At 42.2% G+C, this 144179-nt stretch overlaps 1 protein-coding gene across 2 annotated transcripts; it reads left to right on the top strand.

Moving 5' to 3' along the window:
* The first annotated feature begins 30297 nt into the window (after nt 1–30297).
* TRIM44 (tripartite motif containing 44) lies at nt 30298–133276 on the top strand. 2 transcript variants are annotated; one of them, XM_081062246.1, is made up of 5 exons: nt 30300–31104; nt 49699–49776; nt 72583–72822; nt 81928–81947; nt 128680–133276. In XM_081062246.1, exons 1-5 carry the CDS (start codon nt 30433–30435, stop codon nt 128705–128707), a joined length of 1038 nt encoding a protein of 345 aa, XP_080918372.1. In that variant the 5' UTR covers nt 30300–30432; the 3' UTR covers nt 128708–133276. The 2 variants fall into 2 exon arrangements, with proteins under 2 accessions (XP_080918371.1, XP_080918372.1); XM_081062245.1 differs by lacking the exon at nt 81928–81947 and having other exon boundaries at nt 30298–31104; nt 72583–72838.
* Nucleotides 133277–144179: the final 10903 nt, after the last annotated feature.

Below are 144179 nucleotides of genomic sequence, written 5' to 3'. Positions count from 1 at the left end.
AAAGTGTGCAGTACTTTGTATATGACATTTGGACCCTTAACTTCTTGGGGACTTCATATTTAGAAAATATGTTTGGATTCTCTTAAACTGCTTTTGACCCATGGAGGAGGGGAAAGAGAGTTGGATTTTGTTTGTTTTACAACCCACTGATGTTTTATCTTGGCATTTTGTTTGATATCTGAGCCTAAGTGATCTTGCCTATTCTCCATATTTCATGACCTTTAACTCAAAGCAACTTTTGTTAAACTTTTTTTTTTTTTAATTTGACTTGCATTTGTAAACCTAGAGTTTTTTAGACTTATGAAGTAAGTCTGTGGGTTCCCTGTCTCACTCTGCATTACAACACAGTTTGTAATTTAACTCTTTAGTGCCATCCTTGTTTTCAGTGGCTTATGCTAAGCCAAATCTTATCCCAACTAAAAAAAACAGAAAAGGACTCAATAAACTTTGTGGTGTCAGCCAAATTTTTCATAACACAGCCACAGTGGACTGATGATGACAAATATATCTTTTTTCAAGACATTGTTAAGTGTGAGACCACCTTTGAAAAAGAAACATTTTCCATGTCTGATAATCGATTAATAGGTATATGAGATTTGCTGCCCAAGTCAACAGAGGCTGCTCCAAGGATAACTATTTAGCAACCTGTATCTTTACCTGACGTGCTCATCGAGGAAAACAACGAGCAGAAATAAGTCAGGAGTTTCACAGATTGTGCAGGAAATAACACCTTGACTCTCATATAATTCCTGCACTAGTGAGTTCTGGGCCAGCAGCATTCTCTACATTCCTCCTAAACTTCAGTTCCAAGCCCAGACTTGACCATGGTTAACCCAGAGCAAGCAGCTAAGGATAACTTAAATGGCTCTTGTCAGATTCTTTAGTGAACCATATCTGCCTGTTCGAGAAATAAGTTTAATTACATGGTGGAGTTGTTAAGGGAACCAAGACTTAATTACAGAGAACAGGTTTTAACTGTTGCTTATTCTTCGTGGATAATCGGTAGGCTATGGCATGGAAAGATCAATTAAAAGTTTTGCCATGGTCAGTGAATGCCGCTAGGGCCAAATCATTTTTCAGATGAAAAAAAAACTCAGGCTGCAGCATGATGTGGAAAGTGTAATGGGTTCTGCAGACAGACTATATTCTGAATTCTGTCCCTCACCTATTTACTTTCAGCAAGTCATTTAACTTACTTCCCTCCTGTATGAAATGGAGATTCGATCAGAGTATTGTGGTAATGTTAACATAGAAACAGAGTAATGTTAACATAGAAAACATAAGAGCACATCATAAGTACTTGAAAAAAACTCACTTCCTATTCACCTTTAAAAAAAAACTCTTGCCCTTCTTACATTTCAGTAAACTTCTATTAATTTTCATCATCAAAGCCAAATATAGCTTCCAAAGTCACTTTCAGTTTTTGAAGTGTGGTAATAAACTCATTCAACAAATTATTAAGGGTCTTCTTCCAGCACTATGCAAAGCACTAGATCACAAGGCCAAGGGCACACGTTTCATCTCTACGTGGGCCTGATGTGTGTGGTTTCAGCATCAAGCAGACCTCGGGCACCCAGGCAGCTATGCTACAAATATACGAGGGCGATGTTTTAAAAAGTAGATGGCTCTTTGCAAATTCATCACCAGTTCTGGAAAGCATCAAGAAGTGATGAATCTTTGCAAGAACAATCCTCCCAATTCTTTGTGCCAAGAGAAAGTAGGCAGTTGACCTTTTCTCCCTGGATTTGACTGTTGATTAATTCACATGGTCGATGACATAGTTTAAACTCCATTAAGAGTACGCACCCTCCTGAATCAGGAAGAAAAACAAATGATTCTAACACCTTTCAACACTTCTCAACCTTCTGCCTGTGACTGCAGCTAGCAGAGTCCTCTAAGGTCTAGAGGTTGATTATGAGGATTAAACAAGTAAACATTTGTGATATGCTCAGAACAGTGCTTGGCACATAGTAAATGCAATATGTGTTTGTTTATTGGTCGGGTAGATAATTTTCTCCTCAAAGTCAAAACCAGAGGCACTTTGAGCCCCAAGCAGTATTGTCTTTCATAATCCTGCGATATCAACGCAGGCATAGAACACTTTCTACATGCTTCTATTTTGGCTGAAGAAAACCAGCCAGGGTGCAAGAGGCTGGCAGAAATTACCTAAAGCCCACAGTTGCCAGCCGACTGTCTCCTTTTCTGAGAATGCCCTCTGTCTGAGCCGTCACATGCACCCCCCTCTTTTTCACAGGGAGGTTGTGATTCTACTTCTCATGTGGCTCATCCATGGAGCAATGAGCTGTGGGATTTTGCATCTTCTGAGCTACCCAATAATCATGGATGATCCAAGCCTGGGCACTGATTATTTGTCTCCCCATACACCTGCCCCAGCCCACAGAACCACCGATCCCATATGGTGTAAGGTCGCGGGAGTACTAAAGGAGAGAGGGGTATTCAGTCGACTCAGAAGCATAGGAACTGCTCCAGAAGGGAATTGAGTGTCAGCGGCCAAGGTGGTATGGAAACCACACGGCAGAGTTGACACCCACATGCAAGCATACTTTGATCATTAGCGTCAAATGGAGAGGATATTAGGAATCAAGAGACCTGGGCTACTTCTGACTCATATATGACTTGGGAAAGTCATTTTCACTCTCTGACTCCAGGTGTCTTACCTGGAATAGAAGATGTTTGATTGAATTGGTAATTTCCCAAGGTTTTGGACCAGAACTCACACTAAGTCACAGACTTCCCATTGTGATCCAAAATGGTGACACACAGACACATACACATTCATACAACTGAAACGTTTCACAAAACAGCACATGCCACACACTTGTAATACTCAATTCAATTTTATTCTATTCCTCCTCTTCTTCCAAATGCTAGTTGTGACACTCGCAGTTGATTTAATAATTCATCAGTATGACAAAGTCTACACTGTGCAAAACACTGGATTGGATGATCAGTAAGCTCCTTATATCCTAGATCTAAGATTCTAGGGAAAATCCTATAACCAATTTACCATCTATAACCTATAACCAATTTACCATCTATGACAGTTTTTTCCAGAAAGGAAATACAGATTTCAATTTTGTGTACTCTTTAAAAACAAAAGACTGAAGCTGTTTTTCTTCAAAATGTAATTGGGAGATCTGCTCGAAATCTTTTATAGGGCCTTTTTATAAACACCTTTAAAATCCCCTAAATGTGAGATATAACTTTCAGTCTGTTCTGACCATGTGTGAGCAAGTAGTGTTGTTGTAGGACTTTGGAGGGAAAAAAATTCTTTGCATCTCCACCTCAACGTGGCCCCAGGATGACTCAAGAGGACAGTTCCTTTGCTGTGCAGTCATAAAGATCAAATGTAGCAGTCATACTTTTTAAATGTGATTGTTTTACCAATTTCTCTTTCTATGTCCTGCTGTGGGGGAAACTGCATTAATAAACTATGTATCAATGCTGCCTAGCTGGAATTTTTTACTCTGCTGGACTCCACCAAATATAGCTAAAGGAAGGCTCATTTTATTTATTTTTTCAACTTTCTTTTCCATTTTGGGTATATCTTCTAGACACTTCTGAAATTTTTCTCTTAATGGCACCTTAATTTTTTTAAGAGAATAAAGAACTAATTGTTCCTCAAGTAACAACAACAAAAAAGAACTCTTTTTCCCCTTTCTTTAGCACCACATGATATCGTTCAGAGTTTTAACAGTTATTTTACACCCTTTCCAGAAAAAATAAGTAGTTTATGTATGGAACTGGCATTTTCCAGATCAGCAGATTTTACTTTGCTGAGAAATTATGGGCTCGTAGAGAAGTGTCACTTTTAATTAGACGGCCTGTTTATACCTTCCCCTCAATGATCTTTTTTTAATGCTCATCAAAGTCTTTGTCCTTATCTTATGAATGGCCTGGAGAAGCAAGATGAGTGGGGAATGACCACAGCACGATCTTTTTCTCGTTTCCTAGTTGTGATGAAATATACATATCATAAAAGTTGCCATTTTAACCATTTTTAAGTGTACAATTCAGTCATATTGTACTATTAACATTGCGCAACCATGACACCACTTCTAAAACTTTTCATCACCCCCAAACAAAAACTGTCATCATTAAGCAATAACTCCCCATTCCTCCCTTCCCCCAGGCTCTGGTAACTTCTAGTCTACTTTTTGTCTCTATGAATTTGCTCAGTCTAGATATGTCATATAACTAGAATCATACAGTATTTGTCCTTTCACACCTGGCTTTTTTTCACTTATATAGCCAAGATCTTGGTCCTGAAAGCAACGTGATGGAATGGAAGCACTATCATTTAGGAACTGGCAAAACTGAATTTGAGTCTGATGTCCACCATTTAATAGCCCTGGATTTTCAGACCAATTGATGAAATCCTTACTTTCCTCATCTGGAAAAGCAATGGGAAGACTAGATGTTCTCTAGAATTTCTTTTGACTTTAGAAACACATCATGCTTTTATGTACAGCAATCCTGCAAATGAATTTCACCCCTAACTTCCAGTTTCTTTTCTCTGCCTGAAGATTCCATAAAAAGTCCCAGGTCATGTGCTAGGCTTTGTGGATTTGATGATGAGAAAGATAAGGTACCTGCCTTCATGGAGCTTAGGATCTAGTGGGGAAGATGGAAAGTTTTAGGTTTATACCGTAGCAAAATAGAGCAGAAGGTACAGAGATTTCCCATATACCCCAGCCCCCACACGTGTACAGCCTCCCCATTATCAATACCCCCACCAAAGTGGTTCACTTGTTACAATAGATTAATCCACATTGAGAAATCATCATCCAAATCCATGTTTACATTAAGATTCACTCTTGGTTTTGTACATTCTGTGGGTTTGGAAAAATGTATAATGACACATATCCACCTGTACAGTATCACACAGGGTAGTTTCACTGCCCTAAAAATCCTCTGTATTCCACCTATTCATTCCTCCCTCCCCCTTACCCCTGGCAACCACTGATCATTTTATTTTCTACATAGTTCTGCGTTTTTCAGAGTGTTATATAATTGGAATCATACAGTATGTAGCCTTTTCATACTGGCTTCTTTCACTTCGTAATATGCATTTAGGGTTCTCCCACGTCTTTTCATGACTCGATAGCTCATTTCTTTTTAGTGCTGAATAATATTTCATCGTCTGAATGTACTACAGCTTATTTACCCAGTCATCTACCGAAGGACATCTTGGTTGCTTCAAGTTTTGGGCAATTATAAATAAAGCTGCTATAAACATTTGCGTGCAGGTTCTTGTGTGGACATAAATTTTCATTTCCCTTGGATCAATACCAAGAAACGCAATTGCTGAGTTGTAAGGTAAGAGTATGTTTAGTTTTGCAAGAAACTGCCGTGCTATCTTCTGAAGTCATATTTGGTTCTTTTTCAAAACTTTCTAGTCATTTTTTAAATATTTTCTACTGTTTTCATGATGTATTCAATCATTTAAAAGTGTACATCTGATTACTCTAGAATCTGAAGTTCTAGGGAGGTCTAATACTGCTATTTGTGTACCTCCTGACTTTTACACATATAGGGTTACTAGATAAAATACAGGACACCCATTTAACTTTAAATTTTACATAAATAATGCATACTTTCTTAGTATAAGTATGTTGCATGTAATATTTGGGATATTATATTATATATTATATTCAAAATTATTTGTTGTTTATCTGAAATTCAAAGTTACCTTGGTGTCTTGCTTTCTTTTGTTTTGTTTTATTTTCCTAAATCTGGCAACTTGACTTACCAAAGCTTTGTATTTTGTAATTTTGGATTGTAAGCTCATGTTTATCTAGGTATCTGTGAGACTCCCATTTTCTTCCCAAGAAGTTTTCATTTCCTTGTGTCAGTTCCCCCAGGGTTAAAGCCAAGACTGGTTCACTTTTATACTAATTATCTTGCCAGAAAATTGAGGTCCTAGCAGGTATTGCAAATATAAATACTAACCATATATGATGATAGGAGGAGTCTTTCCAGAGACTTTTATTTTTCCCCAGAGTTCAGGATAAGACAAGCAATCTCCTCTCATATCTCCCTTTGCTGAAAGGGTATTTTCCTTTGAGTGGCCTACTCTCGAAGGGTCTTGCAGAGAACTAAATTTTCCCCCAAATCACCTGATTACAAAGATCTCTCTTTCTCTCTTTCTCTTTCACACACACACACACACACACACACACACACACACACACACACACTCAGGGCAGCCCCAGTTTCGGTTCGCACCTATCATTCTGATTTTGAGTCCCTCTTTGTTTGTGGACCCATGGGGATTTTTCTTACATTTTTCTGAGCTCAGCTATGCATTTAAAAAGATGTGTGTTGTATTTTATAAAACATTTATAGGTGTTGTAGAGAGGGAAGGTTTTTTGGTTATTTGCCTTATTGCTGGAAGCAAAGTCCACCAGAGCTCTTTCTACACCCTGCTATCAAACCCTGCTTGCAATAAGCTGGGCCTTACTTGAGGGTTAGATGCCCTATGCGCTTATTCAGAGAGATTTCCCCACAGTGGAGACATTTACTTTAACAGGATTTGACCTAAAATAATTCATGAAACAAGTGACCCAGGAGTCAAGAACAAACTCTGTTCTGTTTGCCACTAGCAAGTTTGAGATATAAGCCAGGAAAATGATTAAAGGAAAGAAGAAAGGAAAATATTGGGGGAAAGAGGGAAGGGGAATGAGGAGGGATTGTTGAAAAGAATCACATGTGGTCGCTTGGCCAAAGGGCAGCCTTTGCCTCTGGAATATTTAGCCCTCGGATTTACCTTTAATCAGCATCAGAGCCAGCAAAAGTGAAGCCACATTGCAGAAAAAAGAGCTAGTGCCTCTGCAGGTTACAGTCAGGATTAAAGGAAGGTCAAGTAACTTCAGGGAAAATTACTTTCCATCTGCAGTCAGCTCCCCGCTTCCTCCACAGCTCCCCACTTTGCCAAGTCCAGCCATCACCACTGGATCTTTGGCCCCTTGACCCTGATGACCAGGCTTTTCCAACCTTCTGAAGAAAACAAAGGCTTTGCTACACACGTGAACCTCAACCTTCCATTTTTCCAGGGACAGCACATTTGGCTTCATCATTTAGTGAGCCCCTCTCTAGTGACCTATTAGCAACATCAAAACTGCTAATGAAAAAGGAGGTTCAGCATCTTTGACTTCTCAAGACATCAGGCTAATCGAAGAGGTCCAAAAAAGTTGCTGCGTGGCTCCCTTCTCCTCCAAATGTCTGTAGTTGAGACTCAGCCAAAGTCTCCCTATAACATTCCTGACCTAATTCCACATAAAGTGTGTTATCTTTTCTGATACTGTGATCCTGGAAGCATGCCTCATACCACACACATTATTGTAATGCTTCTAGATTTAGCAACTCAGAAGTTGGTGCTCCATGGGACATTCCTGTTGGGTTATCTTCCCTGATGGGATTACTCACGGCCCAGGTATGTGCAGTCTATATTAATACAGTTATGTCGGTTATTAGACTATTGAAATACTTCCAGCTTGGTTGACAAAGACCTACTGCCCTAAGTCCTTAGAGTGCTTTTCCCACTTTCCCAAGCACCCTAGCCCTTCTCTTGACCAACGCCCTAAACCTTTCCCTGATTCAACTACTAACAGGTAAGCACCTGGAGCATCAGGAAGCCTCTTAGACCAGTGCCCTAGCAGAGAGGCCAACACGAAGTTCTTTTGCTTCTTCTATAATTTGAATAATATCCTTTGGGTACAGGTCTTCCTGTATCTGGGAAGCAGACACTGAGCATTCCACAAATATTTCCTGGCTGCTTACTTTGAGTCAGGCACTGTGTTAGGTGGTGGGGAGAGCTCAGTGCACTAGACTGACACGGTTCCTGACTTTTGGAAGTGTAGAGTCTGGTAGAGGAGACAGACATTAAGCAAATCATTACTGTAATAGATGGAATGACAGGAAAATACATGCCCTGATGAAAGTGTTAATAAGGGAGGGATGTGGCATTTCAACAGAGACCAGAGTGATGAGTAGAAGTCAGCCAGCATAAAGGGGAAAAGAGGGAGTGGAGAACATTTCAATCAGAAGAAATTGCATGTGTGAGGCCCTGAGAGATGGAGCTTGCTGTTCAGTGATGAAAGAAGGCCAGTGTGGTCCCAAAAGGGGAATTGCAGGATTTGAGTCTGCAAAGGTTAGCAGGCACCTGCTAAGTGCCAGGCACAGAGAACAGTCGGTAGATAACACAGCCCCTGTCCTTTAGGGAGACATTATAGCACAGTGGCAAGGGGCTGTATCCTAGAATGAGACTTTCTGGGTTCCAACCCTGGTTCCTCTCCTTTTTGGCTCTGTGGCCTGGGGCAGGACTTATGCTCTCTGGTCCTCAGTTTCCTCATCTGAAAATACAGATAATAATAAGACCTACCTTTTATGAGTTAACACAAAAGCACTTAGAAAAATGCCTAGCACATGTTAAGGAATCAGGAAATATTAGGAATTAACCATTAGGAAAAAATAAAGACATGAACGTGTGAACAGATAAGTGGCTTCTTTCCTACCCATTTCCACCCAAAACAAAGGTGGTTATACAGTAAAATATTCTGCATTTAATAATCCCACTTGAATAAATCCAATGGTGTCTGTGTTGTTGTCACATAATAAAATACCATGTTTCCCCAAAAATAAGACCTAGCCGGACAATAGCTTTAATGCATCTTTTGGAGAAAATATTAATATAAGGCCCAGTCTTATTTTACTATAAGACCTGGTATAATATAATATAATATGATATGATGTGATGTGATGTGATGTGATATGATATGATATAATATAATATAATATAATATGATATAATGTAATATAATACCAGGTCTTATATTAATTTTTGTGTCTTTTTTAAAGACGCGTTAGAGCTGCTTGTCCCGCTAGGTCTTAGTTTCTGGAAAACGGGGTAGTTCAGGAGGAACTTATGTGCTGACCCCCTCCCATGACCTGTCCTACCAAAAGCAGTGTGCACGTCTTTGGCGGTTCATTATTGGTCTTCTCTGAACCAATGTCTCAGCATATTCCTCAAAAAAGAAGCCACAGTGATCTCCCTGCTGATAAAGGAGATCATCTAGACAGTGTCAAAAAATGAGGGAGGCCATCATCTACAGAGCTGTTTAAAAAAAAAAAATGAATGAACTAAAGAAGATAAAACCACCTTTCTGAAATCGATCACAATGAGGAATAGAAGGAAAAAGAAATTCAAAGTAGAAAAAGCACAGCAAGGCCCAGCCGTACTTCTGACAGATTTACAAAAGATTGTCCCGAGTGCTTAGTTCATGCCTGTACAGGGGCCTTGGAGGAAACAAATCTTCCTAGGATGCCATCTCAAGATTATAGATCCCTGGGGATTCTGTGAAGCTGTCATTGAAGCCATCATCACATTAATCACCTTGGGCAGGAACAGGAGATATTGGAGGTGAAAAAGGCCAATTAAGTTCTTAAGTCTTCCCCCAGAGAACGCCATGTGAGATCACTCTGTGAAGTGTACTCTCATGAACTCCATAAATTTGGGGATTATTCAAACTAAAGGAAAGGAGCTCTTCCCTTGAGGTTATCCTTTTCTGCAGTCTGGTGGGCCTTAGGGTTTTGTCACTGACCCATACTGCCACGACATTCTGTGAAAGACCATACATGTGAAGTTCAGTTGGTATGACCATCACCTTTGCAGAAAGGGACCACAAAACATTTCCTACCACGGTGAGAAGGTAGAATGAACATTTGTCATGATTGTGGCCACCCAGCATCCATTTCTTCAAGAGCATATGGTTTACTTCGGGAAATTACCCATGTATGGGTAATTTTGTTGAGTCCTAAATCTAGATACCCTCATACAGCTGACAAGTGGGCATGTGAGCTAGACTCAGACAATTGGATTCTCTCTTCCAAGACTTTGCCTCTTAATTAAGAAAAAATAAAAAGCTTAAAACTTAGTTATTCCAGCCAGTAAGACAGTCGAAGGGTTCCAGCTATCAGAACTTTCTGCAGTAGCTTTCTTGTCAGTTCCAAGCCACCTACTTTAAACTTCCTTTCAAGCCTGTGAGTGCACCATTTCCTACCATCAATTTCTCCTTTTGCTTACACTTGCCAGCATTTGTTTCTGTTGCTCACAGTTAAAGATGCCTGACTAAAGAGAATATTCAAAAAGTAGGAGAGGTAGAAATGATGTCCAGGAAGATTGTCTCTGACAACAGATATTTCACCTGGTGTATTGTCACAGGGATAGACGGGGCGAAGGCTACAGGATCAGGGGAGGAAGAGTATCTGAGTCTTTCCATCAGCTTAACTGTGTAGTAGCCTTCAACCTGGCTGGCAGGCCTGTTGTCACCTGGCCCTGGAGCTGTGAAAAGGCAGGTCTAGTGGCACCATGGGTTCCCTTGTACCCAGCAGCGTGTTGCTAAACTTTGATAATTGGGTTTGGGTAGGAAGAAGGGAGAAGAGCTGATTTGTAATGTTTGCCAATTTCCATGGTGTAACTATTCTCAATTCCAAGCTACCAATGTGCTGTGACTGAATGCAGGATCTGGAGGAGATATGCACCATCAGCCATCATAAGTCAGTGTGAGCCAGCTCCATCTCTACCCCTCTAAGTATGGCAGTTGCATAGGAAAGCTTCTGGGTAATAACAGTGGCTAACATTTATTAAACACTTTGCCTTGTGTGGAGCACCATTCTAGTCACTTCACATGTATTATCTCATTTAATTTAATCGTGACCCTGAGGCAGGTACTATTCTTATCCCCATTTTACAGCAAGAAACTCAGAGAGACAGAGAGAGAGAGAGAGAGAGAGAGAGAGAGAGAGAGAGAGAGAGAGAGAGAGAACAAGAAATTGTTCAAAATCATAAGGCTTGGAAGTTGCCATGATTTGATCCCTAGTCATTGACTCCAGAGGGTGGCTTGCCTAACCGGGACACTGTACTAACAGAGAGAATTAGATTATGAAAGGCTTCTGTCTCCTAGAGTGTGAGAGGTGGCGTCAGACTCCAACATCCCAGCAAAAATGGTAATAACATCTCCAGGAAAATTCAACACAAATGTTTTGAATTTTTAAATCCAAATTTTATTTTCTATATGTACATTCTGATTATTTATGCCCCATCTACCATCAAAGGGATGGAACACAATTTGAAATAATGATATCTAACAATTATTGAGTACCTACCCTGAACCATTTACTTGTCCTACATTTTGTCTCATCTTCACAACAATCCTTTAGAAATAAGAGTTATTCTACCCATTTTGCCGATAAGGAAACTAAGGCTCATTAAAAGTTGACCTACCTAGGGCGGCTGGTTAGCTCAGTTGGTTAGAATGTGATGCTGGTAACACCAAAGGTGCCAGTTTGATCCCCGCATGGGCCACTGTGAACAGCACCTCCCTTAAAATAATAATAATAATAAAATCTAAAAGAAAAAGAAGTTGACCTACCAAAGCTTATATAGCTAATAAGTGGCCAAAGCAAGGTAGATTTTAAAAATAATCTTCTTCATTTTATTGATGAGGAAATAGGCTCAGAGAGATTAACTTGCCCCGTGTGACATAATTAGTCCTGATGCAAAGCCCAGTCATCTGCTGCCAAAGCCCGTGATAGTCACACCACTTGAGTGACTTCTCCCTCTAAACAGACCCCTTGATGATGCGGAGAGAAGTGATTTCCCTGGGAAGCCCCATCTGGGTGACTTAGGAAGTGACTCTGCCAAGTGCCCATTGAAGGGCCAACTGCAATTTCATGGCTCAGAGAGCTCCCTCCTAACTAATTACTCATGATCCACTAACCTTCTGCCATTTGCTCATGATCCAGTCAAGTCAACGCTTTTCTCTCTGGAAAGCTCACCTGTCTCTTAAGATCAGCAACAGGTTCAAAGCAACATCAAAAGAATAATGAGTTTGGTTTCTGAACGGGGATGACTTCTGATCTTCAGCAATTGCCCTATTGGGGCTGGGCTGGATGGGAAGGTATCGATACATCACTGGAGAGCAGGATTCTCCTTGTGTGTGATGCTAGAGCTGGCTTTTTTTGGATAAAAACATGACCCAACCAGACTGCCTTGACAGGTGTGATATGGATGAGGTGATTGGTGATAATGAGACTTTTCAATGTCTGTCAGTTACGGACCAATTGAAGTCATCAGGTCACTTGGCAACTTCTCCCTAACTTCCTGCTCAGAGGCAGGGCTGCTGAAATATCAAATGCTTTGAAGAAGTCATTGATGCTGGTTCAGGAAGGGTTAACACGCCCCACTATGCCTGCCTTAGCTCTGCCAGAAGAGAGAGAAGGGGGTGGGGTGGGGGTGGGATATGTGTCATATTCAGACACATATCCATAGCAAAATAGTGGAGAAACAGATTTAAACCATATTGTTCCCCGCTCTGGTTTGCATACTAATATCTTTGGGATTACTTTCGCCTGCTCTGGCAATCTGTCACCTGTAACTGGGAAGAGAGGCAGGCAACAGAGAGCCTAAATGACTGAGTAGCATGGATTTTATGGAACGGCCTTGTAGGTCTTTGAAGTCCTTGGGGACTGCTGGTGGGGCGGGCATGCCGGAATACCTGAGAATCTCCCAGAGTACTTCTCAATACCTCTTTTACTCCAAATAATATACTATATAAAAGTCATCCAGTCCCCCAAAAATTAAACATAGAATTACCATACGATGTAGCAATCCCACTTCTGGGTATATACCCAAAAGAATTAAAAGTAGGGATTTGTACACCCATGTTCACTGCAGCATTATTCACAATAGCCAAAAGGTGGAAACAACCTAAAGGTCTGTTGAGGATGAATGGATAAACCAAATGTGGGATATACATACAATGGAATATTATTCAGCCTTAAAGAGGAATGAAGTTCTGACTCACGCTACAACATGGATGAACCTTGAAGACGAAGTGAAAGAAGCCAGACATAAAAAGATAAGTGTTGCATGATGTCACTTGCATGAGGTACCCAGAATAGTCAAATTCAGAGAGAAGGAAAGTAGAATGGTGATTGCCAGGGGCTCGAGGGAGGGGAAAATGGGAAGCTATGGTTTAGTGGGTCCAGAGTTTCAGTTTGGGAAGATGAGAAAGTTCTGGAGATGGACGCACAACAGTGTGAATGTATTTAACGTCCCTGAACTGTACACTTAGAAATGGTTAAAATGGTAAGTTTTATGTTAGGTATATTTTACCACAACATTTTAAAAAAGGCAATCGGTACAGTGCACATAGAGTACTTACAAAGCATGAGCCCCATGAAAGAGAGCTTGGTATGCACGGCCATAATCTGTAAATGTTAGCTACAACATTTGTAGCTGCAAATGTTAGCTAAATATGCACACTTGCCCTCTCTTACTTAATCTTCAGGGAGGTATCAGCAGCTTCTTTTGACAGAGGAGGAAATCGAAGTTTGGAGAGGTATACTAAGTTGCCCAGGTTGTACTGCAATGATAGAGGGATGATTTAAATCTTGATCTGCCTGTCATCAAATGCAGCACAATTTCCATACTCCATAATGCCTGAAAAAAAAGTACCACTGTTTCAGGATGTTCCTATGCCAGTCAGATGAAGCTGAATTTACCTGCTCTCTGAAACATGGGAGACCCAAATTCAGAGATACTTGAGAATTCATCAGTAGAAGAAGTCAACTTGTAATTCACAGAACTAAAAATATACAGACGCTTTGATGATAGCTAAGTGAAGAGAAACCTGGAGAATTTCTCTAATAAATATGCAACTATCTGTCATATGTGTATTTGGTTGGCTTATAGAAATAGAATCACTATTTTCAAAGCATTCCACAGTAATCAAGAAAGCCACACCTGAACTGCATTGGTAATAACCACAAACCACTGGTTGTTTTTCTAAACCCAGTTGGAATAAGTTATGTATCTCTGGCCAGGTCTCAGTTAAAAATGGTAATGGTTTGTCGTTTGCACTGTGTTTTTCTTATAGGTTTGAAGATCTTGGAGGTGTATGCTTTTCCCAGGTACTGATGTCCCTCCCACCATATTTGTATCAGGATGTACATTAGAGTCTAAGCTCGGCAGTACAACACAGTGGTTACGATCGTGGGCTCTAGGCTCCTACTGCCAGGGTGCAAATCCTGGCCCTATCAATTACTGGTTATATGGCCTTGGGCAAGTTACTTCACTTCTCTGTGCCTCAGTCTCTTCATCTGTGATATAGAGATAATAATAGCACATGCTTCATTGGATTATTGTAAAATTTAATTTCTTTGAATGCATTGATACATCTCATTTTCCAAATTCCAGTGATACAGAAAAGATCTAAGATCATTTCTCTTTGAAAATGCACCCATTACTATTTCAGGAGAGGAAGAGGCAGATTCTGGGAGGTGAGGAAAGGTGGCTTTGAACCAAGTATCAACATCATGCATTCTCTTCTGGTACCAATTACTGTGATAAATTGAAGGTGACAAGTTATTTTATGACATAAATGCAAATCAGCATTCCCCTCACTGTTATTTTCCAATGCCTTGGCACTTTAATGGTCCCCATAAGTTTGCCTCACTTGCAGCAAGTATCGGTATGTTTGCAGTCAGCCAGAGAATTTATTTTTAGGTGGGGAATGCAATGAACTGAGCTCACTGGCTGACTTAGAAAAACGATCATATTCCCATCCACAAATTATTCCCAAAGCTAGTTAGCATTTGAACCTTTGTTGGTGAAATAATACAATAAATAGAGATTTGTCAAAAGGGCTCACTTCCACCTGCCAGACTCGACTCTCTAAATATTAAGCATTCACACATTTGTGTGTGTATGTGTGTGCTTATGCATGTTTATTAGAAAAACGAAAAACCTGTCCCAAAATGTAACATTCCCTGCAAGTGACAAGGAGTTGAGACCCACTCCTAAACCACATGCTGTGGAGAGGAGAGGATGGCTTCCTGTCTGTCGAGCCAGGAAAGTTTCCATGTACTGTACCTGAAACTCCAATGCCAGTGGCCACTTCAACGGAGAAAAAAGGAGAGAACCCAATATTTGTTTGCTTTTCACCATCGAAATTGATTTTCTGGTCCTGCCAGTTCCACTAGTCTGTTGTCACTTCTCTCCAAAAAGAAGAAACAAAGGAACAAAAGAGATAGGCAGTAGTGTTGTCACTATAAACAGGCCTGCACCTCCCCACCTGCCGCTCGTGCATGTTGGCATTAACAGACAGTGGGAGCTGTTAAATGCACTGTCTAATTAATTTAAAATACCACTTCTGAGAGACAACCCCAAATTGTTAAAAGTGTTTTTATTAGAGCATAAAGATAATCACAGAATTAAGTCATTAAAGTCATAAAAAGGAAACTGGTGCGCAAAATGAAATGTGATCCCCGTTCTCTGGCTGCATTTATTCATTTATTTATTAACCAAATATTTAGTGAGCACCTACTAGCCTGCTCCTGTTTGTAGGGTCCTACCTTCTGAAGATAGGTGGCTTTTTTGTTTTTAAGTTTTCTGCTTCATCCCCAGAATTACTCTGTGTGCGTGTGTGTGGATACAGCATTTATATGCTGAGATGCATGCAATCAGCATGCAAGGGCAGGGAAGACTGAAGGAAACAGGCAGGAGAGACATTTTTTATGCATGACACAGAGCCAGGAGTCTCTATCAACACCTTTCCTTAAGTGCATTGCATTAGGCATTCCGTCTGACAAGTTGCCACTTGGAGACGCAGTCTTACCCCTCCTCCACCTTCCAACCTGAAACCTGACATTGCCTCACATCCAGTGTTTAATTTCTCATTGTTTGGAATAAAGCGGTATGTAAAGCATGTGTTGCCATGGATGCAGAATCCATCCATGCATACAGAGGTTTCAGACGCCAGTGAGTAACTTTGGATCTGCCCAGGTAGCAAGTGCTGAATAAGGCAAAGGAAGAGCTGACCTTCCCAAAAGACGCTTCCAGTGGGAAGTTCTCCAATTGCAGCCATGCACTAGTGTAGTCTACAGCAGCACATTCTTTCTTCTTTGTGGAAAGTGCCTGCTCCATTTTTGTCTCATCTGCTGTCAAGAAAGTCAGTTTTTGTTTTTGTTTTCTCCATGGAATGTTTCCAGGGGTTCAAGTCCTTGTCCAGAAGCTTCTCTGAAAAACTTCTCCAAGCAGTGATTCCTGATGGAGGAAACCAAGGAAGCTTAATTTGCATACAACACTTGAGGTTGGGCAATCTCTACTAAAGACGTAAACATTCACTTCTACTCCAAGGTGCTGCCCAATAGAAATGCCTGTGTATATTTTTGCAAGACACACACTAGAATGTTGATGGCAGGGCTGTTCACAATAGCCCCAAACTGGAAACTGCCTCAATGGCTAAGCAGCGGAGGATGGACGCACCAGAACCACACACCGTGCGGATGAATGTCACCAGTGATGTTGGCGAAGCCAGACCCAAAAGACCACCTATTGTCTGATTGTATTTGTACACAGCTTCAAAGTCTGCAAAACCAATCTGTGGGGATAGCAGTCAGGGCATTGACTGCCTTTAGAGGAAAAGGAAGGATTCTGGATTGGCAGCAGGTGCAAGGAGGAGTTTCGGGGGGTGCTAGCAACGTTCGATTTTTTTGATTAGGCGGTGGTTTTGTCTACTTGTCTGTTTGTGTGATATAGTTCACAAATAAAATAAAATAAAATAATAAAATAAAATAAAATAAAACAATAAAATAATAAAATGAAAAGTTAAAAGAAAAACACCTTACAGGTGGCCTTGAGGCAAGCAAGGGCAATTAACTCTCTTAACTCTGAAGCTGCAGTTTCCTTGGGGTGACTTCATGGAAGACGAGAGGTAAACCAAGGCCATTAGCAAGCCATTCTGCTCCCGCCCGAAGAAGCTCCTCAGTCTTGACAAGGAGTCAGGCTGTCGTACTTCCTCAGTTTCCCTGAGGTGCACATTCTTTTGGAAGATAAGAATTTATAACAGCCAGTGGTTATTAATTTTTGCTTATATCACTTAAAAAATCAAGTATAAGAGGTACTTCCCCCTAAATACACACACACACACACACACACACACACACACACACACAGAGGAATCTAACATTCTGGGGCCTAATGTCATTTCTGGGACTCACCTGAGGAGCTGGCTTCCACAACCGGGTTGTAAGACCTCCATAATCCCATCTCTGGCTCTTTCTAGGACTTCATCTAACACAGTCATCTCTTGTTTTCTGAGCTCCAGCCAAGCTGGGCCATTTTGGTTTTCGGTTCTTTGACATGCCTCAGTCTAGGCTGATCCTGACACTTCACATTAGCTCTTACACTTGTCAACCCCTTATTTCTCAGTGTCCTCCTGTCAATCACCTAATATTCATCCTTACGGCATTAATTAGTCACTTTCTAAGGGAGGCTTACAGTCTGGTAGGAGTTGGGCATTGCAAATAATAAGTAATAAAGGGCACTATAAGGTGCGGTGGGAGTCTATAGCAGGGGGCCTAACATATTCTGGGAGTCAGAAAAATGCATCCTTTTTTTTTTTTTCAAACACCAGGCCCATTAGCGTACTACTGTATCCCTAACACCCAGCAAGGACCCTCCCTGGGACACACAGGACACTCAATAAATATTGCTTTGTATTCATCAAACCCCCCTCTTCATGGGTAAATAATGTATTTCCCTCAGGACAGCTGGGACTCGTTTTTACAGCAGGTGGAAGCGACAGGAGAGCGGAAGGGAGAACTCACAGGCGTTGGGCGGTTTGGGGCACTGTGCGTGGTGCCGAGTCTGCCTCCAAGAACACTATGAAGTAAATGCTTTATGTGTCCATTTTACAAATGCATGAACTCAGGCTCAGAGAGGTTAAATAACTTGGCCAAAGTCATATAATTGCCCCAAGTCTCAATTCCTCAGCCTCTATTGCATCAGTAATTTTTCATGATGTCATATGTCCCTCACACAGATGGCAAAAATGTCTCAGAAATAGCAACAGTTAATTTCCATAATAATTATGTGAGGTTGTTTTGAATGTGCCCTGATATTCCATTTTGCCACTTTAGCAATGACAGGCTTGCATTTCGGCATCGCTTAGCTACGGTGGCTTAGTCTTCACCTCTAACCTCCCCCTACTCTTTGAAATTGCTTAATTTCTCTCCCTTCAAAGGCAGCCAGCGCTGCCACAGTTGGGAGGCCCCACAACAATTTCCTTCCAAATCCCTCTTTTCTCAGGCTGCATAAGGATATTGGTTCTCTAAGAGGCTCCCCCCTGCCCCCATCCCTAACCAGCCTCCAGGGTGCATGGCCTGCAGGAAAAGCTGCTCCAGTGTTCAGCAGTGTAGTGTCATGGCCAAGTGCATGTATGGCCTCTGGACTCAAAATACCAGTTCAAATCCTCATTCCACCACTTACTGTGTGAACTGAGGTAAGTAACTCTGGGCCTCCGTTTCCTCCCCTGTAAAATGCCAATGAGAGTAGTATCTACCTTCTACCTTATGGGGGTTTTGAAGGGACTAAATGATTAAGAAAAAAAAAAAAAGATGGTGCTGAGAGCAGTGCCTGGCCCATAGGCATTTGTCAATGTTGATGCTATACACATAAGAACCTGAGACAGACCATAAGCCACTTTATCTCTAGCCTAGACTGCAACCCCAGACCTCCTCTCTGTGTTGCTTATTTTCCTTCTCTTGATGGACTAGAAGCTAAGGCCCCTTAGGCTGTTTAGCAGTGAATGCAAGAGAGCGTCTCTCCAAGTGGCAAGAAGAATCAACTCTGGTGGGGTGAGCAACTGGCGTCCTCCTTTCTTTGTTAAGGAGTTTTCTTCCCCAGCAGCGCTGTCATCTTCTCTCATTTCTCATCAGTGCTCCTGTGGCAGAAAAATTCATTCCCCTTTCTAACTGAATCACATCTTTAATAAAGCTATTGTATTTGACCACAGGCTTAGGTAACGGTAATATAACATAATAAGAGAAGATCATTAAAGTTCTATAAAGCAAGATTTCAGGTCCCTCATTTCCAGTGTCCCCGAGCCTTAGATAGGGGATAAACATTTTTTAATCAAAATCTAAATAACAGCAAACCTCACTTTTCATTTCAAGTATTTTTCCATTTAAGTATGTGGTGTTTTCTAATTTCCTGTGTAGATCAGATGGACGGTAAAAGTTTTTTTTTTTTTTTTTTTTTTTTTCAGTTTTCAGGGCACTTTTCTGACTGCAATTCCAGCACATGTCTTTGGTAAGGTTGTCAGATAAGTGAGCCAAGAATGATTAAAATTCTGGAGACTGATTTGTAAGGGAACAAGAACAAATGAGTACAGGCAGGTAAAAGCACTTATTGGAGGGATAAATGGGTAAGTAGCTCAGAAAGACAGGACAAAAGCAGACATTAAATTATATGATGCAGAGAGTTATGGGTGGAGAAATTTTTATAGAGGAAAATAGAGGCTTTCTCCTCCCTGCTTTTGTTTATAGGAAGAACAGCAGTTAAGGGCATACACACTGAAGTCGGAGGCAGAGATTCAAATTTTATCTGTGCCGTTTGCCAGCTGGATGGCCTTGGACAAAGACCCAAACTTGTATGAGCCTCAATTGTCTCGTCTGCAAATGGCAATAATAGAAACCTAATTATTCACATGATGATCATGAGAAATCAAGAAGGGTAGTGCATTTAATAATACACCGAGCACAGTGCCCCGCACATTAAAAATTGTATATTTCTTTATTAACGTTTGTGTAGCTACTTCTTAATAGTGCCGTATTTTGAATAATGAAAAACCTCTGACAGAATTGTTCAAAAAGAACTTACTAAGACATTTTGAAACAGCCTGGGTTTAGGTGTAAGAAACCTAATCATAGGCTAGCCTGGGAGCAGATCAGTGAACTGGGAGCGGACGCTTCATTAACATTGTCATTGAAAAAAAATTTTTTAACTCTACTTTATGGCCTCCAAGGTGCATGTTTTCCCACATTTCGACATCTCTTCGATTGGGAAGTCTTATCATCCCTAGCTTTTTTAGTGCTATGTGGGATGATGGTGCATATTCCCATTGGCATAACTATTTTCACATGGATAAAATGAGTGCATTTGCAACTTTTGCTGGTGTGCCTATAATGTAATCGCTGGTACTGAGCAGTTGTTCATTATGTGCTCGGCTCAGTGCCAAGTGCACTATTGCATTTCATCCTCACACTGAGTCTGGGCGTGACGCAACCCCCATGGTACAAATAAGACAACTGAGGTTAAAGAGGTTAAATAACTTGCTCAGAGTCACCCAGCTTAGTTGATGATAGAGTCAGGATTCAAATCCAGGTCTGTCGGGTTCTGAACGGCTTGCTCTTTTAATCTCCATGGTACACAGCTTCCACTGACTACAAAGGCATTTTCCCAAAATATCAAGTTTTTTTTTCCCTTGCATGATTCTGTTCAGCCCGATTCTGCCTCTTATGTCTTAAATGTGCCTTCAGGTAATAATGATTCCTGAATGAACCTAGAGGAGACAAGTTTGGATCCTTTTAAGAGTGTTTCCTTATTGGGCATTTGCTCAGTCACTAAGACTCTAAGGAGGGAAATAAAAAAGTCTTGAGTTTTCACCCCACACAAGAGCTGTAATCAGGACACATCCCGCCCTAGCTCCATGCACTGTATACGCCTTCGGGATTCGCAGGCTCTTCGCACCCTTAAATTACCTTGTGAAGTGAAGAGTGGGAATTGTAGCATTGTGGTTTAGCAAGTTTATATGTGTCTTGCTGAGCAAGGAGAGAGAAAATAGGAAGGGAAGAGGAATGAAAAAGGAGGGGAAAACAGGAATGAAATTGGACAAATGAATGGTAAAATATTGATCTATTATTTTTGGACTAGAAAAACCAAAGGCTGCCTCCCTAGTCATCTTTTCAGGAAGACTGCATTTCAATTTACCCAAGACAGTTCTGGTCCATGAGTCGTGTCCTGGTCTAATTGTCAATGGTGCTCCATTTCATGTCAAGTTGTCCCAGTTTGGATAATACATCATGTGGTCAGCCCCTCCATCATGGCTCCTCCGTCCACTACTTCAGGTTTCATGGAAGAGAACAAGCTACTAGATGCTATGAAGTGTTCTGAGGACATCAGGGTCTATTACACAGTCCCTGGCCTCACCAAGGCCACTGCACAGTAGGGGAGACGCGTAACAGCTTTCTGATGTACAAAACACAGCAACAGAGGCACTGCTGGAAACAACGGTGGGCAGCAGCTGGGGGTAGAAATGAGGCAGTGCATCACAGGCAGAGGGAATAGCAAGCGCAAAGGCGTAAGGACATGGAAATGTATGGCATGCTTTAGAGAACCATAGTAACCAGTCTCTCCCAATGGCTACACGTAAGGCAAGGTGCTCCCCCAAATTACATTTCTGAAAAGCGCCATCTTATATAATATTTTTATTTCTTTCAAAGCAGCATTTTATGAGGTGATGTCCTGGTTATTTTATTTTAAATCAAATGAATTACAATTTGGGGAAGGAAATGAAATTAGTTGAAAGAAAGAGAGAGAAATGATCTAAATACTTAATTCATATTTAGTATTATTCCTTGCCTGGGATATGTTCTCAAAATATCATTATAAACTGGCCTTTTAAAGGCAATTAAAAAACACCATGTGGCTACATCATGGAGAACACATATATACAGGTGTATATATGTATTCAGTCAGCAGGCTGCAATTTGGTGTTTCTGTAATTTCCAAAATAGGACTTTTTGAAATGTCCTATTGTTATATAAAGGTGTATAGGTACATGTGGTTGGCTTGTGATAAGTATTCTAGTGGCAGCATCATTCACAGTTTCAGAAAGTTCTGTACATTACACACAATGTAAAAAAATGGAAAGACAATGTACTCTGAAAATCTGCATCCTGTCCCTCTAGTGAATATGCAAACACCTATTAGCAATAGCAAACAGCTACTGTCATAGCTGCCAGTGAAGTTACACTATAATTATTTCATGAAATTTGAAGGGAAAAAAAGGAATCGATATTTCTAAATCAATATTTTATGTAATATTCCATTTAAAATGTTTAAATTAATATGTTAAATATACAAGTAGAGATTTAAAATTTTCAGCAATATCCCCAAACATTTATATAGATTCAAGTTGGCCAAAAGAGCTTTTTTGGCTGGTCCTGTCATGAGAGAATGAAGGAATTGCTTTATATTTAGGGTCACGTGAGGTTTAGCATATACTGTGGCTTTTTCTATTGGGGACCAGCCTGTAGTGTTGGGGGAGTAGCAAGAGATGAAGTTGGAGAGGTGGGCAGGTGGTCAAATCAGGGAAGACCTTGTATAACATGCTAAGTCTGCAGTAGCAGTGAAAATCTACTGATGTTCTTAAAAGGAGTATATTTTAATTAAGTTTGCATTTTGGAAGAATTATTTTGGTGGCAATGTAAAGGGGGAACCAGAAATGAAGAATGTCAACTTATGCTAGAAATACAGGTGCACTGGAAGCAGTAATCTTATTAGTCTTATTTTGTGGTTGCATCCTAAGAGCCTAGAAGAGTCAATCAAAATGAATGGCCCACTCTGAAACTACCTGTTCTCACCCCTCATTTTACCCTCATCAGAACAGGCTAACTCAGGAGGTTCCAAAATGGCTTTTCCCATTATTGACTGTGTCTGTGGCCCCTCTAGTTTTTCTGTCTTCCCTGACCTGAAGCCTTTTCTTCAAACCAATTCCACTCTTCCAATGTCTCACCAGGATAGGCTAAACAACTACGCTGACAATATATTACCTTAAGTGTTTTTTGAAAAGTTACCACTTTTAGGGAGCATAGTTAGGGGTAATAAGTCATCTGTTACTTGTCCCTCCCCCTCTACTCTTAATCATTTCATTATGGTACTTCTCATAATACAAATTTCTTCATTCGTGGTTAGGATTCTAAATTGAGACAGGATGTTGAGAAAACTATTTCACTCTACAGAAAAAAGATGAAATTGGATTTCTCCCTCCAGTCGTATACAAAGGTGACCTCTCGATGGATCATAATGTGAAAAGTAAAACCATAAAGAGAAAAAAAAGATGTTAGAGAATATACTTATATGATCCTGGAGTAGAGCAGGACTTAAACAGGATGGATTTGACTACATCAAAATATAAAATCTCTATTCAAAAAGAATACCACTATAGACAATGCTAATGGACAGACGACAGACAGAGAGAAGCTATTTGCAATGTCTAAAACTGACCAGGGTTAATCTGGAGGGTACAAGAAAATCCTGCCAAACAATAAGAAAATGATAGAGAATGCAATAAAAAATAGGTAAAAGCTAACAATAGGCTATTCACTGTTGAAAACAATTTCTAGGCTGAACATGGAGCTGCTCCTGCTCAGGGTGCCATGTCAGCAAACTGAAATTTGGTGTTTCTGTAATGCTCTGCATGACCAGAACAAAGTTTATTCAGTCAGCCAATCCCCAAACAGTGAGCCAACTCTGGGCTCTATACTTATTTCCTTCTTCCTTGATTTTTCTATTTAAGGTCAGATATGCAACACCAGCCAATCATTCCCTGTTTCCCCATTGCTGCTTGGAACTCTCCATAAAAGTCACTCTTTCCCCAAATCCTTTGGGGAAGTGTGCTCACTGCTTGTGAGGCACTGTACTCCCCGAGTCCGTGGATTGTTTTTCTTTGAATAAAGAACATCAAATTCGTAACTAAAGTGTTTCAGTTTTGTCATTTGACATCACATAACAAGAGCATAAAGAGCTATTTGTCTTTATTAGTAACCCAGAAATGCAAATATAATACCACAATGAGTTATCACTTTATACCTATTAGACTGACAAAAATTAGAAATTCAGATAATATTTCGTGTCAAAGAGTAGATTTCCAAGATTTTAACAGTCACGGCATTGGGTAAAAGAAAAAAGAAAGAAAGAAAGAAAGAAGAGAGAGAGAGAGAGAGAGAGAGAGAGAGAGAGAGAGAGAGAGAGAGAGAGAGAGAGAAAGAAAGAAAGAAAGAAAGAAAGAAAGAAAGAAAGAAAGAAAGAAAGAAAGAGAAAGCATTATTGTGTGTCATATTTATGTAAAGTTTAATACATTCGTAAAGAAAACAATGGAATACTTTTTAAAGATACATATATGTCCAAGGACATTTATCAAACACACTAGAGAGAGTGTCTGTGGGAAGAGGTTGGAGGAATGGGAATGGGGTTTGGTGATAAAGGAAAAATAAAATAAAGTTAAATCAAAATAAAATAAAATAAGAAAGTTGCCTTGCATGAACTAAAGACAGGGTTTGATCTGAGTAGTATGATTAACTAGCCTCTCTGCACTGGAGTTCCAAAATAAATAAATAAATGGAGAGAACAAGCCTCAGGGAGATTTTCTCTCCTAATCCCTGATTTACAAGGGCAATGCACTAACCACTAAAATACAAAGTCTTTAATTAGTTCCTGTCCATAGGTGACTGCTTTTCTAACTGGAGTGATGGAAGGCAAATTTAGGGATTTTTCTCACTCCCAACGAGCACTGATTTTCCAGATGATTAAGTGTCTGCCCTTATTCCCTGCAGCCCACTCAGATAAAAGTCAAGACCACCCCTAAGAAAGCATTTACAAGGAGAGAAGTTCGAAAAATATCATTTTGCCAAAAAGAATTAGAATCACCCAGGGATTAGGGAGTTGGCTTGAAGGCCAGGAAGGAAGTCAGAGATTAACTCGAATTGACTGGATGTTCTTCTAAATAACTCTCTTGGCATTTATTTTCCACGCTGTTAAAATACAGGCATGCACTAGCAAGGACTTTGTAAAGAAGTATCTGAAGAAAACAGAAACAAGTATCAATGGAAGTATCAGTGGAATATTTTGAATGCTTGGGGTGAATAAAATGGTGGTTATGAAAATTAGGTATTTTTATTATTTGTGATGGTTACAGGAATTGTTTAACACCATTTAGCAAATAACATATTAAATGAATGTACCGAAATTAAAATGTCTTGATAAGAGCTTATCTGGGGTTACCTTTATATATACTTATTTTTTAAGGGGTAAGAATGTTTACAGCTTCATAATATTAACAAGCAGTGAACCATTCATTTCTAAGAACTGGACAAAATGAAAATGTTCAGAAGGATGTTGGGCCAAGGAATCATTTTGATATCCATCTCCAATGGGCTTCTGAAGAACAGAAAGTCAGGCTCAGCCAGAAAGCCTTCATTCTTTATATTTTGGCAGAGTTGGGATTGGCTAGGGGATATCATATTTCACTGCACTGGCTTTAATAGGATAAGATGTTGGCTAATATGATAACAGCATGAGGTGAGCTTTAGTGATCTCAGGAGCTTGGGACAGGGGGAATGAAATCAGTCACTGAAATGACAGTCTAATTACATAAGAATGGGACTACCTGAGGGGGTGCAAATACCTTCCCTAAAGCAGTGGACTTAGAAATCCCACCCTGTTCTCCTTTCAACTTCTAGAGGTTTTTCTGAGATTAAATGTACTATGTATGTTATGAATCTTATTAAATCCAGTTTGTCTCTTTGGAACAGGTGAAGGGGACAAAAATTGATTTCACAGCTGGAAGGAAAACACAGGTAAGGTTACTGGGAAGCAGTTAGTCAATTTGGGGGCGTCACATATTCTTATGTAGTTAATATGGTAAGATGGAGTCAGATCTGAGTTTGAATCCCAACGCAGCCATCTGCTGGCTGGGAAACTTTAACAAGTTTCTTCACCTCTTTGAACCTAGGTTTCCTCATGTAGAGAGTTCAAAATGCCTAATAACTTAAGAGCGATCACCTACATAATTAGCAGACGCCAGTTCATTTTAGGAATACACCATTTATTTGTCAAAGTTTCACATGCACTCACAAAACAGTATCAAATGCAAACTACGCTGCTGCCCCACATCTGTTGCGTGCTGAGCATCTTGGAGAAGGCTTGCAGCTGTGGCTAACCACAATGCGAAGACAATGCCAATATCAAGTGTGGTAGTCAACCCCGAAGAGATTCAAAGTTCGGAGGTAATTTATTATTCATTGATAGACAATAATACGTATTTACTATGAAAAGTGAAGTGCTTCCATAACGAAAACCTAAAATGTTGGATTGGCTTTGATACGGGGCAGTAGGAGAAGCTGAAAGGATCTGAAGGAAAAGGTTAGTGAAAACCTGGAGAGTCTTAAAGAAACTGTTAGAAGAATCCTGATAGCTTTTGAAAAGGCTGTAGATTAAGGCTTAAGGGAAAATGAGAAAAATGTTTTTGGAAACTGGAGGAAAAGGGTCCTTGTTATGTAGTGGCAGGAAGTTTAGCAAGATGTCACCTGCAGTAATGTATAAAGTAGAAAATGTGCTTAATGAATTGGGTGTTCTAGTAAGTGAATTGCCAGATAGGATGTTGAAGGCGCTGACTGATGTCTTCTTCCTGATTATTGCAAAATGTGAGAAAAAAACAGAAATAACCTAAAGAAGGACTTAAAAAAAAAAGTATCCAAAACTTGCTACATTTGAAAAATCCCATAATTCCATCTTCTCTAGATGGGAAATAATGTTAAAATGAAGAAATGTTTTTCAGTCAAAAATAAACTCCAGGATGCTGCAAGAAAAGCATTATCAAATGATGAAGCTAAGAGTGTGGCTGTAAAACCCTTTGGTCATACCTCAAAAAGATCTGCAGCAGTGATTCAGAGAATCATTCAAATGATAGGGCTTCAAAGAAACTTGGTAGTGTTGGACCTCAGCAGTTTCAGTAGAGGGGCTCTCCAGAGTAAAGAACGGCTTATCTTGAAGACATTTGTAGGTATTACTTTTGTCCAATGAAGTAGTGCCCCAATAAGATTCATAGGAAACTCACAACATTTTAAAAGGAATTATATTGGCAGAAACACTGACGGCATGGACTAAATGGGACAGAGACAGGTACAGAAAGAAAAGGGTCTTTAGACTGCCCAAATTCCACTGGCAGAAAACAGACTCACAAATTACATAGCTGCAAACATGGGCTATTTTTCATAGAAAAGGAAGGATGACTCAGAGAGTGGAATCAAGAGCTTAGAGGGTGAAGTCAAAAGCCATGGAGAGTCACTCCAGAAGTAGGAGTGAGCAATAGGACTGAGCCGTAATTGAAGAACTTTGAACATGCGTCCAACTGAATTTCAGGATTGCTGTAGACTGGTGACTCCTCTGTGGCTCCTGTCTTTTCTCCTTTTAGAAGAGGAGTGTCTGTATCCATTAACCTGAACCTGTCACACCATTGTATGTTGGGAGTGTGGGAGAAAACAAGTATTCAGATGAAAAGGAACTATATTTGATGACCTGCATTTAATACATTACACCGAGGAGCTCACCCACACCTGGACCTGATTTAGGAAAGATTCTGGACTTGAAGCTGATGATGTAATGGGTTGAGACTTTGGGGATCTTGGGAGGAAGTGAACGTATTTTGCATTTGAGAGAGATTTGGATCACTGGGACCAAAGGGCAGAATATGGTAGCCAGCCTCAAAGATGGCTCCAAAGATGCCCACCTCTTGGTATTCATGCCCTTGTGTAGTCTCCCCCAACAATGAATAGAGCCGCTTTCTGTAACTAATAGGCTATATCAGAAATGATGATGTGTGACTTCTGAGTTTGGGTCATAAAAGACATTGCATCTTCCACTTTGCCCTCTCTTGGATCACTTGCTTTGAGAGAATTCAACTGCCATGTCATGAGGACACTCAAGCAGCCCAATAGAAAGCGGTGACTCTTCCTGCCAACAGCCACGTGAGTGAGCCATTTTACAAGCAAATCCTACAAGTCAAGCTTTCAAGTGACTATAGCCCCAGGCAATATTTTCACTGAAATCTTTTAGGAGACCTTGAGTTAGACCACTCAGCTACACCACTCCCATATTCTTGGCACAGAAAGGGTGAGATAATAAATGTTTATTGTCTTAAGCTGCTATGTTTTGAGGTAGTTTTCTATGCAATGATAGATTAATATAACAAGGTGCGTTGTTTTTTTGTTTTATTCTGTTTTGTTTTTCAATTTCTGGATGGTTCCAAAGATTCCAATTCCTGAGGAATCAGACTGTTTTGATTTCTGTACAGAGGGGTACAGAGGTCTGTCTCACTGAGTCTGCCATACCTCATCACAAGAACTTTATGAAGTCCCTTTTTAGCGGTTCCATCAATTTCTGTCTCTAAGACCCTTTCACCACAGAGGGCTCAAAGAAGGATTGTGAAGTGTCAGATACTGAACTGCAAAGTATGATATTTTAACTTTCTGTCAGATAAAATTAAGAACAAACAATAACAACAATAATGGCAACAAAAAGACACCTTTCCCTCCTTCCCTCCCCACCAAAGTTCTCCGACACAAAAAAATATTCTTTAAGACATAAAAAAAGTTGTTTTCATTGAAAAAAATGTTTTCTAAATGTGATGACATTATGTTTGTAAAAGTTATTTCCTTGTAAGACTAGGGAGGTGGAAATTAGTATATGCTCAGAATAGTGTTTCTTGTTTTCTAACCAAGCAAGACACACTATTTGCTAGGTGTACTAATGTTGATGTTTGAGTTGACATTTGTTGAACATTTTTTTCAGAATGCTGCATCAATCCCTCTTTTGAATGCAGACATAAAAATAATTTCCAGAGAAATGAACTGGAGAAAAACAGAAATGTGTACGGAATCGGAGCAAAACAAACCTGCCTTTTCTTTCAACGTTCTACAGAATTATTCTGAAGTTAAAAACACCCAAAGATTTCTAAAAAAATAAATCTGACAAAAGCTGCACAGAGACTAAGTATACATTATATGTGGAGACATTACAAATTATTTTAAATGATTTTTACCACCACCACCCCCCCCCATCCCCTGGCATTTTTGTGAAGTTCATCTGGAAATCCTAGCTCAAAATTATCCAAGGAAGTCAATGGAAAACAGACACCATTCCATCCGCCTCCATTCTTCTCAACCACACCTCAGCCTCTCCCCTAATGAGATCAAAATGTTCTTTTCCTCTCAAAAATACAAAACAAAAGCTCTTCAATGAATGGAGAGGCAGAGAGAGACACGGGGAGTTGCTTACACTACCAGCAGCCAGACAAAAACGCTCAATGTGTTAAAAATGTCTAAAACCTCTTTGAAAGGGTCATTATGTGCATTAAATATAAGGTGTACCGATAAGTTAAAATGTAGTGAATACTTATAAGTCAGGCATCTTTACATTTCATCCACAAAACAGCCCCATGAGGTAGGTATTATTACCATTATTTTCACTTTACGTAATATATATATGTATATATATATATATATATATATACATGTGTATGTATATATGTATATATATATGTATTTTTAGATATATGTATTTATATATGTGTGTGTATATATATATATAATATGTATTTTTTTTTTAAGTGGAAAACAACGATTAATTAACTTCACAAGGTCACACAGCCAACAAGTTGTAGTGGCAGGATTTGGACGTCCCCAGGCAGTGGAGCTTCCAAAAACCGTTTTATGAAGAGCCGCGTAAAGACACAGCCCGATTCTTGGCACTTTAGTATTGGTTAGTAAATAATAGTACCCTTCCATCCTTTGGAACTCAATCTGCATCCAGACGGTGTCCTTACGCAAAGGAAAATGACGGCCCCCTGGAATTCTCCTTGGCTACGTACTGTCCCTGTCCACCCACCTCCCCTGACATCGCAGCCAAATCCCAGACGAGCGCTCAGAAAAAGGCGCCGAGGTGCGGAGCCCCGAGGGGGCAGCAATGCAATCGGCCTGCAAACAACATGTTGGCCCCGCCGGAGACGCCCGGGCCTGGAACGAGCACACCCCTCGCAGGGCCCGGTGGAAGCCACACGCGGCCGGGCTCAGCCTGGCCAACGGCCCCTGTCCCGGCACCTTGCAGCGCACGCGGCCGCGGGGACCGAGAGCCGGGCGACAGACGGGAAGGACAGCGTGCACTGCACACGCCCACCTCCCGCGTGGCTCTCGGAAGTCGGGCGGAGCCCGCCGGGCGGGCGTGGGGGGAGCGAGGCCCGCTTCCCGCCCCCGGAGCGCCGGGAGCTCCGTGCCCTCCTCCCCCGCCTCCTGCGGCTGGGGGCCCCCGCGGGACACGCAGAATAGGGCCATTGCCACTTTAAATGACTCAGGAAGTGAAAGGAGGCCGCCTGACAGGGAAAAGGAAAGTGGAACCGGGGCGGCGCGGGGGCCGCGGCGGAGCGAGAGCCCGGGCGGGCGGCGGGCGCGGGTGCGGAGGGGGCGCGGGGGCGCCGCGCCGGAAGTGCTCGGCCGCGCGGGGAAGCGCAGCGGCCGCCGAGCGGCCCCGGGACGAGGAGGCCGCCCCTGCTCCTGGGCCGCGCGGGGGCCGCCTGCAGCCGGCGGCAGCGGCGCCGCAGCCCCGGGCCCGCGCGGCGACACGGCGCGGCCGGCGGCTCCCCGGGCGAGGACCGGCCGGGCAGGAGGCCGCGCGCAGGCCCGGCGGCGGGCCCCGAGGCCCTGAGGTCGGGGCGTCGGCCGTGCGCCCACATGGCCTCCGGGGTGGGCGCGGCCTTCGAGGAGCTGCCACACGACGGCACGTGTGACGAGTGCGAGCCGGACGAGGCTCCCGGGGCCCAGGACGTGTGCCGGGAATGCGGCTTCTGCTACTGCCGCCGCCACGCCGAGGCGCACGGGCGGAAGTTCCCCGGCCACCACCTGGCCCAGTACGTCCACGGCGCCGCCCAGGCCTGGCCCGCGGGCGCCCCGGGCGAGCGCGCGGGGAAGGAAGGCGCGCGGGCCAAGGGGGACAACGACAGGGATGTAGAGGTCGAGATGGCCGAGGCCAGCGAGTCGGACGAAGACAGCGAGTCCGAAGAGGACAGCGACACGGAGGAGGAGAGCGAGGACGAGAGCGAGGACGAGAGTGCGGAAGACAGCGAGGAAGACATGGAGGAGGAGCAGGAGAGTGAGGCGGAGGACGGCCACCGCGAGGATGGAGACTCGGAGGCCGAGGGCGACACGGAGGCCGAGAGCGAGTTTGACCCTGAAATCGAAATGGAGGCCGAGCGAGTGGCCAAGCGGAAGTGTCCGGACCACGGGCTCGACCTGAGCACCTACTGCCAGGAGGACAAGCGGCTCATCTGTGTGCTGTGTCCCGTCATTGGGGCTCACCAGAGCCACCAGCTCTCCACTCTGGACGAGGCCTTTGAAGAGCTGAGGGTGAGTACTGTGCACTCGGGGCGCAGGCCCCGCGCAGGACGCCTGGGTGCCGGCCCACGTGGCCTCGTCGCGCGCGGCCACGTGCGCTTTGTCCTGTCCCCCGACCGCTAGCGTGTTAACTGGTTGGGAGCGCTGCTGAGTCGCTCTCTTGGTTGCCCTCCTTAGAGCATCACGGCAAAGTTCTGGACTCTGATCCGAGAACACTGCGTGGACCTCCAAAAGCCAGTGCGCAGTCTCCGGGGCGCGGCCGGCCCGGGCTCGCTGGGTCCCGGGTGGAGCTGGGTCCCGGGTGGAGCGTCCCGGGCGTTCTGACCCCGCTGCAGCCAATTCCCACGGCACCAGCGCTGTGGACGTTGGGGCCTGGACTTAGGGCGCTTGCTAAGGCCTGCTGCTTGCCGACCTGAAAACATGGGAAGCCGTGATTTTCCCAAAGGAACCCACGCAGGTGGTTCCCCTGTAGTATAAAGACGCCCCGAGGTTGTGGGTTTGAGAACTTCGCGTGTGCCCCGAGTTCCTTTTAGGTTCTTCATATTTGATACTCGTTTGGAAGGGAGGATGAGAGGCCCGGGGCAAAATTGGGATGGGAGTGGGGGTTCCCGTGTCCTCCATCTTTCGTAAGAGGGCAGGGTCTTTACCTTGAACCTTGCAGGTCCCCCAGAACAGTGCTTGTAAAGTCGTAGACATTAAAAAACATTCGTTGAATGAATGACTTTGCGAATGATTTATCTTTTGTTTGTATTGTGGATGTTTACAATCAGTGAGAGGAACTGCTGGAGTTCAAGTTTGAGTGGAGAGATCAGTCATTAAGTGATTGGTTCGTTAGTGAATCGTGTCATCGGAGGAAGACTCGTGTGTCTCTAAGCAAGCCTGTAATTGCTGCTGCTGCGATAACAAATACTTTGATAACGAAAATCCCCTGTATTAAGACTTTCCCTTTTTGTTGTAAAATACACACTCAAAGTGTGTAAAAACATGCAGCCTAACAAATACTTAGGAAGCAGCTACTGATGTCACCTCCACCCAGAAAAGAAATAGAATATTAGTAGCAATAGTGAAGCCCCATGATCTTTTCCAATTATAACCATCTCCCTTCTCCAAAGGTACACATTGTCCTGACTTTTGCAGTGATAATTTCCTTGCTTATCTTTATACTTTTACCACATGTGTATGCATTCCTAACTTGGCACAATTGGTATCATTAATTCTTTGGGGTTTTTCTTCATTTTTTTCAGCATTGTGTTGGTGAGATTCACCCCGTGGGTGGCTGTTGTTTGTTCATTGTCATTGTATAGAATTCCATTTTATGAATGTGCCACAAGTTGCCTGTACCTGTTGGTAGTGAACATTCGATTTCCAGATTCTGGAGCTTCCAGCTATTATAAACAACGTTGGTATAAGCATTCTTGTTTATGTTTCCAGGTGCACATCTACATATCTTTAAATGGAATATAAACCTAATAGTGTGATTGTTGAGTCATAGAGTGCATATCTTTGCTAGTACTAGATGTTGCCAGCTATTTTCCAAAGTGGTTGTACCAGTCAGTTTGCATTGTCATAGGTGTTTGAGGGTTCTTGTTGCTCTGTATCTTCACCAACTTCCTATTACAAAATTTTTTAATTTGTTTATCAATCTTATGCATAGGTAATACCTTCTTGTGGTTAAAATTTGCATTCCTCTGGTTACTGATGACTTTGAGTGTCTTTTGTATTTCTTCTTTTGAAGTGCCCATTCAGGTCTTTTGCTCACTTTTCTATTGTGTTGTGCATTTTTTTTCTCATTAATTTATAGGAGTTCTTATATTTTTATTTCTGAATTCTCTGTTGTTTATATGGGTTGCATGTATCTTCTCATCTGTTTTCTCTTTTTTAAACATTGTGCCTTGAGTAGAAGTTCTTCACTTTAATGTAGTAGAATTTATCAGTAATTTCTTTTATTGTTAGTGCTCTTTGTGTCTTGTTCCACTTAATATTGCTTTTTGTGTAGTGTAGGTAGAGGCTCAATTTCATTCCCCACCCCAGCCCACCTCCACCACATACAGATAGCCAGTTGCTCTAGCAGTGTTAATTGAAAAGCCTATCCTTTCTGCACTCATCTGCTATGCTACCTGTCATATATCAAGTGCTCATATGTGTGTGAAGGTGTTTCTTGGCTTTTTTATTCTGTACTATTGATCTATTAGTATATCCCTGTGTGCTCAACATGTTTTCTCAGTTACCATAGCATTATAACATGTCTTAATATCTGGTACAGCAAGTTCTACTTTACTCTTGTAGAACAGTTATATAAAATAAGTCTATGGGACTTTTTTCTATTGTATTGAATTTATAATCCAATATATGAAGAATTAATACCAACAAATATTACAACAAGTCTTCTGATTCATTTATTTTTTATGGCCTCACAATGAAGGTTTATAATTTTTTTTCTAAAAGGGTCCAAGTTGTCTGTTTTCCTTAAGTCAATTTTGATAAGTTACATTTTCCAGGAGTTTGTCCATTTTGTCTAAATTTTCAAATGTATTAGTATAAATTTGTGAATTATATCCTCTTATCTTTATTCATGGTAGAGCTATCCTCCTTATTCCTTTAAGAGAGGTAAGTGTGTTCCTTTGTAATCTCTGATAATTCCAGTTGTAAAGACTTTGTGTATCCCTCTCTGCTGTTGTTTTTAATAGTGTTTTTCATATTTCATGTTTCTTTAAGAGTAAAACTTGTTTAGAAGAACCCTCTTAAACTAAATTAATTGTGTGAGACCAAATTTTCGGGCGGTATCTGCCCCAGTTTATAATCTCTTAAAGATATTCCTTTCATCCCACCTCAAGCCATCCTCCAGCCCCCGCAAACCCATTTTGTTCAACTCCAGGGCCCACCCTCCATACACCCCCCCTCCCCCCCCCCTGCAACCCCAGCCCATTTTGTTCAGCTCCAAGGCAACACTCCCCACATTTCCCTTTGGAGGGAGAGATAATGGCAAGTTAACTTTAGTTTGCCTTTACTCTGGGATTTTGCTCTTTGGTAGTGGTGGGAGGATCCCAAGTCTGTTGTATGGAAAGAGTTTGCTTTAAATGTCCCCCTCTGAGCATGCCATAGGCCTTGCTTTCACTTACTTTCTCCTCCCCTGCCGCCTCACTTTCTGCCCCTAATCAAATGCACAGCCCAGTTTCTATCAATCAGTAAATGTCCCACTTTCGAAAGGTGCTTGGTGTACTCTGCTTATCTTAACATTGGAACAATATTACTAACTAAACTGTAGACCTTAGTAGAATTTCACCAATGTTTCCTCTCATGACTTCTGTACCAGGATCTTATGGCCACATTACATTTTCTTACTTACGATGATGACCTTGATAGTTTTGAGGAGTGGTAGTCAGGCATTTGGTAGAATGTCTCTCAGTTTGGATTTGTCTGTTTTTCTTCTCATGGTGAAACTGGAATTATGGGTTTTTTGGCGATATACTCTTTTGTGCTTTGCTTTTTTTCAATTAGCAATATATCTTGGAAATTACTCCATAGATCTGCTGTCTATGTATTTATTTATACTAAAATTCATTTTACAGCTGCAAATACTCAGCTGTAAAATTGTGTGTCTCTCATTAAATTCTTAATTTATGATATTCTGTATTTAACTCTAGAGTTTGGTTACTATTTAAAGATCTTTTTTGGAATTTTGGAGGGTCTGATTCTTGATTATGTGTCACAGTTTTGTGATTTTTAAAAATCTCATAATCTTTCATCCAGTACTAGACATTGTGTTTAAAAGAATTGTAGACCCAGAGTAATATTTTTTTCTCCTCATAAAGGGCATGCCATTTGCTCTGTTAGGCACCTGGGTTGAGAGGCTCATCGTTTTGATCCAATTATGGATTGATCTTGGTCAGAGGTTGGTTGCAGCTTCAGTTAGTTTCAGTTCACCTCTGGTTTCACATGTTTCGAGGACAATGCACATTTGCTTATCGGCAAGATAATAAGTCTCTTGGAATATTAAAAGCGGCTCAGTGTAATGGTGATGAGAGAAGAGAATCTGTTATACTGCATTCATTCATTTATTCATTCAGCAAGTACTTATTGCGTGTTGGTCAAAGGCGGTTGGTTGCTTTCTAAGCACTGGGGGTATAGCAGTGAGAAAAATGGAAAAAGTCCCTGCGTTTACTGGAGTTTACACTATATTAGAAGGAACTAGAGAAGAACAAATAAGCAAATAAACATGTAATAAGTGTTATAAAAAAAAAATAAAACACAGTGTGAGATTAGAGAGGAACGGGAGTATCCTAGCTCTGCCACTTGCTTTTTGACCTTGGGCAAGTTACGTAACAGTTCGGCCTTGTTTCTATATCTCTAAAATGGGTGCAAAACTAAGCAATAAATAGGATTTTTGTGAGAATAAATGACTTAATTTGCGATAAGATGCTTAATGCTTAACACATTGAAAGTGCTCTATAAATGTGAGCTGTTGTTTTCATTACGATTACTATGAGGAATCTAGTGAAACACACAAGTTTCGAGTTGAGTTTGTACGATACGTTTTGATACCTCAGTGCTGAATCAGGCTGTGGGTGGCTGGTATTGGTGGCAGGAGGCCAAAACCAGGTAACTGTACAGCAGGATGGAATGAGGGCAGAGACAACCCGCAGGCCAGGCCGAAAGAACGAAGGTGAACCCCTTGAAGGGAAAAGTTTAACACTTAGTCACTAAAGTGGCATTTAAAGTTCTGCCTTTCCTTCTGTGCTGTATTTCTACTTTCACTCCAGATGGTTTGGTCTCCGAAGGATTTCGTGGGTCCAAATTTGAATTGAGCCTGTGCTCCACCTTTATCACAGAACTATGATAACAGGCCAAATTAGGACCTCTCATCTGGGTCATAAGTTCTTATCGTAGACATGCAGGTTTCTCTTAGTGTGATCATAATTTCTGGCCCTAAAAATGGGTCATTGGGTCTGACAAAGGAGCTTGATCAGGTTTATGAATTTATGCACATGAAAATTCTTAGGTTGTCAAGGGACTTTGCATTAATAGTTACATTTAATGATTCCATTTTGTTGAACAGTGGAAATGCAATTAGATATAGTCAGAACTGTAGACCCGTAGCTTAAAAAAATTATCTTGGGTGCGGCCGGATGGCTCAGTTGGTTAGAGCATGAGCTCTGAACAACAGGGTTGCCGGTTCGATTCCCACATGGGCCAGTGAGCTGCGCCCTCCACAACTAGATTGAAGACAACAAGCTGCTTCTGAGCTTCTGAAGGGGCATCTGGATGGCTCAATTGGTTACAGCAGGAGCTCTCAACAACAAGGTTGCTGGTTCATTTCCTGTGTGGGATGGTGGCCTGCGCCCCCTGCAACTAAAGATTGAAAACGGCAACTGGACTTGGAGCTGAGCTGCGCCCTCCACAACTAGATTGAAGGACAATGACTTGGAGCTGATGAGCCCTGGAGAAACACACTGTTCCCCAATATTCCCCAATAAAATTCAAAAATAATTTATTTTGAACATAACCTACAATAGGGGAAATATATTTTACATTGTGACCTTTTACACACACACACACATACACACACACCTTTTAAATAACTCAAATGGAACCCTATTTACCTTACTACATAAATGTGTTCTGTTTCTCTTCTGTTGTAAAAAAAATTCTGCATTCTCCCACTAAATTGATGTCATTGCACACTCATGGGTCATGTCCTGTGGTTTGAAAAGCCCTTGCCTAGTTCACTCTATGATACCTGAAGAAAAGGTGGAGTCTTATAAAATGGCAAAGGGAAAAGTGCTTGGCAGAGTTCAGGAAGTACTTATGAGCATCTTTGGAGTTCTTCATATGGCTTTGTTATGGACAGACCCAGAGGTTTTGAAACTACATCCCTCGCCCTTGAGTGTGCCTTTAAGATGGATATTTGGGGAGCAAAATGTTCCTTTAAGTGATATTGGGAACAACTACAGGGGGAGCTGGTGAGGGGACACTAGTCGCCTGGTAACTGGAAGGATACAGGCATATGCTCAGAACAGCTGAGACTAGAGGGGGGAAGGTGGAGGTATGCCCCTGCTGTATCCCAGAATGGCCCACGGCTCTGGCTCTTCAGCCAGCTCCAAAGAAGCAGCTCTGCTAGGGAGGCAGAAGGTGGGAAGTCTGCTGTAATGTGCCTCGTTACATTTTTTATTATTCTTGTCAAAGGGATCTGGGGGCATCTTATCAAACCATGAAGCACTGGCTACCCGGTGGTCCAATGAGAGTCTTATTTATATAGAAGAAGACAAAACTGTAAGACTAAGTTTAAGGTAACGGGAACGGCTTGGTGTCAGTTGGAGCCACCCCAAATGGTTCTGTGGAAAGTTTCTGTGAGGCCTGCAGTTCCAGGATTCCCCATCTCAGTCTACCCTTCAAAATGTACTTTCTTCACCTGTAGTAAGTCTCAGAAGTCTGCAGTGAAGAGGACAGACTGGGCGCTAGCTTTCATGGAGTTTACCCTCTAGCTGGGGAGAAAGAGTTACTTTGGATGGTAGAATGTACTATGAAAAGAAGTCATAGTAATGAAAGGGAGTGGTGTGGCAGGAAAGGATTACTTTTTGACAAGGTAGTCACGGAAGATGTCTCTGAGCATGACATCGGGGCAGAGACCTGAATTACGAGATCTTGCAAAGATCTAGAAACCTTCCTGTTGTGTTACCATTCAGTACTGCTTGTGCAAAGTGCAGTGACTCATAGCAGAGATGATTGGTTTGATTCATGTAACTTCACAAAAGGATTAGTTGGCTCTCGAGGTGAGAGGACTAACAGTTCTAGCAATTGTAATGTGCTGTTAGCACAGGTGAAAATACTGCTCTATGGAGGGAAATGTGAGCTTGGTGGGGATCCCTGTTACAACAGCTCAATTTTTCGGGGAATTCCACATTCACGGCAATGGAGCTTTATAAAAGAAAGCATTGAGGGCTTCGGCAGGGTTAAGTGGAGGGGAAAAGCTTCCTGTTAAGGGGCATGGATTCGTCCCACAATCTCCATTAAGAAAATTACACTTGATAATCTAAGAATTAAGAAAAAGTTTGGGAGAAGAATGGTTTAGGCAGAAAAAATGGTGAATGCAGGGGCTTTAAGGTAGGGGTGAACTTGGAGTGTTAAAAGACAGCAAGTAGGGCACGGAGTAGAGAAGTGAAAAAGGAGTAGAAGGTGAGGTCAACAAAGTAAACAGTATATGTCTCACCTTGGTGTCATTTTTGCATCACCTGTGGAGGGAGATTCTTTAGAAAATACCTGTGATTGGCCCCACATCAGCCAATTACATCAGAATCTCTGGGGATGGTCAGGTATACTTGAAAATGTCCTTCTATTGGGATTTGTCTTGTGTTCATCTCATGATTAAATTAGAGTTATTTGTTTTTGGGAGGAAAATCAATTAAGGGTACATACTATCTGGATAACTTAGTACTGTTATCTGGGAGACGGGATCTGGGAGACAGAGAACAGAAAGTTCTCTGGCACTTTGGTGCCTGTGAGCGTGTGAGCAAGGATCATGTAATGTCTCATGCACTAGCCTGGAAAGTGTCTCCTTAACCTTCCTTTACTCACTGGTCAATTTTTGAGTGCAGCCTGATTCATGAAAAATGGTTAGTAATATTCACAGCCAGCACTCATATAATACTACATGCCAGGCCCTGTTCTGAGCACTGTGTACACATTAACTCATTTGATTGTCATAACAACCCTAGAGGTACATTTTATTATTATCTCTATTTTACAAAAGAAGGAAACTGAGGCATAGAGAGATCAAATAGTTGATCTAGGGTCATACATTTGGAAAGTGGCAGAGCTTAGCCCGGGGTCTGAACAGCTGACTTGAGAAAAGGTCCAAGCTTTCCCTGCTTGCTCTCCCAAGAATCCAGTGCCCTCTTTTTCTCTTCCCTGACCTTTCAATCAAAATAAAATGGGTTAGTAGGCATTTTATACTATTAGACTATTGCTTTTCACCATCAACGTTGCTGATGCAGTAGGCTTATCTCCTCTGGGGATAAAGGACTATATACCTGTGACACCAGCTTTTCTTGACCACAGTCCACGACATGGAAGTTGCCCTGCCTGTCCACTGGTATACCCGCCTTTTCTCTTCCCTTGCCCTGATCCAAGATTGAGAAGTCAGAGATCAATCCGTGTCAATGTCCAGTGTATGCAAAGTTACAGTTCTGTCTGGGATGACCCGCTCACTTTCATGCTCTGCTTCCAATTGTTTTAATATCTAGAGCGTGGAGCTAAACTTGTGCGGCAGAGGATGCTCAGAAGAGGGAGACAGAAGAGAGACGAAGAACGGGTAGAACAAAAACTTTAGTCTTGATACGCAGGATAGAGATGAGAATGGGATGAGAAATACAGAGCTCTGGTCCTGGGAGACTTAAATCCTTTGTATGTGTGTTTTGTTTTTTAGGGATGTGTGTGCATGTGTGCAGGTATGTGTGTGCAGGTATGTGTGTGCAGGTATGTGTATGTGCACGTATGTGTGCATGTGCACGCATGTGTGCATGTATTTATGTGTGTGCGTGTGTTCATGTATGTGTGCGTGTATGTATGTGTGCACGCGTGTGCGTGTGTGCACGTCTGTGTGCATGCATGTGTGTGCATGTGCATGTATGTATGGTGTGCATGTGCATGTATGTATGTGCGTGTGTGTGCATGTATGTGTATGTGAGAGAGGGAGAGACTATGACAGATCAAGCCAACATGGTATCAGGAAAGAAAAATCAATATTGATGCCATTTTCATATGTCAAAAATGAATCAAGAATGAAAAAAATAACGCCAACCAAACAAAATCCTCTAAATATAATGAAGGCTTGGTTGATAAGTTATGGCAAATAACCATATGGGCAGTGACTCTGTTGCACATTATAATGTGCTACATTGTTCTTGTTGAACATTTAATTATAAAACACTTCAGATGTGTTTTAACTAATTTTTGTTCGAGTAATTTAATTTGCTTTTAACTTAAATAGAATATTAGAGAACACATTTACTATAATAGGTTCAAACTATAGCATATAGTTAGCCTTAGTGTCAAAAACTGGTCTTTTTAAAGTTAATTTTATTTATCTGAAAATGTGTTTAGTACTTATGGTGAGCTGTGTGACCTATTGAGAAGAATAAAGAATGGTTCCTGACATCAGGAAGGTTACAGAGTAATTGGAAAGTTAGTCTTTTCCAGTGTTTGTTTGTGTATAAGTATAGGAGGAGAGGTACAAACAGTATGTTATGGGGGCTCAGAGTAAAGAGAAATTAATTTCCGCTGGAGGCATGGAATCAGGAAAGATTTCTTGGAGGAGGTGGTGTTCGAGGTGGGTCTTCAAAGATGGGCAGGATTTTATTAGGTAGATACAGACTATTAGATAACCCTTCTTGTGTTCCCATAGCAACAGCGTGTGCACATTTATTATAGCACTAAATACAGTATACTGTCAATGTTATTTCTTTCCACATCTGTGTCCCGAGTGGGTTATAAAATCTTGGGTTAGGACTGTGTGTTCTTCATCTTTGTGTTCCCAGCACCTAGCACGTGGCCTGCTTGATAGTAGATATACATGAAATATTTGGTAAATTTATGATACGAAGTATAATAATCTCATCTAGTTCTAGGGCATCATTGAAGAACTGAAAGAGACAGTATTGCATAGTGATTTAGTGTATCAGTGATTACATTAAGTTCAGCTGCATCTGTAATAAAATAATGAAATAATTTGGAAAAAGCCAAAAAGCCGCTGCTCAAACAAAATAGATGTTTATCTCTTGTGTGAAAGAAGTCGGGATGTAGGCAGTAAGGCTGGTGTGGAGGAGCCATGAGTTTACCAAGAATCTAGGTTCTTTCCAGCTCCACTCGGCCATCCTCAGGGTGTAATCCTTGTCATGGACCAAGAGGAGCCGTGGAGGTGTAGCCAGCACAGTTGCGTACAGGAGAGCAGGCGGAGCAAAGTGAAGAAGAGCACACCCCTCTGTGAAGAGAACCCTCCGGCAGTTGCACACATTGCTGCTTATATTTCACTGAGCAGAATTCAGTACCATGGATTCATCTAGTAGCAAGGCAGGATGGGAAATAGTCTTTTCTCCAGGCCACAGTGTATCTAGCTAAAAGCTGGGGTCTGTTACGATGGAAAAATGGGAGAATGAATATGAAGGAGCAAGCAGTCTTACCTTAGTTGGCTTTGCAATCTGTGGGTTTGAGTCCTCACTCTGTGACTTCTTAGCTGTGCCATGTTGGATAATTCACTCTCTGAGTCTTGGTTTCCTCATCTGTAACATGGGTATGACAATTGTTTCTCCCCATTGGGTTATAGAGGAATACAGAAGATCATACATGTAAAGAGCTTAGCACAATGCCTGGGCTATAACAAGCCCTCCACAATTGGTGGCTCTTACTCTTATTACCATCGTAGAGCCATCCGAGGTTCTCTTCTGAATTCAATGCCAGACCAGTTAGTCTGGCAGCAGTAGAAGTTCTGGGTACCAAGTTTCTTTGGGTGAAAACTGCTCAGCCCCCTCTCCTTCTGCTCCTTCTGCCTGCTCTATTCTGGTGGGTAGATAGGCTGCTGAAAACCTTCTCTTCAGAGGAGAGGCTGCTGCATATTTCGGTGTCCTGCTGGTGCCTGCTGCACTAGCAAACCAAAGCACAGCTGGTGGTCTAATTTTAGGTCCACTAGTCTTGCCGCTTGTCCTCTTTAAATTCTGTTTTACATTTGGAACTATAGGAAATTTTGATAGAAGCAGAGGGGAGGCGGGGGCAACATGCCCTTTATTTTCTGGTTAGAAAATAGCCTCTGTTTTCTTTCCAGTAGGCAATCATGGGGGCGAGATGTTGCAGGCATCTCTGCTCTTCTCCTCTTTGTACTTTGGGTCCGTGTGAAACTGGCAGAGTATAACCTGTGTCGAGTGGGAGACTCTGATTTCACGCGTGTGAAGCATGAAAATGCTCCCCTTTCAACTGAGGTTAGAAAACTAAGAGAGTCTAGAAACTCTTGTCTGCTGTGGAATTTGTCTGCTGAGGTTCTTTCCAGAGATGAGAATCGTAATAATAATAATTATTGAGTGGTTTTACGTCAGGTGCTTTTCATTCTTTTTTTTTTTTCAGTTGAACTCAATACAACACCCACAATAAGCTGTTATTATGACTCTCATTTAACAGATGAGGAAGGTAATACTCAAAGAGGTTGTGCTTTGTGGAAGGTCACCTGGCCAATAAGTGGAAGGACTAGAATTTGAGTTGAGGTCTGACCCCAAACTACATGTTCTTTCCACTATCCCATTTTGTCTCTATTCTTACTTAATCTTCTACTTAAATCTAACCTTTCTAAGTTGTGCACACACTCCTGATGTTTACTGTGAAGGCATTTAATAGATACATATTGTCTGAATATTCTATAACTATCCTTTCCCTTCTAGTTCAAGTTTTCTTCCTAGATGTTTTACAGAGTATTTTGATTAGTAACAGATTGTTTTGTTCATTTTTTTTCCATTCAGCACTTCTCTAGCTCAGTACTCAATTTACTTAGTAGCCAGTTGCTCAATATATAGTTATTCAATTAATAATAACAATAACAGCAATGATAACTAAAATTTATTGAGAACTTATTGTATGCCAGGTTCTGTGCTATAAACTTCCTACATATAATCTCATTACATTTTTAGCACAATTCTTTGAGGTAGAATATTAAGATATTTTTACATATTGTTTGAAGTTAGAAGCATAACATTTTTTTTACTTTGATCTATTTGTTCAATCAGGTAGAGTAATTTGGGCAGTAGGGAATTTAACAATGAACAATTCTAAGTCCCTGGTCTCATGGAGCTTACATTGTATGAGCAAAACAGGCAGAAGCAAAGTACACAGTAAATATTCCGAATAATGGTAAGTACTATGAATAACAAACTGGGTTAAGGAGAAAGAGAGAAACTGGGATGGGGGAGTGAGAGGGAGGCAGTTTAAGGATCTAAGGACTTTTTGAGGAAGTGACCTGGGTACAGAGCCAGTGATGGCAAGATCAGGGGCGTAGTAGTCCAAGTGGAGAGAGTAGCAAGTGTAGGGTCTCCAAGGGGGGACAAGCTTACTGGAGGACCAAAGGCTGGCTGGGCTATGATGAGTAAGGGTGGGCAGTGGAGGAGGGCAGATGACCAGGTAGGCCATGGTCAGGACTTTGGATTTTATTTTAAGTAGCCATGGATGTTTAAGCAAGAGAATGAGTGATCTGATTTGTTCTTTAAATTTCCCTCTGATTCCTTTGTGAAGGATGGACTGTAGGGTAGCAAGAGTGGGAGCAGGATTGCTGCTTGGATAGGGAGTCGTGGAGGTGCTGCAGAGTAGTTGGACCTGACATGTGTTTTAGAGTTAGGTCTACAAAGACTTGCTGATGGGTTTTCTCGGGCCCCAAAATGATTGCCTAATATATGAGTGGATTTGAAATTGGAAAATCAATGTGGAAAAGATGGTAAAGAAGTTTTGTACATGGCATAGGATACTAAAATTTAGTTCTATTTCCTTTTGACAAGGCTTTGCTTTCTGATTTGATTTTTAAGGACTTATTATATATTCTATCTTCTAATCCTTTTCCACTGTTTCTCCCAAACAAAATCTGTTTGTAAAAATGACAGAAAGTTGGGTTGATTATTTTTTTTAAAAGTACGATACCAACACAAGACCAGTGGGATAGGAAAAAAAACAAAACAGGGAGCTGATATTCTTTCTGAACTCAGCATCTTCTGATTCTTTGTAATATAGAATTCAATACTTAGGAGCTATTTAAGGATATTTAAGTGATTTACATTTTCATTTCTACTGACACCGGACTTTTGTACTTTTCTTTTGGTGCCCGTTGGTTGTTGGCATTAGACTAAACTGTCTTCCATAAAAGGACAGACTGGTTGTCAAGAAATACTTCCTGTTCTAATGCCACTTTTAGTTACCATGTTCCACCTTTGTTTCTGCCCCTTGCCCGTTTTCAAAGGATGTTTACATTAGGATGAGCTTGTTTGGGGTGAATGGATGGACATGTTTTTTATGAGGTATTCTGAACCTCTATAAAGAAAGATATCTCAACTTCCTTGGTGTTCAAATACAGGGACACTTAGAGGTAAAAAAAATAATAAAAAACAACTGTCAAGAGAGTTGCTTCCAGAGATAGCAACTTCAAGCATCCACAGGGACCAGAAAAGTAATATAAATAAGAGCAGCAAGCCAAGTAACTACCATGACAAACTGGAGAGAGCTTGCCTTGCCTTGCCTTGCCTAAAGCTGCCAGCTGCTGCTACTCAGTTGCAGCCAGTTGCTGCTATGTGGGAATGGGAGCCTAGGACAGTCACCTTCCCGATTTTCAAAAGAAGTTAGAAATCTTTATTGTTACGTCGTATCTCCTGATTTTTAAATTATCAACTAATTAAAAAAATTCTGTAGGCTGCAGAATGCGAATTTGTAGATTCTGATTTGTCCCATTTTCCTCATTTACAGATTGAGAAACAGAAACCCAGAGATATAAAATGACTTTTCCAAGCTCATGTAGCAGTTAGTGGCAGAACTAGGAATAGAATCTGGGAATCCTTGCTCTTTGGGCAATACTCTTTATACTATAGAAATGTTAAACTTTTGGGGGACTATATCCCTTTCTCTAGAAAAGTGCATGTACATTTCAAATTTTGCACGCAGTTTTTGGGGTTTTCAAACTCCCTGAAATTTACACGTGAACACCAGGTAAAGAACCCTCTCTTTTACCTGCTGGTTCATATGTTTGCAGTACACAGGGAACAGTGTCCCAGTATTCCTACATAGGCATAGTCATGGCGAGAGGCACTGGGAGCAGAAGCCCTATGTCTGTCTGCCCTTCCTTTTTGTGTATTAAATCATAATTACACCACAGGACGACATTTAGGGAAGTTAAGACTCTTCCTGCTACTATCCCTGTTACCAGTCCCTCCAATCTTTGCTTTTTCAGTCTTTTACATACACGTGTATCACTCATGGAAAATAAGTTTTGTGGTTTTTTTTTTTTTTAAATGATATTTATAGTATGTATCATTTTGCAAGGTGTTTTTGTTTTGTTTTGCTTTGTTTTGTTTTTTAATTTAACATTATGTCTTGTCTTGTATCCAGGTACATAGAGATCTACTTCATTCTTTTTATTATGTTGTATTCCATTGTTTGTCAGTTCCGTGGTTTATTTAGCTATGCGTTATTGATGGATGCTTAGGATGTTTCCAGTTTTTCAGTATTACAGATAGTGCTGCAATAAATATTGTTGTGCGTGCCTCTTTGACACATGTGCTAGTGTTTCTCAAGGGGAGAAAGAGAGAAATGGACTTGCGAGGCATGGGATATCAAAGTAGCTTTATCATTTTATATCAGCAACATGTGAAAGTCCACTATTTCCCCCAAAGCCCCACATCGCTTGATATTATCAAATCAAAACTTTTTTTCAATATGGTGGATAAGAAATGATACCTTAATTAAGTAATTTGAGCTTTTTAAAATATCTTTTCACATGTTTATTAGCCATTTCACATTTCTATTATGTTCATGTCCTTTGCTGGGATTTCTTTTGTGCTTATTTGTCTTTTTCTTATTTATAGGAATCTCTTATGTATTTTCTTGTGTATTCTTGATACTAACCTCTTCTGGTGTATGTATTTTAATCTTTTTCATTTGAATTTTTTTTTTGATCCTGGTTTTGCTCTTAACTAGCTCTGTAATTTTGAGAACATAGAACCATTTTTTCTCCACTATAAAGTGAGAATACATTAATTCTTAGTTATTTTGTTACTGTGAAATGCCAGTGAAAGAGTGTATGAGCTCTGTGATTTTGTGGTTCCTCGTTTGATTTCCACCACCATTTTCTCTTCTGCAAAGTGAGAATACACTACTTTTTAGGTTTATTGTGAAATGCCAATGGAAAAGCATATGAAAGTGCTTTGGAGAGGAAGGAATACCATTAAATGTAAGGCATTTTGTTTTTTCTTTGGTTTTATTATGGCTCATCCCTAGGAGTTGGCTTTTATGAAGGATGTGAATCTCTACAGAGTGATTCAGAGGGATGAGTGTCACAACATAGCACTTGTCTCTGTTAATTCTGTAGTCTCATAGGGGAGGAAAGAGGCACGTACGTGCTCACGTTGTGTTTCTCATTCCTGGAAGGCGTCAGGTGGGATGGAGGTGCAGAAGAGCAGTATCATGAGGGTCTCACCCTTTGCCACTCATGGTACGTCCCCAAGCACTGACAGTAGAATCTGGCCAGTTATGGAACCAAGTGTCTCCAAGGCTTGACTTAGCCTGCCTGTCCTACGGTTCTGGTCCACTTCTCAATTAGAATTTTAGAGGGAGCGGTTCTGTTCTACCACAGCGGGGACAAGTGAGGGTACCATCTCCTGTTCCCATTCCCTTTTGGTGACTGCCCTCTGCGAAAAAGTAATGAACTAAAATATGATGCCATTCTATGGTGTGGGGACACTCATACTCAGTGACAACCCTGTGCCCCTGCCCTATGCCCCATACTTTACAGGGCCCTTCCTTTGGTCGTGCCTGTCCCCTTCTAGACCACTTTCCAAGTGCCCAGGAACCAAGAATTACCTGCTGAAATGTCCTGAACCTGCTTCCAGGACCTGCAGAGCCGCTTTCTGAGTTCATCCTCCTAAGGTGGGTCAGGCTCGTAGACTCCACCTTGATGAGTGCTTTCCTAGGCGCCAGGGTAGCCACCGGTTACTGCTTGAGAGGGATGGTCCCAGCATTTGGGGGTACTAGCTTGTACATCTGTGTCAAGGCCTCGTGAGGTACAGGAAGGGACTGGGGTGTTGGAAAAGAAAGGGGGGTTGGGAGGCCAGAGTCCCCCATTCGTATTCTTGCCCAGCCCTGCAGCTGTCGGGCAGGTCTGCCTAGAGGAGCCTCTCCCTCGACCGACTGCTTTCTTTTTTTGTGGGTTAAAAAAAGCCATTTAGGGAAGCTTTTCTTCACCACCCATTTAGAGACTGAGTATAGCTAGCTCAGTATAGACCCCAATTGATGTTTGAGAATAATTCTCAAAGAGTATGGGATGGGGAGGTGGGAAGGGTGAATTTCCTGAAGGCAGCGTCTCTGTGCCTCTCCTCTGTCTCACCCCTGGGTAGGCAGCGCTGCTGATGCTTTGTGAAAAGGAGAAAGGATTCTGCTGACATACTGTATTTTTAGGAAAGAAGGCTAAGGGTTCCCTTATCTTTGTACACGAGGCACATCTGCCCGCAAACAGGCTGTCTGCTTCTTAGGGATTCCTTCGTCGTTCTATTTCCTTTCTGAATGTTTGAAGGGACAGTTTCACGCATTTCTTTCTGTTTTCTAAAGGCAGGAGGAAAGTCATAGTATATTAGGGCTCTTGCTGAAGAACTTAAAATGGGTGCTGGCAGCTGGGATGTGGCAGAAGAGAGCTTTCCAGGGACCAGTGACCTGCTTGTTCAGCCAATGAGAAGCAGGTTAGAGGAATGATATCACCAGACAGGCTTTATTGTCTGATCATCTCATAAAAGCAGGATTGTGTCTGGCAACTTTCCCCTTTTTTAAGTACTTTGGGTTTCACCCGCTCCCTGGTATGTGACCTCCAGATTCCTTTCCCAGCTGTCTGCTGTGAGACCACAGAGGTTAAAGATTTTAATTGGTGAAAATATTTGGAGAGTTGTAAACCATTTTTTAAGAAATACAAATTATTAAAATTTCGAGCCACAGTTAGAATGGGAATGCCAGCTAAGCTGCGTTTGGAGAGCACATCTAGAACGGATCAGTCTTAGTCATGTTATATCAGACTTACTGTATAGACTTGGGAGAGAAAGGAGGTTAGAGGGGAAAAAAAGAGTTATTTATCCTTTAGTCTTTTTAAATTTATAGGATGGGGTCTTACGAAATACATATTTTCTGTTTTGGAGGAATAGGAATTGGTTCTGCAAATTTGAAAAATATCACTGATTCTTAGACCAACTTCAAGTAACAGATATTTGTAGTGTTTGTTCATATTGTACTTCTTTACTGTCCCTTCCCTCATAAAAATGATAATCTTTTTACTTCTTCATGCTTGCTTTTTGTCACTCGTGAAAAGAGGGTGCTGATCCTACCCTCTTTTCTCCAAGATTCTCCAAGATTCCCATACAGGAGTCGAGATTAGAAAATAAACTAATTCATGTGATTTTAGATTGTGCTACACACCTGTGTTATTATTAGGACATTCACGTTTTAAGATTACGTGCTCATTTATTCATTTGTTCAGTAGACGTTTTCAAACGCCTTCTTGATGCTGGGCACAGACACAGAGATAAAAGATGTAGTTCTTACCCTTAAGGAATTTAAAACATTGTGATGGAGACAAACAATAATAATAAACATGTCTCATACAGCCGTTGAGTTTACCATGTGCCAGGCTGTGTTCCAAAGCACCTTGACATATATTAGTTCATTTAATCTTATATACGACAGCCCGATGAAATAGGTGCTGTGTTTAGCTTCATATCATAGATGAAATTGAGGCACAGAGTGGCTAAGTGATTTGTCTCAAGTCACACAGCTAGTGGTAGAATTGGGTCTTAAATCCAGATAGTGTGGCTCTAGAATCTTTGCTCTAAATCTGTGCTACCAATACAGTTGTCACTAGCCATATATGGCTTTGCAGCTGTTGAAATGGGGCTGTTCCAGATTGAATTGGGCTATGTGAAATGCACACTAGATTTCAAAAACCTAGTATGAAAAAAAGTATATAAAATACTTCATGTTGAAATGACCTGTTTCAATTACAATGTTTTGGATATCCTGATTTAAATTAAATGTATTAAAATTAATTGCACTTTTATTGTGTCTACTAGAAAACATAGAACTACGTATATGGCTTGCAGTTGTGGCTTACATTACATTTCTACTGGACTGTGCTCCGCTACATCATTCCAGGGTAATAACAACAGTAGTAGTGACATTTATTGAGCACTTAGCTATGCTATGCTAATAGTCCCACATACTGTGCTAAAACCTTTACGAACACTTTCAGTTACGTCTCCTAATAACCGTGTTTATTATCCCCATTTTATGGAAGGAGGAGAAGGTTTTGAGAGAGTGAGTTATTTGCCTGAAGTTAGTCAACTAGTTAATGACAGACCCCAAATTTGAAACCTTATATGTCTGATTCAAAAACCTGTACTCAACCAGCACACTGTAATTAATATCTTGGGGCATTTTCTTTGTTTTTATTTTTATAAGAATATTTCATATTGCATACTTCTGTATTCGGTGTGTAGAAGTTCAAAATAAAGATCAGATTTCCCAGAAGGAAATCTCTTTGCAGAGCCTCAGCCCTCCCTGAACGGGGGCACAGCTCAGCTCTGGGATGAAGCAGTGGGTCAGCCTGTACAAATTGCATTTAATTTTCATTCCAGTAGTTCTCTCAGGTCACTGGGCAATTTATGTCCCCGCCCTCTGTGTCCATAGAGAAGAGCAAGAGGGGCGACGCAGCTTTCCTTGGTTGTTTAGTTCACTTGGCTGAGAAGAAGAAAAATTGCTTTCTGTTTCATTGAAACGCTGTTTGTGTTCCAGAGAACAGCAAAGTGCTGTCTAATGACCCCTGACTTTTCTTTTTTTTTTTAGAGCAAAGACTCAGGTGGATTAAAGGCGGCTATGATAGAGCTGGTGGAAAGGTTAAAGTTCAAGAGCTCAGACCCTAAAGTAAGTATTGTTTTGGAATTGATTGGGTATTGGTATCCGAGTAAAGTTACCTCCACTTCTTGAAAGTTCATATCACTTCGCTTTTATGAAACACCTATGTGTGAGTGCCTGTTTCCACTAATGGAAAGAAATCAGAAGAGGATTTTCGCTTTTATGAGGAAAAGCGAAAATAGCCTTCAGCCTTTGTTTTGCAGCCAGCTGTTACAGAGGCCGTGGGTCGCCTGAGCGGCAGGAGTGGCCCCGCCACGCTCCTTCCCCGAGAAACCACGCTCAGCACCTCAGCACCAAGGACCATAGCTTTGAGCTGTGCCTGTGCGCACCTGTGCTTTCTCTTCACTTCTTTTGTGCGTCCGTTAGCAAGATGAGTCCTAAGGTATCACAGAAGCCGCAGAGAGCTCCTGAGGGTGTTACGCTCAGCGCAACACTGGATGTAATTAAGCAGATGTGGTATTTGGTAGGTTATTTTTTGGGTCTGGGAATACTCCAACATTTTTCCATCTAAATCACTGGTAATTGCGTCTTCACTAGACACCATTTCGGCTTATGAGAGGTTTCCTCAGAACAGGGAAACCTGTGTTTTATTGTCCTTGAGCTCAGTCGGAGCGGTGTTAATGATCATCTGTGTGGACACTGCGTCAAGATCTAATTAAGCCTGCTCGTCGAAGGCAGTGTGCTGACACGCCGAGAGAGAGGCCATCCGTTCTTCCCCTTCTCTGCTTTATGACTTACAACACGTGATCATGAATTGTTTTCCCTGAAATGCAGACAAGTGCATTTTAAATCCTCCTTTACTGAGCCTTTGAGACGACTGTCCTCTGTGTCCATTAAATTCAGCCAAAGGCATCTGAGACCCTGACCAGCTTAATGCTGGGACTGGACCAGGCTCCAGACCCACCCGCTTGGTGTGCAGCTCAAGTGCCTTCCGTGTCGCTTCCCCCACGTACTGCAGCCAGCTGCTCCTGCGAGTGCTTTCGTCCTCACGGCCTGGAGTCGGCTCTGGGAAATGGTTTAAGCTTCCCAGCTTTCTTTACAAGATGTTGGGGCTGTAGGATTGATGTTCTGGGAGATGCCGTACCAGGGTGGGGATGGCCCGGGAACGGAACATGCTGGAGGGGTTATGACTGACACAGCCTCCCTTCTGCTACCCAGACACTTCCTGTGGCACTAGGATGGTGGTGCCAGCTGGCCCTGCCTGCGAGTCAGAGCCTCTCACAGTTAAACTAGAAAAGAAGCATGATTGTTTGACTTTTTGTGTCTCCTTTTTTCTGTTTCATTTAAAGTTCTTTGTAAGGGCAATAAGACTAGCATATCTTGAGCACCTACTTAGAGCCAGGCACTGTTCTCGGAGTCTTACATACTCTTTTTTAAAAAACTGTGGTAAAATAAACATGATGAGATTTACCATTTTTAAGTGCAAGTTCAGTGGCAGTAAGTACGGTCACACTGATGTGTAACTATCACCACCGTCCATCTCCAGAACTTTCGTTATCCCAAACTGAACCTCTGTCCCTATTACCTACTAATTCCTTATTCCCCCCTTCTCTGCGTACTCGTGATTACTTCAACAACCCTATAAAGTAGCTTATTATTCATATTATTGTTAAGGACACTGAGGCTCAGAGATTTAGGGCCATTTGCTCCAAATCTAGTACAATTTCGAGCTGGGATTCAGATTCTGACTCCAGTGGCTGCGCTCTATCTTTTATATCATGCTGCAGCCCAAGCCCTGCGTTTCGTCTCCTTTCTACCATGTAATCACATTGTGCTTCTGTTTTCTACTCTGAAATAGACTGTTTGAGGCAGAGCCACGGATGATGACCAGTTCTTCAAAAACTAGCTGCAGTCACCAGTCTACAAAATAATTTTCTCTTCTTATAGCACTGAAAGTATTGGGGGTACTGGTAATATTTCTGATCTTCTGTTACAGTTAGGGTTCTAGAGGTAGAGAGTATCATGATAGATAGAAAAAAATTGGGGTAACCTTTATCAATTTTCTTAGCTCAGTGTAGAACGATCCCTAGTATATGTAGTTTTTCTTTGGGGAAGGTGAACCAGTTAATTATTAAAGATCACTGAAAGCTGCTTTTTTTTTTTTTTTTTTTTTTTTTTTTTTTACCAAATTTCTCTGGTTTCTGGAACAACAGCTATACTGACGGAGACAGCTGTATTTTCTGTTTCTGCCATACCCACACGCTTGTAGGCAGTGAAGAGCAAGAGGATATGCACAAATGACACTGAGTGGCTTCTGTGCATATGATAACACAGGTAAAGTGCTTTGGGATCCTTTATGAATGCATGTAATGCTTCTGATGAGAAACTTGCCAGAGGTGAAACAATGGAGTGGTCCCATGGGAGCAACTGGTGGAAGCCTCAGGATTTCCAATGATGCATCTAAAGCTAAAGGATATTTGTTAGGACCTGACTTCATCGTGGGTATGTGTATATACACATTCACCTTTCTTTTATCTTCATCTTGCTCTGGGTTATTTACTGCCAGTTGATTTTATTTTCAAGCCTCAAGCTAGTCTGTCATATGCATATGCTATGGGTGCACGTGTGTGTCTGCAGCCAGCTTGAAGAAGGACCACCATCATTGTTCTATGACTGCCAGATCACAACGCCGGGGTGGTGAAAAATGGGACGCTTAAATACATAATTTCTGCAACAAAGAAAATTTTCCCGGAAATAGTGTCTTCCAAGAAAACCCTTAACTTTTTAGTTTGTTCTGTTTTCCCTCTGAACCCCACCATCCCTTTTTCAAGTGGGCCTATTTAAGAAAGGCAGAGTCTCTCAGGCTTTATGAGCTGTCATTTCCTGGTAGGGAAGCTTTACATAGAAGTGCTGACTGAGTCCTGGAGCACTGAGCACTGTATCTACCTCCCCTCCCCTGGAATTCCTAAGGTATCACAAAGCTTGATTAGTCCCGACACTGACGTCTTCTGGTGACTGAGTTGGTTTCTACCTCCAGGTTTGGCCAGAGAGGAGTGGAAGATGCCTAGATTAACCATTTTTTAAAATAAAAAATAATATCTGCTTATAGGTTAAACAATACAGATATCCATAAAGGAAAGGTAAAATGAATTCCCCCTAGTTAACTGCTATTAATAGTTCGGTGTGTAACCTTCTAGACATTGCCATGTGGAAATACACTTATATTTTACAATAATTATACTATACCTGTGATTTTATTACACAGAATATGAGGCGTGATCAACAAATACAGTGAATATTTAAATTAAAAAATTATTACAATAAACTACACGTTGCCATTAATCCCCCTCAAATTATGCCCCCCTCACTTCAAACACATCCCATCGTTCTTGCCACTTTCTGAAGCAGTTTTGGAAGTCCTCTTTCGTGAGTGTCTTTACTTCATCCTCCATCATGACAACGCTCTATGTCACATATCGCTTCTGGTATATGACAATTTCTGTCAAATAAAAACATTATGGTGTGTCCTCATCCACCTTATTCACTGGATCTGGCACCGTGTGACTTCTGGCTCTTCCCCAAAGTCAAAATGACCATGAGAGGAAAACGTTTTGAATCGATTCAGGACATCGAGGCATCCATGAGAGTGCAATTAAAGACACTCATGAAAGAGGACTTCTAGAACTGCTTTAGAAAGTGTCAAGAATGATGGGATAAGTGTGTTTGAAGCGAGGGGCAGTATTTGGGGGGGAGAGGGGTTAATGGCAATGTGTCTTTTACACTAATTTTTTTTTAATTCAAGCATTCACTGTCTCTAGTGATAATACCTCATATCTTAGACATTCTTTTGTGTCAGTAATATAGACTTAATTCTTCTTAATGAAATGCTTCATTTTGTCCAAAATATTTGTCAGATACTCTTTCTTCTAGACCAGTGGTTCTTAAATTTTAGTGTGCATGCAAATCACCTGAGGGACTTACTAAACTACAGAACGTTGGACCCACCTTAGAGTTTCAGATTCAGTGGGTCTGGGGTGACAGGAGATGGTGCTGGACCTTGGCTGTTTTCCTTTTCTCCTGTTTTGATGTTTTTCATTCTTTTTAGCAAATAACCAGAAGAGCCTTGCAAATAAGTCCAAGTAATTTCAGCTTTGGAAAAAAAAAGAAGTACATGGAAATCCAGACTCAGAAAACAAATCAGTTGAGCGAGATAGTAAAGGTTGAGGGGAGGGGAAAGGGCTGTGCCCTGAGGAGCCAGCTCAGGCTGCCTGGGAAGACTGGTGTCCTCTAAACCAGCTCATCAAACAGAGAAATGGCAATGCCAAGAAGAGGGAAAGCAGTCCTGGCCGGAATTGCAGAGGACGACCAAGGCCCATGCATGGCCTTAAGTGGGCTGAGTTCTAAAAGCAGAGGAACATCAGGAGACATCAGATCCCAGCCACTAGTGGGGAGGGAGTGAGGGATAGGAATCCGAGCCAGTGACGGCTGGGAAAGGTGGTGTAGGACCAGAAGAAATTGTGTACATGCAGCTTGCTATGGTGGACCCTGTTTCAAAGGGTGCATTTTTCCAGAGAGCTAGAACTTTGCATACAGTGGGTAAAGATAGTTTTTAGTAACAATCTCCAATTTGGTTATGTGATCCGGGGGTTACGTGATCGAGTTTGCAAAATTTTTGTCAGACAAACTTTTCAGAAAATCTATACACAAAGCAGGATTTTTGTCTGTAAATTTCTTATAGTTATGCTAGACTTTAGGGAAATTAAAAGATACAGTCTATCTGTGTGTGTGTGTGTGTGTGTGTGTGTGTGTGTGTGTGTACACGTGCGCACACACCTGGATTTTTAGGAAATTTAAAGCATTCTGAGTTGACAGCTTTCCTTTGTAGTGACTCGGCAGTTCTCTTTCACAGTTAACCCAGATGGAAGTGAAGCTTGGAAAACACATTGATTCCTTTCCCTTCCTTCCTTCAGCCCAGCCTCAGAAAGCATTGAACCAAAAGCATAACATGCTAAGCTCATTCAAACTAACCTTCTATTACGCAGTTAATAAGAGCCACTTTATTATATACTGATTGCTTTTCTTTCCATCTGAGATGCGCTGTTCATTTGGTTTCCTACAGCTGCCGTGCGTGAGACAGTTGAAAACATAGTCGTGTATCTCAAACTCATGCTAATCTTATAAGAAGTTATTCTTTAAAAAATGTCTTAAAATTCAAGGCAAGGGCTCACATTATTGTGTCTGAATAGAGTGGTGTTAAACATGGAATGTGGTCATACTAAGATTACCTAAAACAGGGTTTTTTCCCTCGTTTTCTCCAGTTTCTAAAGGTGTTCTTACTGAAGTATGAAACCAAAGAATTGTCCAGCAACATTAAATAGACCTGGGAATTGTGTTGTTATGTTTACTTAGCATATATGTGGCATTTTATAATTGCAATAGAACTTTATAATCTTTTTTCAGAGCTGATATCATGGATGTGAAAACAGCCCAGTTCTTCACTCTCTTGTGCTAATCAGACTTTTGTAAGATGCTAGGTTTTGTATGTACAAACAGTAATGGATTTATGCTAAACCTAACCTGAATTCCTGGTGTTAATGTCCTGTTACTCATTATGGTCAAGCCAGGCCTGGTGCTTGGTCCCTGCCCTGCCCCAAGACAGAAGCAGTTACTGAGGCAGTGTTTATTCAACCGACTGAAACAGAGAGAATTGCGATGCCACTTAGCAAGTTGATTCATTCAGAAGTATTCCTTTGGTTGTAGGGTTATTATAATTATTGACCTATTTCTGTATTTTTCACAAAAAAGAAGTTGTAAGTAGTAATCTTGGAGGCATGAATTATGTTTATTTTTATCTCTGTATCGTCAAGCCCTGTTAGCATGGTGCCTGGCACATACCGTGTTTCCCCGAAAATAAGACCTAGCCGGACAATCAGCTCTAATGCGTCTTTTGGAGCAAAAATTAATATAAGATCCTATCTTATTTTACTATAAGACCGGGTCTTATATAATGTAATATAATATAATATAATGTAATGTGATATGATATGATATAATATAATATAATATAATATAATACAATACAATACCGGGTCTTATATAATATAATGTAATATAAGACTGGGTCTTATATAATATAATATAAGATTGGGTCTTGTATTAATTTTTGCTCTAAAAGATGCATTAGAGCTGATTGTCCGGCTAGGTCTTATTTTTGGGAAAACACGGTAGGTGACCTGAACTTTTCACTAACAATTCATGTCTCTTGAGTCACGACAATGCACCAGCTCACACGGCACTGTCTGTGAAGGAGTTTTTAGCCAGTAAACAAATCACTGTATTGGGACACCATTCCTACTCACCTGACCTGGCCCCCAATGACTTCTTTCTTTACCTGAAGATAAAGGAAATATTCAAAGAATGGCATTAGGACATCAAGGGTAATACGACCATAGCTCTGAGGGCCATTCCAGATAAATAATTCCAAAATTGCTTTGAAGGGTGGACTAGGCACTGGGGTCAGTGTATAGTTTCCCAAGGGGAGTACTTTGAAGGTGACCGTAGTGACATTCAGCAGTGAGGTATGTAGCACTTTTTCTAGGATGAGTTCGTGAACTTAATCGTCAGACCTCATACATATTTTCTGTAGAAAAATGTGGAAAATATAGACAAATATAAAGAAGAAGGAAAAAATCAGCCATCCTTATACTACCAGCCGTGGTTTGTAAACTTTGAATACTTTTTTTTAATGTAGCTTTTTGAGCCTCACCCTGGGCATATAGTTTGGTAGTTCTGAGATGTGCTTTTTAAATATGCAGCGTGGATTATTCTGATGCACATGGTGAATACCCCACAGTTTGAGACACACCTATGAAAAAAATGGTTAATATTGTGGTGCTGTGCCTTTCAGATAGAAAATTAGTGTGCGCGTGTGTGTGTGTGTGTGTACCAGGGGAACCAAAAAATGGATACACATTTTAAGAGATGTTATCTTAAAATGTGTGTACGTTTTTGCACCCTCTGTATGTGTGTATGTATGTGTATATATATGCACACACACACTTATAGTATATATATATATGTAACTATTAAGTATATATGTGTATACACACATACATATATACATAGTTTGTATGCTATTTTTGTCACATAACATTATTCCTTATAAATGCATACATTTTTATCATCTGAATCCACTTCCATTTTTGAACTCCAATTAAAAAAATCCTGAAGGCCATTCTGCCATTATTGCCAAGTAGAAATTTCACCTAATAAGGCATTTCACTTTTCTTCCTAATAAGCACATTCTATGAGGATGTTTCGTTTTGTTTTGTTTTGAGGCAGGCGTGACGGTCGCAGTCTGAGGCACAGTGGTAAATGAGTTAATGCAAAGTCAAAATACACAGTCGTGCGGTTAGGCTCAAGCTATCCATTTCATAGCATCTACCTCCCCACTGGTCAGGTGTCTCACATATCTGACTGACTGAATAAGTGTGGGGCTCAGTGGGAAGTCTAAGGCCACCTTCTCCAATCCCCCCACTTTACAGATGAAGAAACTGAGGTGCCAAGAGAGTAAGGGTTCTTGGCTGAGGTCAGCCAGTTATAGCGGAATTGGAGTAGGCCGATAGCTTTTAGTACTATAGCTCTGTAGTTTTCCCAGTAAAGAAAAGTTTTATCCATTTGGTAAGGATGTGGAAAAATTGTAACCTTCTATATATTTCTGGTGGGAATGTAAAACGGTGTAGTCAATTTGGAAAACAGTTTGGCATTCTTCAAAAGGTTAAACATAGAGTTGCCATGTGACCTAGCAGTTCCATTCTTGGGTATATATATACCCAAGCGAAATGAAAACATACGTTTACACAAAAACTGCACACTTATATGTACTATCCAGAATGTGGAAACAACTGAACTGATGAATGGAAAATAAAACTCAGCATGTCCATACAGTGGAATACTACCCTGTTTCCCTGAAAATAAGACCTAGCCGGACCATCAGCTCTAATGAATCTTTTGGAGCAAAAATTAATATAAGTTCCTATATTATGTTACATCACGTCACGTCACGTCGGGTCGGGTCACGTCACGTCACGTCACGTTACGTTATATAAGACCCGGTCTTATAGTAAAATAAGACTGGTTCTTGAATTAAGTTTTGCTCCAAAAGATGCATTAGAACTGATGGTCCGGCTAGGTCTTATTTTCAGGGAAACACAGTACTTGGCAATAAAAAGAAATGAATTACTGATACATGCTGCAATAAGGATAACCCTTGAAAACATGCTAAGTGGCAGAAGCCATTCACAAAATACCAAATATCGCACGATTCTATTTATATGGAATGTCCATAATAGGCAAATTCAGAGAGATAGAAAGTAGACTCATTGTTGCCTGGGGCTGAGGGTGATAGAGGAATCGTGTGGGGAGTGACTGCTAATGGATACCGAATTTCTTTTGGGGTTGATGAAACTGTTCGGAAATTGATCGTGGTGATGATTGCACAACTTTGTGAATATACTGAAAACCACTGAATTGTAAACTTTAAGTGGGTGAGTTGTATATGTGAATTACATCTTAATAAAGCTGTTCAGAGAGAGAGAGATTACTGTGCGAATCACTTTTTTCAGTCCTTCTCTTGAAATGTCAGTAGTGAAGTCTTTTTCCTTTCCTCTTCTAGACAGGGCTGAGGGTCAAAAACCTGATGTTAGCCTCTGTCCGGGGGCTGTAGTTATTAAAAGCTCAGGCTCTGGAATGAGGTCCCCTCCAGTATCAAGAACTATGAGATCTTGGACAGATGCTGTGCTTAACTTCGTTTCTCAGGTGTTTTTCAACTGTAAAATAGAGGGTACATACTTCATGTGGTTGTTAGGAAGATTAAATGAGAGATTCGTTTTAATGCTTAGTACTGCATCCTGTAAATGGTGGTGGCTGCTAGCTTTCTCCTAGTTCTGAGAACCACCACTGCTTCCAGCGGAAGAGCAAAAGCACGTGGGGGCAGCTCACCCCCCACCCCCCACACCTCAGACTTCAGGAGACCTTCCAATCCTTATGGAGAAAAATAAGCCACCTGTTTATAACTAACTAGATTCTATACTTTGATCAATTAACACTTCCCAGGATTAGTGACACTTACAGATTGCAGGCTTTAAAGGGCCACTGCTACCTCTGAGTGATAATGACATGCAAATAAATTGAGTTAAATCTCGGTAGTTGGGGCCCTTGGCGTTGCTGCCTGGCTGGCTGGCTGACTGTTGGCTTTGCATGGCTGCCTTGCCTGGCGTTATTTAGTTCAGTCTAGCTCTATTGCCAGTTCAAGTCAAGGCAAATACCATGTTTCCCCGAGAAAATAAGACCTAACCGGAAAATAAGTCCTAGCATGATTTTTCCAGATGACATCACCTGAACATAAGCCCTAATGTGTCTTTTGGAGCAAAAATTAGTATAAGATCTGGTTTTATTTCCGGGGAAACACGGTACATATATCTGCCTTGGGAGTGTGCAGCTGCGTGTCCATAAATTTCCAATAGAAACAAATCAGTGCAAAGCAATTACATTTATTGTTATGGAGCAACCTCTCTAGTTAGCAGAACTGCCTGATGCCAAATTGAAAGAAAAATAATGAAATTAAGTGAAGCATTTAAGAGACACATTAGGAAATATATTCCGACTTTAAAGTAAACACCACTGAGATTCTTGTTCCCTTTCTACTTCCCTCCCCCTGCAGCTTTATCCTTGGCTGTTCTCTTACTATTGGAGCCTCAGAGCTCCTAACTGAAGCGCTGTGGAAATCAACTCGAGACATTTTAAAATTTGGGTGGACATGGTTCCTGAGGTGCCTGGTGGGCTGGAGCATTGTTAGAAAGCAAAGGGATTGAGCTTTAAATGGCTTAATAAAATTAACACATCGTGCTGTCCTCTCCCTGCTCCAGCTCTTCTCTGCGTTGATGGGTGGACTTGATAATTTTCTCTGCCAAAGCTGGAAGGGCTGATTACTTGGCCAGTGTTGAGAGGGGAGTGGCGCTGTCAGGATGCCCTCCATAGCAGCCTGGCTTCACATTTCCAGTGCAGGATCGTATTTGACATTTAATTTAGGAAACTGGGTATCTAGGTATAAAACTTTACCATGATAATAGTGATAAAAAACCACCCAGACTTTTACTTAAGTCCTTCTTCTCTCCTGTTCTCCTCCCTCCCCTTTTCCTGTTAGTTCAACCTTTCATTTAGCTAGGAAATAAAACCGAGTTTTACTTAAGGAAAAAGGTGTTTCCTTTGATCTTAAGGCTAAAGCTATACAATGCATCTCTCATTCTACCCCAGGTGCACACATAGACGCTTGTATTATATACACATTCTTCCCTCCGTGTCCACGGGGGTTTGATTCTAGGACCTTCGCAGATACCAATATTTGAAGATGCTCAAGTCCCTTCTCTAAAACAGTGCAGTGTTTGCATGTAGCCTACATACGTCCTTCAGGATGCTTTACATCATTTCTAGATTATTTATAATACCTACTACAGTGTAAATAGTTGTTGTACTGTACAGGTAGACCTCATTTTATTGTGCTTCTCAGATGTTGTGTTTTTTTACAAATTGAAGGCAACACCCTCCACCAGCAAAAAGATTATGACTTGCTTTATTGCCATACTTGGCTTTTATTGAAGTGATCTGGAACCGAACCTGCAATATCTCCAAGGTATGCCTGTATTCTTTAGGGGACAATGACAAGAAAAAAAGTCTGTACATGTTCAGTATGGACGTAAGCGTCCTAGCCCTAACTACACCGTACACATCAGCAGCAACATAACAAGCTTTTTCCCAAATACTTTTTATTCATATTTGGTTGAATCCATGGATGCAAAACCCTAGATACAGAGGATCAACTATAAACACAAAATTTGAGAACCAGGCTTCTCCCCTGATTGACTCTGTGTTTAGCCAAAGGGCTAAATCCATCAGGTCTCTGAGGCTGTGTAGAGAACTTCCATTCAACACCGTGCTCCAGTTGTTGACCATCCCCTGACAGGCTCCTGACAGGGCTTTGGTTTATTCTGTAGCAGGTGAACTAGTCTGTGATACTTCCTTAATTCCTCGCTCAGCCTGGTGAGTCAGAGGTAATCCCCACTGCACATATGAAGAAACAGAGATTTAAGAGGTTCGATGACTCATCCAAGGCCCAGGACTGGTGATGCCAGTGGGCTTTCTATGGTGGAATTCACGGTTGTAGAAAGTGATGAACTTCCTACCCACAGACGACGTGTTGGGAATAGAATACCAACATGGAGTTCGTTCAGTCTTTCAGGGAAAAAATCAGTTTGAGTATGACATGCTTTCCTTTTAGAGTGAAAGAACACAGACATTGGAGTCAGACGACGTGAGTCCCTACACTGGCACTTATGACCTGTATAACTTGATTTGCCTGAGCCTTCAGTTTCATCTGTAAAATAGGACTCATCATATTACATTTTAATTAATGGGTACCCTGAAAACAGAAACTTTGAGGAAGAGATAAGAAATGATGGGTGATAGTGGATATCTTGGCCTTGGGGGGGCCTGAAAAGTATTTTAGCCACTGTACTGAGTTACTAAGCCCTGTGGTTCTTAGGTAAGCAGATTGTTAGCTGCTCAAAGGGTTGTGATAGAGGTTCAGTCTGCGAAAGACAGAAAATACAGTAAGTCCTCACTTAACATCTCCAGTAAGTGCTGTGACTTGAAATGACATGAGACCAGTTTTACCATAGGCTATTTGATGGAAACACAAGTTAAGTTTCTCTGGCATCTCAGCAATGTTATAATGAAATGACATTGAACAAAATGACATTGTCCGAGGACCTGCTGTATGATAAAGGCAAGTTGTGAGACTGAGGAGCAGACTCTGTCTACAGACTGTGTGTACGTACTGAGAAGCAGAATGTAACCCAGACTTCTTGCGTTTCTGTGCTCTGCTTCTGGATCGTTGGAGTAGACGGTATCTGATCTTATGAAACTAGAAAAGGCAGCCATGACTCCCTGACAGCCTTTGGCCAGTGACTGACACCGAGGCAAGGAGCCTCGGATTGACAGGCTTACTCTTCAGTGTGCAGGATGTGTAAAAGAGTCCTCCCTGTGTTCCTTTGGGGCGTTAGAATTGGCATTCCCAAAGGTGTAGTCTCGCTTTCTCTAAGAAAACTAATTGGGGTCTCTCTCTGTGAGAGCTCAGTGGGTACCACGTGCGAAGCACACAATAAACGTCCATGGTTACTGTTACCTGGATGAGTAGCACAGTTCTGCTGATGTTTCTATGGGCCCAGAAAGTTCTAAGTTCTTTCCACATATTATTTTGTGTAAGTGTCACAAAAGCATCTGAGAATGTTATCATTAGCCCTGTTCTACAAATGAAGAAACTCTTATGTTCCCGAGCTTCAGAAGCAGAAAGTTAGCAGAGCCAATACTCAGACCTCTTTCTCTACCACCACAGACCCTGTGAGCTTTACCATTTTGACTCTTTGTAGCAAAGAAGACTCAGAAAACGTGAGACCTATATATCTCAGTGTCTTTTCCTGAGTTTTCCTAGTGGTGTGCAGTTGTTTGGGTTTGGTGGTTTTGACAGTTTACAAACAGCTGTGATTTTGCAGAGAAGGCATTTGGGTAAAGAATGGAATGGAGGTAGAGGGGTGAGTCTTGTTTTAAAATTTCTTTCATCTTCAGCAGATAAAATAGCCTTTTTTTTGTATATTCAAATCCAAGAGGCTTAAAATAGTATCATTTCTGCTTAATTGCCCCCCGACACTTCCAGTGTCAGTTTCCACCTCCCACTTCCTACATGATAATTCTTGAAGCAGAAGCTGTCTTTCTAGTTTAGGCCCAGGTTAAGGTGAAAAGAAAGCAAAACAACAAGGTGGAATAGAAGCCCTCACTCCTAGTCTCACTGTTACAGTCCCTGGGTCTCGCTGGGGCCTCATTCTTCCACTTCTACATTTCTACACAGGGTCACCTAGAACTTTTTTCTGTTCACTCAGGAAAAGTGGTGCTCAGAAGTGGGTGATTGCGTTCTTTATTACCACCCTGGGATCAGGCCTAGAAAGAAGCATCTTCAGAGCAAGCAGTAGAATCAATTCACAGTGACTATTCTGGATATTTTGCCTCTCCATATAAATTTTAGAATCAGTTTGTCAACATGTGCAAAATAACCCACTGGGAGTTTGATTGGGATTGCGTTGAATCTATAGATCAAGTTGGGAAGAACTGACATCTTGACAATATTTGGTCTTCCTATCCATGAACATGGAATATCTTTACATTTATGTAGTTCTTCTTTCATCAGAGTTTTGTAGTTTTCCTCATAGAGATTTTGTACATATTTTGTTAGATTTATACCTAAATATTTTATTTTGGGGGTGCTAATGTAAATGGTATTGTGTTTTTAAATTCAAATTCCCATTGTTCATTGTATGTAGGAAAGTGATTGATTTTTGTATATGGTAGTCCCCCCTTATCTGTGGTTTCACTTTTCACAGGTTTCAGTTACCTGTGGTCAGCCATGATCCAAAAATATTAAATGGAAAATTCCAGACATAAGCAGTTGATAAGTTTTTAATGTGTGCCATTCTGAGTAGTGTAATGAAATCTCTGTCCCGCTCGGGAAGTGAGTCATCCCTTTGTCCAGCAAATCCACACTGTATGTGCTCCCCACCCGTTAGTCATTTTGTAGCCTTCGTGGTTATTAGATCAGTTATCAGAGACAGAAACCACACTCACATGACTTTTATTACAGCATATAGTTATATTTGTTATATTTTATTATTAGTGTTAATTTCTTACTGTGCCTAATTTATAAATAAACTTTATCCTAGCTATGTATGTATAGGAAAAAACAGTGTACGTGGGGTTTGGTGCTGTCCATGGTTTCAGGCATTCACTGGGGGTTTTGGAACATATGCCCCTTGGATAAAGGGGGACTGCTGGATTAAATAACGTTGTGTCTGGCAACCTTGCTGTAATTGCTTATTCATTCCAGGAGTTTTTAGTCGATTCTTTTGGATTTTTCTACACAGATGATCATGTCATTTATGACCAAAGACAGCTTTATTTCTACCTTTCCAATCTGTAAACATTTTCTTTTCTTTTTTTAATCTTATTTTATTAGGTAGGACTTTCAGTATGATGTTGACAAGGAATAGTGAGAGGACACAGCCTTACCTTGTTCCCGATTTTAGCAGGAAAACTCTGGTTTCTTACCATGAAGTCTGATGTTAGCTGTAGGTTTTTTTGGTAGATGTTTTTTTTGAAGTAGAGAAATTTCTCCTCTATTCCTAGTTTGCTGAGAGTTGGTTTTTTAAAATCATAAATGGATGTTAGATTTTGTCAAATCTTTTTCCTGCATCTATTGATATAATCATGTTATTTTTTCCTTTTTTAGCCCGTTGATATGATAGATTGTATGAACTTACTTTCAAATGGTGAACCAGCCTTGCATGCTGGGGATAAATCTCACATGGTCGTAGCATATAATTTTTGTATACATCATTGGATTCGATTTGCTAATATTTTATTGAGGAATTAATTTTTTGTTTTGAGCCACACTTTTAAAATTATTGTTTAAGAAAAAAATAAGTGTTACACATTATTATAAAAAATTTGAATTGAAAATTAAAAAAATTAAAAGTACTCTTAATCCCACCACTCAGAGATAACCACTCTCCAACATTTTGCTGTATTTCTTATAATCTTTTACAATAGAAATAATAATAACAGAAACAGTAAATATCATTATTACTTCATTGAGTGGACACTTGAAGTAACTAAGTGGTAACTGAGGTAGAAATCCCATGGTGGTCTGTTAACAAAATGTGGCTGATGAAAGGAGTAAAGAAGACACAAATGACTGCTTTTGTCTAGAGGCTTCTGATGAAGATGAGAAAAATGGTTTCAGGAAGAGATTAAATGTTCACTTTAATAACCATTTCTCTGCCCTACTCCACACCCCATGGTAAACTCCAAACAATTCAGGCTTCTGACCAGGTTCTCAGGATAATGTTGGGCAGCACTGAGAACGCTGGTAATGGAATGTAATTTATATTCATGTCTGCTGTGTTTCTGGGCTGCTGGATCATTTTCCAAGCCTTGGGAATGGGCAGTATTCACAAATAGTGGCTTTTCCATTCGTACATAAAAGACACAGGAAATGGAAAATTTAGCCATCCACTGAGAAAAGACTCTGTCCTCCTGGTTGTTGATGAAGCCTTTCCATTGCCTGCCCTCCCCGGAGCCTGGCAGGGGTTTGGAAGGAGCTTTCTTGGGGTAAAATGCCAGAATAAATACTGGAGGCTATACAGAGCCTTAACTTTGAGACTCACAACCTGAAAGTTTCCATGGACACTGGCATACTGCAGCAGGGAAATGTGCTGTGGGCGTGAGGACAGTTTGCAGCATCTGAAAAAGTCCAATTGCTGGCTTTTTATTTTTCTATTTTAGAATAGTGGCCATTCAAAAAGAAGAAAGAGGGCGTAAAAATGGACTTTTTGCCCTGTGAGGGAGGTAGTTAGAGCCTTCGCACTCTTTATTTCACACAGTCCACATTTCTTTAGTCATTTTTGGAGTAGGCTCCTTTATACCTTGCAGGAAATTTGGCTAATAGAACAAGTATTTCTGAAATTTTCAGTCAGTGTAAATTCTGCTTTTCCTGCTTCTGATCCTGTTCCATCTTTCTCTGTTTATCTCAGCAGCACTTCTCTGGAACAGATCTTTCTTAAACTATAATGCTTTCTAACTAGTATGCTTATTTTTGTAATCTGCCTATAATAGAAAAGTAAATAAAGCCTTGGTTTCCTATAGGCCAGCTAGCTAGGAGTTAATGGCTTCTAGCCCACATCAAGCACATTGAATGGTGGTGTTTTTAAGTACAAGTTCTTAATTCAAGGTTTTATGTGTTTAATTATGCACGTATAAAGTGCCAGTATGCATGCCTCTTGGGTCCCACCTAGCTTGGAAATATTAACTAAAGAGCATATAGTAAGTACCATGGGACGAAGCTTAATTCTTCAGATGTACATTCCAAGATTCACATGGTGGGGAATAATATTCCAGTGGGGATAACGACAGAAGCCGCATGTTAACTCAGAAAAACATCTCAATTAAGAAGAAATAAATTTAAAGAACCTGAAGCAAGCAGAAGGTGATCATTAGGCCTGTCTCTGGAAAGTACACTGGACTGGACCAGAGGAAAGTTGGTTTTTAAACCTGACTTTATTACTGCACTTCTCTGGGGCCTTTTTTTTTTTCTTTTTTCACCTATAAAATGAAGAGGTTGGATGCAGCTGTAATGAGAACAATCAGATGTTCACTAGTTAGTTCTGACCTTTCACAAATCAGCCACCATTTTTTTTCAAATTACAGTGCTGTTTAAGTAATAATATAGCTTTTCACCCCAGTGCAATTATAACAAATATGTATCAATATGTTTGTAAACTAGGGCCGTAGGGTTTCAACAACTTAAGGGCCAATCAGTTTACCAAAGGGGGAAAACTCCTTTTAGGGTTTCATTTGTGTAGAGGACCCAGGTCCCCTTGGGTAAGATGGAGAACACGACCCAGTGCTTTAGGAGGGAGGGGAGATTTTTCTTTTAATCTAAGTAGTTGTACTTTTGGCTCTATTACATTTTCGGGTTGCACATTAACATTTTGTTTGGCGTGAGGGAAGGGGAAGTTCTGTGGCTTTAAAAAGGTTTGGCAATTTCTGGTAGATGGTATATAAAAGGAAACTTTTACATCGCCACTTTCATCATTCTGTGATACACCCAGGCTTCTCTCTTCTCTGCATATGTAGAATTTTCTCTTTTTATGTAACACTATATGCAGTATAGTGAAGAGTATGAGTCTGTCCCTCTCACCTGGGGGAGCTGTAGGACAGAGGCAGAAGAAATCCTAAGAAACCTACTCAGAAAGGATGTCAGTGTCTCCTGGGGAGCAGGTGCTAATGGGAAGGGCCTGCTGCTCTGGGAGAACTGGGAATGTTTTAGCAGAATGGGGTTTTGATGGCAAGGAGGTGAAATGGAACCTGAACGGGGGTTAAAAGCTGCCTCACTCTTGCCATGGAAGAACCATGTGACCAACCCCCCAGAGAGTCTTTTCTTTGGGCTCTGAATTAGAATGCATGCCTTGACTTTACCCAGGAGTTTGTTCTTACCATTTTGAGCTAGGTTGGAGAATACCTATTTGTGAATTAGTAGAGAATTGGAGTGAGAAGAAGGCATACAAGTTTTATATAGAGGTGGATTATTCTGCCTTTAATTCTCATTTGTAGCTTGATCTATATAAAATAAAGTGTCATGTTGGAAAACCTAGTAAAGCAATGGGGAATAGAGAGTATTACGTTTTGAAGCCATAATTTATTCACCTACTGCAGGCTGGTCCACACCTTTCCTGGTTGTGATGTCAGCTCCTTAACTTTGAATCACATGAACATGCGTATGTTCCATCTAGTAAAATAGGTTGTGAGTCCATTTTTATTATGATCTCCATTTTCAGTCACTTGGAACTTTTAAGACAGTCTCTTAGGTGTTCAGAAAAGTTCACCTCTTAGCTAAAACTTGCTTGGTTTAGTCTCTTAAGAGACTACCCCTTTCAAGGGTAGAAGTCCATTGATAAATGATCACCATAAAGCATAACAGTCTTGAAATATACACACTAAAAATAAAAAGGAATTACAAAAATAAACACACATCACAGTTCTCACTCTGATATAGAATTTGCAGGGACATTAATAACATTTAACACTCCCCCACCCCTTTTCTTTAGCACCAGGGAGAGTACCTGCAGAGAGAATATGAGTTCCTGAGGGCTGATATCAATTAGTCACAGGATATGTGAGCAGATATGTGTCATGCAGGCCTTATTTTGCATTCACATTCTTACGGCACTGTTACAAAATCTGCTTAAAGTATCAAGTCTCTTTCAGTTTTTAAGAGGCCAATTAAACATGGCTTGATCTCCACCTCTCATTGAGCCTTTCTTTTCCTCAGTCTCCTTTCCTAGGTTTTCCCAGTTTGACTTCCCTTCTGACAGACTGTTACAGTGAACAGAGCACCAGACTGGGAATAAGATGATTGGAATCCTCTGCGTCTCCTACAAGTTGGCAGCTGTGTCTGTTTTCTTATCTATAAAGAAAAGGGGTCCGCTTAGATGACAGCTGCTTTCTCTTTCATCTCTAAGTTCTCTATTGGCCTTTCTCATTTTGTCTGCTATCCTACTTCTTCCCTGTTCCCTACCTCAGCTACTCAGTAGGCATAGTTGTTTAAAAATACTTACAAATTAAATGTGGTTGTGAGGAAATACCAATAAATGCAGTTGCTGGCAAGATACGGAGTTTAGGAGTTCTTATTTTGGTAGTTTCTCACTTTGTCTTTCTTATGTACTAGTCAAACATATCCTACAGTCATAATTTATTTGGTCTGCACGGTTGTTGCAAAATAAAACAATAATATATTTTCACCCATCAGAGAGTGAAAAATTAAAAGCTTAACATTATCCCATATTGGTAAAGCTATAAGGGAAATGTTTACTTTCACACATTGTTGTGGAAATATAATTGGTGCATGTTTTTTGACAGTATCAATCAGCGTATTTGATTATGTATACATTAATGACTCCAAAGATCTATAAAGAAACTTATATGCAAATATTAAGAGACATATCTAAGGATTTTCATTGATGTGTTATTTGTAAAAGCAAAAATTTGGAAACATCCTGTACTTCCATTAAGAAGGGAGTAACATTCTCAAGGATAGACCATATATCGGGACATAAAACTAGCCTCAGCAAGTTTAAGAAGATTGAAATCATTCCAGCCATGTTCTCTGATCACAAGACTTTGAAATTGGATATCAACTGCAAAAAGAACGCAGGAAAAACCACAAATACATGGAGATTAAACAACATACTTTTAAAGAACGACTGGGTCAAAGAAGAAATAAGAGGAGAGATCAAAAGATACATAGAAACAAATGAGAATGAAAATACATGCTATCAAAATTTTTGGGATTCAGCGAAAGCAGTTTTAAGAGGGAAATTTATATCATTACAGGCCTATCATAAGAAACAAGAAAACTCTCAAATAAATAACCTCACATTAACACCTTAAAAAAGTAGAGAAAGAACAAATGAAACCCAAGGTCAGCAGAAGAAAGGAAATAATAAAAATCAGAGCAAAACTAAATGAAATAGAGAACAAAAAGACAACAGATAAAATTAATGTGACAAAGAGCTGGTTCTTTGAAAAGATTAATAAAACTGACAAACCTTTGGCTAGACTCATTAAGATAAAAAGAGAAAAGACACTAATTAACAAAATCAGCAATAAAAGGGGAAGTTATCACGGACACCACAGAAATACAAAGGATCATCCAAGAATACTATGAAGGACTATATGCCACCAAGTTCAATAACCTAGAAGAAATGGACAAGTTCTTAGAAACATATAGCCTTCCTAGGCTGAATCACAAAGAATTGGAAAATCTAAATAGACCGATCACCATTAAGGAACTTGAATCAGTCACCCGAAACCTTCTGAAAAGCAAAAACCGGGACCAGATGGCTTCACTAGTGAATTGTACCAAACCTTCAAAGAGGATCTAATACCTGTCCTATTCAATCTCTTCCAAAAGGTTAAAGAAGAGACAATACTCCCTAACTCATTTTTATGAGGCCAATATTACCCTAATACCTAAACCTGGTAAGGATAACACAAAAAAAGAAAACTGCAGACCAATATCTCTGATGAATACTGATGCAAAAATCCTAAACAAAATTCTAGCAAATTGAATGCAACAATGCATTAAAAAGATTATTCATCACGACCAAGTGAGGTTTATCCCAGGGGCACAAGGATGGTTCAGCATACACAAATCTATCAATGTGATACATCACATAAACAAAATAAAGGACAAAATTATATGATTATGTCAATTGATGCAGAAAAAGCATTTCACAAGGTACAACATCCATTTATGGTTAAAACACTTAATAAAATAGGTATAGAAGGAAAATACCTTAACATAATAAAGGCCATATATGACAAACCCTCAGCTAATTTCATAATTAACGGTGAAAAACTGAAGCCCTTTGCTCTACATTTAGGAACACGACAGGGCTGTCCCCTGTCACCTCTGCTTTTCAAAGGAGTGTTGGAAGTCCTCGCCAGAGCAATCAGGCAAGAGAAAGAAATAAGAGGCATCCAGATTGGGAATGAAGAAGTTAAATTGTCACTTTTTGCAGATGACATGATGTTATATATAGAAAACCCTAAAGACTCCACCAAAAAGTATTAGAAACGATCAATGAATACAGTAAAGTTGCCAGCTACAAAATCAACGTACAAAAATCCATTGCGTTCCTATGTACTAACAATGAAATCTCAGAAAAAGAAATAAAGAAAACAGCTCTTTTTTCAATTGCAACAAAAAGAATAAAATACCTGGGAATAAACTTAACCAAGGCTATGAAAGACCTATATGCTGAAAACTCTAAGACATTTTTAAAAGAAATTAAGAAGACACAAGAAATGGAAAGACATTCCGTGGTTATGGATTGGAAGAATCAACGTAGTTAAAATGGCCATATTACCCAAAGCAATATACAGATTTAATGCAATCCCCATCAAAATCCCAATGGCATTTTTTAAAGAAATAGAACAAAAAATCATCAGATTTGTTTGGAACCACAAGACACCCCGAATAGCCAAAGCAATCTTAAGAAAAAAGAACAATACTGGAGGTATCACACTGCCTGACTTTAGCTTGTACTACAGGGCTACAATAATAAAAACAGCGTGGTATTGGCAGAAAAACAGACACATAGACCAATGGAATAGAATTGAGAACCCAGAAATAAAACCACATAAATATGGACGGATAATTTTTGACAAAGAAGCAAAAAACTTACAATGGAGAAAAGACAGCCTTTTCAATAAATGGCGCTGGCAGAAATGGAAAGCCACGTACAAAAGAATGAAACTGGACTGCTATTTGTCACCATACTAAAATTAATTCAAAATGGATAAAAGACTTAAGCATAAGACCTGAAACAATAAACTGTATAGAGGAAAACATGGGTACTAAACTTAAGGACCTTGGGTTCAAAGTGCACTTTATGAATTTGACTCCAAAGGCAAGGGAAGTAAAAGCTAAAACAAATGAATGGGACTGTATCAAACTTAAAAGCTTCTGCACATCAAAAGAAACCATCAACAAAATAAAGAGGCAACTAACTAAATGGAAGAAGATTTTGCAAACAGTGCCTCTGATAAGAAGCTAATATCCAAAATATACAAGGAACTCATACAACTCAACAATAAAATACAATAAAAAACCCAATTGAAAAAAGGGCAGAGGACCTGAAGAGACATTTCTCCAAAGAGGACATACAAATGGCAAATAGACATATGAAAAAATGCTCAACAACACTAATCATTAGAGAAATGCAAATAAAAACCACAATGAGATATCACCTCACCCTAGTTAGAATGGCTATCATCAACAAGACAACTAGTAACAAGTGTTGGAGAGGCTGTGGAGAAAAAGGAAACCTCGTACTCTGTTGGTGGGAAAGCAGACTGGTGCAGCCGTTATGGAAGGCAGTGTGGAGGTTCCTCAAAATACAAATAGAATTACCATATGACCCAGCAATCCCTCTCTTATGTATCTACCCAAAAAATCTGCAAACATTTATCCATGAAGACAAGTGTGCTCCAGTGTTCATTGCAGCTTTGTTTACGGTGGCCAAGACATGGAAACAACCAAAATGTCCCTCGATAGATGAATGGATAAAGAAGTGGTATATATACACAATGGAATACTATTCGGCCGTAAGAAAAGATGAAATAGGACCATTTGTGACAACATGGATGGATCTTGAGATTATAATGCCAAGTGAAGTAAGTCAGATGGAAAAAGTGGAGAACCGTACGATTTCACTGATATGTGGTATGTAAACCGAAAACAACAAAAGAACAAGACAAATGAGAAACAAAAACTCATAGACTCAGACAATAGTTTAGTGGTTACCAGAGGGTAAGGGGGGAGAAGGGGTGGTAGATGAAGGTAAAGGTGATGGAAGGAGAACTGACTCTGGGTGGTGAACACACAATGGGATTTATAGATGATGTAATACAGAATTGTACACCTGAAATCTATGTAATTTCACTAACAATTGTCACCCCAATAAATTTAAATTTAAAAAAGGGGGTAGTTAAGTATATATATTTAATTAAGGCAATAGCTAAATATATATGTATATTTCCCTCCATATATAGTTAATAGAGATATTTATTCATTTACTTACATATTTATATATGTAAGTATATATATATGTGTGTGTGTATATATATATATATATATATATATATATATATATATATATATATATATAAATACCCATAAATTATCTTTATGTAGATATTGGATTGGCATATAGAAAACACTACATAGAAAAATGGCTAGAAGGATACATAACACATTATTAATAGTAATTTCCCTCTGAGGAGGGAAAAGGTATAGAGATGGAGAGAGAAGAGCAATTTCATTTTTTTTTTTACCATATATACTTATCTGTTAAATATTTTTAAAGTATTTATGTATTACTGGTATAAAAGTGAAGGAAAGGAAAAAAGCAAAAAGGAAGGATAAATAATTTCTATAGAAGAGTATTAGAAGAGTATAGAAAAATATTAGCAGAATTTTCATCAGAGATATTAGGGAAACCTTGTTGAGAGGACAGTCCCAGAACTTCAGGATGAGGTAGGAACCATGGTTTGTATTTTGGCTGTGTTAAGGCTTCGTAGCACTTACAGTAACAGCTCTACCCTTTCATTTTTTTGTGTGCCCAACTTATTCTTGTCTGTGTTCCACAGGTAACTCGGGACCAGATGAAGGTGTTTATACAGCAGGAATTTAAGAAAGTTCAGAAAGTGATTGCTTATGAGGAGCAGAAGGCCCTTCATCTAGTGGACATCCAGGAGGCAATGGCTACAGCTCATGTGACTGAGATCCTGGCAGACATCCAATCCCACATGGACAGGTTGATGACTCAGATGGCCCAAGCTAAGGAACAACTTGATACCTCTAATGAATCAGCTGAGCCAAAGGCAGAGGTAAAGGAGAATGCCCGCAATGATTAGTAGCAGAACATGAGTGCCATGTTTGTTATCTCTGGAAATGCCCTCCTGGGAATGAATTGAAAACTTACATAGGGGATAAGTGTTTAGACCAGGGTGTATAACAGTATGGAAGTATTGGCCATTGGAGTTGCAGCCAGTTCCTGGGCCTGGCAAAACATTTGTCCACCAGGACTTATAGGAGTAGAGTCAGTGGGGCAAATACTAATCACAGGTAAGAAGGGAAGCTAGAAATCATTGCCAGAGAAGAGGGCAGTTGACAGATCCCAAATCACGAAAAGAGCCTATAAATAAAGAAATTGGGGTAAGAACTGGGCTGAATGAGCACATCAAAGCAGGCCAGAATGAAGATTTTGGACTGATATTGTGAATAGTGAAAGGGTTCCTCAGGCTGGTTTTTATATGGAGCCAACTGCATAAACTGGGAGTACATGACTGCTGGATTAAGAGAGGCTTGGGGGCTAGGACACAGCAAGGATCAAAAACAGTGTGAAAGACAGACATAATAAATGTTGAATCACTACAATGAATATAGTCACTGTGGCCATTGTTATTTTCTAACGGGGGTAAAAGGGTCTCAGACATTTTACCGAACAACATATTCGGGCATTCAGAACCTATTCCTAAAAAGTAATTTAAGGCAACCACTCAAAAAATATAAAGTTTATAACATTTTTCAGCCACTGAGGAGAGGCTATTGTTCATCACATTTCATAGCATTATGTTGAAAATTCTAGTCGCGCTTCTGCCAGATGGGTGTCGGGTAGGTCTTTCTAGAAGAAAGCCTAGGAGAGTCCTGTGGACTTTCCAGGACTGCTGCTGACTCAGTAAGTTCCACCTCAACTCGCAGGCTTGCCGTGGTGGAGGAGAGCCTAGCCACTGAATAGATGAGCCAAGACGTACCCTAGGAGGCAGGTATTGTTCAAGCCATCCTGACAGGAAATGTAAGAGACCATTGAACAGTTACCAGCTTCACTCATCCAGGGTTCTTGATTAAATTTCAGCAATGTGTGAGAAAAATAGAATAGCTCTTGTTCTTCTCATTTCATCTTCTCCAGAATAAGACAGTGTGTGCCTAAGTCAGTTTCTAGATAGGCAAGAGAGCACTTTATAGTTATCATTTCATTTAATCAACATTGATTATCTCCATTTTGCATATGGGATATTGAGATGCAGACACTGCCCCAATGTTTCGTTAGTAGAAAATAGAGCCAGGATTCAGGTTTCAGTTTGTCCTATTCCAATACCCGTCCTTATCCCCTACTCTCTGCCATATGCCAAGCATCCTATTTGTATCTGGGGAAAGAGTGAGGAGAAGCAGTGTCCTAGCCAGCTTTGCATTCCTCAGACCTTGTGCAGTATGGAGATTGTCACTTAGTGTCTTCACAAACAGAAAGGTCAACCAGAGTTAACTCAAGGGATCAGTGCCATAACTCTGTCCCAATTCCCCTCAAATCGGAGCCTTGCATTTATTCTGTGTGTTGATGAGGTTGTTTTTTCAAAAATAAAGCCTTAATTTTGAGAGATATCCCATCTTTCATTTTCATTTCAAATAATGAATTTAGTCCCTCCCCAACATTAACTGTCCTTTAAGCTGCTCAACTGCACTCTACTTGTTAACTTTGGTGGAATTACTCTTAGGGATACAAAGCTCACAAGGCCTAAGGTCTAGGCTGTGGACAAAATGAGCTATTAAAAAGAAGCAGTGATGGGCTGTGTACAGAGCCTTTATAAAGAGCCGTTATCCTAATAGCCTCTCGTTCCAGCTAATCTGGTAACTTACTGATCGGAGCGAATTTTTAGTACCTTTCTTTCACTCAACAGAGGAATTCTTTTCCTCCCTTTGTATGATACAGATTTTTTTTTTAATTTCTTGAATTTTGAATTTGGCCAATTGCCCCTCACACACATTTTTTAATGAAATATTTCAAACATACAGCAAAATGGAAAGGTTTTACAGATTATACCCATATACCTCCACCCAGATTCTGCCATTAACATTTTATTTTATTTTACATACGTATATGTATATAAAATCTTTCCAACCTTGTATTCATCAGTGCATCTTATTTTTGATGCATTTAAAAGCAGATTGCAGCTTCTGAACGTGTGATTTTTTTTCTTTTTATTCATTGATTATTTAGGAGTGTGTTGTTTAGCTTCTAAATATTAGGAATTTTTCTACATACATTGTTTTTCGTTTCTAATTTAGTTCCATTACGATCAGAGAACATATTCTGAATGTTTTCAATCTTTTAACATTTATCAAGACTTGTTTTATGGCCCAGTATATTGTCTGTCTTGGTGAATGCATATGTGCACCAAAAAAGAATGTGCATTCTGTACTTTGGGGTATAATGTTCTATTAAATATAAATGTGGTGTTCAAAAAATTTACTGATTTTTACTGATTTTTGTGTCTAGTTGTCCTGTCAGCTTCTGAGAGAGGGGTGTTAAATTTCCAAGTATGATGATGGAATTATCTTCGCCTTTTGTTCTATCAACTTATCTTCAGATATTTTGAAGCTTATCAAGCAAATACATATTTATAATTGTCACATCTTCCTGGTGAACTGAACCTTTAATCATCATGAAAAGTTACTGTTTTTCTCTGATAATACTTCGTCTTGATGTCTGTTTTATCTCCTGTTGTTAAAGCCAATCCAGTCTTAATGCTTGGTGTTTTTATGGTCCATCTCTTTCCATTCAGTTGCTTTCAGTCTATCTGTATTGGTAAAGTCTGTCTCTCTTAGGCAGCACATAGTTAGGTCTTAATTCTTTTATTCATTCTGATTGTCTTTGCCTTTTAATGGAAGTGTTAGGTCCATTACCATTTAAATGTTATTATTAATATGGTTGAATTTAAGTCTACCATTTTGTGATTTTTTTTTTCTGTTTGTTGTTCTGCTTTTGTTTCTCTCATTGTCTTCTGCCTTTTTTTGGATTTTTGAAATAATTATGTGAATTCCATTTTAATATGTCGATTGACCTTTTAGCTCTATTACTTTGTATTATTTTTAGTGGTTTCTATGAGGATTATAATATATATCCTTAAATATTTAGTCTATTTAAAATTAATATTGTACCACTTCATATAAAATGCAGACACCTTGAAACTATATAGGCCAATTTACCCTCTTTCCATGTCCTTTATGTTATAGTATCATATATACAGAATTTATATATGTAATGAATACTGTAAGACAGTTATAAATTTAGCTTAAACAGTCATATGCTTTTCAAGAGATTAAGAAGAAAAAAATAGTCATAATTATTTTTTATTTTATTTTTTAAAGTTTATTGGGGTGACAATGGTTAGTAAAGTTACATAGGTTTCAGGTGTACAATTCTGTATTACATCATCTATATATCACATTGTGTGTTCACCACCCAGAGTCAGTTCTCCTTTCATCACCATATATTTGATCCCTTTTACCCTCATCTACTACCTCCTTCCCCCTTTACCCTCTGGTAACCACTAAACTATTATCTGTATCTATGAGGTTTTGTTTCTTTGTTTGTCTTGTTACTTTGTAGTTTTTAGTTTTATATACCACATATCAGTGAAATCATGGTTCTTGACTTCTTCTGTCTGACTTATTTCACAGCATAATAATCTCAAGATCCATCCATGTTGTCGCAAATGGCACTATTTCATCTTTTCTTATGGTAGAATAATATTCCACTGTGTATATATACACCACATCTCTTTATCCATTCATCTATTGAAGGAGACTTTGGTCGTTTCCATGTCCTGGATACCATAAATAAATCTGCAGTGAACATTGGAGTGCATATATCTTTACGGATAAATGTTTTCAGATTTTTTGGGTAGATACCCAGGAGAGGAATTGCTGGGTCATACGGTAATTCTATTCGTAATTTTTTGAGGAACCTCCACACTGCCTTCCATAGCGGCTGCACCAGTCTGCATTCCCACCAACAGTGTATGAGGGTTCCTTTTTCTCCACAGCCTCTCCAACACTTGTTACTATTTGTCTTGTTGGTGATAGCCGTTCTGCCTGGGGTGATATCTCATTGTGGTTTTCATTTGCATTTCTCTGAGGATTAGTGATGTTGATCGTCTTTTCATGTATCTATTGGCCATGTGTATGTCCTCTTTGGAGAAATGTCTCTTCAGGTCCTCTGCCCATTTTGCAATTGGATTGGTTTTTTGTTGTTGTTGTTGAGTTGTATGAGTTCCTTGTATATTTTGAATATTAGCCCCTTATTGGAGGCATTGTTTCTGTGTATTTATGGGTATATAGTTTTTCAACAAGTTTGTGATAATAGTTGCATAACTAAATTTACTAAAGGTGGTTGATTATACTTAAAACAGGTTATTTAATGGTATTATAAGTTATATCTCAATAAATTTTAGAAAGTCTAGATATCCCACCTGCCCAAGTTCTATTTTCCTTTGATTATGAAGTTTATTCTAAAACTAGCCCATTAACACAGTATGTCGTTTTAAGAAACCTTTAGTACAGATAAATTTAATTAGGCCAAATAGAATCACAGAGCTTCTGGTTAAAGAAGTCCAAAGGTTACAAGTTTTCCTGGTGACATCTCTTTTAAAAAATGTGTTTTTAATAAATCTTTTGGGGTCATTTCATAGAATATAGGGTAGGGGAGGAGTTTCAATACCGATCCCATAGGTCTAAAAAGATGTGGTCTTTCCCCTGTTTAAATAACTAAAGTTATTGCTTTCTTAATCATTATACAATGTTTAAAACTTACAGACACAGCACAAAGTAAACACACACACTGAATTGATAGTTATCATTAGGTATTATATTTGTTCCATGTTTGTGTGTGTGTGTGTGTGTGTGTGTGTGTGTGTGTGTTTCCAGCTTTATTGAGATATTATTGACATATAACATAAGTAAGTTTAAGTTATAGTGTGATGATTGATACATGTATGTATAGAAAAATTATTACCCTAATAAGACAAGTTAATACCTTCATCTCCTCACCATTTTTCCTTAACATCATATTTAAAATTTTCCTCATATTACTAGAAATTCTTCAAAAACATGCTTGAATCCTGAATCAGTGATATAAATTAAACGTTTACCTTATTTTAAGTGATTTCCAACTTTTTACTGTCATTTATAACATTGTAGTGCATGTTTTTGTTTATAAATCATAAGCAATTACTGAGTCAAAGATACGGACTTTTTTAGGCTCTTGTACATATTTTATCAACTGTCTACAGAACAATTATAACTGTGTATATTTTTGTCACCGGTTTTGAAAATCTCTCTCTCTTTTTTTGGCCTGAAATTAGTCATAACTTTTATAAAATTTTTTGCCAAAGTCAAGTATTAAAAGGTAGTCTTTATTTTTATTTGCATGTCATGAGTATTTTCATCTTTTGTCTAATTTTGAGAGAAGAGTTCTCAGCAGCAGTGAGATAATCTTAGCAAAAGTTGGTTCAAATAGGTGAGTCATTAAAAATGATACACACATGCCTTAACATATATTTTAAACTTGAAATATGTCTGTATACTTCTTTGATTTAACTTCTTTTCCTTGAGAATGCAGGTTTGTTGGTTGAGATAGAAGGGTATCTTTTTGGCATAAATCATGTCCATACTGCACCATTTATAAGGTCCAATTTCAGTCTCTTACAGTAAGGAAGATAATATTTAAAGCAAGCTGAATATGGAATCCTAGACTTTTATATTTTATTTTTTCTTATATTTTGCATGTGTCTCCTGCATTAAAATTGATAGCAATTTTTAAGCCACTTTATTGAATGCTTTGGAAGCATTCAACGTAATTTTCATGGAATCAGCACCTCATGGAAGGAACAAATTTCTCTTGTATTCATTTTCTGTTATTTAATAAAATGTGTCATCATAATTACAAGTTCAACTGATATAAACAGACTTAGGAACTAACTTATTTGGTCCTTGGTGTACATACATTTCCACCGGTGGCAGTGGAAATGAGAGGTTGTACTAGAGTGTAGCCTACCAGCCAAGAGCATTCAGGATATTTTACAGGGGGATTTGAGAACATTGCTTACTCAAATCACTTAAACGTAAGTTGACGTTTAACATATTTTCAATTCTAATCTCTGAAACCAGACTTCACTTGTAATGGTGGTAGAAATTAATCTTAAATCCTACTTATATCTTGTCCCCCCTTCTTTCCTTTCTTGACTGATTATCTATGAAGTGCCTTGTGCTGTTTACTATGTGCCTTGTACAGTAAATAAGCTGATGAGCACACAGTTTCTGTTCTCAAGGAGTTGAAATCCGAAGAGGGAGACACTGTATGGTACTGTCTCTGTCTGTTTTCTGCTCTAAATACTAGCCCGGAAGTGTGAGCCATACAGATATGGAGGACAGAGAAGGATTCCCCCACTCAGTCTGTCAGTGGTGAACATTTCCAAGTGAGGTTTGATCTGAAAGGATGGATAGGAGTTAGCCAGGCTTTCAGAATAGGGATGTGCATTTCAGGTAGTGGGAATAGCAGGTACACCTCTGTTACTAGCAAGACTAGCAACCCTCTGAATGTCTGCTGACCTATTTATTTAAAATTGCCTCAGATTATATGTGTGTATATTTGTTCTTTCATTCAGTTATTCATTCCTATAGCAGCGAAACTCTCACCCTGGTCCTCCTCATGCTTTGTGGTAGTGATTGTTTCTGAAAAGAATCGCATATCTATAAGCAGCAGCAATGGATGAAAGTAAAACATAATCTTGTGTCCCATCTTTTCTGACCTTCCCCCATTCTCCCTAGAAATGCTATTAATTAACAATTCAGGGAAATTACAGTAATGAGCATCATTTGTTGACCACTTATAATGTACTAGACCCTTGCTTAGTGTTTCACAAATATTTTCACATTTACTTTATTCACCCTGTGGTGTAAGATTTAGGATCTCTGTGTGTGAATGAGGACACTGAACCTTGGAAAAGTTAAGCAAACTACCCAAAACTTCACTGTTGAAATTAACAAGGCAGAATTTAAAGCCATGCTTTTCTAATTCAGAAACCCTGTCTCTTAACCATTGTACCAAGATATGTGATTGTAAGGAGTACTTGCTCTAAATCATGGAGAAATTTTGGGTACTTTTTCCCATAAGGTTCCCCTAGAGAATTATGCTTTAACATCCAAAGATAATTGAAAAATTGTGTGGAGGTTTAATTGTGTCATTGATAGTTATATAACTCATAGTAAATTTAAATTATATGAATTTTTTCTTATTAGATTATAGTTCTCATAAGACACACCAGTCAGTCAAAATGCAAAGAAGGCTTCCACGATCCCCCTTCCCTCCTTCCACCACTCGCCTCACTTCTCTCTCGTTCTGTACAGATGCTTAGCGTCCTTACCAAGACTGGAAATCCTGAACAGTGCTCTTACCCAACCCCTAGTGTATAATCTGATTGAAATCACCTTTCCGGCTGCAGCTGACCTTTCGGCCCCTACCTCCCACCCCCTTACTCCTCCCCCCACAGCCTCTACCCAAGACATACACAACCCCACCCCCTAGTTTCACAGAATTTCTCAAAATTCCGTAAACATCCTTTTTTTATTATTATTAACTGCTGTGCCTTTGCTCTTGCTAGTCCATTGCCCTTCCCACTTACCTTCTGTCGTCAGCCTGGGAAAATCCTGCTTGTCCCTCAAGTGCCAATACAATGTAATGTCACCTTCTCGGTGAAGCCTTCCCCCAGGAGAGGCATCGCTTCACTTTTGACCCTCAAGGCCTTCTGTTTCTGTCTTTGGGAGAGCCCTCAACACGGTTAGTCATACATAGTTCGCTTTCTATCTATTTCTGTGTGTTGCTCCTCAATGAGAGCTCCTAGAAGGTTAGATCATTATGGGTTGTTTATCTTTTACCCTTAGCACCTACATGTAGTAGCTTATGAATGAATCATACTGAACTGTAATCTTGCTAAAATAACCTTTATTAAGTACTTCCTGTATCTTAGGTACTATACTTGACGTTTATGCACATTATTTTATTTAATCCTCATATACTCATCCTGTGATACTGGGACAATTATTATCCCCGCTTTACAAATTAGGAAATTGATGTTAAGAGGCAAAATAATTGGACCAGGGTAACACAGCAAGCAAGTCATGGAATCAAGACTTGAACCCAGAGTGTCTGACTCCAGAGCTCATTCTCCTTTATACCGGTAGGAACAATCAATCAGGCAAATAGAAAAGTTCTCTAGGAAGTTATCAACAGCTAGGGAGATACATTCTCTACTGAGACTAACCCTGAATGGCTAACGAGAAGGATTTAAAAGATACCCTGTCTCCAAAAGGATAAGTGAGGCCCCTTGGAAAAAGCTTAAGAATCATTTGAAAAATCTTGTTTGGTCACAGAAAGAGGCTCAAAGGAATCTGCTGTGATCCCTGATAAAGTTAGGTTCAGAGAATGCAATACCTAGAAAAATAACCCTCAAGACCGAAAAAGAAAAACAAAAGCCATTGTTTGGCTGAGAATGTTGTGGGTCAAATGCCAGCACTACACTTTTACAGAGGAGAAGGTCCAGATTAATTAGCTTACCCATAGGGAACTTAGCTAATAAATAACAGATCTTGGACTAGAATCCTGGTTTTCCTGAGTCCCAGTTCAGTGCCTTTTTCACACTAGTGTGCTGTATATTAGAGTTGCTGTGTTTTTGTTCGGGGGAAAAAATGCTAGACCAAGGCAGAAATGAGTCTTTGACAGAAACAGCTTGATGCTTTGGGAGCTGGTCAGCTTTTGCCTAAGACCCGCTGCTATTTTGGGCTCCCAGTTTGCTCAAAACTAAATACTGCCAGCCATACAAATGAAAAGGCAAAGCTATTGTGCAGGCTTCCTAGGTCTGTGCGTTCACTTCTCTGCTTGCAAGGGCAAATTATCAGTTCATCTCTGTTGGGCAGTTTGCACATAGGATCATATCAGCCCTTGTCTTAGCCCTCAGATGTCTGCTGGTTTGTCTCTATTACAGTAAACGCACAAACCTTGCTTTCAGGTTTGGAAAGGAGATGGAAGAGAAAGACAAAATCGAAATCAGTCTTCACCAATGCTGATTACTAATGCTGTGTCTTTCTGTGTCTTTCAGGGCGACGAGGAAGGACCCAGGTAAGATCACAGTATTGCCGCTCGTCCATCGTCAGGATTGAAGTACAGTAACACTGTGCCCTTTTAATGCCCCATGAAATGTGGACAGCCACGGAACAGCACAGAAAAGGGATCTCCATCTTAAGCTAGGGCTTTGAAGATCTTATTCTGTAAGATCCCATCTCCCTTCCCATCTATGCCATTTCTTGCCTGTAACCTTCAGATAAAGGTAGATTTTAAAGTGTGTAATGACAGTAACTTTGCTTTATTCTTCAGCACATTCAGAATATCTTGTTAAGAAGAGTGGCACTGTATTTGAATGGTAATTAGGTCTCAGGTGGACTGACTAGATAAACTTTTGCATTGTTCTCTCTTGATTGGAATTGGGTTGCTTTTTTTTTAGTGGACTCTGGATCCAACATTCTTTATTTCTGACCTATTAACCTCTTCGTGTCTGATTCAAGACACCTGCACAATGAATTAGGATTCATTTTACAGGTGTCTGGAATCAGACACAGGTATACAAAACTTTGTTTAGGGGAAAAAATGCTCCTATGTGCTGCTGTATCACCACATGAAATTTAAAAAGTGGATTTCATTTTTGCCTCAGCCTTGCAGTGAACCTGGACTTTGGTTCACTTTCCTGTCATTCTGCTCAGGCAGTGAGAACAGGCTCTAGGAAATGCCATCAACACAATTGAGGGTCACTTGTATAAAGTAAGCTACAATGTCCAGATGAGTCCCCACTGTCACATAGAGTCAAGGACTGTTAAGGCTGGGAGGTATTGAGAGGTCATCCAAGCCACTGTTGTTCAGAACTTTAGCAGTTTCAGCAGAAACACCTTTTATTTATTTATTTATTTCTGTGTTTTATTTTTTTTTCTTTCAGATGGGCTTTAAGTAGAATCCCAATGTATAAATAATTTCTTTTCTGCTTAAAGTGGGGGCCACATCTGCTGGTGAACCTCCTCTCTTCATTACAGTGGACCCTAAGGGATTTCTGCAGAAACCAAGGGTTCCTCAGCACTTATTTGAAAATCACTAATCTAGTTCAAGTTTCTCATTGAAAGAAGCTAAAAGAATTGTCCGAGTTAATTTTCCTGGAGCCAAGATTCAGCCTTTGGTTTTATTTACAAACGAACAAGTATAGCTCCTTTTTCTTTTTCTTTCTCCCTTCCCACATCCTGAACTCCTTTCCTAGTGCCAAATGTTATCCCACATCTACAGCTCCTGGTGCTGCCTTCCCTTGGGAACTGTGGTTCTCGGCCCAGATCTAGCCCCTTGTCCACTGTGGTAAAGCCACAGGCACCCTGCTTTAAACCTTCAGAGCTTCAGGGAATCCCTTTAAACCTCATATTCCAGTTGTTCTCAGGAGAAGGCTCCCTCTAAGTTATGGTTCATTTCCCCCCTCCCTCCCTTCCTTTGTTTTTTCCCCTCCCTCTCTCCTCCCTTCCTCCCTCCCTGTCTTTTCTCATGATCCTCCCATATGTCAGGCACTGTGTATATACTGGGTAGATAATGGTAACAATAACAGACGTGCTCCCTGACCTCGTGGATTCTGAGCCTAGTGGGAGAGATGAGCATAGTGCCAGGCAAAGGCTGCTATGCATTGTGCTATGATAAAGGAACTTAGGCTGCTGGGGGAAGGGCTCCTAAGTCAGTCTGGGATGATAAGGGGAGGCTTACTAAAACAGGTTACAGGTAAATAGGGTTCTGAGAGACGTGGAGGCCGACAGAGGAAGAGCAGGGCTGGGACTTGTCCTAGGCAGAGGTCACAACTGGTGTAAGAGCTCTAGACGAGAGAACCGTGGAGGACAGAGAGGAGAGTCCACATCGTTTAGGGCCTCGCGGGCCTCCTGCGCGTGCTTGAGCTCTGTCCTGCAGATAGTGGGAAGGCATTCAAGAATTTTCAACACTAGAGCTTGGAAGACTAGTTAGACTCATTAGCAGTGATGGCTAATGAGTAGCTTCTCTAGCTATTGACCAAGTTTTCACCATTTTGTACAGACCTTTGGTTTAGACCCACTCTTTGAATTATCTCCTTGGTATTCACCTCTTCTACTCTCAAGACTAGCTCTAGCTCCTTAAAGTCTAGGCCAAACAGAGCCCAAGCCCTTGTTTCCCAGGAAGAGAGTTCAGACAAGACCCATATAAAGAAAACACCTTAGCAGACAGAATGTGCAGCCTCTGCAGGGTAGAAATGGCCTTTCTGTCTCAGGAGAGCCCCATTAGGATGAACAAGCTCATCTGGCCGTATGGTCCCATGGCAGAGTCATGTTGATCAGAGGAATACAGGGACCTTAGGAAGAGTTTAACCCCCTGGAAAGGTGCTTCAGTGGGAGAGATTGCCTTTGGAGTGTAACTGCAGATACCTTCATGTCGTTTGCACAAGACAGTGGTGAGGCACAGAGTGTCTTTACCAGTACCCACAATGTCAGGCTGTTTCCCCCACTCCAGGCTTCCAAGGGTGTCGTCAGACATTCTGTTAAACTGGGACTTGACAGAACCCTGTTTTGGTACAATGAGCACTTGAAGAGCGTGTTCCAATTTGGCAGAAAGAGGAAGAAGGAGTCAGATTTTCTTTTTAATAACTTTTAAATTCATGCTTGTTGGTTCCATTCAGTTTGCTTGTGTTGAACTGCCATTTGGCTCCGTTTATTCCGGTTCACACTTCAGGGAGATGGCCTTTGATGTGAAAGTTCTCTTATTTGCGATACGTACTTCATCATTTCAGTAAGCCGAACAGTTTCGTTCCAAAGGCTTCTGTATTGCTGACAGTATTACATGAGGGTTTCGTGTGTAAGGGAGACAGAAGGAAGTGTGGGTCTGCCTACACAGGGGCTGGGAGAGAAATGAACCTGGAGAGCCTGACTTCCAGGTCTGCTTGGATTCTTACACTTGCACCGCCTTTGCTAGCATTCTTTCCACACAGCCACTTTCCTGCTGTTTGCACAGAAGTTCAGGGAGAATTGGATTCCAGCCACTCTCCACGGTGGCAGGAACAAAGGAAAATTCTGTCCTATTGAAATGGATGAGTCTGTAATAGATCTGTGTTTTCCTCTCTTCCTGCCAGCTGGAAGATCCCTGCCTTCTTTCCTCTTTTCAGTTTTGACTTCCTAAGCTGTTTGACATGAGGTGGCCAAATATTTGTACTTTTGCTCATGTCACTCCCTTGCCCTGAATTTTATTGTGTAGTTGTTCTGCTAATAAACAATAATAGTGATCATAGCTACCATTTACTGAAGGTTTACCATGTACAGTGCTTTATATATATTCTCATTTAATCCTCATGTAAAGCTTATAATGTAGGTATTACCCTACTTGTAAAATGAGGCAGTTAATGCTTGCTTGCCCTAGATCACAACGAGTGAGGGGCAGAGCTAGGGCTCTACTGTCTGGATTCCGGGCTCATGCCCTCCACCACCATCAGACTGTGTCCAGGAGGCCAGCACACTTCTCTCTGTGGCCCGGAATGAAAGCCCGAGGGTTGACGTGCAGTCCTCCGAGGATCACTTTGGTCTTGTTCCTCTAAGCTGGGAGTTCTCACTTTGACATTGAATTGTTGTGGCCTCTGTTTCCTGCAAGCAGCTTCTCCTCTCCTTAGCCTCTACCATTACAAAGGGATATTTTTTCATCTCATTCTCACAGTGTCCTCAGAGGCTCCACAGCAAAAGAGGTGCTTCTACACATCCCGAGGAGCAGCCAACCATGCTTCCCTCTGGCCCCACAGAATAGTGGCCTGAAGGCCCTCCATCCGGTAGTTTGCTCTGCAGATCCAGGGGACAGTCACCTAGATGGCAAGGATCCTTGGAGAGCGCAGAGGAGCAAAGTCCTAACATGTCGAGCTTGGATAGTAACCACTGGAGTCATCTTTTAAGAGGGCATCTTTGAAGCCCCGAGTGATTTTTTTTTCTTCAGGCAAAAAAAAGTAATTTACACTTTGGGCAGCAATTTTCTGCCTTTTCTATACTATTACGGGAGATCTTGCCTTCGCTCCCTCACAGATTGGCTCCTTCTCTATCCTGCTGAGAAGTAACATATAGTCAAGGAGGGGGGTGGCAGTAGGATCTGCTGCTTGAAAGCTGTTGCTAGTGGAAGGAAGTCGGAAAGGGAAGGACCTTTCAACTGTTGTGCTCAGAGGAGAAAGGCGCGAGATAAATCACATTTTGATTGGCTGTTGAGATTTTCTGTGATTTTTTTTTTTTTTTTTTTTTTTTTAACTAAGAGGAAAATGGCTTTTTAATAGGAACAGCCATACTTGAGACTTCTGTAGAATTTTTCATCTTCACAGCTGGCTCTTATTTCAAGCAGAAAGCTCCTGCTGAGATCAGTGTGATTCTGACCCATGCTGCTTCCATGATCAGACGGGGTCCTGCAGGTTCTGTGGAGGGGCCCATGGCGTCAGTGGGCCCACCTTCTGTGCTCGGTCTGCCCGCCACCAGCTGTATGACCTTGGACAAACCACTTGGCCTCTGTCTTTCTGTAGTCTGTTTTTATTTCCCTGTAAACACTAGTCTTTTTGGCACCCTGTTTACCACCCACTTTTTTTTGAGGGGGGGGGGTATACTTGTATGGAGGAATATAGTCCTATCATAAATACGGAGCAGAAAGAATCTGCTTATAGATTCTGTAACTTTGTAGATTTTTAAAATTCTCTCTCTCTTTTTTTAAAATTAATTTTCTTGAGGCTGTATACTAGGTACTTTTTCCCCCTTCTAAAATAATAACCATATGTTCTTAGAAATGGCATTTGTCTTCCTGACAGCTTAGTTTGTAGAGATATGAGGGGACTAAATGCACTTAGTCCTCTGATCGTAAATTCATGGTTTGGCGTTTGCATTCTCTTCATTGCAGAAGACCTACCTGGAAACCAAAGAAAACGGCTTTGATAACTGGTGACATGGGCCGCTTATTATACAGAAGTGGGGTTCCAACATCTAAGTTGGCCTTTAGCATAGAGAGTCCCTTAGCTGTCACATTTCCCTGTTTCAGAGCCTGAGCTGATTTTGTTTTCCACTGCTGATATGAATTGTTCATCTTCTACTCACCCAGATGAAGGATGAAGCCATGCTATGTATCTATAACAAAGGCAAGGCCCCTTGCTTACAGTGAGTGATTTTCAGATACTTGCCTGTGAGAGTCACGACTCTATTTTGTTTTGTGTGTGGTATATAACGAGAGAGTCCATTCACAGCTAGACATTTTGGCCAAGGTGCCTCTGGCTTATTCCATTTGCCTCACACTGGAAATGCTGGCTAGCAGCAGCCTGTATTATAACATACATCTGCCTGCCTTTTCTGGCTTCATAATGCTAAGAAAAAAGGCCCAGTACAAAGGGGCCTGGATGTCACGTCTCATGCTGTGGTTTTGCTCTAACCAACGCTTGTTTGCCATCCCATACAGTAGTTACGATGTCCGTGTGGCAGGCTAACTTTGTTCGTACCTGTGGCCTTATGAGAGCTTATCAGGAGAGCATTCACCTCTAGGAGCTCTGTCCCCTCATTTGTTAGGCAGGAAAGATTGCAGAGGAATTCTTTCCTTCATCTGTTCTCAAGCATCTTCAGCGGGTCTACTGTGTTGTCAGGCCCCAGGCAAGGCCTCTGGGATGTGAAGGTGATGAAGGCTGCGTCCCTGCATTTACAGACCTCTAGAAAACTAAGCAAACAGCTTTAACTTCACATTTTATTGCAACGTAATGATCATTATACAGTGTGATTATCAATTATTAGAAAGAAGCATTGATTGAGTGTCAGCATGTGCTGGAAGTATTTTAAACATTTACGTATGTTAATCTCAGTTATTTCTCACATCAGTCTTAATAAGTGGTGGCTGCGTTTTCTTCCTGTCTCATCTGAGATGAGAAAACTGAGTATGCGGGTCCATTCATGAGGTCACACACCAAACAACGGGAGAGCAGTATTTCCGACTCGTAGTATGACTGGAGAATGCAGGCTCTTAACCTCAGCACGGTAATGAGTCTCTGGAATATATGTCGGATGTAGAGTAGGATACAGCTCCCTCAGATAGAGAATCACCTTTGTGCTGGCCCTTGGAGCGTGGGTAGGGGTAGGGTTTTCCAGATAGAAAGGGGAGGTAGGACACTCAGGCAGAGAGACTGTCACGTCTAAAGGCCCAGAGGCGTGAACATGATGTGCTGTGTGGGGAATGGTGAGTAACTGCAGGAGTGGACTCTGCTGGGAGATCAGGCGACAAGTGTGTGAGTCCACCTTACAAACGGTCTGGTGTGCCGTGATAGGTACCCAAAGGTCTGCGGCCTTTCCTGTTAGACTTGACCTCTGGACTGCAGCATTGTCCCATCTATAGAGGAAATGGACAGACCTCTGAATCTTATGGGTTTATTCCTGTAGTCACATGTCGTGATTTATCATAAGTAGATGGGTTGCTTTCCTTCATACCTCAATTTTCCCATCAAAGTAACCCATCCACCTAAAGGACAATGAAGCATTGTCCTTCGTCGCTATGAAACATGGAAAGTACGCTCCTTTTGGTTTCTTCTGGATAGCAAGACAAGCAACTGAGACAAAGTAGTTTGTAAGAGGGAATTGATTGTTTGATGTCTCTTATTTATACCCCTATTTTGACAGCTCCTGCCTTCCTCTAATTTAAAATCAAGTGTGGAAAGTAGTTATCTGCGTAGTTCCCTCTAAATAAATGGAGAAAAGGAATACTAAAGCACCAACATTTTGCAAATAGATTTAAGGTTATAGATGTTTCTAAGCTAGTCAAATAATTAAATTGGGTCACATTTGTCCCTGAGTTAGATCCGGTGCTGAAGAGCCTGGCTGGAGCCAGTTCTCTTCTTTCTTGTGTGTTTCTGTAGCCATTTTGAACTGGCAGCAAGCACAGTGGATTTTAGGAAGTCACAGAACTCCAGGCTATGTTTTAGGAATAACTGAATTTGATGTCATCAGTTCTGCCTCCCTCACCCATGGCAACCACAGCAGAATTGTTATTAGTGGTAACTTTTTCATTTTAGGAGAAAGCTGCTGGTCTCTAGCCCTCTCTCACTTCCTCCCACTGAGAGGCGAACAAGAGGTCAGTAATCTCCGAACAGCTTCCAAGGATCCTTCTCGTTTTTGTAAGCTCTGTTATGTGAGCTACATGCACCTCTTTACCCAGAAACCCACACCAGGTATCTGTAACATATGCCAGGAGCATGTTTGTTTGTGTGGGTTTTGTTTGTTTGTATCTTTTTTTTTCAAGTTGGTATGAAGTTTATAGTCAATGAGTGCAGGTTTCTTTAAAATTAGAACTGCAGGGAGGTAGCGCACACCTTTAAGAAAGGTGACCAAAGGCTGAGATAAACCTAGGGTACCCTAAATGGTAAGGTCTGTGCCAAAGAGCAGTGTTCACGTGCCCATGCTTGTTTGGCCTCACGACCAAACTCGGAGTGGTTAGAGGTTCATAAAATATTTGCTTATCCACAAGCAGGGATTTCAGGGAAGAAAACAGTTTCTTACATAAATGCCTCATTCCCCCCACTCCTTAGCCACCACTACCAGTTGTTCCCCGTAGGTTGCAATATGGTTGTAAAACAGAAAAGCATTTTGTTTCCTTGGTGAGTACGTCTCCTTCCCCTCTGGTTCTATCAATTCTATTTAAAGGCAAGTGAGATTGAGCATGAGAAAAACGGTGCTGAGAAGGAGGAGCTGACAGAATTGCGCTGAAAGTAGGGAGAGAAGCATTTGTCAGCTGCCCCCGACTGCTACATGCATCGTGGTCTAGATGCAGTGGGGGCGGCGTGCTGCTTTATCCTCCCTGCACAGGTAAGGCCTCTCAGACAAGGACCAGTTCAAACGGACCAGGCCGCCGACTTTGCCCTGATCTTCAGGGTCACCCAGGATTTACAGCTAAACAGCAGGAAGAGTGTTGCCCGCTGGTGTGTTGAACATTGGATAGGAGCTAGACCTACATATATTATTTCAAAGCTTTAAAACTACTCTGTGAGGTATAGTTATTCTAATCCTCTTTTTCTAGATGAGGAAATTGATATTATAAGAGGGTAAGTGGGTAAGCCATGGTCACACAGTTACACAGTGACTCAGCCGGGATTAGAACCCAGACCTATCAGGCTTAAAATTCTGTGCTTTCAGCCACTGCACCACAGCTCCTTTCTCAGGAGACGGAAGATTCATGTTCTCTAACATCTTGGCTGGGAATAAGTAAAGTTAATGGATGGAATTGTGACAAAGACAACAGGGATTTGGCGTTTTTAACCAGAAGAATTTTCACTTTCTTTGTTGAATGTCAACAAGCAGTTTATCTGAGCAGGAAGTTGAGGTGAAGCTTGCCAGGAAAATGCCTACGAGGGAATGAGCAGGAACTTCTCTCCCCAGACAGGTAAACATTAGTTTGCTCCCTGGCTTCCGTGGAGCCAGCAACTGCCATCGCCTCTTCTGAAGGCGATACTGTTCACCCAGTGGCAGGTGCAGGCCAACGGTCGTCATGGCAACAGCAGGAGAGGCAAGCAGTTTACACCCAGAACTGATAATTAACTGGGGGATGTGGTGGGGCGGCGAGAGAAAGGGAGCATGGTTGTTTCAGGAGGGAAAGCTTAGCCATTACTGTCGAGCTGCACAGATGAACAGGCCAGGCTCAGATGCCCCAGCCCAACATGCCCCTAGAATTCAGCATTCATCCTCTGGCTAGGAATTTTTGACAAACTCAAAGGAAGGGTTGAGTCCTTGGCCAACCAAGACTCTTTGAGGAACCAGATGAGGAAAGAGGAATGTGACACAGGCTGTGGAAAGAAATGTAGGGTACCAGATGAATGACTATCCTAAAGGACATCACCCAACCAGAAGCAATCCAGAAATGCCATCTAAACTCTGCAAGAAGAAGTCATGTTTGGGGATATTCAGGACCCGCAAAGCATACCTGTTGTAAATGTCTCCTTCTGTGGATGGAATGGGGTAGAGTGACTTTTTAGAAGGAAAATAAAAAGAAAACTTGCAGAGGTGATGGGTTCGTTTAGGTACTTGTTTGTCATGGTAGTGTGTGGACCCCTCAGAGACCGTAATACTGAAAGCAAGCTAAGCATGCCACAGGGATTATCTGTCTCGTTTAATCATTACAACAACCAGGAGAACGTTGCTATTATTATTCTCATATCAAGCTTAGATATGTTCAGTACCTTGCCCAAGTTTACAGGGCACCCTATTAGCCTATTCATTTGTATTTAAGAAATAAAACCTATCCTGCTTTATAGGAAAGTTATGGTCCCAATCTAGAGGGAGAAAAATCAGACCTAAGTAAATCTAAACAGTTTACAATAAAAAGGAAAATAATATTTTTCTAGTAGAATAAGGTAAGCCAAAAAATAAAAATTACTGAATGACTAATATTGGAGAATATCATACCGTACTTTGGAGATCCTTCAGACTTCTAGCTCATGTATTAGCCCTGTGTCCCAAACCCTGATCAGGTGATTGTGTGAGTTCTGTGGCACAGGGCAGGTTGGGGCTTGGAAGAGGAGGTGACTGGGTGACATTACACAATACGAAGAGACTGTCCAAAACTCCTCTAATGACATATTTTCACCAAACTTCCATGGTTTATGTATTTTTCATGGGGAAAATGCCATAGTGTATAGCGAGACTTCCCTTTATTCCAGAGAGAGCAAGAGATAAAAAGGAGACAGAGATATGGTAGAGGGAGTGGGAAAGAAAGAGATTTAACTCTAAAACAGTGAGTCTCAGTGGGAGGAGAAACAGCATTTATTCAGTGTATTTATGGAACACCTGCTTTGTTCCAGGCATTGTATTTGGTGCTAGGAATATAGTTTTCAACAAAATATTCAAGGTGCATGCCCTCAAAAAGCTTACATTCTAGAATCTCAAGGATTGAGGCATGTAAGTGGTATATAATTTAAAAACACATTTTAAAGAAACCTATTAGATCCTTTCTTCAAACTTGTTATAGGAAGTAAAACTTGCCCAGTCCTTCTAACTGGTAGAAAATGTGCAGAACATAGATTAAAAGAGAAGTACAGGTAGATAACCACTACTTAAAGCCATCAGCTTCCCCTCGGTTTTCCAGAGGTTTGACAAACAAGTTGATGTTGCCTTTGCAAGTGAAACAGTTCATATCAAACTTTGGGAGCTCAACTGACAATAATTATGCTGGAAAATGCAATTTTGCCTGCCTAATAGAGGTGGAATTATTTCCAGGAGGTCTCATTAATGTGCTGTTCATCAGCAAAGAGCAGCATAACCTTTCTCTTATTAGATTAGTGCATGGTCATGATGCAAATGGCTGTTGGAAGAATTCTCAATCTTCTGTTCTAAGAAAATGAATTAAGCCCCGTGTACAACTCTAGAAATGGAAGTTGAAATCATTGAAGACAGAAAAACAGTGTGGCCACTTGTTCTGAAATCAACATTACCTTCTGTCATTTTTGCAAGTTTCATTCCTTTATTCATTTGTTTAACAAATTTTATCAAGTGTCTACTATGTGCCAGAAAGTGCTAGATGCTGGTGCTGTAGTAGAAATCAAAACAAAACATACTCGTTGTTTTCATGGCATGTGATATATAACGATTGGTGACGCTTCCACATTGCAGGGGCTGTAACTTGGCAAACTTAAAGATTCAGCAGCCTACTAAAAAGATGCATTGCATGTGCAGTCATAAATGGAAATCTTACAAGTCAGGGCTTCCCAGGTATATTAGACTGAAGACTAATTATCTGAGTTGTTGATTTACTCTTCTAAACTAAGGTGACGTGGTCCAATAAGTTTGGTAAATGCTGCTGATTTTCCTACATTTTACAGTTCCACAAGTCCCATGGCGTAATACAGTTTTGAGTAGGTCTGTGATGTCAGGCCTGCCGTGGAAGCTTTCTGTTCCTCCGTTTTCTCAGCAGTCATCTGAGGGCAGTGGCACCCACTCTGTCTGGATTAAGGATCAAATGAGATAGTATGTGTGAATGATGGTATGTGAGAAATGCAAATAAGAAATGTAAAGGATGCTGGGTACCCTCCAAAAGTATAAAGCACTAAACAAGTGAAGTAGGATTCAATGATATAAGAGTCACAGGTGTTTGTAATGGTATTTGTTAAGACATAATTGTATTTACAACTTGAGAGTAGTTCATACGTAAGTTTTTTAAATAAACATTTCCTAGAAGTAACAAAGGAAGAAGAAAATGAACATAAACATTTTTATGAAGTTTTTAAATAAACATTTCCTAGAAGTAACAAAGGAAGAAGAAAACGAACCCTGATTCAGCACCTTTACAATTTACTGAGTGCACACAGACTTCTCATTTCCTTATTCTAAGAAACCTGAGGAATGGTTTTACTATCCCTCTGTTACGTAGATGAGGACATTGAGAGTAAGTGACTTGTCCAAGGTTAGCCACCTAGGGCTGGACATGGCAATAGTCAGAACCCGAAGTCCGTTCTTCTTCTACGTCCAATGCCTTTGCTCTTGTAGCTGCTTTTGTCCAAAAGGTAAGTCTTCTTTTCTCCTCCTTCTCCAACACGCTTCTGCCTATGACTGCTCCTTCTTAGGAAATGGAATCATTGTGTCTCAGGCAAGTAACGTAGGAATCATTCTTCACATTCCATATCCAGTTAATCAGCAAATCCTGTCAGCTTGACCCTCAAATATACATCAAATCCAAGAACTCACCACCATCACCACATCCTTCTCGCCAAGCCACATCATTTCTCCCCAAGAATCCTACTGCTTTCCTCCTATTGCCACTCTTCCTCATCCTTCCCCCAACCACGTCCATCCCCCCCCCTTTTTGTGGTTCACATAGACAATAGCGTCATCTTTAGGATACAAAGGGGACCGTGCAATTCTTCCATTTAGAGTGTTCCTGTGTCAGTACTATCATGTCTGGAATTTGCTTCAGAATAACCTGGGTGGCAGCGGTCTCTGAAACCATCTGAGATGGGGCTCCCACCTCCCTCTCCGTCTTCATGCCCATGCTCACCCCTTTGCTCACTTTAGCCCATTGCATTCTTACGTTCCACACACAGGCGAGGCATTCCTTCCTGCTTTGGGGCCTCTGCTTCGTCTCCAGGTCACGTGGCTCACTCTCACTTTATCCAGGCCTCTGCTGACATGTTAACCTCTTTAGACTGTCATTCCTTACCCTGCTGTGGTTATCTGCGTAGACTGGTCACTACCTGAAAATGTATAAAGTATTTTAGTTACTCTTTTCTTTCTTCCCCATTAGAAAATAAGTGTCATGAGTACCTTGAGAGCTTTGTCTTTTTCACTATTGTATTCTCAGTGCCTAGACCATTATAGCCACACAATTAATTTTTGGAATAAACAAACAACTGTGGAAAACCTGTTTTCTAAGTTGTGGAGTGAACCCTGGTTTGGAAATAGGAAAACCTTAGATTCACTTGATGACATTCTTAATCTGTCACCTTGCACAGGTTACTTACCTTCAGCCATTATTTGGGAGTCTGCTTTTGTTGTCCACAAAATGAGGACAGCAAGGTGATAGGATTTGAGGGGGGGTTGAGGATTAAATGAGCAAATGTATTTGAGTCCTTTGAAAATAATAAGTTGTTGCAGACATGGAGGAGAAAGCCTGTATGTAACTTTCAGAGCCTGATCCCCTCAAGGGTAGCACTGGTAGGGAATTGACACAAATTCATTTCTTTAGTGTTTCTCTGCAGCTCTGTACCCTTAAGACTTGGCAGAGACTCTGCCCTGGCAGTGTTAGAATCATAAGCCTAGGAGGCCTTTTCATTCATCCTCAAACTCTGGCCTAAAGAACAGCTGGCCCAAATGACTATGTGAAACGATCCTTATGCATCATAATTTTTGCTAAGAATCAACTAATATTAAAATACCTAGGGGCAGTTCACTTAGGCAGGGCTACCTTAATGATGAGAAAGTCTTCTCTTCATTATTCTCAGTCTTGTTTTGTTTCTCAGAACATGCCAAATTGTGTTTAAATACACGAGTAACACTGTCGTTACAAAGACCAGATCTAACCTTCATGCCAGTTGCAATGAGAAAGCCTCATTCTGTGCAGTTGCCATATTGATTTAGGGGAACTGACCTTCCTGTCTTAAACACTGTGTGTCCCTCTTTGCTGTCTCCTGCTCCTGGCCACTCGGCTTTGGTAGCTGTCTGAGTGGTGCCAACCTCCTCCCCGTACCTCCTTGAAGGAGCTGCCTTTCTTACGACTGGCCAATGGAGGCACTTGTCATCCTGAAACATTTCTTTTCACAATAGAAAGTGACAGGTAATGCGGCAAAAATTTCTAATTGCTGTAAGTTGTATTGTCACTTGTAGCACGGACCCTACAGCAATGAAATTCCTTACCGAATAAAATCTAGTCGTTCACACAAAAGACGGACAGGGAGATGGTTTCTTCATGAAGAGGAAGACTAGACTATTCCATCAGCCTAACCTGCTGCTCTCTACTCCCAGGTTGAGGGGAGGAGGTACCGAGGGGGACGGGCTGTTACCTGCTTCTGGAGACAACCTGATGGCTGAGACAGGTTGTAGTACCCAGAGAAGTTTCAGTAGAGGAGGCTATGGCTCTGAAGGGTGGGGCTGAGAGAATCAAGCCTTCCTGCGTCCACCGGGATCCTTCAGTTCTTTCTGAACTGTCAGTCAGATTACCAGTGTTGCTTCTATGTCAAGATGATGGGGGCAGGGGGGTAAGCACTGATTTCCTGTGATAGCAGTTAGTAAAATTATAACAGAGTCCACTTATGGCATACTTACTAAGTGCCTGGTGAGTGCTAAGCACTTCACACGTGCATGCTGGCCTTGGCTTTGCAGCTCTGTTAGTGGCCGTCTTTCATCTGCGTAACAGAGCTGTGCTAATGTTCCATAGGTAGTTAAGGGGAAGTTACAGTAAGAAGCCCAGGTAAGTGAAGGGGGCAGGGGACAGCCTCAGCCTCCCCACGGAGCTCGGGGAGACGGTGTTCCCGGGCTGGGGCCACACATGGACAGTGTCCACGCTGCCTCTTGAGCTCCGCGATTGTGGAGCCTCAGCTGGATGTCTGCTTTGGCATCGATACCGCTCCTCACTCTTCTTCCAGGTCCAGCTTTGATCCCTCTTCTTCCACGAATCCTTCTTTGATTGTCTAATTTTCATAGTTCAGTTTTGGACTTAGCCACTTCCTTCTGTGTTTTATAAGTATACATATGCTCTCTCACCCCAGCAGCCTGTGAGCTTCTGAATGGCAACATCTGTACTTGATTTTTCTTTACCTCACCAACACGTAGCAGGTCTGTTACACCGTTTGCTATAACAGTTATACCGTTGCTTTGCCGTGTTCCAAACTTGGAAAGTGACTGAATGGGACTCATGAACCCTAGGCTGTTCCTTAGATAACACCGTGTTTCCCCGAAAATAAGGCCTACCCAGACATTCAGCTCTAATGCATCTTTTGGAGCAAAAATTAATATAAGACCCGGTCTTATTTTACTATAAGACCCAATCTTTAATATAATATAATATAATACAATACAATACCGGGTCTTATATTAGTTTTTGTTCCAAAAGACGCGTTAGAGCTGATGGCCCAGCTAGGTCTTATTTTCGGGGCAACATGGTAATGCTTATGGCCGTAACAGCTAACACTGAGGGCTGGCTATGTGCCAGATGCTATTCTGAGTGTTGTGTCGCGATTTCATTTAATCCTTACAGTATCCTCATAGGAGAAGAGATTATTACCACCCCCATTTTCCAGATGAGGAAAATTTAAAATGGAAAGATGAAATAATAGGTCCAAGGTCACACAACCAGTAAATGATAAAGAGCCAGGGTTTGGACCAAAGCCATCTGGCTAAAGAGTCTATGTTCTTAGCCACCTCTCTCTACTGCCGCCTTCAAATCACCATTGTAGGCTTGCACTGAAATGAATAAATAAATAATTTAATTAATGTAAAATATTCAGTAAATGTCAAAAAATAAAAGTTTCCCTATGCACATCTGCTCTAAAGAGGGGTTTTAATCGGACTATTCAGGGCTAGTTTCTTTGCTGTTTTCGTTTAAAGCTGCACACACGCCCTGCCTGCTGTTTGAGCTTTCTGAGAGGGGCAGGGATTCAGCAGGGAGAGCTAGGGAGGGAGAAAACCGTGCTCCTAGGACTGTGGCAAAAGAACCCCCGAGAGATTGGACGGTGCTCTTTCTCCGTCTTCGGCAAGTGATGGGCTGCCCAGGCGCTTTCGTGCCAGTGGCCACTCTGAACTTCAGACTTGTGTGCCTTGTGCGGACGGTTGGAAAACAGCGGCCTGTCTGAGCCAGTCGTAGTGCAAGCTGCTGTCTGGAAAGGCAGGGTGCGAACTTCAGTGTGTCATTCTGAGCTGTTTCCCAGAATAGACACTCCATGTGCTGACTCCCTTTCTTCTTTTAAAACAATCTGTCTGGAAGGTGTTTCTCTTCCTCCCTGCCTTTGGGTGATAGGGATAGAAAGGAGGACGTGACCTCCTCCTTCCTATGTGTTTTGTCTCCATCAGACCTGAAAGGTGTTTCAAATTCAGTGTTTGCCTCTGGAATTCTAAGTCAAGGTAAGGAGCGCTCAGGCCAAACTTGTGATTCCCTGAGGACTGGAGGAGAGAAGGGTGAGCTCTTGCCCTGAATCCAGCATCATCAGTCAAAGCGAGTCTTTACTGAGCCTTGAGCACTGCTTAGGCTTGTGAGGGAATGGATAACTTGCCTGCGAGTTGCTTACAACCCAGTGGCAATGGCAGCAGCCAGTCAAGGTTATAACAGATGAAATAATCAGACGACAGTAAGATAATACATAATTAAAAACCAAATGTGTGTTTCAAACTCGGGCAGTTTTAAGCAGTCTCAGAATCAGTGTGATGCACTGGTGAAAGAATACAGGATTTGGAGTCAGAGGTCCTGGGTCTGATTCCCAGTCTCATCATCTACTAGCTGTATAACCTTAGCCCTACTATTTCAACACCCTAGGCCTTGGTTTTCTGATCGGCGAAATGGAAATGATAATAGTGTCTAAAATAAGGTTACTGTGAGGATTAATGAGATCGTGATTCATTCAGTAAATATATATATATATGTGTATATATATATATGTGTGTGTGTATATATATATATATATATATATATATATATATATATATATATATATAGAGAGAGAGAGAGAGAGAGAGAGAGAGAGAGAGAGAGGGCCTTCTTTGTGCAAGCACTGTTATAAGCGCATGGGGTATGTAAGTGCCCCAAAAAGCTCAGTGGTGACAGTTACTTCTCTCACATCCTGCATGTCCAGTGGCTCACCTTTAGCGTTGCTTCCTTCTCCTTCGTTCTGAGAGCCAGGCGACAGAGCAGCCCCTGTGTGGAACAGGCTGGCAAAGGGAAAAGAGCAGGGGCAGAATGGTACGGCCCACCACCCAGAACAGGATTCACGGTGGAGGCAGAATGAGAAGTGATTTCAGAGGGAGAAAAGTCCCAAACGCCCAGAAGACTTGAACTTGTTGCAATGATTCCGATGAAAGAGCTTGAAGTTCTAGACTTGGATAAGAACAGTAGCAGTGGGGAGAAAAAAACAGGTAGAGGAAACATGAGGAGGGAAAACAGACAGGGCTCAGTGAGTGTTGGAGGAAGGAAGAAGAAAGATGGAACTAAATCAAGGGCACGGGCTGCCCAGCCTGCTGTGCCGCTGCTTAGTTTTGTAAAACTCAGACAAGCTATCGAAGCTCTCTGGGCTTGAGTGGGAACACTGGTAAAATGACAGGCCTGCGTTTGCTGTGGCCCCCGAGGTTCCTTCCAGCTCTGTCCCTCTGTGGCTCTACAATTCCCACAGACGATGGGGAGTGGTGCTGTTGGGAGGGGAGGTTGGTTTGGAGAGAAAGATGTTGCAGTGACTATTTGGCATTTGGGTTGTGTGCCTTTCCTCGTAGCCCTCACTTTCTCCTTGGCTTTCTTGTGAATCCAACAGTGAGACAGAATTTATTCTTCATCTAAGTGGATCCTGGGAACACCCCAGGCCTGGAGTCATGGGACTAATGGAGCCTTGTGTACGTACAATGTTTCTCCAGCATTTTTGGTATACTGGAATGTGTATATGCTCTTCCAGCATATTCCATGTTATGGTAACATCATGATGTCAGCCTGGGAGTCTGTCTGGAGAGAAACCTTATTCCCCTCCCCACCCCCACAGAGCCATCACATTAGAAACTTCTACCAGCTCTTCCTCCTTCTCAGTGGCATACTTCTGCCTCTCTTGTGTCCTTTACTTGCTCCTTCCCTTAGGAGAAGGATAAAGGATAAGTCGTGTGATTGGTGAGAGTCTGGTAGTCATTTGGCCTCTCTTCTCTGCTGTGCAGGGTGAGTGTGTTAACACTCACTGCACTGAAAACACAACATGGCCACATCTTTCTCTCTTCTTTGCTTCCCAGGATCACCTGCTTTAGGCAGGATGGGCCGTCCTTAATTTTTCGCTCTCTGTTGCAGTAAGCAGATTAGGAAGGAATTGCTGCTTATGGACCCAGATGGACCTTTGTTCCAACTTCCCCATCAGTGACTAGATGAGTAAATTAAGTCACACCTTCCCTGGGATTCAGATAACTGAGTCAGTGGGAGAGGTGGCCGGAGGCCCCTGCTGTGGCCTCAGACACCAGTGCGTCTCCGTCAGCCCTGTACTTTATCAGTTGGGTCTCCACTAACAAAAGTAGCACCACGAAGGAGTCTCTGTGCTCCTTGTTTGAAATTGGAGAATACAGTGAATAAGTGACACCATGACCTTCAGGAGAATCCTTTCAACCTCATGTCACAGTTGTTCCCCCCCTCCCCCTTGTTCAGCTTTGCGGGTAGTAAAGTGCAGTTACTATTAAGGAGGAGACTGTTTTTTGCCATGCATCATAAGAAGTAGTTTGCAAAATTAAGTTGCCATCAACCAGTGTCTGCTTGACCCATAAACAGTTTCCAGGAAACGCAGTCCAGCTCCATATCCTGGCATCCTAACCATTTCAGGTGAAATGCTGGGTTTGTACTTTTGTTAGATGGTCATTTCAGTTAAATGGTTACTTTGACTTTTCATTATTAAATTTATTGTGCAATATGAGCTGAACAAAGATGAGAGTTGTGCTTAATAGTTGGAAGGTTTTTAATCTTCCTACCCCATCCCCATCCCATTATCTCATGCACTGTTTTGAAATACAACTTTTTAACTGGCAGATATGTAAATTGTGACATCGTATCGGTACCTTTTCTTTTTTTTTTTTAACTCAAATTACAGGTTAACTCAGTTGAAATGGTTAAATCAATTTGTGTGCATAGTTGTAACCCCATTGATTTGTTACAGAAAAATTTTAAATCTTAATTATGGTTTCCAGGACCTTTCCCATGAGACAAAGCTAATGGGCATTGATTTATTCTACCAGCATGTGTGCCAGCCATTGTGCAATACACAACAGAGATAAAGAATGAGCCACAGGCCCTGCTCTCAAGGCACTTGCAGTCCAATTGAGATATGAAACTCATGAGCAAAGAATTACAAGATGAGAACACACATAGAGAAATGTGTTAATTGCTATGGAAGGCAGAGTAAAAAGTGACTAATTCTTTCTAGGAAATCAGGGGAGATTTCCTAGATATTAGCCCACTGAAACCAGTCACCTGAACAGAGCCACACACCCGACATTGATTGGTGGAGGGTGGAGAATGGATTTTAGAATAGTAAGGTCTGTTGCTTACAAGGGGATTTTGAACCATGGTTCATGAGGGGCAAGTGTGTACTCTATCCCTATTTAAGTCCTCTGTCGGCACCATGCTTTATTTTGTAAGAAAGGAGCTTTACCAACATTTATCCTCCTGGTTCTCAAAAGAGTATGGGCACAATAGAAATAAACTTGGCATATTTTGACGCAGCCATAATCTGGGGCTTTTTCAACTTTGAAGTTTCCTTCCTTCCTTCCTTTTTCCATCCTTCCTTACTTCCTTCCCTCTCTTTCTGTGCAATCTAAATAGAGATTTAGTTTTTTGTGTTTTTTTTTTTGTAAACCTTCTTCTACTCTTGTTTTCTGTTATTAACTGTGGCTCCTGTTTCTTACTGTATTAGTCAGAGACTGTTTGAGTGTAAGGAACAGAAATCCACTCACAATAGTTCAGATAACATGGGGGTCTGTGGAAAGGAGATGGTACATTTCACAGGACCCAGTCAAAGGAAGTGTCTCTGTGCCTGGTGGAGATAGGGATGGGAATTGGTTAAGACTGGAGGCTGCTCTCTCAGGCTCCATTCTTTGTTTCCTTCTCCTTCCTGCTCCACTATCTGCCCCACAGAGCAGCCGCCTCAGTTTGCTCCCGTCGCTCCTCTTCCTTGTCATTTCAGCCGTCCCTGGCACCACTCTGGTCCCAGCTCTACAGCAGCTTTCTGATGCAGGACCCAGGATTGCTTCAGCACAGTCTCAAGAGAAAACCCAGCCAATTTCATGTCTGATAATTAGCTGTCCTTCTGTGAGGTTGTCACCCCTCATCTAGGCAGCTACACTGAAAAAAGGTGTGTGCAGGGAAGGAGTCTTGTGGTTTATAAGGATTCTTCTCCCCAGGATGGGGCCAGGGCAGGAGGGTAAATTGGAAAAGACAGGGAAAATCGAATAATATTCCACTATGCTGCCTTAGAAAAGCAGACTCTAGTGTATAATCTAAAATGACAATTTAGTGTTTCTTAACGCAGTTTTATTTTAATAGTTAGACAGCAGAGTGCCCCGAAGTGCCCAAACCTATTGTCCATCCCAGAACAAGTCAATTTCTTCACCTAGCATTTCACAGAGAAACAGAAGAGTGATCATTCAAGCAGCGTGTGTGTCTCCTCAGAGCGCCCCGGTTCCTCATCTGTCGTGCATGGCCTCTTCCCGGCCAGGGTACATGAGACAAACCATGAATTTGGAGTCACTGGAATTAGTGCCATCTCTCGCCAATTTGGTGACCATGAACTGGTTCCAACTTCTTAGAGCCTGTTTGCGGAGTCACAAAACGGGGTTGGTTTGTCCCTCGCCAGCCACTAGGTGCTTGTGAGGAACACATGGTAAATATGTGTTGAAAGGTTTTGTGCACAGCAAAGCCCTACACAGATGACTTCACTTGTAACTCAGTGACTTGGAGGTGAGGACAAAGAGAAGAGGTTTTTATTTGACATTTAGCATGTGGTACTGAGACATAGACCCTCTGGCATCCCTCCCCGAAGGCAGGGCATGGCTTTCGGCAAGACTCACGTCACACCGAATTCCTGGTTCTCCAGCTCTAAATCTCATGCTGTCATCACACACTAGGAGGTCCTTGAATCAACGGTGTAATGGAAGGTAGTACGTGCCTGCTTCTCCATCAGTTTGCGTATCACCGTGGCTCTTACTCATGAGGGAGTACTGCTCAGGTTTGAACTGGAACTATCTAAATCATCGTAATCGTATTAAATGCAGTGCTTCTTTTCATTAGATAGTGGTTGTGAGAGAAAAACACGGATCACAAATGATTCCCATTTTGCAAACGAGTAACAGAAGCTAACTAGTTTGTTGAGGGTCACTCAGATAGTAAGTTGAAGAGCTAGGATTCAACCCTGCTCTGTCTGACTCCTAATCCCACATGTTCCCCATTACACCTCACTACCCCCAGATCACAGAGCCTGCTTGTTTAGTCCAGTAATGTCTAATTGGGGTCCTCAGATCTCAAGGGGATCTACGAAGATAGAAAAACAGGTCTATGAGCTATTTTCAGTATTTTTAAATTCGTAATGGGAAGTTTTACATTTCGCTGCAACCAGGGCAGAGTTATGTTATCTGTTCCTCCATGTGGTGACCTAATTTGTCAGTCATTGATTGGTTAATTCACATAAGAAAACTGGGTATTTGAAACTATTTTATTTGTTAGACAAAGAGTTTCAAATTCTGAAGCCCAGGGACAATATATAGGGATCGTTGGTGGTAAAATGATTGTGAAATATAGTCTAATCCAAAGACGACAAACTGATGGGTCCTCTGCTGAATCCGGCCTAAGGATATTGTTGTGCGGGGACTCATGCGGGGTGTCAGGCGTGGTCTCTGGTCCCGCTCCCCACATAAAAACGCAGAACATGGTGAGGCCAAAAAAGGAACACCCATGGAGCCATAGATGGGGGAGTCACACCACTATACTCTCGCTGGCGGCTGGATTCTCATGACAGGAGAACTGCTGTCCACTTTTCTGCCGACTGACCGACTCCCCTCGCTAGCTGCAATCCGCAGTGCTAACTGCAATCCACACTTGCTAGCTGAGCCACCATCTTCTTGCCAGCCCCCATTTGCTGCTAGCATAGCCACAGCAGTTATATTAGTGGCCAATGGCTCACTGGTTACAGCTGACGGCCAACTAGCCACAGCTGATGGCCATGCAATCACAGTTGATGGCCATTTACTACCTGAGCCAGCACCTTTCCATGTGAGGCTGAGAGCCTGGAAACTGTACTCTGGGGCTCTGTCCCCACAGATGTGTTTTGTATGGTTCATAATGTGTTTTTTTCAATTTGTGAATTACTGATCAGCACTTAAAAATTAGATTTCACATCAAAAAGCAGATTTTTTTTCATCTTTTGAAAATTCAAAAGTTCTGTCAATACTGGATCCATGTATTTCCCCATGACGTGACCACCTGGCCCCTTTCATGGGGCATGCGCTTTCCTATTCACCGTCTCCACCTGGATCAATTCATTCATTCCCATAATCCACCGGGCCCCTCTAAACGCTTGAGTCTGTGATGCCTGCGCCAGTTCAGACTCCTTACTACTGTGCTGTTTGCTTGTAGAGTCAAACCCATTGTCTGGCTTTAATCACTCACACCTTTTGTGCTCTGTACAGGTTTATGTCTTGGTCTCCATCTGCTGTTATTTTAAGATCTTTCATGCAGACTTTTCTGTTTGGCTCTACTATTGAGAACAGGAGCCATATTCTCATCATGTCAACAAACATTATTAGCATAGAGTAGGGGGCTGGGAATGCAAAGAAGAGTAAGACAGAGCTCCCACCCTGAGCAAACTCATAGTCTAGCCTTGTTCTTTGTTAGTTCCTGACAGCATCCAGCACCCTGAGAAGTGCCAAGTGCATATTTGAGACCTGTTTGCTAGAGTATAGTGATTAACAAAATGGGCTTTGGTGGCATGAAAACATAGGTTGGATGCTGGCCCACCATGTCTTTACCCCCTTAGGCAATTTGTGTACTCTTCAATCTCAGCTTTCCTATCTGTAAAATGGGGGTAATCATAGAGCCCGAGGGGTGAAATCAGGATTGAATGACCTGAGGCACATAGGGGCTTAGGCCCAGTGTTTCATGTTTAATAACCCTTATTGCTAAGGCGAGACACACATGCAGTTGGCACTCAGTTGATGTTTGTTGAACGAACAAATGAATAGGTAGCATGCATTGAGTGTAAGGAATTCATTGTGTTCCAGGAGGCAAGGGTGATGGCACAGAAAGGGTCGCCTGCAGGCCTGGAAAGCACAGATTTTCGGTGGCTTTGAATGCTCTAGTTTTGTTGAGACTAGAAGAAGCATGTGTTGTGGCAGAATGAGCACCCACAGGGCTTTAAAACAGGTTTAGTAGCTTGCTCACCTCTGTCGAGAAGCACCAGCCCCCGTTTAATATAAGATTGGGAAGCGAGGAATCCATCTGTCCTAGTCTTGCAAGGTAGAGTCATGCTCAGGACGTTCTCAGGACTTCAACACTGGCCTGAGACAGCAGGTTGAGGTTTCTCGGAGGAATCATTGCAGTTGCTAAGGTGACTGCTAGCACGGGGCAAAGCATTAGGTCATTTTCCCAGGGCTTCTTTTCTTTTTTTAAGAGTTTATTGGGGACACAGTGTGTACTTCCAGGACTTTTTCCAAGTCAAGTTGTTGTCCTTTCAGTCTTCGTTGTGGAGGGCGCAGCTCAGCTCCAGGTCCAGTTGCTGTTGCTAGTTACAGGGGGCGCGGCCCACCATCCATCCCTTGTGGGAGTCGAACTGGCAACCTTTTGGTTGAGAGGAGGCGCTCCAACCAACTGAGTCATCCGGGAGCTCAGTGGCAGCTCAGCTCAGCTCAAGGTGCTGTGTTTAGTCTTAGTTGCAGGGGGTGGAGCCCACCATCCCTAGCGGGGCTCGAGGAATTGAACTGGCAACCTTGTGGTTGAGAGCCCACTGGCCCATGTGGGAATCGAACCGGCAGCCTTCGGAGTTAGGAGCATGGAGCTTTAACCGCCAGAGCCACCAGGCCGGCCCTCCCAGGCCTCTTGACTGCTGCTGCTTTTTGCAGCTTTCAAGGACAGGCAGAGGGGAACTAATTTATTTACTGGGTGCCATCACTATCTAATTTAATTGTTACACTGATCTACTGAAACAATGTATCATACAGGTGACAAAACTGAAGCTCAGAGAGATGAAGGGATATGTTCCAATTTCTGTATGTCTTGTAATGGACAGCACCGGGACTGGCTTTTTTCATAACTTCACATAGCCTCCCAAAGCCACCCTCACCACCACTAAGATTTATGATGGCCATCAACCCATCCTTACCCCCACTCCCTAAAGGAAACTCAAGGAAAGGCCCACAAAATACTTAGGGAACACACACTGCCCACTTTCTTTTTATTCACTTTTCACAAATGTCTATTAAGCATCTACGTTATGCCAGCCCCAGCTCTAATTGCTGAGGATACAGGGTGACCAAGACAGATGAGATCCCTTCTCTGATGTAATTTAATTCTTGTGGGAAGATACACACAAAAACAATGACAAAATAATTTCAGTTAGCAGTGTTACGAAATGGAATAGGGTAATCCGATAGACGGAAACTGGGGAGAAGAAGCTACCACAGAGAAGGTGTTCAAAGAAGGGCGACGCAGGTCGCTTTCGAGCCAGCCGAGCAGACATGGGTACGGGGCGCATTGCAGGCAGAGGGAACGGGGGCAGTTCAGACTTGGGGCCGGACACTGGTGACGTCCCAGGAAGACCTCTTCACCTTTTAGACTTTGTTTTCATGTAATAATCGTAACAGTGATTTGTAATCTGAACGATAATACGACATCCTTTGACGTTATTATTTTTCTGGGTATTTTGGCAGTGGGGCTAGTAATCTTACTTCAGGTTTGTGATCAATACAAGTCATGGAGACAAGCTGCATTTATGGGAAGAGAGAGGACACCAGCGTTTACGTGTGTCTCCTGACAGAGGATCACACCCCGTAGGCTCAGCCTTAGGAGCTACACGCTGCCTTCAGGGCTGTGCCGGCCCTGGTATGGCAGAGGCAGCGGGAAACCTCCACAAGCCCCGTTCACGCAGACGTTGCTCACACCCCTAGGAAGGGAGCTGCTGGATGACGTGGACATTTGTTTTGGTGCCAAGGAGGATTATTCCCAGGACATCTTCAGTTGTCACGAGGTAAATTCTAAAATAACAAAGAAGGAAATAAAATGATTTTTTCTGTGGATAAGTATGAACTAAATACACAGCATAAAATACTTAGGAAAAGGAGTAGGAGTAGGGAATGTCACGAACTCAAACAAGGATCAAGTGGAATAACCTTTAAAACAATACAAATCACTGCCGAGACGGATGCTTCTCAACCCGGAGTCCCCGAAAGTAGTCACAGGAATTAGAAAGCTGTTTTCAGTGTTTCAAAAATACGAACGGATAATGAGGCAACACAGGCTATTGTTTACTTCACATCCTTTCAGATCATTCCTTTGTTGGTTTATTTTTAGTATTTTAGCAAGTACTCAATGAGCTGTCGACTATGTGCCAGGTATTACGCCAAGTGCTAGGAAAATTTTTAAATGGCTAAAATAGGGATCCTTGTTATTGAGACAAAGAGACAAGTAAATGGGTGATTACAAAACGGTATAACATCTACTGATCGAGGTGTTTATGGAGCACTTTGAGAAGTCCAAAGGGCTGGGGAAATGCTAACTCAGCTGGGGACGGGGTCTTGGAAAGCTTCCTAAAGGAGATATTACTAAATCTAAGTTTAAAGGGCACATCTAAATTAGCCTGATTGGTCCAAGGGAATGCTGTTCTTGGCAGATAAAAGATTCTATTATTTATGTAGAGGGCTTTTAATTCTCCAGAGTCCTTACATGTTGTATCAGAATTGTGTTCAGTTTTGAATTAAGAGAAAACTCTGGTGTCAGTGCTTAAGCAAAGGTTTGTTTGTTTCCCCTAAGTTTGGAGGGAGACGATTGACTGCTGGCTTAGGCTCCCTGGCTAACATCAGGATTGCCCGTGTCTCTGAGACCCCCTGAGCTTTTCCTTCATGCTTGTTGCTTTATGATTGAGAAAGGGCTGCAGGTTTCTGTATCATACCCATGTTCAAGCATGAAGATGAGGTCAGAAGAAGGGCGGGCTACATCTCCATTAATCAGAAAAGTAAATACTTTAATACTTTGCCAAGGAACAACCCCTACATGCACATATTCAAGCCAGAAGACTTATCCTTCTGTGTCATGGGCTTGAACTGGGCTACATGCCCTCCCCTCACTGCTGTACAGGCTTTATATGCAAATATTAAACTCTTCCACCTTCCAGAGTAGAAGGCAGCAAGGAGAGTAAGTTGCGGATGATTAAGTCAGCCAACCATTAATATCTGCCAAACACATTTCTTTTCACTTGGTCCTCATAACAAGCTCCTGAAATAGGAAGAACAGGTATTATTAGCTCTGCAGATGAAGAAACTGAAATTTATAGAGCTGGTGATGCCTAAAATCCCAGAGCTGTACCTCTGTTTAGTGATAACAAAGAAAAACAAAAGCGAACGTTGACTGTGTGCTTATTACACAGCAGACTCGATGCTAAGCACTTGGCGTACGTTCTCTCACTTCGTCCTCGTGCCGGCCTGGGAGGTAGGCTGTCCTGACTTTAGCGATGAGCCATGCGAGGCATAAGGAGATACTGACATAAATTGCCCAGCATCACAAAGCTGGCACACAGCAGAGCCAGGATTCAAACCTCACTTCCCCAGAAGGCCGGCCTTTTCTGCCTTCAAACTGTTGTAATTTGGTCCCCACGGCTCCAGTAAATGTGCCTCCCCACTGACACGGCCTAGAGCCCTTGAAACCACCCCGCGCCCGGTACTCCTTCTGATTTATTTGACACGCTCATTTCTTCATCATTGCTTTTATGGACACAGAATCCAGCAACACATTATTTCAAACGTCCTGCCATTACGAATGCATTTCCTTTCATTGTAATAGTACTGACCATAATGAATGCGTTTTGTATCTGTGCAGATGTCACTGGTGTTTGTGATGCTCCATTCTAATTTATGTTGGAAAATGCATACTTAGAATATTGCCCAGGCTCCCATTACTCCTGAGGAAATGAGGGGCACCCAGTGTGTGCAGATGCTTTTGCATTTATGCAGCACATCGCTTGTGCTGATCGGAGGGAATGTGTGCCTGCAGTGGGAGTCTGGCCCTTTCCCGGAAGGGCACGGGGGAGGTCATTTTCTGTGCATATCTGCTAAGTTGTGCAAGCAGGTTTCTTTGTAAATGGCTGTTTGGGCTGACTTAATGGGCACACATTGCAATCAGATTTCATTAGAAAGGAGAGGAAGCCATGCTTATTGAGGGATCCAGGTTTTGGGATACCCCAAGGTGATTTTGCCTTCATGTTGCTGATGAGCTTGGTGGCGGCAATCACCCCGTCCGGTGAGCCCCACAGCACAGCCTTTCTGAGATTGAGGGTGAATAGTTAACAGCCCACTGGGGGCGGAACGTGCTCGGTATGGGATTCGTTATGGGAACTGATATTTATGGCAAGGGTCTGGGAAGTAGAGGGCTGAGATCGAGGAGTCTGAAATGTGAGATCGTGGTAGAATGTAGCTCCTTTGTGGAGAGGCTGGGGTACTGGGGTACTGGGGTACATAAGACACGGCCTGCCCTATGTTTGAAATAGTATGTGAGCCATGAAGCTCTAGATGTTTAGGCTGTCTGTCCAGAGGGGAGTCTTGATCTTTTCTTAAAAATATCTATGCCAAACTTGTCCTTTTCAAGGCTTGGGATCTTAGTGGTTAAAGGGTACCTGGAAGATAACCTATAAGACCCAATATTAAGAATCCTCATTCAAGGAAATTAAAAAGGTGGCGATGTGGTGGTTTAGGAAATATTAATGTAAGAGTACCCTAAATTTCGATAAAATCCCAAATTTGTATGCCACATCTACTCCAACCAAATCTTTTAAATATGAAATAATAAAATAAAAACTGGCTACTCAGTGATTACAAGGCAAATTAAAGAAGGAATAGAGGTGGTATATGTACACACACATATGCACTGCGCACATATATTAATGAGTCTGGAAATGTTTTGTGAGTTTAATAAAAAAGGGCAAGACCCTTTATAAAATTTGGCTTGGGAGAGAGCAAAATTTCTCTCTGTGACTCTAAGTGATATTAAATCTCACCATCTTTTTATTGCTGAAAATCTACAATCAAAAACCTAGGCTGTGGAATTTCATTATCTGTCCTTTTCTGTTTCATCAGGACTGCTTTTTCCTCTCAGTCTCTAGAGCTTTAATTTTTATACAATGCAGCACCTGATTCTTCAGTCAATACCTGAAAAACAGACTTGACAGAATTAGTTTTCCCAAATCTGCCTAGAAATATAAGCCCCGATAAGTCCAGTGCAGTAAACTTAAAAGAAGTTCTTTCTTCCTTCATGGCAAAAAGCTACTACACTTGTACTAAAAAGTTTACTATTTCACAGGAAATTCCGTGGAACTAAATACACAGTTTGGGGGATTAGTTAAAACACAAATGAATCTAGCTTTGAGTTGAATCTCTGAGCCCCATATTGTACATTCTTGCAAATTCAAATGGCAGCAATGCCTCCTGTTTCCTCTGTAAGAATAGCAAGAGGCAAACCCTTTCAGGTCTGCAGGCCTGGGAAGTGATGGGAAGCACATTTTACTTTTGCCCTGAGGCAGAGTTAGGCTTGCTTCAACATAAAAACCTCTCTGAAAGGAGTGTAGAAATGAGGATGGAAACAGGAGCTGTCTCTTGCAGCCCTGGCTGTGGGTTTCTGTGGACAGAGAGCAGCTGACTCGGTTACCACCAGAGCAGCTCTGTGTCAGAAGTGCAGGAGACTCAAGCCTGAGAGGAACCTCTGAGTCTTTGTGCCCTCTCTTGGGGTCAGAGTGAGGAGCGCTGGAGAGGACCCCATATCAGCCTGATTCTCCTGTTCCCTGCTAGCTGCTCAGTTAAGCTGGCAGGCAATCCTGGGAACCAGCCCTCCCGAGGAGCTGCCCATCTTCAGAGAGTTCTGACAAACGTGCCTTCAGAGGACTGTATAACAAGAAGCAAGCCATTTGCATTAATTCACCCTACACTTGTCTTTCCACTCTTAACATGCTCAAGGTTCCCACCACATGTATATGTAGTGTAAGTTTCTAGTCTGCTCTAAGATGATTGAACGGAAAGGGAAGGGCCTAGCCCCACAGAGAATATGGCTCTCTATTTCCTGAACTCAAGTTGTCTGTGCTTCTGCTGCCATTCTTTTGTTGTAGTTGTTCTTAGCCATGAAACAAACTCAAGATTTAAAAGATTTTCAATAATAAATAGCACCTGCTGAATAAGAACATGTTGATGCTAAACCTGTGTGTGTATTTTCCAAAACTGTTTCTCTGAGATAAAATGGAAATTACAATAATAGCTATCATTTATGAAGTATTTACCTTGTGCCAGATGCAATATTAAGGGCCTTAATAAGATACGAGTGTCACAGCTACTCTATTACATAGGTTTTAGTGGACCCATTTTACAGATGAGGATACTGAAACCTGGAGAGGAAAGTGACTTTCCCAGGGTTACATTATCTACTTATCTCAGTTCCCAGTCCTTTCCTTTTAGATGGATATTGACAGTAGACTGAAGAATGATTCCATCAAAGAGACCCCATCAGCCATAGAGGTTCCCTCTTCCTTTGATCAGGTGGCCAGGAAACTTGCACCCACTCTAGTACCTGATTAACCCAAGAGTAACAGCTGCTGACAGGTAGGTCAGAATGATGCAAACTTGGCAAGAATTCTTTTTGGTCGGAAGAACTTCAGCTTTGTAATTGGACAAACCTGGGCTCCAACTGTGGTCCAGACTCCGACCTCTCTGAACCTCTATTTTTGCATTTGTAAAAGAGGAGTCATAACGTCTTCTTCACAGACAGGCAGTCCAAATTGGAGGAGAGATTATATATAAGTACCTACTGTAATGCATGCTCATTGAATAATTTTTTTAAAACGCGCAGTTGCTTAAAATGCCGTTTTACTCGGTCTTAGCAGTAGTTTTCCCTGGCACCCTGAGGTGTCTCAGCCCCAGCAGGAGAGTGGTAGAAAGACACAGTGTTTTGCAGTTTCCCCAAGGCAGGTCCATTCTTTAGAACCAACTTTGCTTTTTATGGCCTGTGTTTCCCTCTAAGGTAGGAGGTGGGCTGCTGCTTTCTTTCTCTCTGCCCTCCCTATCCTAGGGCTCTCCCTGGAGTTTTCTCTCACCTCCCTTTTGTGATTTCCTTAAGTGCTTTTAATGGCTGCTAGACACTAGAAAGATATTCCCAGCAGGCACTCAATTTGTAATCGCTGCTTGTTGCTGGCTGTGCACTTGTGGCTGACCTCTGGAAAGGCAGGGAGGACCGGAGGAGGGAGTGGGCTCTGTTTCAGCAAAGCAAGATGATGGGTCCCTGAGCAGCTGGCAGGCAGCTGGAGGAGCGGCTCCAAGGAGTGCTTTCGCACCTTCTGCCACCTCTGCCCGGTGTGTCTGGGAGTGCAATACTAGGTAGAGGATTGTGGGTAAACTCACACATGCTTCAACACCACCAACCAAAAACAAAACAAAAACAGTTTTAAGAAACCGAGGGCAGCTACACTTCAGCAGTGCCTCTGTTGTCACCATGAGGAGAAATGCAGGGGGCCCTTACTTAGCAGCCAGCCAGCTGCCACCTGGGGCCTAGATGGCCTCCCACTGTTTGAACCTTCAGTGACTGTGTTTATCAAGAAGAAGGTGACCCAGGTACAGGAAGTAGGGGTAAAAGGCAAATCCCTTCTAGCTCCACTGCACAAATCTTAGACACACAGCTGCTGCTCAGGGTTGTAAGTGATAAGTCACAATCCGTGCCCTGGAGCAGCAGTAGCTCACTGGCTAGAGGAGGAAAAGCCGAGTCTCACACTGGGTTAATAGCACCACAGGAGACTTCTGTGGTAGCTGGCGACCACTGCCCGAAAAATGGATTGCACATGAAGGGCTTCATGTCCAATCTTGTGTGACTCTCCTGAACGTCTCGTGAGCTGTGGACACAGCTCACTGCTCAAGGCTACCCTTCTTCTCCAGCTCTGACTCCAGCCTCGCCTCCATGGCACTTGTTCACACATTTTCTCTTAACGAGGCTGCTTCTAGCTCTGACCTGGTCTCACCAGCCCTCAGGGTCCTACATTTCCACCACTCCCCCTGAGCAGGATAACTTGTAAGTTCTCCTTGGCCTTACGAGCGGGACCCGGACTCTGGGAGTCTGAGAGGTGAATGATGAGTAGTCAGACGTAGACTGGAAGGCTGGTTATGATTTGGGTAGAGAAAGAGGAGGGTTATCAATATTCCAGGCTGGAGCAACAAAGGTCCTTGTTATGACTTGTTAACAGCTGTTAAAACCGTCAGTGTGAAGGACGAGTTTAGAAAGGGAGCTGCCACAGAGATTTAAGGATTATCCCTAGATTTTAATGCCAGCATCATTCTTTTCCACAGGGGAAGGGAGGGGGGAGTTGGAATGAAAGAGAAAATAAAACCTGTAGTATGGAGTTATGTCCGATTCGCGGAGTCATTCTACTCTCCTCCTCTAGACAATTTTTACATTTGTGCGCTAGGCCTGGAATCGGAGAGTGTGGTTTTGTCTCTAGTGACAGTGTCCTTTACAGCCCCACTGCGGTCCTTCAGGCCAATTACCATGACGAAGAGCTAAGTGGGTGATCACCTTGGCTTTTGTACACACCGCTGGTTCCGCCTTGGTTGCTGGGCCGCACAGTTACTCTAACCCCCTTTCCAAAGCCTGGTCTTCTCATGCTCTCCACTGGGCCAGCAGGGCTCCAAGCACTGTCAGAAGTCAAATTTAGATTATAACAGTAACAACAAAATGGTAACTATGTGATGTAAAATGTGTGATAACTAACCTTGCTGTAGTAAACATTTCACAATATATAGGTGTATCAAATCATTACACGGTACGCCTGAAACTCACACGATGTTGTATGTGAATTATGTCTCAAAGCAGAGGGGGGAAAAAGAAATCAGTCTTAGGAGAGATGGGAGAAGCCTTTTGGGAAGGAAACAGCTTTCTCTTTCCAGTTGAACATAAAACAAGTAGTTCCATAGGCTTTTCTTAAACTTCTACATATAGAATTATTATCTTTTTAACTTTTTTCTTTCTTGCATATATTTCAGCCCAAGACCCTAATATATATATATATATACATATATATATTAATTATATATATATAATTATAATAATATATACGTGTATGTATATATACGTATATATTATAATGTTATACATATTATTATATATTATTAATATATATATTATTTTATGTATATGTATATATACATACATATGTATTGTATAGAAAAGTAGATTTGTTGTCTCATAGCAAATGTTTTTTTTCTAATTTAAAACAACCCCTAAAATAATCCTTTCATCTTTTCTCCAAAGTAGTTAGCAGAAATATTTATTTTACTGTCATTGCCTCCCTCCCTCCCACCCTTCTGTGCTGGGCTGAGTGAAAGCTGAAGTGGAAGGTTTTAAGTAGTGAGTGGATGAGTGGGTGGGGACAGCAAAAGAGCTGTACACTTTTTATTAACGTCTCACGCTGGTGTAGAAGAGCCTCCCCATAAATGTATTGTGCTATATAAAATTTCATTCTGATTGGGACTCAGAAAGTGAGAGAGCCTGTAGTCCAGGAAGGAAGAAGGGAACAGAGTAACGTGTAGCGTAAGTCTGGTACATGCAGACACTGTCTCACACACCGTTTCATGAGAAGAGCGAGCACTCAGTGAGTACTTACCGTATGCCATGTGCTTTTACCTTCATAAACAATCTGTGAATCGTTTACTGTCTTTCACAAATGAGGAAACTGAGGCCCAACGGTAAGTTTCGCGCAGCAGGAACCCAGTCAGGGAGTGAAGCGACTGGATTCAAACCTTGGCTTCTTTGTGTTCTGCCTGCTCCTCTGAGTCGGAAAGCCAGGGCCGAGAGTCTGGCAGCAGGGAACCATCTCGGTTGCTGACAGATGCCTCTCACCGGGGCAGCCTAAGAGGGGGGCTGGGACTTCCTCCGTATTTAGGGACATTCTCCTGGTGCCCTTTGAGGTGTTTGGATTGTCTGCTCTGGCTGGGCCCTGTAATTGGGCCAATGGAGAAAAATTGCTTTCCAGGTATCATAAATAAGTCTTATGACATCTGATTTATGCTGAGACTGAGCCATAAACAAATTCTTCTGCAGATGGATGAAACATGTGGAAGTGGTAGGACTATATCATCTGCGCGTGACAGCAGAGGTGGCCTCAGGAAAAACTCAGAGGAAGGCAGAATGTGTCTTTAATAATGTTATCTGCTTCCTTCAGCACCCTGTATTCATACTGTAGTCCTGACCCTTTGAAGATGATCATTGCTCTTTCCCCAGCAACACTTAACCATCCACCTCATCCCATCAGCTTCCAGGACGACAGCTGGCTTACCCCAAACTCCTCTGTACCCAAGTGCTTTACCGTGGTCCCAGAGCCGACTCTTGTCTTGTAATCTCTACTGATTTTTCATCCTGGGAGCTCAGCCAGAAGTGTCGTACCTTAGACTAAAGGAACAACTTCAGGCTTTATGGCTTGTGGGGAGCTCTTTCTAATGTGACAAAGGCCGCGGCTGCTTCTTACATGATGTCATGTTGGGTACCTGTTCCTCCCGCCAGTGCCTAGGGCAGCCCTTTGATTCAGAGCAGTGGGCTTTGTTCAGTCTTGAGATTGGGCGATGACACGCAAAGGATGGAGCCCTGCAGTGTTCGGTTCCTCTTTCCGCTCTTTGCGCTGTCTCTCCTGTTTGGTACGTGAATGTGTTTTGGGTCATCTTCCTTTCTTCTGACGAGACTAGTCATCTCTTTCATCTGTCAGCACTGACCTGGAATCCAGGGAGAGCCGCTGGGAAGACTGGCCGAGTGTAAATGGGATGCGACGTCCATCTCCTCGGCTGTCTGCCTCAGGCAGCCTTTTTCTCAGTGCGGCTGTTCAGATGTGCTGGCGGTATCATGAGGCTTTGGAATATTGGGGCTCAGAATAGCTTTCTTACCTTCTGCTCTGTTTCCTAAGGAGACTCATAACAAGAATGTTTACTGCAGGGGCAGAGACAGGACAGTGTGAGAAACAGGCAGGGAACCAGGCCCCTTTCACACAAGTCCACTCCATGGTTACACTTCTCAGAGAAGACTTGCTGGCTGGAAGACTAGTTATTAACGAGGCACAAGGAACCTTGTAGTTTCCCGTTTCCCATCTCAGAGGCCCCTGTCACTGACCCCAGCGTGGGCCTTAGGCTCTTGGACGAGTGCTCTGGCTTTGGCTCTGCTTGGGAGCAGGAGTCCATTGCCCCCTGACCACCGGCATCAGGCATCGGCACCTGCACTGCTCTTCCAAGCTGAGTGTCAGACTTGAGCTGGTGATAGAATCACATCTGACAGCCTAATGCCTGCCTGTCCCCCGCCCCACACCCCCTCAGGCTTCTTATCGAGCACCACTGGGTGTTTGTTTTTTCTTTTTTCCTTGAAACATCTGTTTGTGCTGCTTTGGGGAGTGTCACATAGAACCCAGCCTCAGGATTTTAAACATAACCCTTGTTCGCGCGTGGCAGTGCTGGCGTGTGCCAGACGCCATGTGGAGCCCGGACACTCTTCTCATCTCCTGTTCTGTCCCACCCACAGCCCCCTCCCCCATCTGAGGAGACACTTCCCACGTGACCCATGAAGATGAGCTTTAGGAGCTGCCGATGAGACACTTTTTCGGTCAGTGCCCCCTCTCCTACCATGTCCAGCCATTCTGAGCTTTTCACAGCTCCCTGAACATGCCAGGCTGTTTCACATCTTCAAGAGTTTGTTCAAGCTGTCCCCTCCACCCGGCCTGCCCTCCTGGCCCCGCAGTCTCCCTGGAAAATACCCGTCCATCTGCTAACACTGGATGGTAGCCTTTTCTGACTCTGTAGGTAGAGTTGGTCATGTCCTCTTTCTCTCACGGTACATAGGTTACATCTTTGCCAGGCCGGGAGCTCCGGGGGGTAGGGACCCTGTCTGATTCCCGCCCGGACTCGCAGCACTGGCACGTAATAGGGGCTCAGCCACTGTGAGGTGAAAGAGAAGCCACTGACTGTGGAAGGGGAGTCAGACAAACAGCTGAATCTGTTCGCGCGCCCATCACTTGTTAGTAAACATACTGAACACATTATATCCATTATCTATCTCATTTAATACTTATATCCAGTCTAACAGATAGCTCCTGATGCTTTCATCTTCCTGAGTTGGCCCCCAACACATGCACCTGTCATTCTGTAGCCCAGCGTCCTGCTTTGTTTTCTTCATAGAACTTGCCACTATCTGAAATTATTTGTTCGTTTATTTATTTATTGCTATCTCCTTCACTAGAAAGTAAGCTCTGTGAGAATAGGGACCATGTCAGTATTGGTCACCACTGTAATGCCAGCAGCTATTACAGTGCCTTATATATTTTGGGGGTGCTCAGTACATATTTGTTCACCAAAAGAGGGAATGAATGACTGACTGTTTCGCAGATAAGGAGACTGAAAGTAGCTAAATGTGTCCTAAGTGTCAAACTAAACTAAGGGCCCTAAGTGCCCTGCCGTTAAACGCTGGGGACGAAATGGTGTGTGAGAAACGGATTCAGCCTCCAAGGCGCTCATGTGACAAAGGCTGACATGTACAGTACCGCCAAGCTGAGGCGTGCTGCATGCCTGAGCCCCTTCTGACCACCTTCATCACTGGTTCCCCGAAGGCAGATGGGGGCATCATCTCAACTTAATTCACATTCTCGCACCTGGTGGGGTGGCGTGAAAATCAGCGGAAGCCTTGGAAGGGATTTGCTGTGCAAGCCAGTTAAAAGAGTGACACCTGAGTGCCTGTCCCAGGACAGACAGGATCAAAACTGAAGCCAATGTCTGACCCAAAGAGACTCTGTCCTGAGTCCAGGGGAAGAGTCTTGGTGGCAGGCCCTTTTGCATGACTTTAGCTCTTAGAGCCCACAAGAAACAAGGTGAGAATCTGAGGGAAATGGCTACTATGCAGCCAGGTTACTACAGGAAATTCATGGACTGGCTGTGGTTGTAAAAACTGAAACAATTCTCGCTGTACCATTTTTTTCAATAAGAGATTATTGGGCTCACCAATTGCAGGGAGGAAGTTCTCTGGTAATCGGTGTCCAGTCTAGAGTTCGAGTCTGCCACAGCCTTGGAAAACTCGTTAGCAGTCAGCCGCGGTTACCACGTGTGCTGCTGGGGATGAGCCATTACCAGCCACCTGACGAGAAATGCACCACGCTGACATCACACGCTGCCTTCCTCATCATTGAGTCCCCCTGCCCAGGGTTCAAAACAAGGGCCAGGCCTCGGTTATAATGCTGGCTCTGCCCAGCCGTGGGGCTTGGGGAATGGCACGTCACTTCTCGGCTCCTCACGTTGTTCATCTGTAACATGAAGTGTTAATGCTTGTACACAGGCGGATTAGTATGAACACTGAATGTGGAAACGGTGACATGACTAGTTCAGTGCCTACCGAGTAATAAGCACGTGCATTTAATGAGTATCATTACCTTTACACGTACATTTACATGTCTCATGATCCTCATTTTACACATGTGGGAACTTTAGTTCAAAGAGGCATCTCACCTAAGGTCTTAATGCTAATGGAGCTGTGTGCTTTTCCACTGTCACTACCACCACGACTAACCCGGGTCTCCCACTTCTGCTTGCATGCCTCAGCTGACGTTTCACCTGGGAGAAGGAGGGGAGCAATGAATAAGCACCCCGTTACTTCCATCTTGGCCCGGATGACTTGATGCCATCCTCACCTCGCTCCCTCCATGGGTCATTAGGGTGAGAGCTGGGTGCTTCAAGTTGGGCATTCCAAGCCTGCCTGGAGCAGCTCCGGCTGGGTTAAGGAGGGCTGGAAGTTGCCAAAAGCTTCCTGTTGTATAAGGAAGCCAGATGAGAACATTTCCTCATGGAGGTGAATTGGTTCTGCAGGTTTTCTTGGTTGGGGAGGGCTGAACATGAGCTTGTTTCTGCTTTGCCCTCAGTGGCACAGAACTGCTTGTCCATCAGACACACCCATCCTTTTTCCATCAGGCTTAGTCATTTGTAAGAGTACTCCTTGTTTATGATATATCATTTTAATCCACACCTGGTACCCCCAGTGGTTATATGTGCCTGGTGACTGCAGTTAGAAAAGACATGGAGCCTGGGTTCACCTGTAGAAGTACACTGGCCATGAGATTTCTGGGCAGTTTGTCTAAGACCAGCAAGCTGTTTGCCTGGGAAGCTTTGGAAGGTTTCTAGAACAATAACACTTTATGGGGTTGTTCTGATCATTCACTCATTCATTTATCCGAATAATATTTGTTGAGTTTTCACAGTGCCAGGCACATTATGTGGTACTGGTGATACAGGAGGGAACCAAACAGTTAAGGGCCCTTCCCGTCTCAGAATAATTCTAGGTGGTGATCGGTGCTGTGAAGACAGTACAACGGTCTATGTGATGGCGCAAGGATGGAATGGCTTCTCTACACTGCCTGGTCAGGGAAAGCCTCTGAGAAGGTGACACTGGAGCTGAGCCCTGAATGTTAAAGAGCCAGTCATTCTAAGCTGTGAAGGAAGAGCTTTTGAGACAGAACAGCAAATGCAAAAACCTCAAGGCAAGAACAAGCGCTGATTATTTGAGGGGCAGAAATAAAACCAGTGTGGCTGACAGGTGGCACGAAATAGATTAGAAAGGTGCAGGGGCCAAATCATAGAGGGATCTGTGGGCCATGGGTTTTATTCTAAGGTTATAGGAAGCCATTGAAGGATTTTAAAGTGGGGGCAGTAACGTAATCTGTTGCACATTTTAAAAATATTCCTCTGAATGCAGTTTGAAAACTAAACAGCAGTATAAGAAGAGCAGTAGGAAGACCAGTCAAAAGGCAACTGCAGTAGCTAGAGCAAGAGACGGTGGTGGCAGTGGACAAGATGGGTGGATGGATGTGGGGTAGCTTGTCCAGTGTGCGTCAAGGGACGTTGCTGGTAGACTCCGAAGGACAGGGAGGTGGTGCTTCTCAGTGCTGAGCACAGTGGTTGACATACATAAACCACTCAATACATTCTGGCTGTTTACTGTTCTTATTAACAAATGGCTTGTTATCAAACACCAAGAGAATAGGAAACCTTGAGAGCGAATCTTGAACCCATTCAGATAAGGGCATGATGCTTACAGTGACTGTGTGAGAACAGTGTTAGCTCCTCTGTTAACAAATAGCATCCTTAGAGGAAATGCCATTCTTAGAGGAAATGGGGCTTGCAGGTATGATGGTGGATTCAAGGACCAGAAATTCTGACTTCTAGGTAATCATTCTGCCGGCCACCCACTGTATGACTTTTAGCCTCAGCCTTGATTTCGTCATCTGATGTTAGTAAATAACTATAAAATGTATTGAACATTTGCTATGTGTTAGGTACCATGCCAAGTGCTCTATATACAGCAATCCCCATTTAATCCTCCCAGCAACTCTTCCAAGTAGGTACTAAATTGTCCGTTTCCAGATCAGAACACAGAACTCAGAAATCCCACTGTTAGTGAATAGCAAAGCTGTGACTTAAGCCTAGGCGTTTATAACTCTTAAATCCACATTCAGAACCCTCTGTGATATAAGGAGGAGCCTGAGAGTTGGTATGCTTCCGGTTTCCAACTTTCTACAACTTCCGGGCCTCATTTCAAGGTCATCGTGGAATTCAAAGCTACTGAGAACTAATCTGGGATACGTTTGAAAAAAAGGAAAAAGCTTACCATTCATTCCATTCATACAGAGATTAGAGATTAGTGTATTTATTGATTGATCCTTTCTCCCTTTCCCTTTGGTAGCTTATAAGATACAGCAGGCCACAGGCAATTTGAAATCTGGCATTTTGTTAAATCTTATGTTTAAGATTGCTATGGAAGGAAACTGTCTGAGAGATTTTGTTTCCATTATTCACTTGCCAAGAAAAGATGAGGAAACTGGGTCGGTGGATTTCCTGAAGGTGCAGAAGCAAGCAGGGAAGGTAAACCCTTGGGCTATTTTCTACTTCTTTCCCCCCTCCCCGTGGAGTTGCCTGGGTCCTAGTTTAGGAAAGGTTGTTTTCAGCAGTCACCATAGGAGGTCATCAGTTAGGAGAAATCCAGCTGTGTTGAGGGAGAGAAAGGTGGTTGGGTTAGGCCTGCAGAAAGTCAGAGAAAAGGGAAAGCTGACTGCCCCCAAGAATTTTCCTCTTGAAGTTCAACAGGAAACTGAATAATAACATGAAAATTATTTCAGAGAAGAGAAACGTGCACACACACATGCACGCACGCACCCACGCACACTCACACACACCCTACATCTCATCCCCACAAACACTTTGAAACTGCCCCAGTGTTGGCAAAGGTGTGGGGAAAATGGGCATTCTCATACCTGTATGAGTAATGATTGTAAATCAGTTCAAGATGATTTCTGGGGGGCAGTTTAACAATAATATATCAAACACCTATAAAAATACATGTCCTTTGATGGTTGGAGAATTATCCGATTCTCCATTCCTGACTGAGGTAGGAAATAAACAAGATGAGCCTGGAGCATTTTTTAATGCCGTAAAAGAAGGTAGTGCTAAAAACCCAAAAAACAAAACCCCACAATGCCACAATGATAGGGGGATTACAAAAGGTCGCCAGAGCTGACCAAAGAGCCCCCAAAGGCCAACACTGAACAATTTGAGCAATAAAATGAATAAAGTAGTATTGGATTATAAACCAAAGTATAAAATAAATATCTGTGAGTCCATACTGACAAATGATTGTACAAATCTCCTGTTCAAAAAGAATTTCACATAATTGGTGTAGACACCCTACCCTCAACAGCAGGGAGTGTAGCCCCTCACTCCTTAGGTGTGGGTTGCTCACAGCGACTTCCTTCCCAAGAGGACAGTGTGGGAAGTGGGGGAAGAGTGACTTCACAGTGGAAAAACCTTAAACGCTGCTTCCGCTCGGGGATCGAGGTCCACATCATCAAGCTGTCATGTTGATGGTATGTACCCCTGATACGATATGATGAGAATGAAGTTTTCCTTCTAAGGGCCCATAACCAGAGCCTAATAGTGAGAAAAACATCAGACAAATCCAAGTGGAGGGACATTCTACAAAATACCTGACCAGGTCTCCGCAAAATGGTCGCGGTAATGAAAAACAAGGAAGTCTGAAAAACTGTCCCAGCCACGAGGAGCCTCAGGACACATGATGACTAAAAGTAATGTATCTTGGGTGAAATCTGGACCAGAAAAAAAAAGACATTAGGGAAAAACTAAGGAAATCTGAATAAAATGTGAACTTCAGTTAATGAACCAATATCGGTTCATTGTACACTACTAATGTAAGATGGTAATAATAGAGGAAAGTAGAGGTATTTGAACCCTCTGTGTTTTCTTTGTAGTTTTTCTGTAAGTCTTAAGCTATTCTAAAAAAATGAAGTTAATTAAAAACAAAAACCTTTGATCCAGGAGTTTCCCAGATAATTTTTTGGAAATAATTAAGGATGAACCTAAAAATTCGTCGACCTGAATGCGTGTTCCAGAGATGTGGGTAATAGTAAAACAGTAGAAATAATTGTGTCCAACGTTAGGTTTGGTAAATCCATACAATGCAGTCATGAATCATAATCTTACAGAAATACAGTTCTTGATAAGGAAGATATTCATGGTTGCTAGTTGAATGGAAAGGCAGACTATGAAAGCCTGTGAAGTATGTATTTTTATATATGCATACAAGGAGGACAGATAAATATATTTCAAGGTGTTAATGGTTATTATCACTGGTGGATAACACTAGAGGGTTTTTCCCTCCTTTTTATAGAAGCAATACTTGTTACAGAAAGTACAGATTGGCAAAAAGGATAAAGTTACTTTTTGAATTAAAAAAAAAAAGAAGGCTGGAAATTATTCCATTAGAAATCCAGCAGCAGTAGCAACGGAAGACTCAGTACTAAAGAGAGGAGTCGTAAGAACAGTTGAGACACTGGCTAGCTAATAACCCTGCCTGTTACTTCTGTTCAAGTATCTCCCTGTAGATGGGCACTGCCTGAACAGGCCCGCTGCTGCCTTTCCATCTTCCATCGAAACAGGCCACCTGGGGGATGCAAGAAGGGTAGCCACCTGTAAAAATGGTAAACAAGATGCAAGGTACATGGAGATCCAACTCGGTAGTGTGGTCAGAGTGTGTACCTGAGGCAACGCTAGAGACCCAAGCGTCTCTGAGAGCACCTAACGTAGGTGTGCAGACAGAGACAGCTGTGAGGGCTGAGAGGCGAACCCTGTGCCGTGTCTTTTTCCCTCTTCTTCTGTGGTAAACCTAACCTGCCTGCCATTTTTTCATCTTGAAAAGGAGCTTGCATGTGCCTTCCATTTCACAACAACCACCCTTGGAGGTAGGATGTTATCCCATTTTCTAGGGGAAAACATTGGGCCTCATAGAATTTAAGTAGCTGTCACTTAACAGCTCTGTAACTGGGGTCAGAAGGTACAGGTTCACAACTCACCTCTTACTCAAGTTCAGTGTCATTGCCGAGGGTTCTAGAGACCATATACTCTAGATCTGTCGTGCACAAGCCGTAAACCCTGAGCAAGCCACGTGGCTTCTCTTGGCCTTAACTTTCTCATCTGCAAAATGGAGATAATAGTACGTACCAAAGCTACTGTTGGGGTTCGGCGAGATTGTGTTATATATAAATTACTTAGCACAGTATGTGGAACATTAAGTCAGCCCTCTGTAAATAGTGGTGATTATTGAACGAGAGGACGTTTATAGGATAAAGTACAATACGGTCCAGGGACAGAAGAGCCCTTCTTTTCGTCTTGTCTATGATTTGAGGAGAAAAATGCAACGAGGCTAGAGTCACCTCAGACTTTTTGAAGAATCCTGACAAACTGGAGGAATCATGGAGCTTTCTTGCTCATGTCAGGGTCTGTACTAGGTACTGATCAAACAGTGGTATTAATCAATCTGGTGTTTGGGCCCAGCCAGACAAAAAGGTGAAAGAACGTGGAACATTTAGGCCAGACTTCAGATTGGAGAGGAAGGGGAAACAGAGAAATGCACAGGAAGCAAGAGAGAAAACAGTAAAAGTGAGAGCTAATTAATTAACTCAGCAAGTGTCTGTGAGTTGGAAAGCAGTTTAGCTCTTGTCCGGTTTGGAATTTTCCTAAATTTCACTTAAAATGCAACGCATCCTCATTTCCCATTTAAGGACACTGGGTCCCAGAGTCATACAGCAAAGTCAGGACTAGAATTCATGTTTTTGTCAGTTCACCCAGGATAAACTGAGGACATTTTACTTTATCTTACATTTCTAGTGCACTTAGTTCCACAGGTGGCAGCTAAATATACAAGTTCTGATTCCCTGCAGTGCAGGAAACCCCCTCTCTCTCAGCCCAGGCTGTGGGGACAGGTGATATGGGAGACAAAAGTGGCAGCTCTGCTGTCTCGTAAAGAAGTTTCTGGAGCTGGGTGTTTGGCCTGTCCCCTGACCCAGGCTCATCCCATACGTACTAGAACTGGGCAGCCACGACCTCAGATGGTGAATAGACTTTCCAGTTAGCTCCTCGTACAATACCTGTGTGGCTTCATTCTTAGAGAATACTAAATCTGTCTTTTTGAATCTCAGCTGAATCTAGCCTTTCTCCTTTGTGATACCCCTTAATTTATCTGTCCTCCAGAGTTGAATAATCCTTTTATAGCAATAATGAATAAATAGCCAGGGACTCAGCAGACATGAGTGATGCCAAACCAAATTAAGTTGTATTATATTCTCAGGAAAAGAAACTATTACACTTGTCAGGTCAGTGTGCCTACTACCTCCTTCATTAACTTCCTCTTAGAAGCCGCCTGCTCTGGAGACGGCCTGAAAAGCTGAGGGGTGTGTCTATACAGACTAAGACATCGTCGGGAAGTGAACCTCTCCCTGACATAGTCACTTTATCAGCACGTGTGTCGGGGCTGACGGTCGCTGGGGCTTGTGGCAAGCCTCTGACGATTCCCTCAGTGTCCCAGGCACCACAAGACAAAAAGGATTCCTCGTCAGACAGTGTGCCCAACTGACCGAGGGGACACGCGTTCTCCTGGCTAGGGCTCCTTCGTTTCACTCTGTCACCATGCCTTCACCCCCAGCCAGGGCAGTGTTAAATGTCACACCCCACTCCCAGTCAGGATTTAGGGCCTCTTGGTTCCTTTAGCTAACTTTTTTGTCCTTCTGTCCCTAAAATGATTTAGAAAAAATTGTGTGCCTCCTTGCCCATTTTTAAGTTAAATCCTAAAATTATGTCAAATTTCGATAGTTGGAAACGATGTGGTTTTTGACAAAGTTATGTACTATGAGCTTTATATATGTTTTTGTCCAAACTTTGGTACTGAAGATTTAGCTTATTTAATTTTACAGACAACATTCACTATATAATCTAATTGACAGAGATGGTTTTTACGGTCACACCTTCCAGCCAAAGTAGTCTTGCTGTCTGTCAGATCCAAGTCTGATTTCATTTTTTTTTTTCAATTCAGATAAACGTATTAGTACACACCTCGTGACAACCATGTCACTTCTGAGTATGAATTCTTAGTCTCTGAATTGACAGGTAAAGACACACAACCTTGCCAGGAGACAATTTCTCGCCCTGCTCTCATGAGACTCCTCTTAGAAACAAGGCGTTCTAAAATTGTCCCATGGTCAGATTCAGGGCGGAGTGAGACGTATGCATTTCTTTTTCTGAAGTGGGAGCAAACTGAGTAAAAGTGGGAGTGGGAAGAGAGAACCTATAGATCACAGGCACATTCTTAGGCCAGTTTTAAGAAAGAATAGATATGGCAGTTAGGGATCTGGACGTTTATTTCCTTAAAATTAATTACCCATACCCAAATTGGGGTATGTCTGACCCCAATTTTAAAACCACTGCTTTTAGATAGAATAGACTCAATAACTAGATCAGCCTGTGACCAAGACCTGCTAAGCGAGGCATCAGTGTTTGTCCTCACCAGTGTTTGGTAGGGGCTGACTTTCCTACAGCCTGTCAAGCAGAAGGCTTAGAACCACACACATCAGCCTTTCTTTCTACTCAATACCTATATTTCATTATGTCTGGAGTTGCCATAAAAAAACTCCTAGCGAGTAAAGAAGACAGTGTTGCTCTCTAGATATTTGAAGGGCATTTGGGGATAGGTCCATACTCGCTCTGGAATGTCGTGTTTTAGATGCTAAAGCTAGGCACACTGAAGGAAAATTAGGATGAGGCAGGGTGTTGATTCAGGAAGGAAGGAAAGTCAAAGAAGGGAGCCACTATTTTTAATCATTTATATTGTATAAAATACATAAAACATTTACAGGAACCCTGTTACGATAGATATAGTATTATCGTGGGGAAACAGGCTCAGAGAGGTTGAGTAACTCACCAAAGGTCCCACAGCTCACTAGTGCCAGAGTAGGGATTCAAACCTAGCTTATTTATTCATGTGACTTCAAAACGATTACGTAAATACCTACTATAGAATGGGCTGTCTATCTAACACCCTTAGTTCCTTCTCAAAACAACAACAAAATAGACATTAAAAAGAATTTCAATAATCTCTGAATACCACTCCCATTACAATCTAAGGATGGCTGGTAGATGTTTCAGAGGGCAAATGTGGCTGAGGTGGAAGCCTGTGTTACTTCCCTTCAAGAAAGAGTTTTATAGACAATTTAAGATAAAATCTTATGAACATATACAAAGTGAAGAAGGAACACTCAGTTGATAGCTCACACTAATTATATTGTTAACTCTCAAGGAGAGACCACACAGAAGGTAAACAAAGCTGTTATAAATTCAGTTCAGATTCTTTTTCTTCATTATTGTGATAAACAAGTTAGTAAGTAATTATGAAAATATACTTGATTCGAAGATGCTCTTCTGGAAAAAAATCTCTCTCTCTCTCTCCTCCCCCTTCCCCGCCCTCTGTCTCTTGGCTGTAAAGCCCATGAGAACAACCACTGTCTCTCTCACTCATCGTCGTGCCTTCCATCGTGCTTCACACACGGTAGACCGTCAATCGGTATTTAGCAAATGCAAGAATCAATCAATGATATGCCAGAATCCCAAGGTCTCGTGCTTTTAAGATGAAGTATATCTTTCAGGACCCAGAACAGATCTTGTTTAGGGTAATAAGAAACGATTTGATCAGTCACGGCTTCTGACCTTTTCCACATACCAACTCTACAAGTCTTATAGTAAATAACCTGGCAACTCAAAAAGCACTTTATTTATAATTTCATTCCACTCCGTGTGGATGGGTTGTTGGTCTCTTTGTGACTACGATGAGCATGATGGCCGCTCTCAGACAAAGGAATCCACAGAAAAAATTTTGTACATAATTTCAGTAGGTTTATGAACCATGTCAACTATGCATCTCAAGTTAAGAATGCTGAAAAGTGAACTCTGACTTAGGAGAGGGCACAATCACCATGCTAGACCTCTCCTACTTGAAGGAAAATTGACAAGAGAACAATAAGAGCTTGCTTTAGATACAACACCAAGAGGGAGAACATGACGCCAATTCCGACTGTGCCCTGATTCTGGTGAGAAGCCCTCATAAAAGGCCCTTTGTTCCCTTTGGGACAGATGCCACCAAGCACTGCTCCTGAATGATGATCCACTGTCCAGCCCTTCCTAGCACATTCCCTTCATCTTGTGATTGGACAGCAGGCAGGAAAAGGACGTGGAAATGGGACAGAGTTTGGGTAGTAAAAGTTGCTGAGTTGGTGCTTTTGGCTCCTGAAGTCCACGTACCTTAATATCAGGCTCTGTTGTCTTGCGATATTTTCATTCTTAGCAGAAGGACTACCAGTTAGTTGCGTAGGATGTTTTTCCCTTTAAAGTCTTTCCCAAATGGAGATAAAAGAGCACAGATTTTTGTATAAACATAGATAATCCCTTGTGAGATAAGTATTTCTAGGTCATAGCTGGGAGCTGGTGTAGTCCAGACCTCGCGTCTTCTTTAGCTCCTGTCCTACAGGAGCTTGACTACTTCACACTGTACCCATCCAAAACTAATCCTGAAGTCTTAAGGACTCCGACCTTACTACGGGACCAACGGAGGATTTTAGGTCTCTCAGAGCTTCTCTTTCTTCATGTGGAAAACGGGGGTAATAAAAATTAAAGTTCCTACATCGTCAGATGTTGTGAGGATTCTAGGGTGGGGGAGGCGCTGAGCTCAGTGCCCCTGGCACACACACAGCACTTGGTCAGGTCGGCTCTTGCTATGCTTTTCGGGGGTGTGGCCTCTAGAGGCAAAACTGAGCATATTGCTTTCCCCTTTGTCAGTGTGCGTGCTCCTGCCCCCTCGCTTTTGCTGGCCCTGCCTTCTTGCCCCAGTCCCTGGATCAACAGTATTCTCTCCCAGGACCAAGCCAGGGAGGCTGTAACCCTGAGCGGCTGAGCTCCTAGCCATCCTCTGCTACTCACCTCTCCTTTGGTGGCCACTGGAATGTCACTGACATCCGGGATCCTCCAGCCAGGACAGCAATGACTGTGCCTTTCAACTCCCTCCCTCCACTCCACCCTCCCTCCCTCCTCCCCTCCCTCCCCCCTCCCTCTCTCCATCTTTCCCTTTCTCCTTCCCCCTTCCCTCCCTCCCTCCTCCCTTCCCTCTCTCCATCTTTCCCTTTCTCCTTCCTCCCTCCCTCCCTCCTCCCCTCCCTCCCTCTTTCCCTTCCTTCCTCCCTCCTTCCTTCCTGTTGCTTTTATTTCTCACTCTTTTTAAAAACAACTATTTATTGAACACTCCTATGTGCCTAGCACAATACTAATACTAAATAGTCATTAATAAAATATGCAGTGTTGCCACTCATGCTCTAGTGAGGGGTAGAGGAGAGAGTAAATAGCAAACAGTTTGTAAGATGTGCCAAAGGCTATGAAAGACCTAGGTGGAGATGGAGAAGAATCAACGGCCCCTACTTGGATAGAGTGCCTTCTCTGAGGAGGTGACATTTGAACCCAGTGACTGTCCCTGTGGCGTGAATTAAAACCTTGGCTTTATTCCATGTGAGGAGTGCAGAACGCTGGCTTCTTTTTGTTTTTCTCTCCTAACAGTAGACAGCGTGAGGCTTAGGGGAAGTCAAACTCCTTATTTTTGTCAGCAACTTATTTTGTCAAGTAAGTTAAAAAAAAATAGTATGACCCTCACCTAGTTTTTTAAATAGCTATTCACTCATTGAATACCAGGCCCTGTGCATTTTACATGTATTATCTTACTTAGTCCTCCCATAACCCAAGAAAGGAGGTTTTATTGTCATCATTTTTCCCTGTAGTCACATCAGAACTTAGGCAGGCTGAGTGTGACTTGGCCACAGCCACAGTGTCCAGCCGTGGGGTGGAGGGGGTCAGGACTGGACTCAGGGTTGTCCACACAGAACTGTGCCCTCAAACAGTGGACCAGGCTGCCTCTCCTTCTTGTGCTGCCTGAACTCACCGGGGTCTCCTTTCCTTTGCAGTGGTGCCGGCGAAGAAGAGGACACCTGAATGCTTGCCATCCCCAGTGGAAAATCTTTCCTTCCCCGTGTGTATGTGACAGCGTGTATGTAACGGCTTCTGATTTCTGTGAAAGCTGCCCAGCAACAAAGGTCCTTCCACCAGAATCGTCCCCAGCTCCACAGCAGGCACATGTGTCTCCAAGGGACGACCAGTTTTATGCTTACTGACTGTGCTTCTCATTCTCCCATCATGGTAGGTCAAGGAAGAATGCCCCTTTGATCAACCAACCAGGAGTCCTTCGGGTAATTCCTCAGTGGCTGCTTTGAACTCACTCAGGAAAGTCAGCCCCTGTAATGTTGTACCCTCAAACAGTATCTCCTCATTAAGAAGGATCTGGAATAATCTTGAAGGGCAGTCAGAATTTTTTTTCCTACTTGCTAATACAACCCACTTCATTCATATTGAAGCATGAAACAACTGATGGCAAAGTGGGGCCACACCCAGTAGATAGTCTCTAAAGTCCAGTTATGCATGCGTGAAAACGTGTTTCATGAAATAAGGTGGATGGCTTGAAAACAGGGTTGGAGAAAGAGTTCATATTTAGAAATATAGAGATATTTTTAGTACATGAGGTTATCAGGACTTCAGATTCATAATTCAGTGCTGTGGAAATGAAAAAAAAATGATTGAAGAGGTAGCAAGGAAATGACCCTTAAAAGAGAGGACCAAAGACATCTGATTAAAAGTTGAAATCAGTATTTCTGAACTCAAATTGCCTGAGTCTTCAAAAGAGTCTCTAAAAGATCTGATGGAACCTGAATTATTTGGGTGAATTCTGCAGATTTTGTGGATCTTGTCCCATGAAAGGCTGGAATGTATCTTACCAAATGGGAATTTTCAGTGTAGGTTTTCGCCCCCCTCCCCCAGCCTAGCCTACTTTGGCTTAAATGCAAAGTGGGGAGAATTGTCGTCCCTCTGTCGTGTGCTGAATTAAGCTCCAAGTTCCGTGTAGTCCAGCTGGAACCCCTCTCCCCTCGGTACTCCCCACTAACAAACCTTCAGCTCATCTCCCCGCCCTGCTCTGCCCTCTTCAGTCACATGAGCGGAGATCCCTAGTGATTGGACTTCTGGCTGTGCCCCACCCCCAGGTCACGTTCCCTTACAACCAAGTTATTCGAGCTCAGAGGAGCAGTGATGTCTTAGGAAATAGAACACTGCAAGCGCAGTAACACAACACACGGTTTAGCGTCAGGGCATGACCTTATTTTTAGATAAAACAAACACTGTTACATTATGAAATAGAACATTCATGCGCATAAACCGAGTGAAGATGAAATGGGAGACTTCACAGATCATTGTTACTTGCAGGTGAGGGGTGTGCTCCCTCTCAGCTGCCTGTAGTGGTCTTGCTGTTCTTTTCTGAGAAACACAGTTGGAACCGTATCCAAGCAGCCCAGGCGATGCTACTGACCCAGGGCCTAGACTTGTAGTGCCTGAGGCAGAACCAAAGGAGTCTGCACTGGGGGGAACCCCTCTGCCTGCCTACCTGCCTGCCTACCTGGCTGCCTGTGACCTGTGCACCTGCCGCAAAGCTTTAGGGCCAGCTGGTTGTGTGTGTGCCGATGGTTTTGAGGCAGAAACAATACTAACTTACTGTGGAATCCTATTTATATCCTCGTTCAATGCTGTGCATGCTATCAATTAATTATTCCTTTGATGCCAGGAAGCTATCAGGCATATATACTTCTGGGGTAGGATTATCCAAGCTCGCTAAATATGTCAGGACTTACAGATTTGAGAGGAGTTTGGGCTGTTAAAAAAAAAAAATTGTTTTAGGTATTTTTCTGTCAAACTGGTGGCTAACAAATGGCTAAGACAATTTCAGTGCTTTCCCCATCTGCCCGCAGAGGCTAGAGAATTTGGCACACCACTAATTACAACCCCCAGCATATCCAACAAAACGACCCTTAAGGAAGGACCAATGGTCACTCTTGAAAGAGTTTAAACATCAGAAGATTACGAAGACTTTAGGATTTGGAAGCTTCTGTTCCCTTTTCCAAATAATTAGTTTTTCATGTCCACATGGTAGCCTCATCTTAGCAGTGAACGGTCAGACCGTTGGTCTCTCCATACCTGATCGTATGGTACTACTTCTCAGGCTTTGGGAAACCCAAGCATTTATGCAGTGGGTATGAACAGAAATATAAAAATACTTGCCAGCCTGACTCCGTAAATTATCATATCTCTGTAATCCTCAAGGAAAGCACTTTTGCTTTCACTTAGAAAGGATTTCAGATCTGCTTTATGGGCTCCTGCTGTCTTCAGCACCTGATAAAACTTTAACCAGTGAAGCATTAAGCCCCATGCAGCAGCTTCTGCCCAGCTTCCTGAGCTCCTGCTGGCAGCATTTATCAATGTAAGAACAGGGTTGCTTCCTGCAGTGGCACCAGCTTCCCCCAACGCTGGAGCAGCAGTGCTGCTCAGCCTTACGCCCCAACAAGATGAGGCTTCTTCCCTCCTGCCAGGTCCGTAAAAGTTAGAGTGCTCAAAAGTGTGCCCCGACTAGGAAGCAGACGGCAGGCTTTGCAGAAATCCCGAGGGAAGTGTCATCAAGGAAGGCAGCTACTAAATGTCCGCAGAATGAATTGGGTCCTAACACCAATCCCTGGCTGCCTTCCAAATACTGGGTGCCTGGCGGCTGATGGGGGTTTGTCCCTTTGATTTGATGTCGTGAAAAACCAGAGCACTTCCAAGAAGTGCTTGGAGTCTCAGCTCTGACAGTCCGGAAGGGAAGTGGCCTGTGTCGGAACTAACTATGAGCCAGGCCCTGTAGTAGGCCCCCCTCTCAGACAATGAAACAGATTTGGACTGGAAGAGTCTCTTGCCTTGACCTACACAGCTAGCAGATATTGGCGCCCGAGTTTGAACCCAGCTCTCCTTAACTCCGTGGCCATGGTGCATCTAAAATACAGGGGGAGAAAAAGGCTTCTGGTTCCCCCACTGCACTCTGACCAGCCCACTTTACGAATTCTTTTCCAACATCCTGTGGCTGTAGTTTGGGCTCAGAAATAGCATCGAGTAGCCTTATTCATCCACTTTAGCAGATGCTTGAAGCATGTGTCATTAACTTAAGCCTGGCCCCAGGAGTTGGGGGAGCCTTTGCCTTTTGGTGCCACCTCTCCTCCCATAAATAAAGTGTTTCTAGGCCTTCAAGAGTATAGAGCTTGTCAGAAAAGGATGATTGAAGAGTGTCTGCCTTCTAACTATTGGAAAATGTCTTCTGCTGTACTGCTGCAGCAAAGGAAATCTTCGTACTATGGTAAAGCTAGCCAGGTCTGCTCTGTGAGGATGTGCTGGTTCCGAGTCCAGTGAATCTAGACTTCTTTGCTGATGCCTGATATGTATGTGTGCATGTATGCACACACACAAATGATATGTGTGTATGTAAGTATGTACATGCATACGCGCATACACGTATACACACAATTGAAGAACTGAGGGCAATTCAAAGCAGCCTCCTCATTATCTGGTGTAGGTTTCTGCCAGCCCTGATTATAAGTGTCACCAGGTAATTGGAGCCTAGGTGCTTATTTACACGATGCTAACAAGAAGAGAAACTCCTTGGCAAATGTTGTCAGCTACTGAAGCACTGAGCCAAGGTGACATCCCTGAAGGAAACTGCACTCCAGCCCTACTCCAGCTCATCTAACAATAGAAGAAATTTGGAGACCCAGCCATTTTGGTGACCTAAGAGTCTGACCACTCCAGTCAGGCCTGAGGGCACGGCTGCAGAATTCATAGCTTATAGTAGTGGCAGGACCTAGGAATCCTCTCCCCCACCTAGAAAACACTCTCCACACTCACATAATGGCTGTTCAATACATGCTTTTCAATAAGAACATCAGTTGCAGTGTGTCTCGTGTGCCTAGCACGTCTGGAATTTTCTATTTAAACAAATCTCATTATGGATGGACTCAGCCCAGCCCTAAGAAAAGGCAGCCCATAGGGGAGACTTCAGATCTCATTAATTTTGCTTTTACCCAGCAGTGTTCCTGAAGCCCCCACCCCAACCCATTCCAAGTGCCATAAGGCCCAGGCACTTCCTGCCCTCCAGGGGCCCGCAGGTGAAACAGTAGCATTTGGAACTGAGATCACACCAGCAACAGCAAAACAAGCCTCAGAGCAGGAAAATGAAAATAATTTAAGACAGTTGTGAGTATACTGATGCAAAAAAAATTTAAAAATGCCACCGAGCCCATGCTGGGCTTAATATGACCTTGAGGGGACAATAGATTTATACTTAATGGGAGTTAAACCTGGGTAGTCTTTCTACAGTGACAGGCCACATTGCATGGGTGGGAAGAACCAACCAACCCAGTATCCTCTGCCTGGTTTCCTGTGCAGTCACAGTCCCTCCTTAGCCATCTTCCCTCTTTCCCTTTACACTAAACAAGGGAACACTCAATCTTTCAAGGGAACTACACGTTTGAGTTAATGTTTCAGTATATCATTTTCATACTGTAAATTATTTTGTAAGAGAGATTTACCGCTTTCCCAGGATGTTTGGACTCAGCGCCCCTGTGCATTTGGAAATCAATAAACTATTACTGGAAATACCATTTGTCTTTCAGAGCTGGGCACAAAGGACCGTGCTGGGTGTAAATATTCATGATGGTCTGCGTTCTTCACTGTGGTAATGTGGAGATGAGGGTGTTTTGAATATTGCATGTGGGGGTCCCATTTACTCCTGACTTCTCTGGAGTGGCTTAAGAGAGCTCTGGGAAGTGGCAAAAGGACAGACAAAAGTCATTATTATTTAGCGTTGTGTTGATATGTTTTCTTCTCAAAGTAAAACAATCCATGCTTAGGTTAAATTTGCTGAGCAAAGCCGATTATAACCCAAAGAATTCTTGGTCCTGCATGATGTTTTCAAATCATGAAGCTTTACAATTTGGATTAACCAGTGGGAAGGTTAAATTTTAAGTTTTACCATATTTTCTAGAAAAAAAAATGTTCATAGAGCAAATTACAGTTAGGCCAGCAAACTTTTCTTTGTAGAACCTTGGAAATACACATTTGATATCATTCAGGAGGAGAGAGGATTGTTATAAGTGAAGCGATTCTAGTCCAGTTTGTACTAGAAGCACCAGAGGTTGCATTGAAACCAAGTCATACACGCAGAGGCCAAATGTGAAAACCCAAGACAGTAGATAACTGTGTGAATTAGAAAGTCAAGTTCTGCCTAAAGGCATTAAAATGTACTTTTTAATAATCCACCCTAAAACTCCCAGCAGGTATGTGTGGAGGAGCTGTGGTTTGTGAACCCTGCTCTAAGTTTCCTTTTAACAAATTCGTTTCCATCAGACTCCTGTTATTACCTGGGGACCGTGTGAACTTTGGAGAAATTGTCCAAGATGGGGAGGGGGTGCAGTCACTCCAGGTCACCCAATGAGCCACGCTGATAAACCAGGACAGCAGACTCTCTGTCTCCTCTAGCAATCATGAGGCCGCACTTCCCTTCCTCGGCTGCTGAGGACACTTCTGCCTGGCCAGCCGGGATTGCCAAGCCCTGGAGCACTTGGAGGGCTCGGTGTTTTAATAAACCACAATGTGTTTGGAGGTTTACTTCCCTACTTCCTGGTGCCAGGCTCTCAATACCACATCCAAGTGCCCCAGCCCTTGGTCATGTTATTGTTTTCCCCTCTGAAAGCTCCAGCTCTGTTTTGTTTCATTGATCTTTGCTTGGTCCAGCTTCCAGATGGCCCCATTTCCTTTACACTCCTCAAACGGTGAAATTGCAGCCTGTCGGGAATGTCTCCTGCCCTTCACAAGGCACCAGAAGTAAGTACAGTATAGCTCGCAGAAAGTCAGGCTGCCGGTTTTAGTAAGAGAAGATGTCACAGAAAAGAAGAACAAAAGCTTGCTTCAAGTTAATAACTGGCTCGCTGAGTTATCTGCATTTGTTAAATGTCAAAGTCACCAGGTTGAAAATCATTCGTTTTTGTTAATAAAAATAGCTTTCATTTAGTGAGCGCTCTCTCTGGGCTAGGCACCGTCTTCGTTGCTTTTCATATTACTTAATTCTCACAGCACTAATAGTATCGTCTCCTATTTTCTTGCTCAGGAATCATATTTAGAGTGTTAAATATTACGCCCAAGATCACACCCTAAAAATGGGAAGCTAGGAGTTAAACCCAAATCCAGCAGACCTTCCAAGCCCTGCTGTTAAGCTCTCCAAGCTACACTCATTCCACCTTTATTGGTGGATGACATCTGGGCCCCCACCCCTGTACATGTGTAGTGTGGCCTTGGGGAAAAGGAATTTGCCCTTTTTTGAGCTGTTTTGTACAGGATGCAAGTACAATCTACAGTGAGGGAGGGAGGGCTAAGGATAGCAATGAAATCGTCTTCTTACCTGAACCTGCACTTTTGAAAGGAGGGAACTATTAGACGTGCTTGATTTTTTTTATTCCAAGGCCGCAAATAATGAAATCACCGGGAGAGACAAAGTTATGGTTTCTCTTGCCATCGACTTGGAATCTCCAAAGTCAGGCAGCTCTGACACTGAATCTATAATTAAACATCTTGACAGCACCTTCAACAGCTTGACACTGGGCCAGCTTTTGGAGTATTGGAAAAGGACTGCAAACGAAGCTTGTCTATTTCCTAGTTCATTTATGGAGTTTAGACATCACGGCCACAGGGTACCACTTACCTTACAAAAATGGCCCACAGCTTCACACAATTTTAGGGAGTCAGTCCTTTCTTTACCTTTGGCTTCACGTATCCCTATTTCCCAAACATGAAATCCAAAGAAGTGGTTTGGCAATGAGTAATTGAGACAGAACTGGAAAAATCTGGAACCTCTGCTGGACCCATTCAAAATTGAGTGAGAACCGGGAACTAATAAACAAGGTTTCTGACCAGCTGAAATAAATGGTAAGAAACAAACTCTGAGAGAAAGGTCATACATCTACCCATCGAGCACCCACTGAGAACCTGTTTATTCCTACCTCACACAAAATTCTGAAGGTTGGCCATCTGGTTGCCAAGCCTAGAGCAGATTAAGGGTGAGAAGTAAACTTTTAGAGGAAACTTACGTCAAGAAAGAAAAAGAGCTGGCAGTAATAGAGAAGACAAAAAATGTTAAGTAGACTGAAGAGCTCCAAAAGCAGTGTTTTCGGGAGGCATTTAGTGCCAGAACAGCTCTATACACATCTCAACGCATAAAAGCCACATTGTATCATAGGACAATAGAACTACATTCAAAATGATGACCATGAGTACCACACCCAAAGAAACTACATTCCAAAGGAAAGAATTTGTAAACAACAGAACAAACACCTTTTAGGGATTAGAAGGAGTAAACCTTTCACTCCCGAGAACACCTAGCTAAACAAAACAAAATATCCCCCTGCCTGAGGTTTTATTGTTCCACGAGCCTCTTGTGTTTAGCGTTCTTTTTTTCATAGCTTTAGAAGTGACTTTCATGCTACAATGCTTTGCATATAATGACATGAACAATGGATGTGCCAAGTTTCTGGTGTGATGAATAAAACTAATAACCGACCTACAGGTCAAATTTTGTTACAGCAAATACTGCCACTCGAAAAATCACTTAAGCATCTCTGTTAAGTCTAAGCCCCTGTCAATTGCCCATTTATTTTAAGCAATCGTCATTACAACAGATTTGGAGTATAATAAAAAGAAACTGGACTCTCACCAACAAGTTGGGTGTAACACAATTTAACTCGTAGTAAGAGTCTCACTTGTAGTTCCACAGTTCTTTGGAAGAAGAATAAACTTTATGTGGACATAATACCAGCCTGGGAAGCTTGGTGTTTAGTAGTGGTTGCTAGGAGAAGAAAGAATTCAGAAGCAAAGGATACGTGGAGTTGTGTGGCAAACCCTCACCAGGGAATTTGGTCTCCAGGGCCACTTTTGACCTTAATCCGTGTTGGAGCCAGCGACCACAGAGCTGCTTGCTTCTAATAGTGATGTAATGCATATATTACGCCCTGGAATGAAGACATGATTCATTTACCATGGGTCATTGAGCATTTTGTGGCAACCTGGCCCTGATCTGATGACCCTACGATAAAGAAATCCAGAAGCACATGACTGGAACTATCCTTTCTCCCTCATGCTCTGCTTCCAACACTGCATGATTGTAAAAGCACATGTCATGTTCGTTATATGTAGAAATGATCTGTTAATCAACTGCATTCCATTCAGTATATGGCAGGCATTTTTCCATGCCTCTCCATCTTTTGCTGATGGTGCTAATAGTTGTGTCATTGGCTACAACTTTCTCCCTCTCTCTCTCTCTCTCTCTCTCTCTCTCTCTCTCTCTGTCTGTCTTTCTCTCTCCCCCATCCCACCTACCCCCCACCTTCTTTCTCTCTCCCTCCCCCCTCTCTCCTATCTCCCCCCTTCTTTTCTTCTTTCCTTCCTTCCTTCCTTCCTCTCTTTCTGTCTTTTACTTATTTTTTATAACTACGTTGCAACCAACATTTTGTAAACCCTTAGCAGCAGAAGGGATTAAATCATAATTAACTTCTGAACAGTATAATCAGCAACAGGAAATTCACATCATAGCCAAGAAGTTCAGAAGTCCTGGGCACTGCTCAGCTTGAGGAAGCAGGCAGTGTCCACTCCTACCTCAGGGTGAGATGAGTAGTCTGCTGAAGTCAGGCCATCACAGAGTATGTTCACCTCTACTTGCTTTCTCCCCCAGGCCAGAGTGTAGTTAAACATTTACATGTCCCAGGTCAGGAGAGCAGGCAGGTTAAGAAGAGCTGGAATGCTTTACTTGGTTCTTGAAAACATTGAGTCCAAGTGTGGCTTGACTGTGGCTGTTTGTTACTGGACTCTGGCTTGAAGGTGACCGTTTGTTGCCTCACCATTTTTATTAAGACTTCTGGAGATTGCAGGTGGTTTCTGTCTACACATTGGGGCTTCTGGGACCTTTTGGACCCATCTGGATGGCTATATCCAAGTATCAAATTCAGCCTACTCCAGGTAGGAAGAACCACGATAGAGGAGCAAGGTTTTTGGCTCGGTGGTGGGAGGAGATGATGGTAAAGAAACCACTGATAACAATAAAAATGGGTATTTTCTCAGCACTTAAATCAATTTCCCATTTGCTACCAGGTGGGTTCTCATCTATTTTCCCCAAATTCCTACTTTTCCTAGAAGACACTGACCTGTCTGATCAAACAAGGGCATTCTTTCTGAGCTCATACCTAGCCCACTTGTGGCCAAACTGTATTTGCCTGTTAATTTACACCAAACTAGGTTGCCTGTTAAGCCCCCTTCCCCGCCTCTGGCATAAGGACAAGACACGTGGAGGAAGAATTAGGTCACCTCAGGGTCCACTTTGCATAGGGTTAAGTGGTGTAAAACAAGCCAAGATTTCTAGAAGTATAGAAGTGTTTGTCATTTGTCATTTTTGAGGTGGTTAAAAAATCCATCTGGAATGTGTATGCCCCTCTTGATAGATAAGGCATGGGCTTTCTTTTATATTGTTCTATTGAGGTGAGTCACTGCCCTCAGAAAAGACAATTTCACGATGCCTTACACCCTAATAATCACTGGAACAGTCTCGTGAGGACGTACACAACTGCTACATTTCTTCAGGCCTGGCACATTGTCAAATGGCAAACTTGCAGAGCAAGTAGGAGACCTGGCCTAGTTCACAAGGCAGTCAGAAGTGATCCAGAGTTCAGGCTTCTGCTTGCCTTTCATCCTTCCACCCTCCTTCCTCTCCTCCTCCGTTTCCTCTTCTTCCGGTCCCTCCATCTGGAAACCATGAGCCTCGTGGATTCCAGGCACAAATTCTCAGATTTCAGATGTTTGGGAAATTTCTCGGCTTGGGTCATTCTTCAAGAGCAAGAGAATTCAATTTGGAAGGAAAAAAGCTGAGACCCTTCCACAAAAGAGAAAATAAATAAGGTGTGGTGTGTATCCATTCCCTCGCCAATTCAGGTCCAAACCCGCACACAATGTCCAACTTCAGAAAAAAAGTATTGAGATCCCCGCTGGGAGGGAACAGAATGGAAAAACAAAATATCCACTCATAAAAAACATACTGTTCTCCCTCCTGAGGTATAAATACAACTGGCATCAGATAATATGATGTAATTGATTTTGTGTGTGTTATTGGGGAAGGGGAAGGTCTCTGGTGGATAGACCTAAGAGTGAAGGAATGAGGTGAAAAGTAAAATGTAGCCTGAGTTGCTAGGGAGAAACTGTTAACATTATGAACCACTTAACCCCAGGGTTGTACCTCCAGGAAAAACAACATGTGGCCTGTCTAGAAAATGGAATGATCTTGCTCCTGATACTGGGTTTTAGAAGAAGACAGACTTGGTTCTAGTAACGGGCTCTGTCATTAACTAACAGGAATTCAGTGAGCAGCTGGGTCTCCAGGGCTTTGTCCAGTGCCTGCCCCGTAAATGGTAGTTTATCATTACTACTTATTTGATAAGGATTACTCATCAAAATGCAGCCCTCATAGGGCTGTGGTCGGGGGAGCCTGACCTTGGGTCGCCCCCGCCCGGCTTCTCTGCTCAGGGTCCAGGTCCTCCTGGGGACGACTTCCTCGCCCTCTCTAGACCACACCCACCCAACTACATTTTCAAATCAATTATACGTCTCTCCAATCACGTGTATTTGTTTGTTCATGCCGGTACTGTCTGTAACTCTTTGAAGGTTGTATTGTTCGCTAACGGCGGTGTGACCAATGCTGACAAAATTGCCTGATGCAAAACAGATGTTCAAAAAATATTTGTGGACTTACTGACCCCTTGATAGCATTGAGGCAGAAAACTAGGAGACGCCTAGCTACATCTACTCCAGCATGAGTGTCCAAAGCAAGTGGTCCACCGAAAGGCACCTGCTGTTCCCGGGAGAAGAGGGAAGAGTGTTGGGAAACCCTAACTGCCATCCCTGCTCCGCCACTAACAAGCTGTGCTGCATTTGACAGGTCAACTCCCTTCTCCAAATACTCCTAATACGAGGGGTAGAGGCAGCTAGACTGGAGGATCTCTCTGCCTCTTCCAGTTCTAACATTGTAAGATCTTAGCAAAAGAAGGAGGGACAATGGGAACAGAAAGAGGCTTTCCTGAAGCACCCCAACACTTCTCCGGGTGTGTGCGTGTGCATGCACATGAAGCATGTGTGTCTGCATGGGTGAATATGCGTGTGTGTTTGCACAGATGTGTGTGTGTGTGTGTGTTGGGGCTATGCCAGGAGAACTAGACTCATCTGAAGTCTTTATGGAGAGTATTTGCCCAAAAGCTTTGCACTGAATATTTGTGTTTCCCCAGAATTGCTATGTTGAAATCCTACCCGCCAATGTGATGGTGTTAGGAGGTGGGCCCTTTGTGGAACTCCCATGAGGTGGAGCCCTCATGATTGGATTAATGTCCTTATAGAAGGGACCCCAGAGAGCTCTCTCACCTTCTTTCTACCATGTGAAGATACAGTGAGAAGTCAGCAGTCTGCAAAGCAGGAAAGGGCCCTCACCAGAATCTGACCGTGATCTCGGACTTTCAGGTTCCAGAACTGTGAGACATTTTTGTTGCTAAGTCAGCCAGTTTGTGGTATTTTGGTATAGCAGACTAAGACATCATATGTGCGTAAGCCATGAAAAAGTGTACTGTAGTCAAGTAAATGGAGAAGTGAAAAGTGGGCTAAACAAAAAGCAAGTGTGAGGACAGAGTCCCAGGAAGCAGTTTCCAGGCTCTCGGCCTCCCGTGGAAAGGTGCTGGCTCGGTTATTAGATGGCCATCAGCTGTAATCAGATGGCCATCCGCTGTGGCTGGGTGGCCATCAGCTGTTACCGGTTAGCCATTAGCCACTAATATAACTGCTGTGGCTATGGTAGAGGTTGGTTCGTTGATTGGCAGAGAAGCAGATGATGGATTGCAGTTAGTAAGGGGTTGGTTGGTTGGCAGAGAAGTGGACGGCAGATTGCGGCTAGCAAGTGGACTTAGCATGCGTGGATGGCGGATTGCAGATCATGTGGATCCCACTTCCTGTGACTTCCCCGGTAGCCAGTGAAACAGAGGTGCAGGAAGACCCTTTGTTGGGGTACTGGCAGATGTTTGCTTTTGTGTCTCGACCAGCCGCCATCGAGACTATAGTGGTATGAGCCCCTATCCATGGCTCTGTGGGTGTTCCTTTTTGGCCTCACCATATGCTGCGTTCTTATGTGGGGAGCGGGACCAGAGACCCTGCATGACAGCAAGTTTCTTCCCTGTGAGACTTCTTGGGAAGAAGTGCCAAGACCTTAAAATATGTTCATGTGCACTGTGGAACTTTGAGAAGGGAATAGAGTATGGTTTTCTGGTGTTCCATGTAACCATTTTAGGAAACACAGATTTAGAAATGAGTCCAACTGATCTCACTTAACTGGTGAAAAAATTGAGGCCAAAGAGATTAAATGATTTGCCTAAGTTCACATGGCTGTTGGGAAAACAGTTCTCAATCAGATTTAGTTAAGAACTGTCTCAGACGAGAAAAGCTGTTTAGTGACCCAAGAGCCCACATTGGAACCTCCTGGGCGTCACCCAAGTTTCCTTCTTGGATGCTGAAAGGAAGCATTTCATAGACTGGAATTCCTAGTGTCAGGGCCTGCACAGACATCAGTTTGCCGCACAAGTGCCAGCTTCCTTGTCAAAGAGGCATCTTCTGGAACGTGGGGTGCAGCTCTGACGAACCATGGTTTCTCTCTCTCTCTGGGTCTCCCCCGGCCCCCAGGTATCTTCTCCAGGCTGCGTGCTGGGATCACTGTTGTGGCCAGTAAAGGCCGCAGTGGCCTGCTTGGTTATTTCCTATCACAGCAATGCGCCCGCCACCAGATGCAGGTGCTTCAGGAAGCCTTGTGCGTGGGTGGGTCTGTATTCCAGCTTAACAGTGACATCATTTTCGGGACAAGGAAACTGAGGCGTAAGGTCATTACAAATGGCAGTTTGTGTTTGGTCTCCACCAGAGTTGAACGCGGACCGTTCCCAAATGCCTTCCCTGGCACTTTAGACTTGACCTTTTAGGTTCACTCGTGGGGGCATCAGTGCCGGGCAGCAGCACAGGGGTGGGAGGTGCAACACCAGAGGGACATATGGGCACATCAAGAAGCATACTGACTTGGAACCCCTCCAAACTGTTGTTCTTTAAATATTAAGTCAACATTTATTTAGATGATAGGAATGGTATGCTCCTTCCTACGAATGTGGCATGCGGGGTGGGGGAAGGGGATGACGTTGGAGGCTGTGCCACAACCTGCATACCATGCGCCTAGAAACAAGTTTTGACCCCTTTTTAGAAAGGACTGTTTAGCGACCATCTATTGTTATTCCAGCTTACCCTTTTGGGGTCATCACCCCACCCACTTCCAAATGGCTTTCAACATATTTCTTCCAACTCCACACAATCATCTCCCTGAAAGGAGTTATTGGAATTACAATTTTCCACCTCATTACAATTTTAGTGAAACTTTTACACCATCCCCCCATCCCCCCAACAGACTGTTCATGTGTCACGTGTTGTGTATCATCAGGCTGGTACTTTAGCAATGACTGTTTCTTATAGAGAAAGTGTTCGTGATACCCTCCATGTGGTCACGGGCTGTCTCTTACAGAGTTCATGCCCTTCCAAGAGAAGAAAAGACACAGGGTGATATTTTCTTAGGAGATTATTAGATCCACTGGAATGTAGCAGGGTCATTTAGTGATAGTAAGGCATAAATATCCCCAGTTGCTAGAACAGTTGTCTTTCCCCAGCCTCCTCCTCCTCACCCCTTTCCTTAGCAGTCTCTGACCCTTTCTCTCTCTGGGACAAAGGCATGTCAACCAGAGGAGGTCATGGACACAAACATACCTGGAAAAAGCTATCGCCTGTGTGGTCCCCAGTTCTCATCATGATGTTTCACACATATTGAGGGATTCCGTTTCTAGGAATGCACACCTATGGCCTTGGATTGGATTTACCCAACATCTCATTTCATGTACTCTAAGCCCAATACACTAATATAGCCAGTTAATTTAATTGGGGAAAAATCACTTTCACCAGATGTTTGGCAGAGGTTAAATAGAACAACTACAAGGTTGTTTGAATTAAGCACTTAAAAAAGAGTTTTCATAGGTACATTTGGATTGAAATAGTCTTGTGATTTTGAGCATAAGGTCCTTGTATCAATACCAAATTCAAAGATTTGTTAATGAAGACTCAAGATGGCGACACTTCTAACAACAAGCTTCCAAGTAGCTTCCTTTCCTGGGCAGTAGTGGTTAAGTTCACCACACTTTTTTATACCCAAGTCCTCTCTTCCTGAAATAAAGGTATTTCACTCTTTTGAGAGAAATAATGTATCAGAATGCCTGGATCTGGCGTTTAAGTGACTTTAAAACAGTAACTTATGGGGTGGACGGGTGGCTCAGTTGGTTAGATCGCGAGCTCTGGGCAATGGAGCTGCCAGTTCGATTCCCACGTGGGCCAGTGAGCTGCACCCTCCGCAACTAGAATGAAGTCAATGAGCTGCCGCTCAGCTCCTGGGTGGCCGAATGGCTCAGTTGGTTGGAGCACGGGCTCTTCACCACACAATTGCCGGTTCGACTCCCACAGGGGATGGGGGGCTGTGCCCCCTGCAACAAACAATAGCAACTGGACCTGGAGCTGAGCTGCGCCCTCCACAACTAAGACTGAAAGGACAACAACTTGACTTGGAAAAGTCCCAGAAGTACACACTGTTCCCCAATAAAGTCCTGTTCCCCTTCCCCAATAAAATCTTTTATTTTTTTTAAAGTAACTTATGTGCCCGGTGTTCCCATTTCTTCATCTCTAAAGTGGGGATAATCATATAACATACCATATCGGGTTGAGAGATGATCAAATACGAATACATGAACAGTGCTTAATATAGTGCCTGGCACATAGTAAGCCCTCAAGAAGTAAAATGGTTATGATCAATATTAGCATTCTTATAAATTGATTGAAATATTAAAAAGAGGTTTTCGAAAGGAAATTTGGTGGTATTCAACCCCACCTCTAGAATTCTCTCTAACTGAAAGAACTACGACACATGTACAAAGCTTTTGCATAAGAATGTTCATGTAGCATTGTTTTTAATGGCAAAAATGTAATGACAAGTATCCATCAACAGGGGACTAGCAAAGTATTTTAGAGGCAGGCCATCCATGTAAATGAACACTCCACAGAAAAACATGGGTGGGTTTCTCACTCCCTGCTCAGTGCAGCCAACAATCCTTTTGAAAATCACCAAAGCCTCCCTGTTTAGATTGACAATCACAGCTTTCCTTCCTGCAATCAGGGAACATTCTCTGGGACGCTAATGAGATGATTTTGTTTTACTGGGAAGAGTGGATTTGCATCACTCAAGCCAAACTAAAGAGGCACAAGCCCTGAAGAAGAAGGTATCAAGGGGCTTGGCTGAAAGATATCCTGGTTTTCAGTACAACCCCAACATCTCCCTGCGACCTTCTAGTCATGGGGCAACTGG

The sequence above is a fragment of the Rhinolophus hipposideros genome (assembly GCF_964194185.1).
Source record: "Rhinolophus hipposideros genome assembly, chromosome: 10".
Classification (NCBI taxonomy): domain Eukaryota; kingdom Metazoa; phylum Chordata; class Mammalia; order Chiroptera; family Rhinolophidae; genus Rhinolophus; species Rhinolophus hipposideros.
This window is presented reverse-complemented; position numbering and strand designations above follow the sequence as displayed.

Coding starts and splice junctions, on each gene's coding strand:
- TRIM44 (XM_081062245.1), top strand. CDS start 30,433: ATGGCCTCCGGGGTGGGCGCGGCCTTCGAGGAGCTGCCACACGACGGC. Junction 49,777..72,582: donor TCAAGAGCTCAGACCCTAAA/GTAAGTATTGTT, acceptor TGTGTTCCACAG/GTAACTCGGGACCAGATGAA. Junction 72,839..128,679: donor AGAGGTAAAGGAGAATGCCC/GCAATGATTAGT, acceptor TTTCCTTTGCAG/TGGTGCCGGCGAAGAAGAGG.